Source organism: Apium graveolens, chromosome 10, assembly GCF_009905375.1.
Source record: "Apium graveolens cultivar Ventura chromosome 10, ASM990537v1, whole genome shotgun sequence".
NCBI classification, from domain to species: Eukaryota; Viridiplantae; Streptophyta; class Magnoliopsida; order Apiales; family Apiaceae; genus Apium; species Apium graveolens.
The window spans coordinates 98,422,780-98,548,557 of record NC_133656.1 but is presented as its reverse complement, the minus strand read 5'-3'; the positions used below and the strand labels follow the sequence as shown (position 1 = coordinate 98,548,557).

Here is a 125,778-nt window from a genome sequence, read left to right as displayed (position 1 = left end):
TTGCTGAACAGTTGGCATTCCTTGCATTTTTTCACGAATTTCATTGCATCCTGGTGAATAGTTGGCCAGTAGTAACCTTGCCTTATGATCTTATGAGCTAGGGCTTTTGCGGACATGTGATCTCCGCATATCACTTCATGTACTTCCATCAAACAGTACTTTGCTTCTTCTGGACCAACGCATTTGAGAATAGGAAATGAGAAAGTCCTGCGGTAGAGTAGTCCTTCTTCTAGGAAGAACTTGGATGCTTTGGCTTTCAGTCATTGGGCCTTTCCTTTGTCTTCTGGGAGCTCCCATTTCTCTAAGTAGTTGATGAAGGGAGTCATCCAGTTCTGTTTGCTTTCGATCTCTAAGAGTTCTCTGAAATCAATAGATGGTTTGCGGAGTTCTTCAAAGTAAACTGAGCAGTCTAAGTCTGATGAGTTTTGGACTAACTTGTATAGAATATCTGCTTCTTCATTTTCTTCTCTACATATCTGCAGGACTTGATGCTTTGGGATTGAAGCTAGGTAACTTTGAATCGGTGCTTGATACTTTGCCAGAATAGAGTCCTTTGCTATGTATTCTTCGTTTTTTTGCTTGACCATTATTTGGGAGTCGCTGTAGAATTTTAAGTCCTGGACCCTCAGAGTCCTGGAGAGCTTTAGTCCTGTAATCAATGCCTCATATTCCTCCTAGTTGTTCGTTGCCGGGAAACCGAAAGATATAGCTATTTGAATGGTGAATCCCTCAGGACTTTTCAGTATAAGTTCGGTTCCTGACCTCTCGCTTGTTGAAGAACCATCTACTTTCAAGGTCCAGGCTCCCGGATTTGCATCTTGGCTTGTCTCCGGATCTATGTTCATTGGTTCCGGTTCTTCTTCCTGGAAGTTACATTCGATTATGAAATCTGCAAGTGCTTTAGCTTTAATGGTAGTCCTAGGAATGAAGCTTAAATTGAACTGGCTCAACTCCACAACCCAATTGACTAGTCTTCCCGAGACATCTGGCTTGTGAATTATCTTCCTAAGAGGTTGATTTGTTACCACTCCGATTTCTCTTCCTTGGAAGTAGTGCCTGAGTTTTCTTGAAGTTGTGACTAAGGCGAAGGCAAACTTCTCCAGTCTTGGGTATCTAGTTTCCACGTCTTTAAGTACTTGGCTTATATAGTAAAATGGTTGATGTCTTCCATTTTCTTCCCTGATTAGGGCATCTCCTACTACTTGTGCTCCCGCTGATAAGTATAAGTAGATAGGCTCTCCTAGTTGAGCTTTAGTTAGGACTGGTAGCTAAGAGAGGTAGGACTTGATTTACTCAAATTCCTTTTAGCACTCCGGATTCCAGTTTATCTCTTTCTTGTTGCTTGCACCCTTGAGTAAATCGAAGAATGGTAAGCACCTCTCTGCTAGATTTGAGACAAATCTCCTGAGTGCTGCTAGGGATCCTGCTAGCTTCCGCACATCTTTTTGGGTCTTGGGAGCTCTCATCTCCTGGATTGCTTTTATCTTCTCCAGATTAGCTTCTATTCCTCAGTTGCTGATCATGAATCCTAAGAACTTGCCTGCTCCTACTCCGAAGGTATATTTCTCTAGATTCAGTTTAAGTTGGTTCTTTCTCAGGTTGTCAAAACACTCCTTCAGATCTTCCACATGTCCTGATATAGTTGTTGATTTGAAATCATATCGTCAACATAGCACTCCAAGTTTCTTCCAATTTGGGACTTAAATATCTTGTTCATGGCTCTTTGGTAAGTGGATCATGTGCTTGTCAGTCCGAATAGCAACATCACATAAGCATAGACTGCTCTGTGAGTTATGAATGTTGTCATAGGTATGTCCTTCGAGTTCATCTTGATTTGGTTGTATCCGGAGAAGGCGTCCATGAAACTTAGCATAATGTGTCCGGAGGTGGCATCTATCAATTGGTCGATATTGGGAGAGGGTATGAGTCCTTCAGGCATGCATCATTCAAATTAGTGTAGTGCACACACATTCTCCATTTACCGTTGGACTTCTTCACCATGATAACGTTGGCTAGCCACTCCTGGTACTTGATTTCTTTGATGATTCCTTCTTTAAGTAGCTTCTCCACTTCTTCGTCTATGGCTTTTTGCCTCTCCGAGGCGAAATTCCTTCGCTTCTGCTTGACGGGTTTTCTATTGAGGTTGACATCTAAGGTGGGCATTGCTATAGACTCATATAATCCGGGAATGTCTCTTGGACTCCAGGCAAAAACATCTTTGTACTCTCGGAGCAAGGACACTAGTCTTTGTTTGAAGGACTCCTCGAGTCCTAACCCAACTTTCACCTTTTTGTTAGGACTGCTTTGATCAACCTGGACTTCTTCTATTTCAACTGTAGCTTCGATTTTTGCTTGTTCTGTGTTTGATACCATTTGATTAATTCTGGCTTCGGAGTTCTACTTCAGGTAGAAGTTTCCATGTTCTAGCCCTTTGGTTGCTTGCATGGTAGGACTAGCTTGGTCTAGGACATGATTTGCTTTGTCGACTACCATATCTTGGTTGCTTGTCGGTCCTTGTGGACTTGGCATGTTTGCTTCTTGATCTGGACTTGATTCAATGAGTTGTACTCCTTTTTTTATTTCCGCACTTGGTCGGGGCCGATGCTTCTTGACGCTTTGCTGTTTGTAAAGGACTGTGGCCTTCCTTTTGTTGTCCTGGTGTATTTCTACCATGACTAACCTCTGGCTATAGCATGTCTTAGCAACTCCATAATCTCCTTTTATCTCCCCGACTCATGTCGGGGTTAGGAACTTGATTTTGAGATGGGAGATTCAAGTTATTGCTTGCATCATGGTTCGAGCCGACCTGCCGACGATTCTATTGTATGATGAAGGAGTGTTGATGACATAAAACTTTATGACATGAGTTACTTGGTTAGGAGCAGTTCCAAAAATGACAGGTAGATACAAAGTCCCTTGGATCGGGACTAAGTTATGTCCGAACCCATAGAGTGGATCCTCCCATCAATCATTTGAGCGGATGCTTCCTAACTGCATTTGATCCACTGTGTGCTTGAAGAGAATATTTACTGAGGAACCATTATCTATGAGCATTCTTCTTACTTCATTATCAAATATGTCCAGGTTGACAACTAAAGTTGCATTGTGATGAGGGTTGAGTCCTTCATAGTCCTTACTGCTGAAGGATATCACCAGGTCTGGGAGTGATTAGATTGAGGGCACTTCTTTGCCGAAGTCTGGGCTCCGTGGTGGGGAGTGGGAGCCTCCTAGGACTACATTAACCATGTTCTTTCCTCTCTTCTGCGCCTCCCCTCTGTTGTTATTATTGTCCCGGACTAGGTATTTGTCCATATTTCCTTTCTTCACCTGGTCCTCAATGAAGTACTTGAGTGATAAGCAGTTCTCTGTCTTGTGGCCATGGGTTTCATGATAATCGCACTGCCTATTGTAAGGTCTTCTTTCCAAAGGAGTTTTCATTGGCTTCGGCGGATAATAGAAAGGTTTGTCTTTACTTCCTTCAAGATTTCCTCCCGAGTCATGTTGAGAAAAGTCCAGTCCGGTTCTTGCTTCGGCTCCCGGAGCTGTTTCGCGGGTCCTGGATCGCTTTTGGACTCCGTCTTAGGACCCAGTCTCTGAAAAACTGGAGTAGTTGGCCTTTCTTGGTTCTGCTGGTTTTATTTGAACTTCTTGTCCTGATGGTAAACCCCTTTCGGTCGATCATCAGTGTTTTTAATCCTGGATCCCCCACTCAGGGTCATCCTCATTGCCCGGAGTACATCAGTTTCCTTTATGAATCTGGCAGCCATGGAGTAAGCTGCTGCCAGACTTTACGGCTCCTTATTGACCAGTTCCACTATGTATCTCTCATTGTGCTCCGGATCCAAGTTTCTCCTGAAGATGCTTAAAGCTTCGCGTTCATCCAAGCTGGAGACCTTGTTGATTGCTTCCTGGAACCGGCATATATAAGCTGAGAGGGACTCATTGTCATGCTGCCGAATGGTTTCCAGGTGACACATATGCATTTCATGTGTCTTGTTTGCTCGATATCTTCATAGAAATGATGTGCGGAACTCCTTGCAGCTATAGATGCTGTGGGAGGGGATCCTTCTGAACCATCTTTGGGCCCCTCCCTTAAGAGTTGATGCAAAGAACCTTAATTTTGTCAAGTCATTGTAGTAATATATTTGCACGATCTGATCAAAGTAGTTCAAGTGTTCTTCTGGGTCTCCCAGACCGTCAAAAGAATCGAAATTGTAGTGCTTCAGGTCCCGCTGCCGGGGAATAGCCTCCAAGGAGTGGCTAAAAGGAGTTAGTGTTTCCCCAATTTCTACACCCAAGTCTCTGTCCATCTTCTTTGCAATTCATAGATCATATCTTTTAGGTCTTTCTACTTCTCCTCTTCTTCGTCATCAGAAATCAACTCCGGAGTGGGATCTCTCCGGGCTCTTTTGGTCCTGGACTTGGCTAGTAGCTTTTCTTCTTCTAACTGCATTCTTTTTTGGATCTTTAGCTCGAGCTTTGCTTCTTCCTCTTTTCTGATTTGCTCCTGCATCTCTTCCAACCTTTTCGGCTTAGCAGCATTTGCTTCTTTCTTATTACCCTGATCCTTTTTGCTTTTCTTCCCCTTAGCTCCAATACGGTAAAAGACATATCTCTTAGATTGTTGGGATTCCCCGGACTCCTCCAGTTCTTCCTCAAGTTAGGCTTCTTCCTAGAGCCGGGTTTGCTCCTGCCTGTAGAGCCGGATTGCTTCTGCTAGTTCATCACTTGTAAGGTTGGCCATGTGCTCTTCGGCCACCGGAACATTAGTGTATTTGTATTGGTTCTGCTCAATAAGTATTCTGGCATCCCAGGTGTTTATAATTCTCTTCACAACGGGTGTGTGTTGCAATAGTTGCTCCTGGAACGCTTCTCTGTCAACTCCGAGGTCAAGGGCCTGGGAGTTGTTCGGCTCCTGGGCCTGAGTACTAGCAAATGGTCTCCCAGAAGTGTACTTTCCTGGTCTTACCATTATCTCAAAAATACCAACAACAACTAACAAAAATTTCCGACTAACAATTTGAATCTAAGGTTGCTTTTCGAAAATCGCAAAAACTATCTAGAACAATAACAAGCAGTAATAAACAGCCTTTTGGGATTAGTTTAAACAATCTTTTGGGACTACTCAGCAATGTGGTAACAAAACTGTAGCGTTTTATAACACAAAGGCAATATGCAAACTAAAGCAACTTCGGGGTTTCTAAAACAATGAAAACTAACAATAGCACACACAAACGTGGCTTAAATCAACGAAATAGGGCTCACACAAACGTGGCCTAAAACAATGAGCACACAAAAATGTGGCTTAAATAAACAACATTCATGTTTATAGAAGAGTTTGGTTGCTTGGATTCTTACAAGTTAAAATAATGGACTCTTTCAAGAGCTTGCTGATGAAGACGAATCCAGGGGCACCGAGACCTAAGGATGGAGAGCCCCTACTTCTAGCGCCAAACGATAACTCCTGGTGGCGGGGCTGCTCCTTCGACGCCGTGCCTGGATTCTTCGCCGTCATGGGGGTGTAGTTGTGGTGGGGCTCCTACAAAACAACACCAGAAGTGGGGTTTGGGTCCCGCGACGCCTCCGGTGTGAGAGTAAGAACTCGCTTTTGGGGAAGATGAAGATATATATGAATGCAAGGTGGCTGTGTGTGTACATGAGTGTGAGAGAGTGATTAACCCTAAAATCTTACCTTCTTGGACTATTTATAGCCCAAGGATAGGGTTTTGGGGTTGGTACCTTCGAATCATAGCCATTGGTTCTTGGAGCGGAGGACACCTGGCTGGGTGTATGCTTTACACGTGTCAGTACGGACTGGCTGAGGAATGTTCTGAGGAACCTCTGACACGCGCCCTGATTATTCCCATGATTGATGGGTGACAGCTGTCTCTATCATGTGCTTAGGCAAGTGCCTCACGTGTTGGGATTCCCCAAGATTGGGGTTGCGGGACTGGGCCAGTTAGGACTGGTGGTATGCGGGACTGGATTGGGTTAGGAGTCCGGGCCTGGTCCTTGCAGGAGCTGCATGTACTATCACACGTCAAGTCAAGTAGATATTCCTTCAAAACAGGCATACAATTCCTTGGCATGCCAGTTTTACGATATAGACCTAATAATCCTATTTTCGGACGATTCAAAGATAGAAGGAAAAGAACAAACATTCATAAGAATGAAAAAGATAACAAGTACCAACGCCTTATATATTACATAATTCTTTTGTCAAGTCATATATATATGTAAGATCCATAGATCCGATGAAACTGAGAACTTTTGAAAACAACCAATACGACCTAAAAGAGTAAAAGAAACTTTCAAAGTAGGATGGCTTAGATAGTTCACTTTAATAAGACACTGTTGGAGTATCATGTTGTGTCAAATTCCTTATATTTGAACTTAAGAGTTTGTTTAAGGAAACCGTTGGACTTGCTCTAATCTCACGGAATGGAGTCTGTTGCCATTTGATTGGTCATGATGGGGGCTTGATGGTCACACGGGATATGAGAGTTTGAGTCATAATGCAAGTTTGCAGCTGGTTGGGGTGGAGGAGATGGTGGCGGAGGAGGTGGTGTGACATAACATATTTTTGTTTTAGTGCCACCAGGAATATAGGTACATCCACTTGGTCTAGTATGACGAACAAGACCTTTAGGTTTAGATTGTTCTACAAGTTCATAGTCTGGGTGGATTATATTGCTCAGAGAAAATATTGAAAGTGCTATTGTAAGTGCTACTACAATGGTCAGAAGTCTCATTTTTTTCAATGTAAAATATTAACTAGATCATGATACAGAACTTGGCAGTCATATTTATAGGTATAAGAGTTGTGTCCTAAAATTGTATCTGGGGCGGTCTTAGTATTTGTGTGACAGTTGTACTCTGAGTAATTCTTACTGTCTTTCTTAGTATTTAATGTATAAAATATTGTGTACTCGTTATAAAAATAATTCCTCCAATTTAGTGGTCAATATCAAGACTGTCGGAGATTCATGAACGAGAAGCAGCTTACAAGCAAACATGAGAATGTGTAGTGCAGGTTGATTGATAACAAGGGATGTAGGTGCCTGATAACAGTGTACATAAATATTACCCCAGTTGCTTTAAGTTCTGGGAGAAAGGGAATCTAACTCCAGATATTTCATTCACATATACAATCTCAAACTCCTACACCATATTGTCACATGTGTTTGTTATCATACACATTATATGTAAGCGTATTAAATGAATATTTTATTTAACTTTAAAGATACTTACTTGAATTTCACAAAAAAAAGTTACTTGATTATTTGTACAATTAATTTTAAAAAATTAAATTTCAGATATAAAGTTAGGCATAGTACATAAATGGATTATATCTTATTTATTAATCATTTCTTAGTTTAAAAATATATCTCATATATTTTTAACATATTTTAGATTATAAAAAATAATTAAAATGTACATATATAATTTTTTTAAAAATATTGAAACTATAATCGCTTATATATAAATCATCTATAATAGTATTACATATTTAGATAAGTTCGAATTATAATTAGTCAATGCATTTTAGTTTATTTCAAATTTGAAATCAGATTTTGGCCAATTGTTCAAAAAATACTCAAAATTTAACTTCATGACCCGACCGAAAAACATCGTCACATTCTACGTTTAGTAAATTTAAATTACAAGTTCGGCGAGATTATCTTACCAATAATGTGAATTTTTTTAATATCTTATGTTAATATAAATTAATGTGTTTGAGGTCTTTATAGGATCAAGTCAATTGATTATTTGTATTAAAATTACGAACTTCACCAGTAGCGCATTATTGTTTTTGGGATTTGTCCTGATTTTAAGAATATTCGAAATTTGATATGAGATCACACGAGTTTTGTTAAAACTATGATGATATATTAAATCGATTTTTTTTTTCATTTTCCAATTAAAAAAATTAGCTTTTTAAAAAAAATTCTTTTAGATAAGTAATATTCATTGATCAAGATAATATTTGTACAAGTATTTTGAATTATTTAAATATTTTGAATTATTCAAATAAAAGTTATATATATACTATATTGTAGCATCTGATTCAATGCATGTTATAGTATTTAATGAAAAAAAATATAATGTTCAATAATTTGAAATAATTAACTAGTTCAACTGATATTTATAAAACTTTATCGAATTGAAAACATTTAATTTTAGGAGAATAATATAGAATATTATGAAATTATTATATGAAGAAATATTAGATTCATAATGAAAGAAACTTAAAAACGGTTTAAATAACGATATAATTACAACTTTTCTTTCGAATTCTTAAAAAAAATCATGAATATCAATAATCAGTGTTTACAATATATAATTTATTTTTATGTTACAACCATGATTGATACTCGGTTGCGTAAAAAATATATATGGATTGTTTTTCAGTGATAATGTGAATAGCATATATAAATTATAGCTACCTACGATAAAAAAAATTATAGCAATTTATTTATTACATTAATTTTTGAATAATTATAAATGCATATTATTTAAGTAAACAATTATCTCACTAGATGTTAATAATGATTATACATATACATAAATAAGATAGTTAGCATATAAATAATTGAAACCATCATAATTTATTAAGAAATGTAACATATGATAATTTACATGCTAACACGCACATATATAACTTAATCTTACTTTATTAAAAGTAGTGTAAATAAAAAAAACTAACATTTTCCCATACATGCATACGTTGAATTTCAAAAACTAACATTTTTCATTAAAATCAACTTTTATATTAAAAGTAATGTAAATTTTACATTATTGGATATTATGATTACAAGTCATTCTGACTTCAGTTATGCATTTTTTTATCTTTTTAAATTGAGTAAGTTAATTGTAAGTTAGTAGTGAATTCAGTAATAATATAGATCAGTACATATAGTTTAATTAAATAATATTCAAAATTTTTGGTCACCTCTGTATTCAACATATATGTTAATTTTTAGCTTTTTCTTTGTAAACATACTAGCGACATTCTAAAGATTAAGTTTAATCATTTCATTTTAAATTTACACTGACTACCATGTTTATATTCAATCATTAAATACAAATTATACAACACAAATAATAATACATATATTTTGCTTAATAAGTTATATTAAAAATGTTATTTAATTTGATAATGCCTTGTATGAAAATAATACACATTGATAAACAATCAATTTGTATTTAATATACGTTAGACATTGTATAACATTTAAAAATAAGAAAACAATTAAGAGCAACACCAACAACTTCCTTGCACTTTCACTATAAATAATATAAATAAACGAGCTCCTAATTATTTAGAAGCCAAAAACAAACAATTTCTTCAACAATTCTCCTGAAACTCACTCTTTATCTATCTTTTTACTCAATAAAGTCATAATGTTAAATAGACGAGTACGGAAAATATAATATAATATTAATAATTGAGGAGGGGGTATTCACTCCTAAAAGTGAGAAAGCATTCGAAACTCCTAATGTTAAGGGACAACGAGTTTGTTGGAGAAAATTTTTATCTCCATTTCTTCAAAATTTGAATTAAGAACCTATATAAGGATAGTGTTCGAGTTGCTCTAAGAAAATTATAATTGCATTATGCATAAAAAAATTAGAAAATAATTCATGCCTCGCACGGGTTATTATGCTAGTATATATGATAATACACCGGATTGTTTTATATAAAAAATTGAACATGATTCTTAAAATAAATAAAAAAATATTCACAATATTCTATTTTTCGACTTCAAATGTCCAAAATATCCATTAGAGGTATGATCCACTCAAAATACCCATTTATTATGCACATTTACTATGCATGTGAAGCATGTATATTCTAATTTTAAAATTTTGATAAAAAAAATATATTTTTAACATACGTATATGCATGTTGAAGATGCATATTCGGTCATCATATAAAGTAAATATGCATCTCGTATTCTTTATAGAATTTTAGAAAAATGAATACATGTGTCATACATGCATATTTGGTGGGTGTTGACGGAGAAATTTGGCGACAACAAAATTTGAGGTTCGTAGCCGGAATCAAGATGTACGATGGTGGTTCTTCGCCTGAAAAGTGAGCGGAATGTGGTGGTTGTGATGAATTGGGGATGAGATTGCTAGGGTTGGTGGTGGCTCCTTAAGGCTCTCGCTTCCGACCCCTTACAATTTGCCTATGTATCCCTATTTATAGGGAACCAAGCCAACGTAGTTCTTAGGGAACAAGAAATCTAATGGGTTTAGATCTCTTGTCCCGAGGCCCAGTAGGAAACCTACTGGAAACCGTCTTCTACTAGCTTTAGGAATGTCCGCCGATGAGGCCCAACCACAAAGGCCCAAGGCTCGTCCACGGCTTTGAGACTTCACGGATAAGGCATCTCCCTGGCCAAGGATAACCCTCCTCTACCAGCTGTTTCTCTAATCCGTGGACGCAGGTATAGTCGTGGTTCACCCCAGATGTTGGACGCATCCTTGTCCCTCGGATATGAAGCCCTTACCAGATTGCAGGACAAGTGATCCCAAGCTTCTGGGTGCAAAGTGCAGGATACTTCGAAGTCTCCCAACGAGGACACCCGTTGACTACAGAGACAGAGCTCCCAAAGCACACACCAGATTTTACCTCACATCCCCAATGAGGACACTCATTGACTACAAGAGGAGGCCTTTCGTCTAAGCATATCCCTGGAGGTCTCTGACCACGGACACCGCCTTCCTGTGGTTGCATTACAGGAAGAAGTTTTTCAATAGAGTACCTACAGCAAATATGTTAGTAATAATAATCTTCTTCCCTCATTGATGCATGCAAAGAACTCGTCCAAATAACATGTTGAAATTCACTTCCTTTAGTGAGGGCGCGCCCTAACACATATATAGGTTAGGGGCCAGCTTAAGAAATCATTCAAAATTCCTTCTTCATACATCTATAGGGCGCGCCTTCTTCACCAAAGAGGGTGCGCCTTGATTATGCAAGGCGTCAGCATTACTCTTCTTATATGCATAAGGACGCGCCTCCCCATATCTGCAGGGCGCGCCTTCTTCCTTCGTGATAAAATAGATGCCTTATCTTTTCCTTAATTTTTGACACCAATATCGCAATTCAAACCAATTGACCCGATTTTGACCCGAACAAGGTTTGTACCAAATTTTGGGCATAACCCCCCAAATTCTATATGCTATTGAAAATGGGATTGGAATTTTCAACCCCCCTGGCAAAGTTGAAAATTTTTTATGAGTGTCTACCAATTTGAGGGTATGCCCTTACAAACTTATTCATTCCTCTTTCTTCATCCTGCTCTATTATTTCTTTGAACATGATAGGGCGTGCCCTAGATGAATGTGCGTGTCATGAATCTATACAACAACTTCACAGTCCATAACGTAACATCTGTCACTCTCTACCATTTCTCTTATTTATGGCTTTAACATAGGTTTGTCTAGAGAGGTTTACCACTTATGCACAACTTCTCTAAGCTTACATGAGCTAACTCGGCGTAAGAAACAAGAGAAATCATTTAAAAGTGTGCACCTCACATACCTTGAAAAGCATAATCAATTAACAAAGATTTGAGAGTTTTCTCCAATTTTTTCATCTTAATATTGGTTTCTCATGGGCGCGCCTTAAACTGAAAAAGTCATCATATGAAGGTGCGCTCTAAAAAAAACGCAACCAGAATAAAAGACTAGCTCTCTGATCTTCAAATAATATATAATCTTTGATGCAATGAGGACGTGCCTTGTTGGTAAAAGTGATCCTTCCACCGATGACACAATACCACTCCATATTTGATTTCTTGCTTTTTGCCAAATCATAACTCCAAACCACCGCTCACGTCTTTTCCATCAATAGTCATTTATTAAAACCAAAGTCAAAACCTTTATGATCTTCTACAATCATCTATTTTCAAAAAGCATGCCCTTTATAGTGCCAGCGTCTTCCTCAAATAATTAACATCATTAAGGGGCGCGTCCTCTTTATGAGGGGTGTTTTACTCAAAAAAGGTGTTCATCCTTGGAGGGCGAGTCCTTTATATAAGGCGCATCTACCTTGATAAGGAAAATCTTTTGGAGGGCGCGTCCTCTATAAGTGGAGCGTCTACCTCGACAAAGGTAATCATCCTTGGAGGGAGCTTCCTCTGTAAGAGGCACGTCCACCTCGACAAGGGTAACTCATGAGATTTTTTCCAGATAAGATATCCTGCCTGCAAGAAAAACAATTAATATGGAACTTTAAATGTTACCTGGAGGACGCGTCCTAGAGGGACGGATGTGTCCAAACAGCGAATTCTCCTAAAATTTTTTGGAAGTCTTCTGGGCCTCGGATGTCTTAATCAAGGCGCATCCTAAGTGTTTGTGGGGATCTCCTCTGTGCCAAATCTCTTTCACAATATTCTTCCTGCACAAGTTCCAGAAACAATTAACGGAAAACATAACAAAACTAGTTGAGTGTTATCTCGAGGAATCATCTTAAAGGTGATGACTAGCTCATGGTAGTAATGCTTTTTTCTTGGACTGTTCTCCTCCCGATCGTCCTCATATTTGCCTTCGGTGAAGTCTTCTAAATTGAATATTATTCTCAAATCTTTTAAATCAAATAAGATTCTTCAGTGTTCTTATTGGAATAGGATTCTCCAATCTTCTAAGTCGAATAGGATTTTCTCAATCTTCTAAACCAAATAGGTTTCTTGCAATATTCTAAACCAAATAGGTTTTTCCAATCTTCTAAACCAAATAGGTTTCTTGCAATCTTATAAACCAAATAGGTATTTCCCAATCTTCTAAACCAAATAGGTTTCTTACAATCTTCTAAACCAAATAGGATATTTTTGGTAAAAATAACTACTGTTTTCCTCTGTTTCCGGGCTGTTCAACTTGAATTCTCATAACCATATCATCTCTGAATTAAATAGAATTCAATAAGCTTCGCGTAGGCTGTAAGATCACCAAAATCTGACTTACGGAACTCGAGATAGGGCCCAAATAGTGTAGGCAAATCCCTTAACACACCAAATCCGAATTTTGTATCCAACCTTGCTTCTTCATGGCCATGGCTGTAAACTTCAACCCCCATGTATGGAAATCATCATCCATGGATCTCCCTCATGGCCGCGGATACTACATTCAAATCTCCTTCAATCCCCCTGGCCGAAATAGTTATTCACGGACTTCTTACGTGGTCGTTGTTTGCAACCTCCTCCGTGTCTCTCCTTCAATTCTTGCGTTAAAGAACCTTCATCGTGATGAGACATCTCTTCCTCCTGAGATTATGATCTTGATCAGCCCCTCCTTCTAGCGCCAATTTTTTGACGGAGGAATTTGGTAATAACAAAATTTGAGGTTCGTAGCCGGAATCAAGATCTACGATGGTGGTTCTTCGCCCGAAAAGTAAGCGGAGTGTGGTGGTTGTGATGAATTGGGGCTGAGATTGCTTAGGGTTGGTGGTGGCTCCTTAAGGCTCTCACTTCCGACCCCTTGCAATTTTCCTACGTACCCCTTTATAGGGAATCAAGCCAACATAGTTCTTGAGGAACAAGAAACCTAATGGGCTTAGATCTCTTGTCCCGAGGCCCAGTAGGAAACCTACTGGAAACTGTCTTCTACTAGATTTAGGAATGTTCGCCGATGAGGCCCAACCATAAAGGCCCAAGGCTCGTCCACGGCTTCGATACTTCACGGATAAGGCATCTCCCTCGCCAAGGCTAACCCTCCGCTACCAACTGTTTCTCTAATCTGTGGATGAAGGTATAGCCGTGATTCACCCCAAATGTTGGACGCATCCTTGTCCACGGATAAGGAGCCCCTACCAGATTGCAGGACAAGTGATCCAAAGCGTATTGGTGCAAAGTGCAAGATACTCCGAAGTCTCCCAACGAGGACACCCGTTGACTACAGAGGCAGAGCTCCCAAAGCACACACTAGATTTTACCCCACATCCCCAATGAGGACACTTATTGACTACAGGAGGAGGCCTTCCGTCCAGGCATACCCCTGGAGGTCTCTGACCACGGACACCGCCTTCCTGTGGTTGCATTACAGGAAGGAGTTCTTCAATAGAGTACCTGCATCAAATATGTTAGTAATAATAACCTTCTTCCCTCGTTGATGCATCCAAAGAACTCGTCCAAATAACATGTTGAAATTCACTTCCTTTAGTGAGGGGGCGCCCTAACACATATATAAGTTAGAGGCCAGCTCAAGAAATCATTCAAAATTCCTTCTTCATACATCTATAGGGCACACCTCCTTCACCAAAGAGGGCGCGCCTTGATTATGCAAGGCGTCAGCATTACTCTTCTTGTATGCATAAGGACGTGCCTCCCCATATCTGTAGGGCGCGCCTTCTTCCTTCGTGATAAAATAGATGTGTAAGTCATATGTCATAGCCTATTTGTATATTCGAGGATTCAACTCAACTCAAATAAGAATGTAATAAGTAAATAGTGGATCGACCGTCAGAGAGATCTCGCAAAGTAATATCTGTCAAAGGATTCAGAAACAAGGTTCATCTATAGACTTGAGGAGGTAATTCACTGGAAGAAGTTCAAGAAGTTGATCATGCCTCAGTGATATAAATCAAGATCGTGGATTTAATCAAGTGACAGAGATCTCGTCAGAGTATCATTAATTACAAGGATTTAATCTGAAGAAAATCAGAGTATCAAAGTCAACACATGAAGAAACGTCACGGAAGTTAGTCACTCATGAACCAGACAGTACATCGAGTGTCAACATTGAAGTGGTGGAATTGATTCATAATTCTCAGTGATTTTCAGAAGATATTCAGAAGAATGGATGCTGCTCAGGGTTAGTATTAATTCTCTATTAATTAATTAAGTCATATAATTTAATTAAGAAAATAAATTATATCTGCAAAGATTAATTTGTTGATTAATTAAATTAATTGATTAATTAATTCAGAATTAATTTTAGGAATTTTCAGAATTTAAATTGGATTAAAATCTGCATTAAATCAGCAAGACAATTGAAAATGAACTAGCATGACAATCAGGATTGTCATACCGATTGTCATGCTAGGCCATTTTCAATAGTCTCACCGAAAGTTACACTAGGAGAAGGATTGTCTTGCTAGTTCATTCTGATTGTCATGCTAGTTCATTCAGATTGTCTTGCTAGTTCAATCAATTGTCCTACCGAAAGTCTTGCCAGCTATAGGATTGTCATGCCAATTCAATTCTATTCGGTTGTTGATTAAAAAGAAGCAGAGAAGCAGCAACTCAATAATAAAGAACACATTCAAGAACAAAGAAAAGAAAGCAGCCGCCTTGAAACATTTTATTTTCTTCTCTGCTTACATCAAGATCAAAATTCTAGTTTGTTAATGTTAAATCCAAACCACTAGAATTATTTATCTTGTTCTTGTGTAACAATCCAGCGGATCAAAATCCCTAGAACTTAATCTCAAATCGCGTTTAGCATTTGATTCTAATTATTGCAAAAATAGAAAAAGTTCATGTCGAGTTTATTCTAAATTTGTGATAATTAATTTGAGATTAATTCCTTGTAATCGATACAGTTGTTGTAACACCTTTCAAGTTTAATAATATTTTTATTTAACTTGAATTTTGTTTCACATTTTTTATTCCGCATTTAATTCGATTATTTGGTACTGTTTGTATTCAACCCCCCTTCTACAAACACATTGGGACCTAACAATTGGTATCAGAGCCTTCTGATTAACGAACAAATCAAGATCCTAGACTTTTGTGATTTTTCAACTCCTTGAATTTTTATTTATTCAAAAATTCATAATGACTTCACATAAAGTTGGAACCGTTAAAATTCCACAATTTGATAAAGAGAATTATATCATGTGGAAGAAGAAGATGCTATTATTTTTACAAGTTGCAAATCCCAAATATTCAAACTTGTTAAAGAAGGGTATAAAAACTCCGATGGTTATTGAACCGGAGGTAATAATAGATGGTGTGATGACTACTAAAGCTAGAACCTATCCAAAAGAGCCCGAAGATTTTACTCCTGCTGAGAAGGAAGAAGCCTCCTTGGATGCCAGCCTTCAATTAATATTAATTGATTCCCTTGATCCCTTGATGAACAGACATGTGATGAACTGTAAAAATTCTAAACACATGTGGGAAATTATTGAGGTAATTAATGAAGGCATAGAGGAAGTTAGGGAGAACAAGTTGGAGATCCTAACCTCTGAGTATGAATATTTTAAATCAAATCCAGGAGAAGGAATTACTGAAGTGTTTGAGAGGTACAATGCGTTGATCAACAACTTGAACATCAATGGAAAGTATTATTCAATCAGGGAGGTCAACAAAAAGTTCCTTTTAACACTGCCAGCTCATCTTGAACATAGAATCACTGCCATTAGAGAAGCTAGAGATCTGAGTGAGATTTCTTTGGACAGGCTCTATGGAGTGTTAAAAACTTATGAGTTGGAGCAGATTCAACAGAAGGAAGTCTACGGGAAGGATAGAATGGTCAGCACATCTAATGCACTTGTAGCTGAAGGTCAACAACAACAGCAATCTCAACAATTGGAAAGAATGGTACAGTGTTCCAAGGCTGAGGAAAATATGTTAGTAGCAGAATATGATCCTCCTACTACAAATCAATCAAGTGATGATTTTTATTCCTTGGAAGAGCTGGAGCAATTGGAAGACGAGTCAATGGCCCAAATTGTCAAGAGATTCTCCCATGTCAGATTCAAGAGGAATCCCAAGCTTAAGTACAAGTCCAACTACAACAAATTCCAGAAAGGTGGATCTTCATCCTCTAACACTAGCAGTGGTGGATATAAAACAGGGATGGTTGATCGGAGCACCATCAGATGCTATAACTGCAATGAGTTGGGACACTTTGCCACAGAATGTAGAAAGCCAAAGCAAGTAAGAAAGAACTCTGAAAGGGCTTATCTGGCAAAGGGAAGAAGCTGGGATGATACTGACAATGAAGATGAAGATGAAGGAAATCTTGCTCTTATGGCTATTGATGGAAAAGCTTCATCGTCAAGAAAAGAGGTAAAACTTTCTGATGCTGAAATGGTTTATCATATAAGAGGTAACTTAGATTGTGCACGTCGTGATAATGAACTGTTAAGTTTACAGATCACAGACCTTGAGAAAGAGGTCAATGAATTAAGACTTGTGCACATTAATCAAGACAAATTAAAAGAACAGGTATTTTTTCTAGAGAATAGAGTTGACTGTTATAGAAAACTCGAAACTATTCTCAAAGACAAGATCACCGGTCTTGAGACTAAGGTTAGAGCCTACTTCAATTCTTGTTCGAAGGCTAAAGAGTTCTACAGTAAGCAAGCTGTTAATCAAACATCTGGAATAGGTTATGATTACAATGCTGCTATTGGAGAATTAGGCATAAACTCCCCTCCTCATGTATGTGCTAAAGGGAGGGAAGTACCACATGTGCTTAAGGGTGTTGATGAACCCCTCTATAAAGCATCAATTGCTGAACCATTTGATGCGATCTCTTCTGTTATTCAAGAAGAAATACGTGCTGAGGATCATGCTAATGAGAAGATTGTTTCCAAGTCAAGTGAGTCGAAAGTTCCGGTCAAAGTTGTGAAAGCAACTGAGACTAACTCAGACATACATGAGTTGGGTAACAATAATGCCATGTCTACCATGCATAAATTGCCTGCTGTTAATCACTCTCATAAAGCATGTGGTGTTGCTAATTGTATGTCTTGTGCTTTTAATATGATGTATGCTTATTTTAATGGTAAGCATGTGTCTAATGATAAGACTACTCCTCGTCAGTATGTGAATAACAAGAAGCATGATAGGTCTAAGACTGCTAGTCCTTCTAAGGCTAGAAAGGAGACATTTGTGCCTAAGCTTAAACAAAAATTTGTTAACGCTGATTACAAGGTCAAATGTTCAGTCATTGAGAAAGTTGAGGCAATTAAAATTAAAAATGTTGTTTTGCCTGACAAAGGACAGTTCTACAAGTATGCCGGGCCCAACCAAGTTTGGGTTCCGAAGAAGGTCTAATCCATTTGTGTTGCAGGGCATTAAAACAGGTGAAACCGGAAGTGTGGATTCTTGACAATGGATGATCAAGACATATGACCGGAGATAGAGCCCTGCTATCAAATGTGGATTAAGAAAGCTGGCCCCCTGATTACCTTTGGAGATAACAGCAAAGGTTTATCTGAGGGATATGGCTGTTTGCAAGCTGGGAATGTTATCATTGTAATTTTGTATATTGTGCTAGGTTATTATCAGGAAGCAGTATCTAATATATAGCACCAGTGACGAGACTTGAGAATATTACGACATATCAGACACCTGCTGCACATTACACTTGGAATTGTACTCTAGTAAGATGTGTACAAGTGTACTCCTGTTTGGTGAGTCAAAAGAGGAAGTCAGTGCACCACAGTTCATGGACTTTGCAGCTGCAGATCTATTGGACTATGCAATCTCTTCTTCACAATCTCACTTTAGGTTGGTATGAACTAGTATACTGCTCAAGCAATCGTCAAGGACATGGTATGGCACTCTAACAGAAGTTGTAATTTTATATGAACTAGTAGAGTCGTCATATTTATAACTATTTTATCACTAGGCATAATCATATTGTTTTATATGTGCAGTGGTATATTGTTTATGCAACATAACAATTAGTATCTAAAGTACTTGACAAGTATCGGTCAATGATATGTTGTTAACATTATGTTGCAGATATTTGTAAGCTTTTGACATGAATGAGAATTACTTAGACTTTACCCTAAGTGATCAATGTTTTATCAAAAACTCATTCATTTTGAAAAACAAAAATTAAACTTCTTTCTACATTAGTGATTTCTTATTTTATGGATTTTAAAATTATTCCCCGTAATTATTATTTTTGGGCTTAATTATTTTAATTATGGGATAAAAACACCCTTAATTGAATTTGGGGTATTGATTTTTCTAAAAATATAAATAGCTGAAAAATTCATTTTTATTCATTTTTTTTATCAAAAATTCAGTAAATAAGAAAATTAGAAATCTTGTTCTTGGGGGTAAAATCTGTTCTTCAACACAAATCGAATGATTGTAGGAGTTCCAGGAATCCGTTCTTGATGTTCTATATACCAAATTAATCCTCTCGATGAGCCCGTTCTTTTGGTACCACTTTCATCAATCGAGGTGATTTATTTTAGAAATTCGATTTTGATGTTCTTGAGTCGAATTTAGCTTTTTGATTTCTGTTGATTGTTGATTGATATTGATGCTATAGATAGCTTTAAAATGATCTGGAGAGTCGATTTGAGTACTTGGTTGAGTTGTTTTAGTTCGAAATCAACTAGTCCGAGTTTTGAGTTTTTAGATTTTTTTCAAATCGATTTTATTATTAATATGATGTTCTTGATGATTTTTAAGGATTGGGATAGTTTCTAAATGATCTAAGCTTTATTTTGATAACCGTTTCGTTGATTTTGGTTAAGTATATGGTGGAATCGAATTTCCGATGTGTTCATCGGAAAATTCGTTGTTTTAATCGGAAAATTGGATTGCTGGATCGATTGAACTTTATGTTGTTGTATTCGTTTTTCTGGAGATGCAATGGATGATTTTGAGGTAAAACCCGTATCGAACGGTTAGATTTTGGCCGGGAAGCCCCTGCCGAACCTGGGACGTCGCCGGCCGGTTTCTGGGTTTCTCCAGATTTCGGCGGCTGTTCATCAGGTCGCCGGTGAGGTTCTTCCTCCGGCCGCCAGTTCCTTCCACCATTCGATTCAAGGTTAATGACAACCTTTATTCTCCCAACTGTTTTTGCTTTTTATTTTTTTAAATAATTCAAAATTCATTCTATTTTCTAAAAATCTTTTCTTTTAATTTTAAAAATCAATTAGTTAATATTTTGGATTCTAAAAATTATTTACCAAAATATTTTAAATTCCAAAAAAATTATTTTCTTTTATTATTTTCAAAAATCCAAAATTTTTATTCATTAAAATTGATTAATTATTTTGATAATTAATCAGTGTATTTAGATAATTTGTATTAATTGTATTTTAATTCCAAAAATTATGGAAAAATTATTTTTAATTCTGATTTTTCCTAATTAATGATTTAAAAATTATTTTGAGCTTTTAAAACTATATTTGAGTATTTAAAAATCAATTAAATTATTATTAATTGATTTAATTCTTATTTTATTCGTAGAAAATAAACCGTTCGTCCGTTTAATACGAAACGAACGCATCCGGACTCAGAAAAATATTCCGCTTTCAATAAAAATACTTTCGAAACCCAAATTCTTTTGTTTCGAAAGGTCACTTGTTTTGTAAATCGAATCTGAGTCGCGTAGTGACCGAAAAATCATATTTTGACCCGATTTTAGTTTTAAACATATTGAGTCGACCCATTTTGATGAACCGAGTCTTGTTTTATATGAATTATGTGATACGTGAGTTATGTGATTACGTGTTATATGAATTATGTGTGTATGTGGCTCAAGGGTCCTGTGTTTGTCTGTTATATTTATGTGTGGGCTATCGTATGGGTAGACGATAGGCTTTTGATGCGCAGTTCGTCGAGTGATTATCGTTTAGACGATTAAAGTTCTATATTTTAATTATAGATGCAGATCTCTCGAGTTGATCGGGACAACACGTTGGATAAAGAATGAGATGGAATGGTATTGGGTATCTGGCTTCTAGCAATCGCAGGGGCAGCATATCAGTCAAGTGTTGGAAAGAAGGACGGTGATGTCTTGAGACAAAATGTCAGAATAGATGTGTCGTTGCGAGTGTGACTAACTGCTAAAACCCAAAGGCAAGTATCCCTATCATCACTTATTTTTCAAGTGATATTTATTTTAAATCTTATCATGCAAGTATTGCTTTTCCTATTCTCAGTTCAGAATAGATAAATGTTTTATATATCGCTGAATTAAATAATTCTGTTTATGCAAGTACCCTCTGCTATTCTATGTTCAGAATAGTTAAATGTTTTACTTATCAAATTACTGGATTTGTAAATATTTTGGATTTTGAGAAAGATGATTTGGTTGCGAGTATTCCTACCCAATAATTGGGGGAATAAAATTATTTTGGGTGTCGAATATTATGACCCCTTTTTCAATAAAATGTTTTAAGATTGGATGGTTACTGGTTGCGTAAGAGGCCGAGGCACCGGTCCAGCGTGAGCTATTATATGGAAGTGTAATATCTTACAAGGCTTGTTATGCCTTTTTTGGCGCCCTATAGGTACCGTATGTCTTCGGGATACGGGTAGTACCTATATATACGGTATGACTACGGGATACCAGTGTTGTTTCGTGACTGATCATCAGGAACAGCATAGTGCATAATTGGTTCCAATCTAAATAGATATCTAAATTTCTTTATTGTTTTGATAATCATAGCATAAATGATTTATCAACTGTTTCTGTTTTGGAATAATGGTAAAATGCAGTTTTGATTCCGATTCTGATTTATGTTTATACTTACATTGTTGTTAAATATCAAAGGTGGTATTAGTATAGATGATTGATGTTGACTTTAGTATGGGTGTTGTGAGCATCAAAGTTCGTATTGATATCTAATTTGATATAACAGCAAAGTAAGTATTAATTTTAAGAGTTCGGTTTTGAATGAGTTTATGATCCACTCTATAATCATTGTTTCATGTTATCGTGGTTTACGATATTTCCGTAAATACTGTTTTACGAGTTTGATTCTCGTCAAGATTCAAAGTATAGCTGAAGCATTTCGCTCAAAAATATCAAAATTGTTTTTAATACAATTAAGGAATCAATTATGGGGTTCCTCAACTAAAATTTTATGATTCAGCAATTATGATTTTAAATGTTCTGCTATAATGCAGATGTCGGTTTTATATCAAAACGACCCTATATATATATTATAATGAACTTGATGAGCATTTCTTTCGCTCATACTTGCCTGTTGTTAAATTTAACCTCCAGTGAGGATTAGCGTGCACTGTTTAGCTGTATAATTTGAGGAAGCAAAGAAGAAGCTCTTGGAAGGTGGTTGGTCTAGGGTTTGCGGACTAGTGTAAGTTTTATTATGTAAAGTTGTTTATATTATATTATATTATAATTGTGTATTGTATTTGGGCCTAGTATACTTCTTTTCGAAGTTATACTAGCGGGTTAAGTTTTAAAGTTGAGAATTATTAAAAGAGTTTTAAAAGAAAGTGAAAATTTTATTTGTGGAATTTGGAATCCTTGTTTCTAGAACTATAACCTTAAAAGATCTTGGAGTAGTTTGGGGTCATTTAAGCTAAATATCTTCCGTTGGCATTTGTTTATTGATTAAACAAGTTAATTTGGATTGAGGTTTCAGAGTGACGACCAAATCCTCTGACCCCGGATTTGGGGGCATTTCAGGTTGGTATCAGAGCTGAGGTTATAGTAAACTGGAAACGAGAGTGTGTAGGAATGTGTATAGCTGTGTGAGGACGTTTGAGCTCATATCGAGTTCCTGTTGGACTATTGGATATAGTACCAACGAGTAAGATAAGATAGGCGCATTCGTTTGAGATCATTGTGCTGAGCTGGATGGAACTCCGGAAAGCTGCAAACTTCTATTGTGGAATCTTCCGAGACTACGATTTGACGACGATGAAGATTATCGATATCCCTGAAATATGAAGAAGTGTCGAGAATCGGATGACGAGTCAACAGAAGAATTCAAACAGAAGATAAGCATTAAGACTTTGGCAATACCTTTTCTTTCTATAATTTCTTTTGACCTCTCTCAAAAGAGGCACCTGTTAGAGGATATATTCCCTAACACTCGTTTAATCATTTTGTGCCAGAATCTTTTTTTATGGATTTCATTTCCTTCAGAAATATCATCTTTGAAATCTTTTCAATTTTATTCATTTGATTTTGGATTCCTTTGATATTATTTATTCTGACTGAGATGAACAACCCTAACTATAGGGGATACAAGGTAAACCTGTCTGTGTGATAGGAGTTGGATGGGACGCCATCACTTGTGTGTGTTGTGAATACATGAAGGTTAACAACCTTTAGTAGTGTCCTAGTTGGGCACGCAATACCAAGTTAATTTGATCATATTGATCTCTCAGTTATTCTTTTATTTCAACAATATTTTTCTCAAATTCAGATTTTGGTTCCGTTATGATATCAAATTCTCTTCTTTTTGAAATTCCATGATTTTATCATTCCAAATATTCGAAGGTATGTCAATCAAGTTAAGCTGAGTTATCTTGGTCAAGTCAAAGTAAGGCGGTGTGATGAAATTACCAAGGACGACAGTGGATTGCAATGCGATTAGAATATCAGTGGCATATAGCAAAGTCAATCTGTTCTTTTATTTTTCTCTCTATCTTTCTTTCTTTTCTTCTCTCTATCTTCTCTATTCTTCTTTCTCGCGATCAGTAAAAGTGATTCTATTGAAGAATTGGTCAAAGGATGTAGACGGAATAGTGGTACACAGTGAAGCTCCTGTAAAAGTTTTATTATACAAGAAATACAAGATTTGTTTGAGGTTATGGAAAATTGAGGTTATTTGGAAACGGAAAGTTGGTTAGAAAACCCTTAGTGCTTTCTTCTGCTGATTCCGAGGACGGAATCCTTGTAAGATGGGTAGATTGTAATATCCCATATTTTCAAATATTATTATTATTATTTGGAATTATTTATGTGATTTTATGTGAATTTTTGGTGAATTATCTGATAATTGGAATTGATGTTTGGATGTTTATATGTGGCATTATTTGAATATTTGAATTTTTATATGTTCAGAATAAAATATAGAGAATTATGGTATTTTTCTGGTAATTTTTGGAATGTTATATGATTTTATAATGATTTATGTATTATTAATTATTTTCTGAATAATTATAAAATTATTTTATAAAGCCGGGAATCGTCCAACCTCAACCGTTTTTGCGTTTTTACAACCCGAAACTCTTTCGAAAACTCCTTCCTAACCTAATCTGGTAATTCCGGACATCTTCCGTGTTTTGACTTTTTCGATCCGGATTACGGTTTGACCCGTACGCGTCCCGGCGTACAATTTTCGATACGCTAATAATTTTATAGATCGATAAAAAATCCTTATTCTCAAAAGGCGAGATATTATAACCTTATTTTCGTATAAAGTGTTTTATAGGAAGTTCGGTTTTGATAATTATCCAAATATGATATTAAATGGTATCGTTTTATAGTTACTTAGCGGCTAAGTAACCTATATTCGGATCCAATATGATCCAATAGGATACTTGTTACGTGTTTAAGATGCATTTATATGAATCGATCCGCAATTTGGACGCGTGTTTATTTGCGTCTTTATCGAGGTACTCGTTTTAACTCGTTTTATGGGTGTTTGAATGTATTTTATGTTTTTTTGGGTTTTCTATTAATTTAAGAATCGTTTTTATTTTTCAAAAATCAATGGACCGGGACCCCACCAGGACGTCAAAGCCCACAAGATTCATCTTTTTATTTTTATAAAATTATTCGAATTTCAAATACTCAGTATTTTTGTATTTTTGAGTTATTCGCAATTTTTGAGGAATTTTGATATAAATGTTATATTTTATGGCTTTTAAAATTATTCCCCGTAATTATTATTTTTGGGCTTAATTATTTTAATTAAGGGATAAAAACACCCTTAATTGAATATAGGGTATTGATTTTTCTAAAAATATAAATAGCTGAAAAAGTCATTTTTATTCATTTTTTTTATCAAAAATTCAGTAAATAAGAAAATTAGAAATCTTGTTCTTGGGGGTAAAATCCGTTCTTCAACACAAATCGAATGATTGTAGGAGTTCCAGGAATCCGTTCTTGATGTTCTATATACCAAATTAATCCTCTCGATGAGCCCGTTCTTTTGGTACCACTTTCATCAATCGAGGTGATTTATTTTAGAAATTCGATTTTGATGTTCTTGAGTCGAATTTAGCTTTTTGATTTCTGTTGATTGTTGATTGATATTGATGCTATAGATAGCTTTAAAATGATCTGGAGAGTCGATTTGAGTACTTGGTTGAGTTGTTTTAGTTTGAAATCAACTAGTCCGAGTTTTGAGTTTTTAGATTTTTTTCAAATCGATTTTATTATTAATATGATGTTCTTGATGATTTTTAAGGATTGGGATAGTTTCTAAATGATCTAAGCTTTATTTTGATAACCGTTTCGTTGATTTTGGTTAAGTATATGGTGGAATCGAATTTCCGATGTGTTCATCGGAAAATTCGTTGTTTTAATCGGAAAATTGGATTGCTGGATCGATTGAACTTTATGTTGTTGTATTCATTTTTCTGGGGATGCAATGGATGATTTTGAGGTAAAAACCGTATCGAACGGTTAGATTTTGGCCGGGAAGCCCCTGCCGGACCTGGGACGTCGTCGGCCGGTTTCTGGGTTTCTCCAGATTCCGGCGGCTGTTCATCAGGTCGCCGGTGAGGTTCTTCCTCCGGCCGCCAGTTCCTGCCACCATTCGATTTAAGGTTAATGACAACCTTTATTCTCCCAACTGTTTTTGCTTTTTATTTTTTTAAATAATTCAAAATTCATTCTATTTTCTAAAAATCTTTTCTTTTAATTTTAAAAATCAATTAGTTAATATTTTGGATTCTAAAAATTATTTACCAAAATATTTTAAATTCCAAAAAAATTATTTTCTTTTATTATTTTCAAAAATCCAAAATTTTTATTCATTTAAATTGATTAATTATTTTGATAATTAATCAGTGTATTTAGATAATTTGTATTAATTGTATTTTAATTCCAAAAATTATGGAAAATTTATTTTTAATTCTGGTTTTTCCTAATTAGTGATTTAAAAATTATTTTGAGCTTTTAAAACTATATTTCAGTATTTAAAAATCAATTAAATTATTATTAATTGATTTAATTCTTATTTTAATCGTAGAAAATAAACCGTTCGTCCGTTTAATACGAAACGAACGCATCCGGACTCAGAAAAATATTCCGCTTTCAATAAAAATACTTTCGAGACCCAAATTCTTTTGTTTCGAAAGGTCGCTTATTTTGTAAATCGAATCTGAGTCGCGTAGTGACCGAAAAATCATATTTTGACCCGATTTTAGTTTTAAACGTATTGAGTCGACCCCTTTTGATGAACCGAGTCTTGTGTTATATGAATTATGTGATACATGAGTTATGTGATTACGTGTTATATGAATTATGTATGTATGTGGCTAAAGGGTCCTGTGTTTGTCTGTTATATTTATGTGTGGGCTATCGTATGGGTAGACGATAGGCTTTTGATGCGCAGTTCGTCGAGTGATTATCGTTTAGATGATTAAAGTTCTATATTTTAATTATAGATATGGATCTCTCGAGTTGATCGGGATAAGACGTTGGATAAAGAATGAGATGGAATGGTATTGGGTATCTGGCTTCTAGCAATCGCAGGAGCAGCATATCAGTCAAGTGTTGGAAAGAAGGATGGTGATGTCTTGAGACAAAATGTCAGAATAGATGTGTCGTTGCGAGTGTGACTAACTGCTAAAACCCAAAGGCAAGTATCCCTATCATCACTTATTGTTCAAGTGATATTTATTTTAAATCTTATCATGCAAGTATTGCTTTTCCTATTCTCAGTTCAGAATAGATAAATGTTTTATATATCGCTGAATTAAATAATTCTGTTTATGCAAGTACCCTCTGCTATTCTATGTTCAGAATAGTTAAATGTTTTACTTATCAAATTACTGGATTTGTAAATATTTTGGATTTTGAGAAAGATGATTTGGTTGCGAGTATTCCTACCCAAGAATTGGGGGAATAAAATTATTTCGGGTGTCGAATATTATGACCCCTTTTTCAATAAAATGTTTTAAGATTGGATGGTTACTGGTTGCGTAAGAGGCCGAGGCACCGGTCCAGCGTGAGCTATTATACCGAAGTGTAATATCTTACAAGGCTTGTTATGCCTTTTCTGGCGCCCTATAGGTACCGTATGTCTTCGGGATACGGGTAGTACCTATATTTACGGTATGGTTGCGGGATATCGGTGTTGTTTCGTGACTGATCATCAGGAACAACATAGTGCATAATTGGTTCCAATCTAAATAGATATCTAAATTTCTTTATTATTTTGATAATCATAGCATAAATGATTTATCAACTGTTTCTGTTTTGGAATAATGGTAAAATGCAGTTTTGATTCCGATTCTGATTTATGTTTATAGTTACGTTGTTGTTAAATATCAAAGGTGGTATTAGTATAGATGATTGATGTTGACTTTAGTATGGGTGTTGTGAGCATCAAAGTTCGTATTGATATCTAATTTGATATAACAGCAAAGTAAGTATTAATTTGAAGAGTTCGGTTTTGAATGAGTTTATGATCCACTCTATAATCATTGTTTTACGATATTTCCGTAAACACTGTTTTACGAGTTTGATTCTCGTCAAAATTCAAAGTATGGCTGAAGCATTTCGCTCAAAAATATCAAAATTGTTTTTAATACAATTAAGGAATCAATTATGGGGTTCCTCAACTAAAATTTTATGATTCAGCAATTATGATTTTAAATGTTCTGCTCTAATGCAGATGTCGGTTTTATATCAAAACAACCCTATATATATATTATAATGAACTTGCTGAGCATTTCTTTCGCTCATACTTGCCTGTTTTTAAATTTAACCTCCGGTGAGGATTGGCATGCACTGTTTAGCTGCGTAATTTGAGGAAGCAAAGAAGAAGCTCTTGGAAGGTGGTTGGTCCAGGGTTTGTGGACTACTGTAAGTTTTATTATGTAAAGTTGTTTATATTATATTATATTATAATTGTGTATTGTATTTGGGCCTAGTATACTTCTTTTCAAAATTATACTAGCGGGTTAAGTTTTAAGGTTGAGAATTATTAAAAGAGTTTTAAAAGAAAGTGAAAAATTTATTTGTGGAATTTGGAATCCTTGTTTCTAGAACTGTAACCTTAAAAGATCTTGGAGTAGTTTGGGGTCATTTATGCTAAATATCTTCCGCTGGCATTTGTTTATTGATTAAACAGGTTAATTTGGATTGAGGTTTCATAGTGACGACCAAATCCTCTGACCCCGGATTTGGGGGCGTTTCAATAGCAGTGGGCATTTTGGGTGTACAGTCCCGTCAATTGATATTTTGAACAAGTGACCCATATATTTTTATTTTTTTATCCGAATAAAGAATAATCAACAAATAAAAAATAACAATAAAAGTGATAAGGAACATCAGCCGATCCTTTTTTGTTTCTCCATTTCTACAAGGCTTTTCTTTTTGCATTTAATTTTTTCATAATGATTTTTGGGATGTAATAACTAAATTAAGTAATTCAATGACATTTTGATTGATATTTTTTTGGAATTCCTTTATTGCACAAAGATAAAGAGTTAAATTTTCATTAAAAACGAAAATATACATTTGAGTTGTATGTTTTGGATCGACCGCTCGAACCCAAATTACAGCTCCCACTAATGCACCTTTAACTTGTATTCATGTCTCCTTGTTTGTAGAGGTGAAACACCAAATATACTGGGTGATGTTTAAAAATACTTATTTTTGGATTAAAATTGCTTAAAATACCCATTTTTAAAATATATGCTGAAAATACCATTTTGGTTACGCATTTCTTAATTGGGTAAGTGTAATACGCATTTGAGAATTGGGTATGTAAGAAAATTACTAAAGATAAGCATTTTGGGTATTATCATTGAGATACACATTCAAAAAAAAAATTGAATACCCATTTGACAAATGGGTGTCTAGTACAAAATAGGATACCCAAATGGCAAATGGTTATTCAAACAGGTATTTTTACCAATACACTACCAAAATGGGTTTTTTAGCATTTTGTACCAAAAAAATGTTATTTTTAAAATTCTTTCAAATATACTCTAAAACTGTGGAAACAAGGGTTTGAACCGATAGAATCTATTAATTTTATAAGTATATAATTTTCTAAAATATAAACTGTAATTATTATATCTAATTATTGAGATTAAACTGAAGGAGAAAGTGTACCTGAATCCATAGGCGATAATTTTGACGGTATCTGAATATGTATAATATTCTTGATTACTGTTTTCTCAACCAAGTACTCCTTAGGATTTCTCGTTACTTCTTAGATTTCTCAATAGTTCTCTCTGATGGATAAAAGATAAGTCATGTAACGTACTTGATATACCAGGATTATAACTTTTATATATATGGCCCAATTAAATCTCTCATTGTAATTTAATTGGGCTTGGTATGAGTATCCACTTATTAGGTCCATACAGTAAATTAAAAATCTAATTGGGTTTCTTATTTGATCACTTAATTAAATCTAAAATAAATAGCTAATATAATTGATATATTTATATATAACCCATAAAATAATTATTCTTATTAAAGTAATAATAACAATCTTCTACTTGGGCTTCATGTGAATTCATAATCAATTATACAAATCTTTAATGGGCAACTGTATGTTATTTATCGTCCTTAGATTTTATCAAAATAATTCGGTCCATCTACTATATATGCATGAGATTCTTGAGGCATTCGTCCAAACTTTACGTGACCAAATTGTTAGGAATATGTTGTGTACTTGATGATAACTTGAACAAAATACTTAGTAGATATTATTTAGTGTATTTTGTAGCTTTCAACGGATGATCACTTCAACATCCGTTGAAAGAGTAGCTTATGTAACAATAAGATTAGTAGCACATTTCTGCATATTATAATGCCTTAGTGAATTAGATGTTGTAGAATGTTTAAGTCATCTTGACTACTAGATTGATATGCAAGATAGGTTGGTTAATTATAAATATCAGATGCCTTGTAATCTTGTATAAATGAAATAGAGTTAACTGTCAAGAAGATAGTCTCAACGGATGTTTCACTAAGCCTCAACGGATGATTAACCAAAGTTTCAACGGATGATCAACCAAAGTTTGAACGGATGATCAACCATAAGTTCAACGGATGATCCAATGAAGTTTCAACGGATGTTCAAAATCAAAAGAGCAGTTGATAGTGACTTGACAGTCACATGCGTTGAGTGTATGCAAATGGAATGTGGCAGCCTATTTGCAGGGTTTAGAGAACAAAGAAGCATTTCCATTTCCATGCGAAACTGAAGATATTCAAAGATGCTGGATAGAAAAATGAAGCAGCATGAAATTAGACCAGAAATATTTTATCTTATTTGTTTGTCTTTTTATCATGTAACTTGGTAATATATAAACTAAGTGTAGCAAGTAGAAAAATATTTAAGAAAGAAAACAATTACCAGAGAAATAGATAAAGCTACATCTGTAAAGAATTTCTCTATTCTTGTAAGTTCTACTTGTAAGCAACTGTGTACAATATTGTAACACAGAGTTCTCTCATTAATATATATCTCTTATGGAAAAGTTCAATCCACCAAAAATTTTTTAAGTACTTGTATTTAATTAATTTATGTTTTGGTTCCTATACTGCTTCCATTCCGCACAATTGCTAAATCAAACACAGTTATATATATTTTATAGTAGAACTAATCTTAAAATACAAAAAGAGCTAGAATTACACTCAACCCCCCCCCCTCTGTAATTCTTGTTTAGATTGTTTGGGAATAACAATTGGTATCAGAGCAAGCTCTTGAAGAACTAAGAGTTTAAAGATCACAACAACTAACAAGATGAGCAGAAAAGATGTTGGAGTAAACATTCCATTTATGGACAAAGACAACTATCACTATTGGAAGGTGAAAATGCACCTGCATCCCCTCTCTCAAGATGAAGAATATGTGGATTGCATTGAAAAAGATCCACATGTCCCTATGAGAGCTGCTACTGGAAATGAGCCATCCATCCCAAAGCCTAGAGCAGAATGGTCTGATCCAAACATTGAGCAAGTTCACAAGGATAAGAAGGCCATAATATTTTGTTTAATGGTGTTGACGGTGACATGTTTGACAACATCATAAACTGTAAAACTTCAAAAAAGGTATGGGATACAATTCAAGTTATATGTGATGGAACTGAGCAGGTAAGGGAAAACAAAATGCAACTCTTGATTCATCAATATGAGCATTTTCATAGTGAAGAAAGTGAGTCACTCACTGACATTTTCAGTAGATTTCAAAAACTGCTAAATGCTTCAAAGTTGCATGGAAGAGTCTACCAAACAAAGGACTCGACCCTCAAATTCCTTAGATCTCTGCCAAAGGAATGGAAGCCTATGACAGTCTCATTAAGAAACTCTTAAGACTACAAGGAAGTCACCTTGGACAGACTGTATGGGATTATGAAGACCTATGAGCTTGAAATAGAGCAAGATGAGAAGCTGGAGAAAGGAAGAAAGAAGGGAGGATCCATTGCATTGGTTGCTGAGCAAGGAAAGGAGAAGGAGATAAAAGTTGAAGTTATTGAATCTGCACCAAACCCTAGAGTTTGTGAAGGCAAGGGAAAAGGGCTAGTAGCTGAAAATGAAGACCATCTTAGTCAAGATGACATGGAAAACATAGATGAGCATCTGGATTTTCTATCCAGGAGGTTTTCCAAGCTCAAATTCAAGAAAAACTTTAGAGCAGCCAAGTCAAACAGAAACATGGTTGCTAAGTCTAAATTCAAATATTTTTTAAGTGTGGCTTGGCATGTCATTTTGCTAGTAAATGCAGAAAGTCTGATTCTGGTAAAAAGAAGTTTGAGCCTGTTGGTTACAAACAAAAATATTTTGAGTTGCTCAAACAAAAGGAAAGGGATTTTATCACACAGAAAAATGACTGGGCTGCAGATGGACTAGAAGAGGATGAAGATACAAGCTATGTCAACCTAGCACTCATGGCTAAATCAGATGAAACAGAGGTCAGTTCATCCAGTAATCAGGTAATCACCACTAATATAGCACATTTATCAAAAGCAGAGTGTAATGATGCTATAAAAGACATGTTTACTGAATTATATCATCTGCGTGTTACACTTAAGTCTCTCACTAAAGAAAACACCAAACTTAAAGAGAATAATTTGTCTTTAATTGAAAGAAACAATGTGTTGGAAACTCAACTTGTTGAGTTTAAAAAACTGAAAATAGAGTGCAAGATTGCCAAAGATGAACTTACTGAATTCTTAAATAAAGAGGATATTTTAAGAAAATAGCTTGAACGAGAACAAGAAGTTATTAAGGCATAAAAGTCATCTAGAGATGTCCATGCTCAAATTATTAAAGTTCAAGGTATTGAATCCTTCTGTGATGAAGCCTGGAAAAAGAGCAAGGAGAAACTAGATTCTAATTTGGTAGAAGGACTTTTAACGGATGTGGATTCGACAGATGATGAATGTTATCCGTCGAATGATCAAAATAATCATTCGTCGAAAGTCAAGGAACCACATATGTTGAGTGAAAGAAAGCCAGTTAGCAAAGTCAAGCTAGCTAAGTTGAATGAGAAATATGGATCAGTTTCTAAGAACTTTGTTCCAGGAGAAACAAGTCAAGTGAAACAAAATAAGAGAGTCAATGTAGGATATCTGTCTATTAAACAATTAAATGACGGATTGGAGAAAATTGAAGTGAAAGCAGAGTCTAAAAGGAAAACCAATAGGAATGGGAAAGTAGGAATTAACAAATATAACAACTACACACCTGATAAATATGCACCAAGAAAAATCTGTGTTAAGTGTGGTAGTGTTAATCATTTGTCTGTTAATTGCAAACTTGTTATGCCTACTTCCATGTCTGCACCTCCTTTATTTCCCAGTATGCCTACAATGCCTGTGAATGTTATGCCTGCACATAATTTGAATGCACAGTTTTCTAATATGCCATTTGCACAGAATCCTTACTATGCTGCATTAAGGATGCCACAAATGCCATTTAGCATGCCAAACTGGAATAACATGTTTGCACAGAATATGCCTTTCCATGTTAACCAGCCTGTGCATGATAATTCTGCAATGATGAATGGTTTTAAGGGTTCTACTCAATTGACTAAGGATGAACTTCAATTACCTAAGTCATATAAAGACAAACCCAAGAAACCTAAGAAAAAGGCTAACAAAACAGGACCCAAGGAAACTTGGGTACCAAAATCAACTTGATTTGATTTTGTTGTGAGCAGGAAAACTGAAAGAATCTTTGGTATTTGGATAGTGGGTGCTCAAGGCACATGACTGAAGATTCTACCCTACTCACTGAGTTCAAGGAAAGAGCTGGCCCAAGTATCACTTTTGGAGATGACGGCAAGGATTATACTATGGGATATGGCTTGAATTCAAAGGATAATGTCATTTTTGAGGAAGTTTCCCTAGTAGATGGACTCAAGCACAATTTGTTGAGTATAAGCCAGCTTTGTGATAAGGGCAACTCAGTAACATTTAATACTGAAGCACGTGTTGTGACTAACAAGAAAAGCAACAAAGTGGTTCTCACTGGAGTGAGAAAAGGGAATGTGTATCTAGCTGACTTTAACTCATCAAATGCAGAATCTGTCACTTGAATATTTAGCAAGGCAAGTCAAGATGAAAGTTGGCTATGGCACAAGAAGCTATCCCACCTTAACTTCAAGACTATGAATGAGTTGGTCAGAAAAAATTTGGTAAGAGTTATTCCTCAATTGGAATTCTCAAAGGATGGACTGTGTGATGCATGTCAGAAAGGAAAGCAAATAAAGGCATCATTCAGAATGAAGCTTGATTCAATAATAGAGGAACCTTTGTAATTACTACACATGAATTTATTTGGACCAGTCAATGTGTTGTCCATCTCAAGTAAAAGATACTGCCTAGTAATTGTGGATGATTTCTCAAAGTTCTCTTGGACATACTTTCTCAAATCCAAAGATGAAGCTAGTGAAATCATCATCAATCACATAAGGCAAGTCAACAATCATCCTGATTTCAAAGTAAGAAGAATCAGGAGTGATAATGGAACTGAGTTCAAGAATTATGTGATGAGATTATTTTGTGAAGAGAATGGGATCATGCATGAGTTTTTAGCAGCAAGAACCCCACATCAAAATGGAGTGGTGGAAAGGAAGAACAGATCTTTTATTGAAGCTGCAAGAACAATGCTGGAAGAATCAAAGTTACCAACATATTTTTGGGCAGAAGCTGTAAATACTGCATGCTACACTCGGAATATTTCTTTGGTTAATCAAGCAAAATGCATGATACCCTACCAATTGTTCAAGAATAGGAATCCAACAATAAACTTTCTTCATGTATTTGGTTGTAAATGTTATATCTTAAGGAATCAAACTGATCAAAATGGAAAATTTGATGCCAGAGCAGATGAAGGCATCTTTGTTGGATATGCAGTTGGAAAAGCATATAGAGTCTACAATCTCAGAACCAACATAGTTATGAATCCGTACATGTTGTGTTTGATGATAAAAAGATTAAAGGACGGCAAGATGGAGATTTCCATGAAAGCCTCAAATTTGACAATGTTGAGATGATTTGTGAAGATAGTGATGATGAAAGTGATCAAGAACCAATATCTAAGGATATTACAGAAAAGTCTACAGTTAATGAAACACATAATTCAACATCCGTCGAAAGACCAAGTGCATCATCCGTTGAATGACAATCTGCATCATCCGTCGAAAGGCAAAGAACAACATCCGTTGATTCATCAATAGAAGGTGAAAGCCAAGTTAGATCACAATCAGAAAGAACCCCAACTTCAAGTCAAAGATCCACAAACTCAAGGGAAGTTTCTACTAATGAAAACTCTTTCACACATCAAGACAACAATGAGGCCTCTTCATCTAGAGCTAATCTACCTCAACAGAGAAAATGGACTAGAGATCACCCATTTGAGCTAATTTTGGTGATGCATCTTCAAGAGTGCAAACAAGGAAAGCTACTCAACAAAAATGTCTATATAGCAGCTTTCTATCTCAGGAAGAACCTAAAAAGGTGGAGGAAACTCTGTCGGATCCTGATTGGGTTTTAGCTATGCAGGAGGAGCTAAACCAATTTGAAAGGAATAAAGTTTAGAAGCCGGTACAAAAGCCTAAAGGAAAGAATCCTATTGACACCAAGTGGATATTCAGAAACAAGATGGATAAAAATGGCGCAGTAGTCAGGAACAAAGATAGACTGGTTGCTAAGGGCTATTGTTAACAAGAAGGAATAGATTTTGATGAGACATTTGCTCCTGTTGCAAGACTTGAAGCCATCAGAATTTTTCTAGCCTATGCAGCCCATGCCAATTTCAAGATCTATCAAATGGATGTCAAAAGTGCCTTTCTGAATGAAGTTTTGGAGGAGGAAGTCTATGTTAGTCAACCTCCTGGTTTTGAAGATCCAAATTTTCCATAATATGTCTACTATCTTTTGAAAGCACTTTATGGACTGAAGCAAACACCTAGAGCCTGGTATGACACTTTGTCAAAATTCCTCTTAGAAAATCATTTCACAAGAGGTATTGTTGACAAAACTTTATTCTTTATAAATGTTAATGGCTTTAGTATACTTGTTCAAATTTATGTAGATGATATTTGTTAGGGCGAAAACACGCGCTAATAATACACGCAAGTATACGCGTTCGCAAGTAATATAGAATACTTTCTAGTTCGTTCCCACAGAGACTCAGACTAATTATGTTCAATTAAACTCACTCACCAATGTATGATTACTTCTCAATGTTAAGATACTAACACTTAGAATTGTTGACTAAATATTAACTACAATTAACGACTTAATTAATCACTTAATTAACTCTTCGAATTAACAATATTAAAACACTCATGAGATCACAACTTCATTACTACTTCCTTCAATAGTTATTGTTATTACCCTTAGCATGCAACAGTGATGATATTAATCGAATAACACGAAACTGATAAAAGCCAACTTTCATTGTACTAATACCATTCTACCAAACATCCACAATTAAGATAGAAGTTGAATAGGCATCAATTATGTTGAGTTCCTATATGTCTACAGAAATTGACAACATAATGATTTAAGCACAAGTTATTCCTTTTGATTACACAGGACGAATAAAACGGTTAGAGTTACCCACTAATCATGTACATCATACATGAACCTATGCTAGCATGGCAAGTTCTAAATCTCGAGATCCACCATCGCTTCACAAGAGATTAACACCCTATCTTATATGTTCGTGACGCACATAAGACGAATACGCACAACCAATACTAGATATCATACAATTATCACACTCGAAGGTATTAAACACTTAACTAAAGAATTCCATAGTAAATCCGTTACGACCCCATGATCACGTTTAGCCCATAATAGCACTTATCGTCATCATGGGTTCATATGAAAACATGATAAACAAACACAAGAGAATAATAACTAAACTAATTATATTAAACCAGAGTACGTCACAAGAGTAATTAGGTTCAAAAGCAAGAAAACTAGCATCCAACGTTACAACAAAATACAGAATCACAAGAAAATATGCTTCCTCTTCGTTGCGGTGTGCTAAAACGGTCTTCTTCCTTGTCTCCATCTCTCCTTGCTTAATACCACGATCCAACCTCGTGAAAACGTCTCTAAATCTACTTATATAATAGTCCCATAAAACTCAGATTACGTAGAAGTTGGAAGCCAAACAGAAGTAGAAGTCTAAAAACAATTTATCTTTTTTCCCGACCCTGCGCGGCCGCTCAGCATAGCTGAGCGGGCGCTCAGGACCCTACTGGAAAATTCCTGAGTTTGCTGCGGTTCTTCGCTGTAATATGCCCCTTTCTTTCCTCTCGCAATGCTGAACACATGCCAAGGCTTATTCTTGATGATTACTCCCCCGAAATGCATCTAATGCCCTAAAATGCATAAACACTAGAAAAACGCATCAAATACACAAAATACTTGATTTCAAGACACCAATTTAAGCTATTTTAAGACGTTCTAAGTGGTATAAAATGCCACTTATCACACCCCCAAACTTAAATCGATGCTTGTCCTCAAGCGTCACAGACTCAAAAACAAATAAAAACATGCATGAATGCAATCTATATGAAATGCAGCGATCCCCCTTACTACGACCAATCCAACCAACTTACAACATCTCAACGAATGCAATTAGGCAACTAAAGATCAATAAAATCATGCAAACGAACATACAGCCAGAAACTTGGTGTGTGCAGATGCTTAACAGATATGCTTCGGAACTAGACCAATTATTATGACTAAACCATCATCAAAACAATCACAAGATTATACAAAGAATAAAAATTCTAGGCACAAAGTGACTTATAACACTATGAGAATAATGGAGCTTATTACGGAATCATGCTTTTTATTCACAACAATAATGCTTATTTGACCGTGCAATGAGTGAGGTCCACAAAAGACTTATACAATGGTATCCGTGTAGCGAGCGTTAGGTTACCGGATCCCAGACTCTAAAAGCCTTAGGTCACTAGGCACAAAGTCCCCTAAGAACTTAATAACTTGAATACCAAATAGCCCACTCGTGATCAATTATGCATTAACTTCTTTATTTTTTTCTTCTTTTTTTTCTATGTTTTTCTCTTTTTCTATTTTTTTTCTTTTTTTTTCTAAATTTCTGAGCAAGTGCGTTTCGCTCCATCTTGCTCAACCCTAGAATACTCGTAGAACCCTACGAGCCGGCTACTAGCCATTTGACGCCTAGCCACAATTAGCAACAAATTCCATTTTTTTTACTCCATTTTTTTCTTTTTCATGCCTTTATCACTAAGAACCTATTATCAAATTCTAAGCATAATAAATAGATTAACCTCGAAAACAATCAGATCATAACAACAATCTAGTCCTTACGCATTCTCTAAAACTTAGTGAAAATATAAATGCTTCTAGCATGCATATCAACCTACATGACTCAACATCACTATAATGCCATCACTACACTCGCATCAACATCACAAATCAGTCGGCAAATCATTGCAAAAGGGATCATGATATATGCATGAGCTACATGACATGATAAACAAATAAAGCTATAAATAAAAAAAAACTATATGGCAAAAATTATGCAACTATATGAACTAACTATCATGAATATACAGCTATATGACACACACAAAATATTCCTTAACTACCACCCCCAAACTTAAAATCTTAACTGTCCCCAATGAAAGTAGTAGAAAGGAACACAGGGTATACCTACTCGGAGTCATCCTCATCATCACCCTCAGTGGGTGGAGTATCAGGCGGCGGGTATGCAGAGTCCTCACCAAAAACTGGCCACTGGATGTCAGCTCCAAGGCCCCGAAAAGCAGTCACTAACGCAAGGGTAAGCTCCTGAGCAAACCTGCTCTGTGTCTCGTACATGGCATCCATCCGCCGTGACAGCCTCCTATACTGAGCATCAGCCATCCCAGCACCCTCCTGAGCTCTCGAAGAACCAGCCTCATCACGCCTAGGCCTAGCCATAGTAGCACCTCGTGCTGGACGCCCTCCTGGAAGACGATAACCCAGCCCATGCTCCTCGGGCTCACCGCCGGTCCACTCCTGCATCCCATTCAGAGTCCCAGAATCAATCGGAGCGGCAGGCAACTATAACTGCTCATGAGACAGCCAGTTCACTTCCACTGCTCGGCAAAGCTTCGTGACCGTGGATGCATAAGGGATGTTCATGTGCTTAGCTCCCCTCAAAAACTTCAGAATTCCTTGGTAGATAAACTCACCAAGGTCTACATAGTACTCCCCATTCAAAATTCCCCACAACAACTGTGCTCTCTCAACTGTGATCTCATGTACATGCGAAGAAGGTAGAATATTAGCATAAATAAATGCATTCCATGCACGGGCATACCTGTTCATAGGATCGCCGGAAAGTGACGATACTCATTAGTTCCTGTCTTGAAGGTCCAAACTGTGCCCGGCCTACAGAGAGTAGCACAAACCAAATCCAAGTCAAAATCCTCAGCAGTCTTCTCATTCCAGTTCTCCTCCTCGGGTTTCCTCTCTCGCTGCCCAATCACACGGCGAATCGCCGCTGGGTGATAATCAACCGTCAGCCCTCGGACCACAGAAAACCCATTCTTCTCGGCCTTCGTGTTCGCATAGAACTCGCGAACCACGCTCATCGGCACTGCTTCAGGTGACTCACAGAAAGCTATCCACCCCTTCTCTGCAATCATAGGTAGCAACTCACCATCCCTCCCTGATGGTAAAAACCCCCTCTCCTTCAGAATCGGCTTCCCCAAAAGCCTAGTGTACTCCTCCTCCACAGCTCTGTCATTCAACCGAGGCCTCGCAGCAATACCCCTCGATGAATCAGCAGTAGGGACTGTGCTGCTGCTATCAATAGTCCTTGCTCTCTTGGGTGCCATTGAATCTGAATAAAAGTGCTTGAGAATAGTGTTTTTATGTTTGGGAGAGAGTTTGAGTGTAGAAAGTATGTGGGAGATGTATGGGATAAGTGTATGTATATATAGGGTAGGGATTAGGTTAAAATTAGATTAGAAGTGGGTTTGAGGGATAAAATCATGGGGTAATGGGAAAAGAAATCGTGGGTAATGGGGTTGTAATTAATTTTTTTGATTTTCTGATTTTTTTTGATTTTTTATGAACTTAAAAAAAATTCTCACAGTCGACCCCTGAGCGGTCGCTCAGCAGAGCTGAGCGGGCGCTTAGGGGGTCTCTGGAAAAAAAAATTTCGAGCCCGGTTTTTCTGATTTTTTTGTGGTTTTGGATAGGTTATTAACTTCTAAGGGTTCCTGTAACAACAAATCATGGGTTGCCTCCCACGCAGCGCTTCTTTATCGTCATTAGCTTGACTTTACGTACCTTCCTCAAGTTGACAATAAAACGGCACTAACCACTTCTCGGTTTGCCGTGTCCCCATAGTAGTGCTTCAAACGCTGACCGTTAACCTTGAATGCTTGGTCCAGATCATTCTCAAAAATCTCCACCGCTCCATGTGAAAACACAGTTTTGACAATAAAAGGTCCAGACCACCTTGATTTCAACTTCCCAGGAAAAAGTCGGAGACGAGAGTTGAATAAGAGAACTTGTTGCCCCGGCACGAATAACTTAGGATGTAGCTTCCTATCGTGCCACCTCCTCACCTTTTCCTTGTACATTTTGTTATTCTCGTATGCTTGAAGTCGAAATTCATCAAGTTCATTAAGCTGAAGCATTCTCTTCTTACCAGCTGCATCTAAATCCAGGTTCAACTTTTTCAACGCCCAATAGGCCTTTTGCTCAAGCTCCGCAGGTAAATGACATCCCTTACCATACACCAGTTGAAACGGGGACATACCAAGTGGAGTTTTGTATGCTGTTCTGTAAGCCCAAACAGCTTCATCGAGCTTTAAAGACCAATCCTTCCTTGACGGACAAACAACCTTCTCTAGAATGCGCTTGATCTCTCTGTTAGACACTTCCGCTTGACCATTTGTTTGCGGATGGTAGGCAGTAGCAACTCAGTGATTCACATTATAACGCTGCATCATAGAAGTGAACTTACGGTTGCAGAAATGCGACCCTTCATCACTTATGATTACCCGAGGTGTTCCAAATGTTGTGAAAATCTGCTTATGAAGAAAATTCAACACTGCCTTTGCATCATTTGTCGGTAGAGCTTTGACTTCTACCCATTTCGAGACATAATCGACTGCCAGCAAGATGTACTGATTATTGCAGGATGAGACAAAAGGCCCCATGAAATCGATTCCCCAAACATCAAAGACCTCGACTTCAAGTATCACATTTAACGGCATCTCATCATTTCTCGTCAAATTTCCCACTCTTTGGCAACGATCACACCTTAAAACAAACTGATGAGCATCCTTAAACAAAGTAGGCCAGAAAAAACCTGCTTGCAGAATACGAGCTGTCATCTTCTCACCGCCATAGTGTCCACCATAAACTGTGGAGTGGCAGTCTCATAATATCCCCTCCGTCTCACAGAACGGGATACATCTCCTGATGATCTGGTCAGCTCCCTATCTAAACAAATATGGTTCATCCCACATATACCACTTCACCTCATGCAGAAACTTCTTTTTTTGAGCTGAGGTCAAATTAGGAGGCATTATATTGCTGACAAGATAGTTTACAATATCGGAAAACCATGGCTCTTCCTCCTGAACTGCGAACAACTGCCCATCCGGAAAAGATTCGTTGATCAATGTCCTATCCTGTGAAGTAGAATCGGGATTCTCCAATCTAGAGAGATGGTCAGCTACTTGATTCTCAGTACCCTTTCGATCCTTGATCTCTAACTCAAATTCCTGAAGTAAGAGCACCCAACGAATAAGTCTCAGCTTCGAATCCTTCTTGGAGACCAAATAGCGAATGGCCGCATGATCAGTGAATACTGTCACTTTTGTTCCAAGCAGATAAGATCGAAATTTCTTGAACCCAAAGACTATAGCCAAGAGCTCCTTCTCAGTAGTTGTGTAGTTCATTTGGGCCCCATTTAAGGTCTTACTAGCATAGTAGACCACATGAAAGAGATTATTCTTGCGCTGCCCAAGAACTGCACCTACCGTATAATCACTCGCATCACACATCATCTCAAATGGCTCTGTCCAATCCGGTGCTGTAATAACTGGTGCAGTGATTAAACTCTTCTTGAGAGTCTCGAATGCCGTCAAACATTCATCATCAAATTTGAAAGGCACATCTTTCTCAAGCAAGTTGCACAACGGCTTAGATATCTTTGAAAAGTCCTTGATGAACCTCCGATAAAAACCCGCATGACCAAGAAAACTACGGATTCCTTTCATAGAAATAGGTGGTGGAAGATTTTAAATGACTCCCACCTTGGCTTTATCCACCTCAAGACCCTTCCTAGAGACCTTATGCCCAAGAATAATATCTTCACGTACCATAAAATGACATTTCTCCCAATTGAGCACCAAATTAGTTTCCACACACCTTTTGAGCACGACACGAAGATTATTCAAACATTCATCATATGAATGTCCAAAGACGGAGAAGTCGTCCATGAACACCTCAACATTATTACCAATCATGTCAGAGAATATAGCCATCATACATCTCTGAAAAGTGGCCGGTGCGTCACATAACCCAAATGAAACTCTGAGAAAAGCAAACGTGCCAAATGGACAAGTGAAGGTAGTCTTTTCCTGATCCTCTCGTGCAATACAAATCTGATAATACCCTGAGTAGCCATCCAGAAGAAAATAATACTCATGACCAGCCAACCTGTCAAGCATCTGATCAATAAATGGAAGAGGGAAGTGATCCTTCCTCGTGGCTTTGTTCAACTTTCGGTAATCCATGCATACTCTCCATCCTGTAACTGTTCGAGTGGGGATGAGCTCATTCTTCTCATTTGCTACCACAGTGATACCTCCTTTCTTAGGCACAAATTGCACGGGGCTCACCCAAGAACTGTCAGAAATAGGATAAATGATGCTTGCATCTAGCCATTTCAGAATTTCTTTCTTCACCACCTCCTTCATGATAGGATTCAGTCTGCGCTGTTGCTCAATAGTTGGCTTACTACCCTCCTCCAGCAGAAACTTATGCATGCAGTATGAAGGGCTGATCCCTTTGATGTCTGCTATGGTCCATCCAATAGCTAATTTGAATTCTCTCAAAATCCTTAAGAGCTTGTCTTCCTCACTACCTGAAAGGTCAGATGCAATAATAACAGGTAAAGTAGATGCATCACCTAAAAAAGCATACCTCAAGTGTTCAGGTAATGGCTTGAGCTCCAAGGTAGGTGCTTCCTCGATTGATGGTTTGAGCTTTCCTTCAGCATTCTTGAGGTCAGAAGTACCAAGAGATTCAAACGGCATATCCAGCTTTCGCCTCCAGGGAGTAGCATTAAGATATTATAACTGCTCGTTGCCATCTTCATCATCACTGTCGAAATCCCCCACTAAGGCCTTTTCTAATGCATCAGTCATTAACATATGATCGAGTTCTGAAGTAACCGCAGAATCAATCACATCCACTTTTAAGCACTCCTCATCTTCTGTAGGGAATTTCATTGCTTTGAATACATTGAAGGTCACATGCTGATCCTGCACTCGCATAGTAAGTTCACCTTTCTGCACATCTATCAAGGTACGGCCAGTAGCCAAGAACGGTCTTCCCAAGATTATGGGAATCTTCTTATCTTCCTCGAAATCCAGAATAACAAAGTCTGCAGGAAAGAAGAGCTTATCCACCTTGACTAGCACATCCTCCAATATGCCCCTTGGGTAAGTAATAGAACGATCAGCCAATTGTAGAGACATGTAGGTGGATTTTGGATCAGGCAAATCCAACTTTTTAAAGATCGACAACGGCACCAGATTGATGCTTGCTCCCAAATCACAAAGGCACTTGTCAAACGATAACTTGCCAATGGTGCAAGGAATGGTGAAGCTACCTGGATCTTTAAGCTTTGGAGGTAACTTTTGCTGCAGAACAGCGCTGCATTCTTCCGTTAGAGCAACGGTCTCAAGGTCATCCAGTTTCACCTTCCTTGAAAGAATACTCTTCATAAACTTCGCATAACTAGGTATTTGCTCCAGAGCCTCAGCGAAAGGTATATTGATGTGAAGTTTCTTGAACACCTCCAGAAACTTACCAAACTGTTTATCCAGCTTTTGTTGCTGCAATCTCTTAGGGAAAGGTGGTGGATGATAGAGTTGTTTCTCCCCTGTATTACCCTCAGGCAGAGTGTGTTCAACAGTAGTCTTCCTTGGTTCCGCCGCTTTCTCCTTTTGCTTAGCTTTTTCATCTCTAACTTCAGCTTCTCCTTCTTTTGCCTTTTCAGCATCAACAACTTTCCCAGACCTTAAGGTAATAGCCTTGACTTGCTCTTTAGCTTCCTTCCTGCCTGGTACTTCCGTGTCACTGGGAAGTGTTCCAGGTTGACGATTGGGCACTGCATTGGCTATTTGACCGATTTGATTTTCCAAGGTCTTGATAGATACCGCCTGACTCTTGCATAACAGCTTAAGTTCCTCAAAATCAGCACTAGTAGGTGGAGCTGCACTTCCCTGTTGAGGATATGATTGCCTTTAAGCTTATTGTTGCGGTTGCTGGAATCCAGGTGGATTAAACTGTTTACTCACACCTTGCTGATATGGTGGCTGAATAGCATTCTGATTATTACCCCAGCTGAAATTTGGATGATTTCTGTTGTTAGGATGATAAGTAGCTGGCACAGGCTGCTATTGTCGCTGATAATTATTCACATACTGAACAGATTCGTTGATGAGAGAACACTGATCCGTAGCATGAGAACCTGCACAAAGCTCACAGATCATAGCTATTTGATTAACTCCATATGTAGCTAGAGAATCAACCTTCATAGACAGCGCTTGGAGCTGCGCTGCAATAGCAGTGGCTGCATCAACTTCCAGAATACCTGCTACCTTCCCAGGAATCATCCTCTGGGTTGGGTTTTGATGCTCATTTGCAGCCATAGTCTCGATAAGATTGTAAGCCTCAGTATAGCTTTTGGCCCACAAGGCGCGTCCAGCTGCTGCATCGAGCATGGGTCGAGATTGGGCCCCCAAACCATTATAGAAACCAGTGATCACCATCCAATCGGGCATTCCATGATGTGGACACTTTCTCAACATTTCCTTGTAGCGTTCCCAAGCTTCGCACATAGATTCTGTAGGTTGCTGCGCAAACTGAGTAAGAGCACTTCGCATAGCAGCAGTCTTTGCCATCGGATAAAACTTTACCAGAAACTTTTGCGCAAGATCTTTCCAAGTAGTGATGGACCCAGCTGGTTCAGAATATAACCAGTCCTTAGCTTTGTCCCTCAGTGAGAATGGGAAAAGCCTCAGCTTGATAGCCTCATCAGTCACGCCATTATATTTGAAAGTACTGCAGATCTCAACAAAATTCCTTATGTGCGTGTTGGGGTCTTCAGTAGCAGCTCCTCCAAAAGAAACAGAATTCTGCACCATCTGAATAGTGCCCGGCTTGATTTCAATGGTGTTAGCTTGAATAGCCGGATGAAGAATGCTTGACTGAATGTCATCAATTTTAGGCCGAGAAAAGTCCATAAGAGCTGGGTCTGCCGGAACAATACGATCACCCATGATTACTGGTTCTTTCTGCTCACTTCCTGAATCCGAATCTTCAAATTCTATCTTCTTCGGAATATCAAGAACTTCGTCTGTCTCCTCAGCTGTGTCTAAAGTCCTCTTGCGAGTAGAAGAACGAGTTTGCATAAACGCTCGCTAAAGTACCTGAAACACAACCAGAAACAATAAGTAACAAATACGTCTTAATCACTGAGTCCTAACGACCAATGATGGTATGTACATAAACTAAACAAATACGCCGAGTCCCCGGCAGCGGCGCCAAAAACTTGTTAGGGCGAAAACACGCGCTAATGATACACGCAAGTATACGCGTTCGCAAGTAATATAGAATACTTTCTAGTTCGTTCCCACAGAGACTCAGACTAATTATGTTCAATTAAACTCACTCACCAATGTATGATTACTTCTCAATGTTAAGACACCAACACTTAGAATTGTTGACTAAATATTAACTACAATTAACTACTTAATTAATCACTTAATTAACACTTCGAATTAACAATATTAAAACACTCATGAGATCACAACTTCATTACTACTTCCTTCAATAGTTATTGTTATTACCCTTAGCATGCAACAGTGATGATATTAATCGAATAACACGAAACTGATAAAAGCCAACTTTCATTGTACTAATACCATTCTACCAAACATCCACAAGTAAGATAGAAGTTGAATAGGCATCAATTATGTTGAGTTCCTATATGCTACAGAAATTGACAACATAATTATTTAAGCACAAGTTATTCCTTTTGATTACACAGGGCGAATAAAACGGTTAGAGTTACCCACTAATCATGCACATCATACATGAACCTATGCTAACATGGCAAGTTCTAAATCTCGAGATCCACCGTCGCTTCACAAGAGATTAACACCCTATCTTATATGTTCGCGACGAACAATGTTCGCGACGCACATAAGACGAATACGCACAACCAATACTAGATATCATACAATCATCACACACGAAGGTATTAAACACTTTACTAAAGAATTCCATAGTAAATCTGTTACGACCCCATGATCACGATTAGCGCATAATAGCACTTATCGTCATCATGGGTTCATATGAAAACATGATAAACAAACACAAGAGAATAATAACTAAACTAATTATATTAAACCAGAGTACGTCACAAGAGTAATTAGGTTCAAAAGCAAGAAAACTAGCATCCAACGTTACAACGAAATACAGAATCACAAGAAAATATGCTTCCTCTTCGTTGCGGTGTGCTAAAACGGTCTTCTTCCTTGTCTCCTTCTCTCCTTGCTTAATACCATGATCCAGCCTCATGAAAACGTCTCTAAATCTATTTATATAATAGTCCCATAAAACTCAGATTACATAGAAGTTGGAAGCCAAACAAAAGTAGAAGTCTAAAAACAATTTATCTTTTTTCCCGACCCTACGCGGCCGCTCAGCATAGCAGTGGTCCAAAGGACCAGGGATCTAATAGATCTAATCGGGGGATGGCTGGTAGTAGCCCAAGATGGGCATAAGAAGTATGTTGATTTGACACGAATAAACAAAGTGTAGGAAGTAGGGGACCTAGTGTTGTTATAAGTATTCCCTTCGAAAGGATGGATGAGGTTCGGAAAGAAAGGAAAGCTAAGCCCACGAATTGTTGGACCCTTTGAGGTATTAAGACGTACTGGGAAGTTAGCATATGAGCTAGCCCTACCCCCGAACCTGTAGCAATTTCATAACGTGTTCCATATATCAATGTGAAGGAAGTATAATCCGGATGCCAGACAAATAGGGGCATATGAGCGCATAGACATGTAACATGACGTAACTTATATGGAGCAACCATGAAGGGTTATAGATCAAAAAGGAGCAAGTGCTTAGGAGAAGGGTCATCAAAATAGTCAGAGTTTGATGGTAGAACCACAATGTGGGAAAATTGACTTAAGAGTTAGAAAGTGCAATGCTAGAAAAGTATCCCAACCATTTTCTATCTGATTCCAGGACGAAATCCTTTTAAGGAGGGGAGACTGTAAAAACCCCAATTTTTGGAAATTTTTGAAACCCGGATGAATAGTAACTTTTGCTGACTATGCTGATTAAGGAAAATTATTAGACCACGTTATATAGGAGTACTGTTATGGAAATTCTATGATCATATTTTTATTCCATAAAGTAAATGAGTGTATGTAAAGGTCGTCAGAATTCAAATTCGAACACTTTGATTTTTCCCGGAAATCCACCAGATACCGAAGGAATTGAGTATAAGGTAACGTGATTAAAAGGATTTAAATTCAAGGATTATAAGAGAGGATCATAAAAGGAATATAAAATATTGAGAAAGGTTCAGGGAAGCCCAAGTAATAAAATCCTGGATATGATCCCTCAAACTATTAACGAGAACGAGAGTTAAGCGAACCGTAAAACAAATAAGCGACCAAGAGACAAGATTGTACAAGAAGCCAAGGAATATGACATCATCAAACCACAAGGCAAAGATATGTGGCAAATGGATGACATGAGAAAGGTCACATAAGCATGATAAGTGAGATTGTTTTGTTGGTTGATTTATAGTCAATCATTATTTACCATGGTAAATTCTAAATTAACCAAGCTAACAAAACACCACACAAACACACCAAGCAAGCAAACAAATCATTTTCATCCCCATTTCTTGAAGAAAACCTCTCGGCTTCTTTCTTAATAAATAAGAAGTCCAAGCTCCTCCACTTGCTAATTTACAAGGTAATTATCCTAGTTTCTCCCAGTTAAGTTACATACTTCCTAGGAATCTTAGCTTCAAAATCCTTCCCTAGCATTTTATATAAATCATTCAAGAAGATGGTGAATAGTACTTTCTTGAAATTAATTTTGTGTTCTTGATTTCTTTGGAAAGATCAAGCTAGTAGGAGGATAGATCAAGGCTCCCTAAGGCTTCCTAGCAACTTATCACTCACCAAGGAAGGTAAACCTCATACCCTAAGCTTTACTTTGAATGTTTAGGAGTGGTTTTGATTGTTATAGTATATGAGAAGCATGGTGCTTCTGTGTTTCAAGTTTGGTTGGGTTTGTAGTGATTTGGATGATATTGAATCTTGTTTATAGTTAATGAACCTTAGTATGGTTAGTAGCTTTTGTTTGTGATTGAATGAGTTGGATAAAACATGAAGTAATGGACTGATGTAGTGAGGTTTGTATGGATTTTGGTTGTAATGTTGGTTGTAAGTTGTTTTGTGATTGATTTGGAGTAGTATAAACTTTGGTAATCGCGTAAACATAGCCGTCATAATGCCCGATTTACCTTAGACTGTTTTTGTTCTTAACTTCAGGACCCGTGAACTCACTGTAAGATTCAGACCATTGCCATGTTTAGATATTTCATGTTACGAGCTTTGTTTTGATATATGGTTCGCTTGAATCCGATGTACGGTTTAGGAGAAACAACCGTTTTAAGTCACGGCATTTCGCGAACGAACCATTACCCCTCGCCATAATTTGAAACCTTGGTTAAGGCCCTTAAATGACTAATTGGAGTATGAAACAATTATGTAAAGTGTATTAGACAGTTGGTAGAGTGCTCGCGAAAGAATCGCCTTAAAATTCTTAATGGTTAATTTATTAAATATGGTGGAGCCGAGGGTACTCGAACGACTTATGTGATTCGTTAAGCGTAGGAGTGACCATAAGCGAACGTTAGGGTTCAATTGGTTAAAGTCTAGTATCTTAAGCGACCGGGGTTTAATTCCGACTTATGTTGTTGTTCATAGGTTATCGGACCCACTCTAAGCTTAAGTCTATCCAGGAACACTCAGGCAAGTTTTCTACCCGTTATACTGTTGTTGTGATGTATTTATGTATATGCATTATCTTGTGATAAGTGCATGCTTGTTATTAGCAAATCTTGCGATATATTGGAGCATGCTGATATGGTATATATGCATGCCTGTTTTATAATCTTGATATCTAATTGTTGATTGAAATGCTTATAAGTTGCATAATACCTATGCTAGAGATAAGCAGTAGTTGCGTATACCCTTAGTATAGGGGACCCAAAGGTGAACATTTTTCTAAACTGGGAGTCGATGTTCCCGAGTATAGTGTATATATATATATATATTTATTTATATATATATATTTATATATATATATAGTTTTCTATAACTACTAATCGGATAAGGTATATTCGATAATTTTGAATAATAATCAAACTTATTTTCGATTATTCAAATAAAGATCGTACTTTCGTATAAATATATCTTTAGTTATTTACTATTCATTTCAAGTATGAGTTTTAAAACTTCTACTTCAAATATTTTTATAAAGATTATCCTTATGGGAATATTATTTAAATAATATTCAGATATTTCCTAATATATCGAGATTGATTTATTTTATAAAATCATCATTACTCTAAACATTCTTTAAAATGTTTTTGAGTCTTCAAAATGATATTAAAAGTTAGAGCGGATCCCAAAACTCGTTTTCAAATTTAAGATCTTCCTTTCGAAGGGGATTTAAATACTCGCTTAAAAATCTGAGGGATCCGGCTCTGTGGTGTATTTTATGTTCGCAACGAGGTTGCTGTTTTGATAAAAGAATTTGATTACTTTCCCAACGTTCGGGAAGTAAGTCCATCTAATTGAGTCGGCATAAGCGACAGGCCGGGGTACGGTCTATCAAAGTGTAAGTGGCTGGGTGGCAGTCCATCAACGCGTAAGAGGCCGGGTGGCGGTCCAGCACAAGGTCCTAATGCGGCCAGGGTGATGACCGGTGGGGGATTCATCCATCTACTACTAGAAAATGTTACATATTGGTATCTTTGCCTGATCAACAAGATATCAGGTTTATGCCAAAATTCTCTTCTTTCCAAATTCATTGGATATGATAACTCTGTTTATACTTGTCATGACAGAGGTTTTCAGGGAATGTATGAGATATATATATATAGAGGTGTATATATATATATCGGGACTTAATGAAGTATCTCGTAACTTCATCTCTTTTAAATGATATTTCAAATATTGAATTTTTCAAGTCTTATCTCGTAGTCTCATCTATGTGATGAACTTTTGAAACTGATTATACCTTGAACGGTGGTAGTTCAAGTGGTATTCGGAAAAGATATAAGTATATTGGAGTATCTTGTAACTTCATCTTTTCAACTTATATCTAGTAAATGATTATCTTATGCATGACAAAGATTTTCAGAAAAACGTTTAGACAAGGTTAGATATATGAGATCACCTTACAACGTTATCTTTATACAGTTATAGACTGGAACTCTGGGTATATTATGCATGGAAGAGGATTTCCAAAATTTTGAAAAGTATATATACATATATACTGAATATTTTTGCGACTTGGTCGCGTTAAGATATCAAACTTGGTTCATATCTGCTTGACCAAGACTTTCATGAGTACTATGAGAATGCTCATATATTGTAAATCATTATACATAGTATTTTGGTGGGCTTGTTGCTCACCATTGCTTTCTTCTTTCATCACACAACAACAGATAGACAAGATGAACAGGAGCAAGCTCCCAATTCATGAGCGGTTAGGAAACGTTCCGCAGTTTCCGACAGACGTTGATGCCGTTGTAGCTGAGGTAGGAACTACCAATAGGCTAGGATTTCAAATTTTGATGTACCAGACTTATGTATACTTATGAACTGTAATAATGGCAAAGAATACGTAAATTTATTCAGAAATCCTTTTGAGGTGTAATGGCTTATAATTGTGGAATAAAATGACTTGTGTTATTTTTGGATATTCATCTCTAAGACTATAACTTGTGGTGTGCGTATATTGTGGGGTCACAGTACGCAGTAGTTGGTTGATTATTAAGATTATGTATTATTAAGGGAAATGGAACTCGTGACAACCCGGATCCCCGACCCCGGATTTTGGGGTATTACAAGTTCTTTTCTTCAGATAAGTGAGGCTTATCAGCATTTAGGTTCATCCTTAAGATTTACTGACATCAGAATCTGACAGATAGGAAACAGAAATCTAGTTTGTGACTTAGTAATAAGATACACAAAGTAAACTTGACTAAGCTCAAAATAAGAATTTGCTTGTGTTAATGGGTTTCCACATAAACAACTCATTCAAACATGGGATTTCTAGTGTGTTAAAGACTACTATGTCAACATCTAGCACATATATCCTCATTGGATTGAATAGTCACAAAACATTCAAATCACTATCAAAGTATAAAGATCCACATCAGATAACAATCAGCATTTAATGTATTTCAATTAAAGCACAGCTTATATGAGAATAAAATAATCTGTAAACACTGATCATAAAATCTGATGCATGAGAACAAAAACTAAGCAAATTTAGAGAAAGAACCTGAAACCATTCCAAGTTCAGTTACCAGTCTTGTAAAGGTAGCTTCCCATAGTGGTTTTGTAAAGATATCTGCTAGTTGTTGATCTGTTGGAACAAAATGCAATTCCACTGTACCTTCCATCACATGTTCCCTTATGAAATGGTACCTAATGCTGATGTGCTTTGTCATTGAGTGTTGAACTGGATTACCTGTCATAGCAATTGCACTTTGTTTATCACATTAAATAGGTATTTTAGAAAATTCTAACCCATAATCCAGTAACTGATTCTTCATCCAAAGAATGTGTGCACAACAACTTCCTGCAGCAATATATTCTGCTTCTGCAGTTGATGTGGAAATTGATTTCTGTTTCATGCTAAACCAAGAAACTAATCTACCTCCAAGAAATTGGCAGCTTCCACTAGTGCTTTTCCTGTCTATTTTGCATCCTGCAAAATCTGCATCTGAGTAACCTATTAACTTAAAATATGATTCTCTAGGATACCACATTCCTAGTTCAGTTGTACCCTTAAGGTACTTGAAAATTCTTTTCACAGCTATTAAGTGAGGTTCTCTTGGATTATCCTGAAATCTTGCACAAAGACAGGTAGCATACATGATATCAGGTCTACTTGTAGTTAAATAGAGTAAAGAACCAATCATACCTCTGTAGTTAGTAATATCTACTGATGAGCCAGTATCTTTATCTAACTTGGTTGTAGTGGCCATGGGAGTGGATGTTGTTGAACTGTCTTGCATTCCAAACTTCTTGAGTAAATTTCTGATGTACTTGGATTGACAGATAAAAGTAACTTCTTCATTTTGCTTGACTTGAAGGCCTAGAAAATAACTAAGTTCTCCCATCATACTCATTTGATATCTTGACTGCATTAGCTTTGCAACCTCTCACAGAGTTTGGCATTTGTAGAACCAAATATGATATCATCAACATATATTTGTACCAAAAGTAAGTCCTTTCCATGGTTGAGGTAGAACAGTGTTTTATCAATTGTACCTCTGTGAAATCCACTTTCCAGAAGGAATTAAGCTAAAGTCTCATACCATGCTCTTGGAGCTTGCTTAAGGCCATAAAGTGCTTTGCCAAGCCTGTAGACATGATTTGGAAATTTTGAATCTACAAAGCCTGGAGGTTGTTCAACATACACCTCTTCTCCCAATTCTCCATTGAGAAAAGCACTTTTTACATCCATTTGAAAGACTTTAAACTTTTTGTGAGCAGCATAAGCCAAAAAGATTCTTATGGCTTCTAATCTAGCAACTGGTGCAAATGTTTCATCATAATCAATACCCTCCTGTTGAGAGTAACCCTTAGCAACCAGCCTTGCTTTGTTTCTTATAATTATGCCATCACTGTCAGTTTTATTTCTGAACACCCACTTTGTGCCAACAACTGATCTGTTCTTTGGTCTTGGCACTAGGGTCCAGACTTTGTTTCTTTCAAATTCATTTAACTCTTCCTGCATTGCTTGTACCCAATCAGCATCTTGAAGAGCTTCTTCCACTTTCTTTGGTTCAGTCTGAGATAGAAAAGAATGATAGAGACATTCATTTGATATTGTAGTTCTAGTTCTGACATCTGCTTCAGGATCTCCAATAATTAAGTCAGGTTTATGTGATTTGGTCCACTTCCTTGCAGATGAAAGTTGATTTCTAGAACTGGATCCTCCCCCATGATCCATGCTATCTTCATCAGCATTTTCTGATGCTCCCCCTGTAGTTATGCTCTCTAAGACTTCAGAATTTGAGTAAGATCCTTTAGTATTTGAAGAATCGGAGTTTCCAGAATTATCAGAATTTGGCTCATCAGAATTTGAAGAGCCAGTTTTAGGTTCTGATGCTTCTTGAGAATCTTGAGTTGTGGTAGGATCGACAACTTGCTCCCTCTGGACAGGTGCATTTTCCTTTGGAGTTGTTACCACAGTTTCAATGACATCAGAACTAACAGGATCAGAGTATAAGTCATCAGAATTTACAGAATCAGAATTTAAGTCTTTATTTTCAAATCTCAGCTTATCGTGATCATTGAAATCTTCAAGTCCGGTAATTTTCTTATCATCAAAAGATACATTGATAGATTCCATGACAACCCTTGTTCTTAAATTGTAGACTCTGAAGGCTTTTGTGGAAAGTGGATATCCAACAAAAATTCCTTCATCAGCTTTTAGATCAAATTTTGCCAGCTGTTCAGGATGAGTCTTAAGAACAAAACACTTACATCCAAATACATGAAAGTATTTCAGATTTGGCTTCTTTTTCTTCACCATCTCATATGGTGTTTTTCCATGCTTGTTTATGAGTGTAGCATTCTGTGTAAAACAAGCAGTCTGCACAACTTCAGCCTAAAAGTAGGTTGGTAGCATTGCTTCATAAAGCATAGTTCGTGCAACTTCAATGAGAGTCCAGTTCTTTCTTTCTACAACTCCATTTTGCTGTGGAATTCCAAATGCAGAAAATTCCTTTTTGATTCCATGCTCTTTGCAGAACTCTTCCATAATTGAATTCTTGAACTCAGTGCCATTATCACTTTTTATAATTTTAACAGAATATTTGACCAACTTATCCAGCTGTCTGACACGATCAGTTAGAGTAGATGCAGTTTCATTCTTCTTGTGCAAGAAATACACCCAAGTGTATCTTGTGAACTCATTCAATATAATTATAGCATATTTCTTCTTTGCAATAGACATGACATTGGCTGGACCAAATAGATCAACATGCAGTAGGTGATAAGGCTCAAGAATTTATGTTTCAGTTTTGCTCTTGAATGAAGATTTTCTTTGTTTTGCCTTTTGACATGAATCACAAAGGCCATCAGGAGCAAATACTGATTTTGGCAATCCTCTCACAAGATCTTTCTTTACAAGCTCATCTATGTTGTTGAAATTTAAATGAAAGAGTCTTTTATGCCAATTCCAGCTTTCTTCAATTGATGCTCTACTCAACAGACAGATTGCAGAACCATCAGTACTTGTTGAAGCCTTGGCTTCATAAATGTTACCATGCCTATAACCTTTTAGAACCATTTTGCCTGTAGAATTGCTTACAACTTCACAGTGTTCTTCAAAGAAATCCACATGATAACCTATGTCATAGATTTGACTCACACTCAGCAGATTGTGTTTAAGTCCTGAGACAAGAGCTACTGTTTCAATGATGACATTCTCAAGATTGATATTGCCATATCCTAGAGTTTTTCCCATGTTTCCATCTCCATAAGAAACTCCTGGGCCAGCTTTCTCTACAAAGTCTGATAGCAGGGCTTTATTTCCAGTCATATGTCCTGAACATGCACTGTCCAGCACTAGGATATCTTTCTTGTTGCCCTGCAATCACAAAGACCACTAATGATTAGTTTTAAGGATCCAGACTTTCTTGGATCCTTTGGCCTTTTTAAGTTTGTTAACATTTGCAGCGGATTTAATAACAGAGTTTATGCTAACATCCTGTTTATCAGAAGTTATATCAGACTTTGCATCAGACTTTACACTAGAAGGAATTAAAGTAACTTTCTTCAATGAAGGTTTTATTTGATAATAATCATAGTACAAACTATGATATTCCTTACAAGTATAAATGGAATGCCATAAACTACCACAATGAAAACAAGGATTTGGTGGCTTAAACCTAACAGACTGACTCTTAATTCCTAACTTAGGAGGTAAAGAGCTTATATTCTTATTCTTCCTGTAAAAAGAAGAAAGATGGTTAGAGTTTCCACAGTTATAACATTTCTTTCTAGGAGCATTAGGAACAGGCATATATTTATTGCTTTTATTCACACCTTCCTTACCATTCCTATTTTTCCTAGCTGCCTTTACCTTGTTGACATTACTGATTTCTTTCAGCTTATGCTTAAGCTGCTTCTTTGTCATTAAGCCTATGTTAACTTCAGCTGGTTTATCTTATTCTATTTTGTCAGAAGTTGACTTTTCCTTAATTTCTGCTACAGACTCTTTCATCTTTTCAGAATCAGACTTTACAGTTTTAGCCATAAACTTAACAGGATTCACCTTTGGCTTAGTAGTCTGTTTAACAATACTTGGCTCAATTTGTTCAGTTCCTTTTTCACTTTTATCATCTCCATAACCTAAGCCCTCTTTCCAGTTTCCACTACTTAACAAATTCTGAGTTGTTCTGCCAGAGTTAGTCCAAGTCCTGATAATCTCTCTTTCCTTTTCTAACTCAGTTTTTAGAGATTCATTCAATTTTAGCACTTTATCTCTAACATAAAAAGCATCATCTCTTTCTTTCTGAGTTTGGTGGAACATAACTAACTCTTTTTCTAAATAGTCATTCCTTTTCTTATAAGCAAGATTTTCAGAAGTTAATCTTTCACATGTTAAAGTTTGATCTCTGTAACTAATAAACATGGTTTTAAGATATAATCTCAACTCAGTAATATCATCAGTATGAAAAGCATAAGTTGTTTGAGGTACGTTCAATTCCACAGTTTCAGGGCTGCCATCAGCATTTGCCATCAAGGCATAATTCACCTCATCTTTAGAATATGAAGAATCTGTCCAGCTTTTCTTCTTTGTGACAAGTTCCTTGCCTTTTTCACTCTTTCCTTTCTTGCAGTCAGGAGATATGTGGCCTCTTTCACCATAATTATAGCATTTGACATTTGAGTTGTCTCCTCTGTCAGACTTTGCACTTTTGCCTTTAACTTTCTGAACCCTTTCTTATCAGCACTTACACCTTTCCTGGAAAACTTCTTTCCCTTTTGGATTTCTTGTAGGCTATCTTTGTGATACCCTTCACCATAAGAGCACACAATTTCATCATCTCTGCATCAGCATCCATTTCTGGTAAGCTTTCAGTTTCTGAATCATCATCATCAGAATGTGATGACTCTGAATCAGACTTTATGATGAGAGCCTTTTCTTTGCCCTTCTTTGAGACGGAAACTTTAGGAGATTCCTCCTCAGCCTTAAGAGCAACTATCCTTGACTTTCTCCCATGTCTCTTGCTCCTTTGATCTATCTCAAGTTCATAAATCTTGAGCATACCATAAATTTCATCAAGAGTAGTTTCGTCAAGAGCATAGTTGTCTCTTATGGTAGTAGACTTCAAATCCCAATTTTCAGGAAGAGCTAAAAGGAATTTCAGATTTGAATCTTCAAGATCATATTCCTTGTCCACCAGTGACAGATCATTCAAGAGTTTGACAAACCTGTTATATAATTCAGTTAATGACTCACCATCTTTTGAGTCAAAGTGCTCATACTCTTGAGTGAGTATAGTCCTCCTATTTTTTTTATTGCATCAGTTCCCTGGCATCTTGTCTCCAAGGCATCCCATGTCTCCTTTGTAGTTTTGCAATTAATTACCCTGTTTGACATAACATTATCAATGGCACTATGCAGCAAATGCCTTACCCTTGCATCTTTGGCAATAGATGAGATGTCTTCAGCTGTGTAATCACCTTTCTCCTTTGCTATGGACTTTTCTAGTTGATCTGCAACTGCAACAGAGAGCTTGGTTGGCTTATATGGTCCTTCATTTGTCCTATCAAGGTATTCTGGATCTGTAGCTTCCAGAAACATAGCCATCTTAACTTTCCATATGGGATACTCAGATTGTCTTAGTATGGGAACCCTAATAGTCTCATATCGACTGTGGATTTGAGTGTTTTTAGTTTCTTCAGTTTTGGTTGGCTTGGTTGGAGTTTCTGCTTCTTCAGACATGATTGTTTGGATCTTTACTGTATGTGTGTTAACATATTTGCTCTGATACCAATTGTTAGGTCACACAACACTGTAGAAGGGGGTTGAATATAGTGTTATTACAATCAAATCGATCTTGAACACAAGTAACAGTAAACAGATATATTCAATATAATAAATTATGTTACAATGGAACTGTTCTCTCTAAGTGATGAACAAATATCACTAAGAGCTGCTAGATTACAATGAATAATGTATCTCGATAATGATAAACCTATGTATGTGTTTATATACTACACAGTTACAAGATAACTTCTAATTGATATGAAATATAATTATGTCTCCTAAAATATATCAATCAGATATCTTATACAAGTCTTCTAGTCTTCTAATTCTTTCCATGCATATCTTCTTTTATTTTAGTCACGATCTTCTACTATTAATCAGCTTCCTTCCTTAACTGTAAGTCCTCCCGTACTTAAGTTCTGATATGACCTTAAGTCCTGATATGAAGTTCTGACTTCCAGTAAGTATTGATTCCAGTAAGTCCTGATATTTCCTATTTATTAAGATCTGAAAACTAAACATGAAACATATTAGACATGACATCTCAAATATATATAACATTATAATAATTTCTATATATGCTAAGAAATTGGATTTTCAATAATTAATATAAAATTTTAAATATAATCAATAACAATATATTGAATATCAACAAAAACTTCCTTTAAAAACTTAACAGGCTATATTTCTTAAAATTTGTAAAGGCTTTACATTAATTTTATATAACAGTTACTATAGTAAAAAAAATGCAAGCACGATCAACAAAGGAGCTAGAGGCTTGGCGTTCCCTTCTGAATGGTTGAGTTACAATTTTCTTTCTTACCGATTAAGAAATTTAATGAACATTAAGATATAAAGAAAAAGGGTCCAAACAATCTTAAAGGTTAAGAAAGGTCTATTAAACAGGATTAAGAGAGATTAAGAAGAAAATAAATGACCTTTTATAATTTTTTTATTTTACTCACTAATATTAGGTTCAGATTTCTTTTAGTCACTAAAATTAGGTTTGGATTTGATTATTAGCATTATGTTAATTCTTTGTAACATTATTAAAATATAATGGTAGTCTCTGATATTTTGATGATTTGATATATGTATATATCTTTATATATAATACTTCTTGTGTCCCCAAGTTCCTTTATCTTGGATGATGAGAGTTTGACACGTATTTTACGGCTCGTAAAAAATGTAGTTTCATTACTAAAAAATTTTTAAATAAAATTTAGTGTTGGGATTTTTATACACAAAAAATAAACTATGAAAATACGTGTTTTATAAGAGTATTAAAGTACGTGCCAAGTAGTAGTAAAAACTGTAGATAAATGAGACGAATGAAGTAATAATAATATAAAATGATGCATTATAGAGGACAATCATCGAAGAGTAAGTTTTCCTTATTAAATATATGATCCTATTGAGACCTTCCCTCTAACATCTTAAGATTTTAGATGAGCGGGTTCCTCAACATGATATTAGAGCTTAGTCTGGCGGGAGAACTAAAGTTCGATTCCCAGCCACCCCAACATTCTCACAATTTATTGTGGACATTAAAAGCAAATAATGCCCCAAAGATGGGTGCCGGTGTTCCACTCTTCGACCCATCAATGGGCTTTCGAGTGGGAAGGGGTGTCTTTCGAGTGAGGGGAAATGTTAAATATATAATTCTATTGGGGCCTTCCTCTAAATGGGTTTTTGAGTGAGGAGGAGTGTCTTTCGAGTGAGGAAAAATGTTAAATATATGATTCTATTGGGGTCTTTGTCTAACACCTCAACTAATCGATTAAAACTTTAATAGTGAAAGATGATGTATTGCATCACTCAATCAGACTGTGCACCTGTTTGGCGTTTCTGGTAAGCCCACTTAATTGGGCTTAAGCCCATATCACTTACTGGTGGACTGTTTGGGGTCTCACTTATCAACATCTTCTTCAAATGGGATAAGCCCATAAGTAAAATGTACCTGACCTGGTACTTTTCTTATTCACTTATTCATCTCTAACCTAGGCGCCTCTTTTTTCTCACATCTCGCACATATCTCCCATCTCTCCTTTCTGTCAGTTTGGCGCTCAAATCCCGTTCGATCTCGCAGCTGCTTCGATTCTCGTCAGGTATGTCCCCTCTCTCCCATATGTATATGTGTGTGTATAGTTTCGTTAAAATAGCAAATCTTCTTGGTTTCGTGTATTATGATCGATGTATTTGTATATCTATATGTATTTTTAAATTCTACCATCTTCAAGATCTTCTCACACTTCTGGGTGAATTATTTTTGTAATAATTTGATGTTCTTCTATGATAATTGTTGTAGATGCAGTTTTTTTCAGAAGGATTTATGTTAAAATTAGTTTAAATTTGAATTCTTCATTTACTTTGTGTAATTAGTTTGTGTTTAGTGATGAATTGAGCTGTTAAGTTCTTGGTATGTTCTGTTCAGTCATAGGAGGTTTATTTTAGTTTTCTTTGAGGTTGAAGGTGGAGTGTTAATTAATATCATTTATTATTTTTCAACGATTTGTTCAGATGTCAAGGGTACAGTCGAATATACGGCGACGGGATCAACCATCAGGTGCGACTCCTATATGTGCGACTCCTTCTGTATCATTTGCTGCCAAGTGGGGAGATGAAGAACACGATTTATTTGTGAGGCTATGTTATGGTCAGTTTGTTAAAGGCAACAGGCCTAACACCACTTTGAACAAAGAAGGTTGGAATGCTGTGTATCAGCAATTTGCTTCTCGTTCAGGAAAGGATCCTGTTTGGGATTTAAGAAAACTAAAGAATCATTGGGATCCTGATTAACCCCTTCTTAACTCTACAATTTAACTTATAAGTTATTTTACCAAACACCCCACTTTACTTATAAATGAAACAGCCAAACACCAAAATTAACTTATTTGTTAAAAACCACTTATTACATATAAGTCACTTATCACACTTAAGTCATAAATTACTTATTTTAATATTTCTCAAACGGGCCCTTTATCTTATCATGGATAATGAATTATTTGAAGTCATTGATTTCATATTGATGATTTAATGAATTTCTGTAATTTTAATTACGATTTTTTCCAATTTTAATTTTTTATCGGCTCATTTTATGTTATTATTGCTATACTATATATATATATAAATATAAACATACGTCACATCATCAAAACATTACATACTATCATTATGTAATAATGATGCTACAAAAAATTTTCATAACGTTAATAATGAAATTTGGACCTAAATTAGTGGCTAAAAAAAATTCAAACCTAGCATTAGTGAATAAGATAAAAATTTCGTTGAATGATAAGTTTCTAAAGACATAATAAATTAAGTGGTAAATTTAAAAGAAAAAGTTGGATGACAAAAAATACTATTTTTTTTCTAAAAGTAAGATAATCAAGACCGAGATTAAACAAGTCAGAATTATTAGTGGGCCCAAGCCCCCACCCATCTTTTTCAACTTGGGCGTCTGTTTCCCAAGTTGAGAGTATATGCCTACCATCTCATGTAATCTTTTCTAGTTTATCATATAAGTTACGTTAATTTATAAGTCATAAACTCAGTCAAACGGGGTCCTAGACTCCAAGTTGTAGAATGCTAATGTTTTTTTATATTAATATTATTATTTTGATTCTAAAAAAACTAATGTTTATATATTAATGTTATAATTTTGATTTTTAGATAATATATGTTTCAAAGTTACATAAACATCACAATTTATGTTATAAAGTTTTATGAAAATTTGTCAAAAGAAAAATTATGGTTTTGAGAGTCGACTCCCGTATCCAGGTTTTTAGCCGTGCCACCTTCACTTTCCGATCCTTCCCCCCTCCTCCTCCATTCTCTTTTATATATCAGGTTTTTCAATAAAACCGAGATATGATATTTCTTAGATGAAATCTTGTTAAGTAACTTGTTATCAAGGTTGTTATTCGTTTCCATCTTTTGGAATGTTAGTGTGTTATGTTTTGCTATTTTTATGTGTTCTGTAATGGATTTCGATAACATTTATGAAATGGAATTATATAGTATTTCGGGAAATCTGTAAGACTCGCATCGGATCTGAGACGGTAGTGGATATCATAAAAAATCGCCTTTCATAACAAAAAATTGTTCATATGTTGGGGTTACTTATTACTCCAATATCAGTTGATGGAACTGATAGTTTTGAATATTGGCGACAGATGATACTTACATGAAGGTCAATTATGATTTCAAATTTACTTGCATGAAGGTCATTTATGATTTTATACCTGGTTTCATAACCAGTATAGATTGGGTTGATGAAGATGTCCTTGTAATACCTTTTAATTAAAATTTTGATATATCTATCCGGAAAATAAAAACGGCTATATTTGTTTAGTTTATTTTTGTTACAATCGGATCTGTAATGACAGTTCAGAATTTATTCGGGTTTGTATTCATATTTGTTTTAATATATCTTTCGCCTATGTCAAAAAAAATATTCAAAAATTTGACCTGCTGAAGTGTACAATTAAATTTATAATCAAACTCCTTCTATCTAATCTATTTTATATTCTAGTTAATTTAATTTTTTTGATATTTTTATCGGATTTTAAAATTTGAAATCGAATTGATGATAGCTAAACCAAAATTTTAAAACCATAATTTTTAATGTCTAAAATAAAAAATATACCCTAAAAATCGAAAACCGAACCTAATACTAAACTGCACCACGCTCCACAGTCGTACCCAACGCTTATTTTGTATCTATACATTTTATTACCGTCACAATATGGAAACATTGGAATGTTGTCTGAGATCTTAACTGGGTCATGAAAGTGAAAGAATCAGAATAAGAAAAAAAATCCCCTCCCTAACCAAACGTGGCTTTCATCTCATTTCTTCTTATCACCACTCCCATTTTGTCCTTCTCTTTGTATATTTACATATTGTTTGAGTCTGTATTACATCCGTCATCCTCAATTCTTTATATTAAGGATAGGTACTCGGTAGTGATAACTCCTGGTGGCGGGGCTGCTCCTTCGACGTTGTGCCTGGATCCTTCGCCGTTGTGGGGGTGTAGCTGTGGTGGGGTTCCTACAAAATAACACCGGAAGGGGGGTTTGAGTCCCGCGGCACCTCCGGCGTGAGAGTAAGAACTCGCTTTTGGGGAAGATGAAGATAGATATGAATGCAAGGTGGGTTGTGTGTGTATATGAGTGTGAGAGAGTGATTAACCCCAAAACCTTACCTTCTTGGGCTATTTATAGACCAAGGGTAGTGTTTTGGGGTTGGTACCTTAGATCATAGCCATTGGTCCAGGGAGCGGAGGACACCTGGTTGGAGTGGATGCTTTACACGTGTCAGTGCGGGACTGGCTGAGGAATATTCTGAGGATCCTCTGACACGTGCCCTGATTATTCCCATGATTGATGTGTGACAGTTGTCCCCATTATGTTCTCGGGACAGTGTCTCACGTGCTGGGATTTATCAAGGTTGGGCTTGCGGGACTGGGTTAATCAGGACTCGTGGTCCATTGGGGTCCATTGTCTAATACTAGGACTCGTGGTATCCCGAACCTCATCAAAATATTGTCCATAAACTTTATGCAGTCTTGTTGATTGATTGTTCTCATTGCTTTCACTTCAACCCATTTGGTCATGTAGTCAATTGAAACTAACAAGTACTTGAGATCTCCTTTAGCCCAGGGGAGGGGTCCCATGATGTCAATACCCCAGACAGCGAAGGGGATAGGTGACAAGACTGAGGATGGTAGGACTGGGCTGATCCGGGATACATTGCTGAAAAGCTGGCATTCCTTGCACTTCTTGATGAACTCTATTGCATCCTGATGAATAGTTGTTCAGTATTAGCCTTGTCTTATAATCTTATGAGCTAGGGCCTTTGCAGATATGTGGTCTCCGCATATCCCTTCATGCACTTCTGTCAAACAGTACTTTGCTTCTTCTGGGCCAATACATTTCAGGATAGGAGATGAGAAGGTCCTGCGGTAGAGTACTCCTTCTTCGAGGAAGAACTTGGCTGCTTTGCTTTCAGTCTTTGAGCTTTTCCTTTATCTTCTGGGAGCTCTCCTTTCTCCAAGTAGTTGATGAAGGGAGTCATCCAGTTGTGGTTGCTTTCGATCTCCAAGACCTCTTCGGATTCGATAGATGGTTTGTGGAGTTCTTCGAAGTAAACTGAGCAGTCCAGATCTGATGAGTTCCGGACTAATTTGGATAGAATATCCGTTTCTTCATTTTCTTCTCTACATATCTGAAGGACTTGATGTTTTGGTATTGAGGCTAGGTAGCTTTGAACCAGTGCTTGGTACTTAGCCAAGATAGGGTCTTTTGTTATATATTCTCCATTTGTTTGCTTGACCACTATCTGGGAGTCGCTGTAGATTTTTAAATCCTGGACCCTTAGAGTCCTGGAGAGCTTTAGTCCTGTGATCAACGCCTCATATTTTGCTTGGTTATTTGTTGCGGGGAAGCCGAAACATATAGCTGTTTGAATTGTGAATCCTTCAGGACTTTTGAGTATGAGCCCGGCTCCCGACCTCTCGGTTGTTGAAGAACCATCTACTTTCAAGGTCCAGGCCCCCGAAATTGTTTCCTTTTCTGGCTCCTGAGCCATTTCCGTTGGTTCTGGCTCTTCTTCTGGAAAGTTGCATTCGATTATGAAATCTGCAAGTTCTTGAGCTTTGATGGCAGTCCTGTGAATGAAGCTCAAGTTGAACTGGCTTAACTCTACTGCCCAATTGACAAGTCTTCCCGAGACATCCGGCTTGTGAATTATTTTTCTTAAGGGCTGATTTCTCACCACTTTGATCTCTCTTCCTTGGAAGTAGTTCCTGAGTTTTCTTGAAGTTGTGACTAAGGCAAAGGCAAACTTCTCCAATCTTGGGTATCTTTTTTCTGCATCTTTGAGTACTTGACTTACATAGTAAACTGGTTGTTGTTTTCCGTTTTCTTCCCTGATTAGGGAAGCTCCTACGGCTTGTGCTCCTGCTGATAAGTACAAGTAGAGAGGCTCTCCTGGTTGAGCTTTAGTTAGGACTGGTGGCTGAGAGAGGTAGGACTTGATTTCCTCGAATGCCTTTTGGCACTCCGGACTCCAGTTCACCGCTTTCTTGTTGGTTGCTCCCTTGAGTAAATCAAAGAATGCTAGGCACCTCTCTGCTAATTTTGAGACAAATCTCCTGAGTGCTGCTAGGGATCCTACTAGCTTCTGCATGTCTTTTTGGGTCTTGGGAGCTTTCATCTCCTGGATTGCTTTTATTTTCTCCGGATTGGCTTCTATGCCTCTATTGCTAATCATAAATCCTAGGAACTTTCCTGCTCCAACTCCGAAGGTGTATTTCTCCGGATTTAACTTAAGTTGGTTCTTCCTTAGGTTGTCAAAGCATTCCGTCAGATCTTCCACATGTCCTGGTATAGTTGTTGATTTGGAAATCATGTCATCGACATAGCACTCCAATTTCCTCCCAATCTGGGACTTGAATATCTTGTTCATAGCTCTTTGGTAAGTGGATCCTGCGCTTGTTAGTCCGAAGGGTAGCATCACATAAGCATAGACTGCTCTGTGAGTTATGAATGCTGTCTTAGGAATGTCCTTCGGGTTCATCTTTATCTGGTTGTATCCAGAGAAGGCGTCCATGAAACTTAGCATGATGTGTCCGGAGGTGGCATCTATCAGTTGATCAATATTTGGGAGAGGATACGGGTCCTTCGGGCATGCGTCATTTAGATCAGTGTAGTCCACGCACATTCTCCATTTACCGTTAGACTTCTTTACCATAACAACATTAGCTAGCCACTCTGGATATTTGATTTCTTTGATGATTCCTGCTTTGAGTAGCTTTTCCACTTCTTCATCATTGGCTTTTTACCTCTCCGGGGCAAAAATTTCTTCTCTTCTATTTGACTGGTTTTCTGTTGGGGTTGACATCCAAGCTGTGCATTTCTATGGATTCCTGTAGTCCTGGCATATCTCTTGGACTCCAGGAAAAAACATCTTTGTACTCCCGGAGCAGGGACGCTAATCTTTCCTTGAAGGACTCCTCGAGTCCTAACCCAACTTTCACTTTTTTATTAGGATTGCTCTCATCAATCTGGACTTCTTCTGTTTCTACTGCAGCTTCAATTTTTGCTTGCTCTTTGTTTGAAACCATTTGATGAATTTGGGCTTCACAGTTCTTCTTCAGATAGAAGTTTGCTTGTTCAGATTCTTTGGTTGCTTACATGTTAGGACTAGCTTGGTCTGGGACCTGATTTGTTTTTTCGACTACCATGACTTGGTTGCTTGTCGGTCCTTCCGGACTTGTTACATTTCCTTCTTGCTCCGGACCTGATTCAATGAGTTGTACTTCCTTTGTTGCTTCTTCCCTTGTTTGGGGTCGGTGCTTCTTCATGCTTTGTTGCTTGCGAAGAACTATTGCCTTCCTTTTGTTATCTTGATGGGTTTCTGCCATGACTAACCCCTGGGTGTAGCATGTTTCAGTAACTCCATAATATCATTTTATCTCACCGACTCCTATCAGGGTTGGGAACTTGATTTTGAGATGGGAGATTGAAGTTATTGCTTGCATCATTGTTAGAGCTGATCTACCAATGATCCCGTTGTATGACGAAGGAGCGTTGATCACATAAAACTTGATTACATGAGTTACCTGGTTAGGAGCATTTACAAAAATGATTGACAGATATAAAGTTCCTTGGATTGGGACTAAGTTGTGTCTGAACCCATAGAGTGGGTCCTCCCAGCACTCATTTGAGGGGACGCTTCCTAACTGTATTCGATCCACTGTGTGTTTGAAGAGAATATTTACTGAGGAACCATTGTCTATGAGCATTATCCTTACTTCATTATCAAAGATGTCCAGAGTGACAACCAAAGCTGCATTATGATTCGGGTTGACTCCTTCGTAGTCCTTACTGCTGAAGGATATCACTAGGTCTGGGAGTGACTAGATTGAGAGCACTTCTTCGCCGATGTCCGGGCTCCGAGGTGGGGAGTGGGAACCTCCTAGGACTACAATAACTACATTATTTCCTCTCTTCTCCGCTTTCCCCCTGTTGTTGCTGTCCCGGACTAAGTACTTATTCATATTCCCCTTCTTCACTTGGTCATCAATGAAGTACTTGAGTGATAAGCAGTTCTCAGTCTTGTGGCCATGGGTCTTGTGATAATCACACTGCCTATTGTAAGGCCTGCTCTCCGGAGGAGTTTGCATTGGTTTCGGAGGATAATAGAAAGGCTTGTCTTTTACCTCTTTCAAGAATTCATCCCGGGTCATGTTGAGAGGAGTCCAGTCTGGCTCCTGCTTCGGCTCCCGGGGTTGCTTCGCGTTATTTGACTCCTTCTTAGGACCAAGTCTCTGGAAAACCGGAGTAGTTTGTTTTTCTTGGCTTTGGTTGCATTGCTTGAATTTCTTATCCTGATGGTAACCCCCTTTCGGTCGGTCATCAGTGTTTTTACTCCTGGACCCCCCATTCCGGGTCATCCTCATTGCCTGGAGCACATCTGTTTCCTTAATGAATCTGGCAGCCATGGAATAAGCCGCTACCAGACTTTGTGGCTCCTTATTTATTAGCTCCACTATATATCTTTCATTGTGTTCTGGGTCTAGATTTCTCCTGAAAATTCTCAAAGATTCCCTCTCATCCAAGCTTGAAACTTTGTTGATTGCTTCCTGGAACCAGTGCATGTATACAGAGAGGGATTCATTGCATTGCTGCCGGATTGTCTGCAGGTGACACATGTACATTTTGTGTGTTTTATTTGCCCGAAATCTTCTAAGGAAGGATGCTCGGAATTCCATCCAAGTATGGATGCTGCGGGAGGGAATCCTGTTGAACCATCTCTGGACCCCTCCCTTAAGAGTTGAAGCGAAGAACCTTGATTTCGTCAAGTCATTGTAGTAATATATCTGCGCTATCTACTCAAAGTAGTTGAGGTGCTCCTCCGGGTCTCCTAGACCATCAAAGGAGTCAAAGTTATAATGCTTCAAGTTCCGCTGTCGGGGAATGGCTTCAAGGAGTAACTGAAAGGATTTAACATTTCCCCAATTTCTACTCCTTAATCTCTGTCCATCTTTCTCTGCAATTCATAGATCATATCTTTCAGGTCCTTCTTCTTTTCTTCTTCTTCTTCATCAGAAATCAGCTCCGGAGTAGGGTCTCTCCGGGTTCTCTTGCTCCTGGACTTAGCCAGTAGCTTTTCTTCTTCTAGCTGCATTCTCTTTTGGATCTTCAGCTCGAGCTTTGCTTCTTCTTCTTTCTTAATTTGCTCCCGGATTTTTTCCAACTTTCTCTGCTTAGTAGCTTCTGCTTCTTTCTTGCTTTGATCCTTTTTGCTTTTCTTCCCCTTGGCTCCAATTCGGTCGAACACAGATCTCTTCGATTGCTGGGAGTCTCTGGACTCCTCCGGTTCCTCCTCGAGTTCGGCTTCTTCTTGGAGTCGGGTCTGCTCCTGCCTGTATAGTCTGATTGCTTCTGCTAGTTCATCACTTGTAAGGTTGACCATGTGCTCTTCGGCTATTGGAACATTGGTGTATTTGTACTGATTGAGCTCTATGAGGGTCCTGGCATCCCTGGTGTTTACAATTCTCTCCACTACGGGAGTGTGTAGTGGTTTCTCCTGGAATGTTTCTCTCTCGGCTCTTGGATCAAGGGCCTGGGAGTGGTCCGGCTCCTGGACCTGAGCACTAGTAGATGGTCTTCTAGAAGTATGTTTTCCTGGTCTTGCCATTTCTCAACAATACCAACAACAACTAACAACAATATGTACAGAAACTATCGATCTAAGGTTCCTTTATGAAACTTGCAAAAACTACCCAGAATAACAACAAATACCAACAAATAGCTTCCTGGGAGCAGTTTAAACAGTTTCCTGGGACTACTCAACAATATAGTAGAACGTAAATGCCATATTCAAGCTAGAGCAAAAATGATTAAAACTAACGATAGCTCACACAAACGTGGCTTAAATCAACAAAACGAGCTCACACAAACGTGGCTTAAATAAACAACATTCATGCTTATGGAAGTGGTTGGTTGCTTGGGTTCTTACAAGTTTGAATAAATGGACTCTTTGAAGAGCTTGTTGATGAAGGTGAATCCAGGGGCACCGAGACCCAAGGATGGAGAGCCCCTCCTTCTAGCGCCAAATGATAACTCCTGATGGCGGGGCCGCTCCTTCGACTCCGTGCCTGGATCCTTTGCCGCTGTGGGGGTGTAGCTATGGTGGGGTTCCTACAAAATAACACCGGAAGGGGGGTTTGAGTCCCGTGGCGCCTCCGGCATGAGAGTAAGAACTCGCTTTTGGGGAAGATGAAGATAGATATGAATGCAAGGTGGTTGTGTGTGTATATAAGTGTGAGAGAGTGATTAACCCCAAAACTTTACATTCTTGGGCTATTTATAGCCCAAGGGTAGGGTTTTGGGGTTGGTACCTTTAGATCATAGCCATTGGTTCTGGGAGCGGAGGACACCTGACTGGAGTGGATTCTTTACACGTGTCAGTGCGGGACTAGCTGAGGAATGTTCTGAGGATCCTCTGACACGTGCCCTAATTTTTCCCATGATTGATGTGTGACAGTTGTCCCCATCATGTGCTCGGGTCAGTGTCTCACGTGCTGGGATTTATCAAGGTTGGGCTTGCGGGACTGAGTTAATCAGGACTACCGCGTGGAATTAGGAGTCTAGGAGTAGTTCTTTCAGGAGCTACATAATATAGGTGCATAATTTTTTTAAAATTTTTCTTCTTCTAAACAATAATATAATGTTCAAATTTTTATATAAAAAAAAGAAAATTTCAAATAATAAATTACGAAAATATATTTTATTGTTACCTTAAAATATGTGTGTGAAAAAAACTGTAAAGAATTGAGAGGGATAGAGGTAGTAGTAGCTAGCTAAATACTCTTTTTTTCTCTTCATAACTCATAATAAACTATTTTTTAAGTTGAGGGCTGCTCTCAAAACTTGAAATATGAGTAGTTTCTTTTGGATTTTCAGAGATTGCTTTGGTTTGCTTGCTCTGTGAATTCGGTTGATCTGTTTTGTTTCTTCTGTTGCTGAGATCTTGTTTGTTAAGGTGAGTTGTAGACTTATAGATTATGCACTTCCTCCTTTACTTACAAGTTTGCAAATTGTAATTATTAAAGTTATTAGTTGCATGGAAGTGTGATTTGCTTTTAGGATTTGGTTAATCTTTTCTTAAAGATGGTGGAGAAAGCAAAAAAGGATTAACTTGCATCTTGTTTATTTATTTTCTTTTAGGGCAGTTTAGTAAAAATAAGTGTAGCTATCTCTATAATTTATAACAAAAAAGTGGTTTTTGTTCTAAAATAGTACACCCCCTCCAATGGTTTGCTCTATAATTACCTAACAGTGCTATTTTGTAGTTGATAGGGCATAAGAGACCCGGGCAGGAGTCAACCGGGACTAAAGGGGTCAGGCTCAACCGACCTGCTAAGACCCCCCTCTCCCAGGCCAGTCAAGCATAGGAGCCCAGGCCCGGGTCTATCCTACTTCCCGGATCCGGATCCGCCTGCATACCTGGATCCGGATCGGGGCCAAAACCACAGTGAGAGAGGTCTCAGCAGACGCATCACATCCCACAACCCGCCACGGAGGGGCACGTGGGCACGTGACTATGACAGCTATCAACAACCAACACACCAGACAAGCACGGCGCGTGTCAGAGGCCGTTAGGACACTCTGGAGGTGGTCCTCCCCTGGACACGTGTAAGCAATCTGCCCAAGCCAGGCGTCCTCCGCTCCCAAGATCCAACGGCCCAGATTTAGAGGTAACTACCCCTAAACCCTACCTTGGGGCTATATATACCCCCAAGACTGAAGGGTTTAGGGGTTGGAAAATAATTTCTCTTGCACTCACACACTCACATACACTCAAAAACATACAGCAGCCATCACATATAAACACACATACACAGCAGCCTCTAAATTACATAAACATATATCCCTTCATCTTCTCCAAAGCCTGTTCTCATTCTCACACCGGAGGCGCCGTGGGAGCCAAAACCCCTTCCGGTGTTGTTTTGCAGGCGTCCAACCAGCAGCTACACCCCATCCACGCATAGAAGGTCCAGGAATGCCGTCGGACGGAGCCGCCCGCTCACCGGAGTTATCATTTCGCGCTAGAAGGAGGGGGCGACATCCTTGGGTCTCGGTGCCCCTGGATTCATCTTCATCAGCAAACTCTTGAGAGAGTTCACTTTCTAACCTGTAAGAACATAAACAACCAAACCTTTTCTTGAATATGAGTTTTCATTTTAACCACGTTTGTATGAGCTTCTTGCTTTAGGTCGTGTTTGTGTGAGTCCGCTCTTGTTTGTTAAGTTTTAGTTGTTTAGGGTTTGATAATCTTGGTAATCTCGAAGCCTGGGGTTTAATAGTCTTGGTGGTTTAAAACCCAGAACTGTTTTAGCTTGCGTATTTTCTTTTGTGTTGAAGAGCCTGCTGTTCTTGTTTGGTATTATTTTTAGCAAAACCCAGAAAGTTTGCTTGCTGTTATTCTGGAAAATTTTTATAATATTCAAAAAAGCAACCTCAGATCCACATTTGTAGCCTCAAATCTTGGTCAGTTGTTTGTACAATTGTGGTAATGGCAAGAGCAGGAAAAAGTACAGCTGGTAGGCCCTCCGCTAGTACCCACATTCAGGATCAAGACCCCTGTCAAGTTCAAGAACCTGGGGGAGACAGGGAAACCTTCCAGGAGCAACCACTGACACAACATACTCCAATCAGGGATGCTAGAAATGTCATAGAGCTAAATCAGTACAAGTAAACCAATGTTCCAGTTGCAGAGGAGCATATGGCTAACTTAACAAGCCATGAACTTGCTGAAGCAATCAGGCTCTACAGAGATGAACAAGCCCGGGCTCAGATGGAATTTGAGCAAGATGATGAGCAAGAAGAGTCCGGGGACTCTCAGCAATCCAGGAGATCTGTCTTCGACCGGATTGGGGCTAAGGCAAACAAGAATCAAAAGGAGCCTAGCAAGAAGAAGACAGAAGCAACCAGAAAGAAAAAGCTAGAAGAAATCAGAGAAAAGATAAGAAAAGAGGAGGAGGAAAAGCTGGAGCAAAAAATTCAGAAAAGAATGCAGATGGAGGAGGAGAGACTCCTAGCTAAAACAAAAGGAAAAAGAACACGGAGGGACCCTACCCCGAACTCATTTCCGATGATGAAGAGAAGGGTCAGAAAGACCTCAAGGAAATGATCTACGAGCTCCAGAGAAAAATGGAGAGAGAATCCGGGGTGGAAGTTGGGGAAACCCTCACGCCCTTCAGCCACTCCCTAGAAGTCATCCCCCGACAGAAAAATCTCAAACACTACAACTTCGATTCTTTCGATGGGCTGGGGGATCCGGAAGAGCACCTCAACTATTTCGAACAGATAGCTCAGATATACTATTACAATGACTTGACGAAATCCAGATTCTTCGCCTCGACCCTCAAAGGGGGGCTCAAAGATGGTTCAGCAGAATCCCAACAAGAAGCATCCACTCCTGGAAAGAATTCAGAGAAGCCTTTCTTAGAAGATTCAGAGCTAATAAAACACATGAAATGCACATATGCCACCTGGAGACAATCCGCCAGTATGATAACGAAGCACTCTCAGCCTACATGCGGAGGTTCCAGGAAGCCATCAACAAAGTTTCGAATCTCGATGAAAGGGAGGGCTCTAAGCATATTTCGAAGAAACCTGGATCCAGAACACAACAAGAGATATATTGTGGAATTGATAAACAAGGAACCCCAAAGCCTGACCGCTGCTTATTCTATGGCAGCCCGGTTCATAAAAGAAACGGATGTTCTCCAGGCAATGAGAATGACTCGGAATGGAGGGAACAGGAACAAATCTTCTGATGACCGACCGAAAGGGGGTTACCATCAGGAGAAAAAGTTCAAACAAAGCAACCAAACCCAGCAAACAAATGTTGTACAAAACACCCCAATATTCCAAAGATTGGGTCCTAAAACAGAATCTAAAAGTGATCCCGGTCCCCCTAGGCAACAAAGGGAGCCTAGGCAAGAGCCAGAGTGGATACAACTAAACAGGACCCGGGAAGAGATACTGAAGGAGATCAAGGGAAAGCCATTATACTATCCTCCAAAGCCAATGCTGACTCCCCCAGAGAGCAGGCCTTACAACAGGCAGTGCGACTATCATGAAACCCATGGACACAAGACTAAGAATTGTCTCTCTCTAAAATACTTCATTGAAGATCAAGTCAAGAAAGGCAACCTGAATCAATACATCTCAAGGGAGAAAAATCAGAGAGAGGAGAGGCCAAGAAAAGGTAAGAATGTGGTAAATGTGGTCCTAGGAGGCTCAAACTCTCCCCCTAGGAGCTCGGGCTCAGGGGATGAGGTATTCTCAATCCAATCCTACCCGGAGATGATGATCTCATTCAGCAGCAAGGATTATGAAGGAGTCAACCCGAATCACAATGAAGCCTTGATTGTAACACTTGATATCTTTGACAACGAAGTAAGAAGGATGTTGATCGATAATGGATCCTCAGTAAACATACTCTTCAAGCATACTTTGGACAGGATGAAGCTTGGGAGCGTACGCTCCAATGAATGCCAAGAGGACCCTCTGTATGGGTTCGGGAACAACTTGGTCCCGATCCAAGGAACTTTGTACTTGCTAGTGATATTTGGATCGGTCCCAAACTAAGTTACCCATGTGATTAAGTTCTACGTGATCAATACTCCCTCATCTTACAACGGAATAATCGGGCGCTCAGCTTTGACCAGGATCCAAGCAATCACCTCCATATCACATTTGAAAATCAAGTTCCCAACCCCAACCGGGATAGGAGAAATCAAGGGAGACTATGAGGTAGCTGAAAGATGTTATAGCCAGGCTCTGGTAATGGCTGAGACCCATCAAGATAACAAGAGAAAGGCTGTCGTGCTCCGGAAACAGCAAAGTATTAAGAAACATCGCCAACAATCAAGGGATGATGGAAGAAAAGAAGTTCAGGTCATAGAGAACCTCTCAGATCCAAAAGCAACAAAACAAGGCTCAGAAGAGCAAAAAAGCAACCAAGTCACGGGAGGGATTGAATTGGGCCTAGGCATTGACCAAACCAACCCTACTGTGCAAGCAACCAACCCAGAAATGACTGAAGAAAGGAACAATAAAGAGATGACAGCCCAGGCTCAGATTTATATGAAAAAGAACATAGAGGCTCGGATCCAAAAGATGGTATCAGATACGGATCAATCCAAGATAGAGGCCGCTGTTGAAACAGAAACAATTCTGATCAGCACAAGCGATCCTTCAAAAAAGATAAAGATAGGGTCCGGGCTCGAGGCTAATTTCAAAAAAGACCTGGTGTCACTACTCCAAGGGTACTCTGATATATTCGCTTGGACCCCAAAAGAAATGCCCGGGTTGGATGAATCCATAGCAATGCATAGCTTGGACGTCAACCCAGAGAGGAAGCTAGTCAAGCAAAAGAGAAGAAATTTCGCCCCGGAGAGGCAGAAAGCAATCGATGAAGAAATTGAGAAACTACTGAAAGCTGGAATAATATGCGAAGTCAAGTACCCAGAATGGCTGGAAAATGTAGTGATGGTTAAAAAACCAAACGGAAAGTGGAGAATGTGTATCGATTACACAGACTTAAACAGTGCATGCCCCAAAGACCCCTACCCCTTGCCAAATATTGATCAATTGATCGATGCAACCTCTGGGCATGTGATTCTAAGTTTCATGGACGCCTATTCGGGTTACAACCAGATCAAGATGAATCCCAGAGACATTCTAAAGACAGCCTTCATCACCCACAGGGCGGTCTATGCCTATGTAATGCTGTCGTTCAGATTGACTAATGCGGGAATAACATATCAAAGGGCAATGAACAAAATCTTCAAGGACCAGATTGGAAGGAACCTGGAATCATATGTCGATGACATGATTGCAAAGTCCACAAGCATCCCCGAGCACATAGGAGACCTGAGAGAATGCTTCGACAACTTGAGAAAATACTCACTCAGGCTCAATCCAGAAAAATGCACATTTGGAGTAGGGGCAGGAAAATTCCTTGGATTCATGATAAGCAACCGAGGAATTGAAGCCAACCCAGAGAAGATAAAGGTAATTCAAGAGATGAAGGCTCCCAGAACACAAAAAGATGTGCAGAAGCTAGCAGGATCACTAGCAGCACTCAGAAGATTCATCTCCAAGCTAGCTGAGAGATGCCTACCCTTCTTTGACCTGTTAAAAGGAGCAACCAATAAGAGAGAAGTTAATTGGAGCCCGGAATGCCAAAGCGCATTTGAAGAAATCAAAAGGTACCTTTCTCAACCCCCTGTGTTAACAAAAGCTCAACCCGGGGAACCCCTATCCCTTTACCTATCAGCAGGGGCCCTGGCAGTGGGAGCAGCCTTGATCAGGGAAGAGAATGGCAAACAGCAACCAGTTTATTATATGAGCCAAGTGCTGAAAGATGCAGAGACCCGATACCCGAGCCTAGAAAAGTTTGCTTATGCCTTAGTCACAGCATCCAGGAAACTCAGACACTACTTCCAGGGAAGGGAGATACGAGTTGTAACAAATCAACCATTAAGGAAGATAATACACAAGCCAGATGTCTCAGGGAGGTTGGTAAATTGGGCAGTTGAGCTAAGCCAGTTCAACCTAAGCTTCATTCCTAGAACAGCAATCAAAGCCCAGGCTCTAGCTGATTTCATCATAGAATGCAATTTCCCAGAAGAAGAGCTCGTGCCCATGTGCATTAACCCTGAGAGAAACACAGATCAAGAAACAGAAGTCTGGACTCTCAAAGTTGATGGTTCTTCAACCAATGAAAGATCGGGAGCCGGGCTCATCCTAAAGAGCCCAGAAGGGTTCACAATCCAAACAGCAATCTCCTTTGCATTCTCAGTAACAAACAACCAAGCAGAGTACGAGGCCTTGATCGCAGGACTGAAGCTAGCAAGAACACTCAGGATCCAGAATCTCAAAATCTACAGCGACTCCCAGATCGTCGTAAAGCAAACAAATGGCGAGTACATAGCAAAGGATCCAGTTCTAGCCAAGTACCAGGCTCTGGTCTAAAGCTACCTCGCCTTGATACCAAAAATACAAGTCATCCAAATCTGCAGAGAGGAAAATTCAGAAGCTGTACACTATCTAAGCTTGTTCAAAATTCATCAGACCTGGATTGTTCCGTCTACTTCGAAGAATTGCAGAAACCAAGCACAGATTCTGAGGAAGTCATGGAAATAGACAACAGTCCAAATTGGATGACCCCATTCATTAACTACTTAGAGAAGGGAGAGCTCCCGGAGGATAAAGGGAAGGCGCAAAGGTTAAAGGCAAAAGCTTCAAAATTCTTCATGGAAGAGGGAATACTCTATCGCCGGACCTTCTCCTCCCCCATCCTCAAGTGCATAGGCCCAGGAGAGGCACAGTACTGCCTCATGGAAGTTCACGAAGGAATCTGCGGGGACCACATGTCCGCAAAAGCACTAGCTCATAAAATCATAAGGCAGGGGTACTACTGGCCTACTATCCATCAGGATTCAATAGACTTTGTGAAAAAATGCAAGGAATGCCAACTCTTCAGCAATGTGACACGGATAAGCCCAGTCCTACCTTCTTCAGTCTTGTCACCAATCCCATTTTCCGTATGGGGCATTGATATCATGGGACCCTTTCCCAGGGCCAGATGAGACCTCGGGTACTTACTAGTCTCAATCGATTATATGACAAAATGGGTAGAGGCAAAGGCAATGAGAACAATAAACCAACAAGACTGCATCAAGTTCATGGACAACATATTGATGAGGTTTGGGATCCCGAGGGTACTGGTCTCAGATAATGGTCCACAGTTCGTTGGTTCAGAATTCGAATCCTACCTTCAAGAAAGGGGCATCCGGCACAAGAAGTCATCAGTAGCCTACCCTCAAGGAAACGGCCAAGTTGAAGTAACAAACCGAATACTTCTCAGGGGATAGAGAAGAGACTCAGGGAAAGCAAAACCAAATGGCCAGAAGAATTGCCTAATGTACTTTGGGCATATAGAACAAGCCCCAGAACAAGCACAGGAGAAACCCCCTTCAAGCTGGCTTATGAAACTGAAGCCATGCTACCAATTGAAGTAGGATCCCCCTCCCATCGAGCAATCAACTTTGATGAGATAGCAAATGAGGAGGGGCTCAGAACGAATATTGAGCTAATTGATGAAGTCCGAGACCAGGCAGTGGCAAGAATGCAAAAATATAAGCAGAAAACAAGAGAGCACTTCAGCAAGAAGTCCCGGGTCAAAAACTTTCAAGTTGGAGACCTGGTACTTCGAGACACAGAAGCTTTAGACCCCACCAACACTAAAAAGCTAATGCCGAAGTGGGAAGGCCCATACAAAGTCAAGGAAGTTCTAAGGCCAGGGACATACAAGCTCATGAACATGGATGAGTCTGAAGTACCAAATACATGGCATGGACTCAGGCTCAGAAAGTTTTACCAGTAGAAAAAGCAACCAAAAGCAACCAGAACTTATAGCCTATGGCAAGCAACCAATCTATGATCCTATATTTTGTATGAAAAAATTTGCAAATCAATGAAAAGAAATTTCCTTTCTCAGAAAGTTATTACTTTTAAATTACCAGTTATGGAAAAAAAAACAACCCGGGTACCTTCTCATACTCGGGTTAGAAGAAGAAAAAAAAACGAAAGCAACCACTATTCGCTTAGAAAAATTCTAAGTAAATGGAGCAATCACCAATCCGGGTTAGACATACCCGTATTGAAAGCAAATTTCAAAGCAAAAAACAACCCGGATTAACATTCAAATCCGGGTTGCAAACAACCAATATGTACTTAAATTTTCCAAGTACATAAAGCAGAAAAGCAAAAAACAACCCGGATTAGCATTCAAATCCGGGATGCAAACAAACATTATGTACTTAAATTCTCCAAGTACATAAAGCAAAAAAGCAAACATCAATCCGGGTTCAACATACCCGGATTGAAAGCAAAATTAAAAGCAAGTACATAAAGTAAAAAAGTAAGCATCAACCCGGACACTGTCCCATACCCGGACCAAACCCGATATGAACCCAGTCCGGATTAGGGGCAATAACAAGGATTCGGATTGCTCAAAAAGGAAAAACAACAGATAAGAAAAGCAAACATTTTCTACGATGAAAGAAAATTTCAAAGAAGGATCCGGATTGACATCAATCCGGAACAAATCCAAATATTACATATAGTTCAAATCCAAGTACGAAATCAAGAAATCCTAGAAATGAAATTACATAGGCTGGGCCCGAAAAGCTTTGCAAAGCCGGTCCGGATCTAGAGGAAGCTGGGGCTCGGACCATCGTAGGGTTCCGGTTCACCTTGACCCTGTTCAACCGCAGCCTTTACAGCAAGGAACTCCTGAATAAAGCTCTCCCAGGAAGCAAAGGGGTCAGTTTTGATATGGCGCTCGGCAACTACCCAGGACCTGCGCACCTCGGGAACCCCGGCCTGAGCAACCTCGAAGTCATAAACATCGCTGGCCTTGAACTCAGCAATGATGGCCTCCTTGTTCAGATTCTCTTTAGCAGCAAGCTCGGCCTTGAGCCTCTCAACTTCCTGGGCCAGCCCCTCGGCCCGGGTCTCCGAATTCTTCAGTTTCTCGTTCAACCCGGCCTCCACAACCCGGAACCCCTCCCGGGCCTCCTCCAGCTCACCCCTTAGGGAATCAGAAAGCATCTTCTCAGCTTTAGTCCGGTTGTTAGCCTCCTTGAGCTCAGTGAAGGCAACATCGGAGCAGATAGATATCGCACTCCCGAGCTGAGAAATAAAAAAAAGGAGATTATAAGCAAAAAGTGGATTGGGGGGCATAATCCAGAACTACGGGATTAAAAATTCAGAAGTTACCTGTCCCCATTGACCTGTGACCCTTTTCAGGGCAGCAGTCATATTATAACCCTCAACCTCCTCCCAATATTCCTTGGAGGGAATACTGGACATGAACCCGGCTAGGTCGATTAGAGTTTTGGTTCCTATCTTCACGGCCTCCCCATCCAGTCCCTTCCCCTCCGAGTCGCATATGACCCGGTCAGCAACAACAGTTTTTCCGCGAGGAGGCTTTCCCGGGGCGGATTTCCTCTTCTTCGAAGGAGGTTCCTCATCAGAGATTTCCTGGATGTCTGGGTCCTTAGCCAGGGGAGCATTACCCGGATCAGCCACATTCCGGGGGGCAGAAGATTCGGCACCACCCTTTGCATCCGCAGATCCGGATCCGGTACCAGGGGCCCCCTTTGTTGTCTTGTATGCCAATCCCAATGAGTTAAAAGCTGCTGCATAAGCTGAAGAAGACATTATGGACCGGGATGCGGGGTTGTAATGCGGCAAACCTGAAAAATGGAAAAGGAAAACTATCACCATAAGATTGATAAAAATGCAAAGACTACCAAATCCGGAAATAGAATACTGCAGTAAGCCCGGACCATGTCAAGACGTTTTATGCAAATTAGCTACAAATAAAAAACCAAAAGATACGGAAAAGCAGAGGGACCCGGATCAAAGACCAAAATAGACTTTGATCCGGACCAAAAATTACAAGATGCAAGCAAAAGGAAGGTAATCCGGTTCTCCAAGCTGGGATGGGGACCCGGATCAAAAAAAACAACAACATTAAACAAGAACTTACAGCCAAGTTGGAACAGGAGTTTATGGTTCATGAACGTATCCCGGGTTGGCTGGAACCCGAGACTACCACATAATTTTCTAATTTGATCTACAGCCTCCCCCTCTAAGATCACTGGGTTGAACTTCGTCTTAACCTCCCCAGCTGTGAAATAAGGAAGATACTCCAAATCATACCCCTTCAACATCAATATCTCCCCATTCCAATATTTCAAAGAAGTCTGGTGCATAACCGGTTTGGACCTACCCGGACCAAATCCACACTCTGCTGCCCGGAATCTCAGCTCGTAAAAAGGTTTCTGGCTTGACCTAGAAAGATAAAATATCTGGTGGAACAATTTGAAGGTAGGCATGAGCCCGGCCTTGTTGCAGCAAGCTATGAACCAAGTCATAGACTTTATTCCATTTGGAGTTATCTGCATGGGGGATATCCTATAGACATACTTACACAAGTGCTTGAGAAAAATATGGCAGCGTGGGCTCCACCCGGACCTTAAATGCTCCAGCCAGACCGGGACAAAACCATCCGCAGGACGATGAAAGATCCTCTCATACGGCTCGGGCCACCTCCAAGCGATATCAGGAGTCAACTGAAAAGCAGCCCGAATTGCCTTGTCCATATCACCCGGTTCAGCTTCAACATAAAAATCCTTCAGCTGGTAATGATCCCGGCTGATCCCAAATGAAGCAAAAGCTGCCTCCAGGGCGCCCTGATCATAAACGCCCGGTTGGCCATCCTCGTGCCTCTCATATCTGACTCGGGTATAGTATATGCTATCTTCAAACCCGGGTGGCTTTCTAACAAAGTGATATTTAATATCGGACCAGCGGCCATCCGGGGTGAAAATAACAGAGTTTTCTGGAAGCCTCTTGAACCGAAAGCTCGTAATTGTTCCCACGGACCCGGATCCCTTTCTAACCATCTCGCCCCGGATCTGTTCTCTACCAGAAGAATCCGGATCACTCTCCTCGTCAGAAAAGTTGGGATAGCAGTTGTATACTTTCCTAGCTCGCTCTTTGATCCGGACCATATACCTATTAAAATGAAGGTCAGTTAGTCTGGGCCCTACAGATTTTATTTGTCTTCCTAAGTGGTCCGGATCAGGTACGTTATTTTATCGCAACCTAATGATCCGGACCACCAATGCAAGTCCAACCCGGAAAAACATCAACGATCCGGATCATGTTAACTACAATCCACAAAAGCAAACCACCATGGACCCGGATCTTGATGGCAAATACCCAGATCCGGATCCATAACAACAAAAAACTTAAAGCAAAGCCCGTATACCCGGATCCCAACGACAAACAACCACGCCCGGATCAAAAACAACCAAGAACAGATCAAAAAACCTAAGTTATACAATCCTACCATAAACCTCCCCCAAATCCGGACCCTACACCCCAACCCGGATCAAAATCAAAACCCTAACCCATAAACAGTCAACCCAAGAATCAAACAGCAAAATCTACCCTTTTTACCTATACACACATATATTTTAGCCAAGAACACGAAGAACAAACATAGAAAACCCAGAAAAATCGAGCCCAAAAACTAAAAATCAAACCAAAACACAAGGAAAACCTACAGATCTAAGCATAAACACACGAAACGAGCACCAATGAGCAACAAAAACTAAGCCAAAAATCATGATTCCTACTATTTATGTGCGGATGAAAAAGCAAAATCAAGGCATACAAAAACTCGGAGGAAATGAAAACAAAATCGAAAAGAAAAACAGAGGAATAAAGCAAAAAAAAAACAAGTGAAGATCTTACAAGTTAATGGAGGATTAATGGCAAGACCGGCGAGACACGGCGGAAGAATCAACCACAAACACGGTGATTTGCAGAAAAGCGAGAGAGAGAAGAGAAAAACAAAGGACTGTTGAGCTTCTTTTGTGAAAATAAAAAATGAAATGGAAGAGGGGAGGCAGCCTTTTATAGGCCCAGGAAAGAGTAACTCCCCTGCCACGTGGCAGGATCCTACTGGTTACAGAAGCAGTTACAAAAAAAATTTATACATATATATGTGTAATTACACACATATAAATGCAAATTAAACCCATAATGATTATGGGCCGAGTTTTTAGGAAATAACTGCCCAAAAATTCAAATTCGTGGGAGGGAATAAACTGAAAGACGTTACAAATCCCAAACTTTTCAAATTCCATAGCCCAATACCCGGATCAATAATATAAATCCGGATCATTGTCAACCAGGATTATTCTACTATTCTACCTTAATCCGGATTGGCATCTACCATACCAGATCCGGATTGGGGGGCAATAGGAGCGGGAACTTTTCTAAGGCACCAACCATTCTACCTTAATCCGGATTGGCATCCATTACACAAGATCCGGATTGGGGGGCAACCAGGAGCAGGAATTTTTCTGAAGAAACTATTCTACCTTAATCCGGATAGGCATCCATTACAGAAGATCCGGATTGGGGGCAACCAGGAGCGGGAACTTTTCTGAACTATTCTACCTTAATCCGGATTGGTATTCATTACACTAGATCCGGATTGGGGGCAACAGGAGCAGGAATTTTTCTTTACTAAGCCAAATATGCAACCCTACTCTACTCCCTCATCCAGAAAATCTGCATAAGGGAGTGGGGGGCAAATGATAGGGCATAAGAGACCCGGGCAGGAGTCAACCTGGACTAAAGGGGTCAGGCTCAACCGACCTGCTAAGACCCCCTCTCCCAGGCCAGTCAAGCATAGGAGCTCAGGCCCGGGTCTATCCTACTTCCCGGATCCGGATCCGCCTGCATACCTGGATCCGGATCGGGGCCAAAACCACAGTGAGAGAGGTCTCAGCAGACGCATCACATCCCACAACCCGCCAAGGAGGGGCACGTGGGCACGTGACTATGACAGCTATCAACAACCAACACACCAGACAAGCACGGCGCGTGTCAGAGGCCGTTAGGACACTCTGGAGGTGGTCCTCCCCTGGACACGTGTAAGCAATCTGCCCAAACCAGGCGTCCTCCGCTCCCAAGATCCAACGGCCCAGATTTAGAGGTAACTACCCCTAAACCCTACCTTGGGGCTATATATACCCCCAAGACTGAAGGGTTTAGGGGTTGGAAAATAATTTCTCTTGCACTCACACACTCACATACACTCAAAAACATACAGCAGCCATCACATATAAACACATATACACAGCAGCCTCTAAATTACATAAACATATATCCCTTCATCTTCTCTAAAGCCTGTTCTCATTCTCACACCGGAGGCGTCGTGGGAGCCAAAACCCCTTCCGGTGTTGTTTTGCAGGCGCCCAACCAGCAGCTACACCCCATCCACGCATAGAAGGTCCAGGAACGCCGTCGGACGGAGCCGCCCGCTCACCGGAGTTATCAGTAGTTATATGGAAATACAATAGTTCCCTCCTTAATTTATCTCACTCTCTTTTTACCCATTTCCCTCTCTTTTTCACCTTTTCATGATGTGGCAATTATAAAGTATTCTATATCTTGTTTATATAAAACAAAGTATAGCATTTCTCTATTTTTTAGCAAGATATACATCACAATTGGAGTTGGGCATTTTGATTTTTGTTCTATAATACAGCTATTGAACAAGATTTACATCGCAATTGGCCTTGCTCTAACTACCAAACACTAATATTAGAAACTAATATTAGAAGATTCATTTGGTAGAGCCTCTAATTTGGTTCAATCCTCTAATTTTTTTTCCAAAGCTCTAGCTCCTAAACAGCGCCTATATATAAGAAGCTCATCTAAGAACTGAAATCAAAACAGATTGAGGTAATCCAATGAAGTTTAGTAGATAATCCTCAAATTGATAATAGTTTCACTAGAATTTGAGGCATGCAACAGATATATGTTTGATCATTTTAAGTAGCCAAGTCAAAATAAAATTACAGATTGACCTTATTCCTCTAAATTAATTGATTTAATTTATTAGAAGGTCTTAAGAAGCTAAAGTATCTCTTATATCTGTTGGAACGTAGGGTCTGGTCCGTTTAAGTTCCTTGGTTATCTGTGGCTGCGTACTGAAGTTTTTACATCATTTTATGTACAAGAATGTGATCTATCAATTCCCTAAAGGTATATGATTAGATTTCGTATCCACTTGTTATAGTGTAGGGTGTAAACACTGAAAAAGTTTGCCCAAAAGATTAAAGAGCCAAAAGAAGCATCAGTTCCCGCTTCAAATTGCTTTTCCAATGTACAACAGTTTAGACCGTCCTTATGTTACAGAGCACACACATCATATTAAATCTAGTGAACAATGTTTTATAAGAAAGCGTAAATATTCTTATTATACAAAACTTGCTCTCTAATATAAATTTCCAGGCACACAAGAAGAGGCTGCAGAAGTTGCTGCAATTAAGCTCAGGGGAACATGCACTGTGACTAATTTTGATATCGGTAGATATGATGTGAAGAGGCTGCTCAAGTTCAATTCTAATCGCAGGTGATCTTGCCAAGCGTTCCTCAAAAGAGTCACCTAATCGCCTTGGGGATTACAACTCTCATGCATCTTCTTCTACACCTAGACCTCTACTTGCCATAACAAACGGTAAACAATCCGGAGAACCGAACATGGTTAGGAGACTAATTTTTAAATTGGGCTTTATATACATAAAAATACTAATTTTTTTTTAAAATTCCTCCTGGGCTTAAGCCAAGGTAAGCCCGGTAACACTTCCGTCCCTTTTACGATTTGAAGTGCCCATTCGACATAACAAAGGGCTTTTTAAAATATTTATCATACTTTTGCTCTTAGTAATTGCACTAAGAACTGAGTCCCCAGCAGAGCTTACAACAAAGCTAGTAGCCCTAGCTACACCAGGGCATTCATAAACATTACTATTCCAATTGCATGCATTTCCACTGCTAATTTTTCTTGAACTTAATTGACCAAAAACAGTACTGATATCTAAAGGAACATTGCATGGAGTTGTTCTCAGGGTAGTTACTTTTATCAATTCCCGACAACGTCGAAGATATTGTTCATCAAAACTAATTATTTGTTGTGGAATTTTACTATTTAATAGAATCAGATGCTCTGAATTTACTTTACTTATCATTCCCGATAAAACTATTGTGTCTTCTATTAAATCCGTACTCTTGTCTGAGAAAGGCAATGAATCATCATTATCTTCACCATCCTTCCTAGTATTCATAATCATTTTTTTCCATCTCCTCCTGAAAAAGAAGTGGCTAGAGGAGGACCCAATTCAATTATCCTACCAAATTTTAGCAAAAGTCTAGTGTGATACTAGAAAAAAATGATTATGAATGCTAGGAAGGATGGTGAAGATAATGATGATTCATTGCCTTTCTCAGACAAGAGTACGGATTTAATAGAAGACACAATAGTTTTACCGGGAATGATAAGCAAAGTAAATTCAGAGCATCTGATTCTATTAAATAGTAAAATTCCACAACAAATAATTAGTTTTGATGAACAATATCTTCGACGTTTTCGGGAATTGATAAAAGTAACTACCCTGAGAACAACTCCATGCAATGTTCCTTTAGATATCAGTACTGTTTTTGGTCAATTAAGTTCAAGAAAAATTAGCAGTGGAAATGCATGCAATTGGAATAGTAATGTTTATGAATGCCCTGGTGTAGCTAGGGATACTAGCTTTGTTGTAAGCTCTGCTGGGGACTCAGTTCTTAGTGCAATTACTAAGAGCAAAAGTATGATAAATATTCTAAAAAGCCCTTTGTTATGTCAAATGGGCACTTCAAATCGTAGCAGGGACGGAAGTGTTACCGGGCTTATCTGGGCTTAAGCCCAGGAGGAATTTTAAAAAAAATAGTACTTTTATGTATATAAAGCCCAATTCAAAATATTTATGTTTAGCCTATTCAATTTTACACTCAAAAGTTAATAAAACTAGGAGTAGTTTACATCGGAAGTCAAAACTAAAAAACAACGTAACAATTAACGAAGACTTGTGTGTATGTCTAAGTCCCAGTAATTCTCTAAGCTAAATAAGAAGGACCCTCTGCTGGCTGCTGCAACTATTCTGCAATTATGAGTATTTTCACTCATTCATGCTCTTTCTCATGTACAAATTTTCTTTCTTTTATTCATTGTATTTATGAATTGTTTACTAATTTTAGGGTAAAGTAGAGCTCTTATTTGTGTATTAAATTTGGGGGGGGGGGTTTATTAGTAATTGAGTAATTCAAAATTTATAGTTGTTGTGTCTTATTTGGGGATTAGGTTTCAATTTCTAAACGTAATGCGTCATCTTCGCAAAAGATTTTCATGTTTTTTATCCGAAAAAAGTTCAGAAAGTAAATAATGATGAACATGTTATGCTTCAAGACGTGCAAGTGCAGCAAATGGAACCTGTAACACCCCCAAATCCGGGGTCGGGGATCCGGGTTATCACGAGTTCTATTTCCCTTAATAATACTCAATCTTAATAAATAACCAACTACTGCGTACGGTGACCCCACAATATACACACACACCACAAATTATAGACTCAGAGATGAATACCAAAAATAACACAAGTCATTTTATTCCACAATTATAAGTCATAACACCTTAAAAAGGGTTTCTGAATAAATTTACATTTCTTTTCCATTATTACAATTTATAAATATACATAAGTCTGGTACATCAAAAGTTGAAAGCCTAGCCTATTGGTAGTTCCTACCTCAGCTACAACTACATCAACGCCTACAGGAAACTGCGGGACATCTCCTATCCGCTCGCGAATTAGGAGCTTAGTCATGTTCATCTTTCCTAGCTGTTGTTGTGTGATGAAAGAATAAAACAAGGGTGAGCAACAAGACCACCAAAATAACATGTATACTAATCAACAATATATGAGCATTCTTATAGTACTCATGAAAGTCTTGGTCAAGCAAAAATGAACCAAGTTTGATATCTTAACGCGACCAAGTCGCAAAATAATCAGTATATATGTATATATACTTTTCAAAATTTTTAAAATCCTCTTTCATGCATAATATACACAAAGTTCCAGTTTATAACTGTATAAAAATATTGTTGCAAGGCGATATCATATATCTAACCTTGCCTCAACATTTTTCTAAAAATCTTTGTCATGCATAAGATAATCCTTTACTAGAGATAAGTTGAAAAGATGAAGTCACAAGATACTCCCATATAACTATATCTTTTACGAATACTACTTGAACTACCACCGTTCAAGGTATAATCAGTTTCAAAAGTTCATCACATATATGAGACTACAAGATAAGATTTGAATAGATTCAATTTTTGAAATATCATTTGAAAGAAATGAAGTTACGAGATACTTCATTAAGTCCCGATATATATATATACCTATATATATATCTCATACTTTCCTTGAAAACCTCTGTTATGAACAGTATAAACAGAGTTGTAATACCCAATGAATTTGGAAAGAAGAAAAACTTTGGCGTCAACCCGATATCTTGTTGATCAGGCAAAGATACCCATTAAGTAACCTTTTCTACTAGTAGATGGATGAATTCCTCGCCGGTCATCACCTTGGCCGCAATAGGACCTTGCGCTAGACCGTTACCCGGCCACTCACGCATTGATGGACTGTCACCCAGCTTCTTACACCTTGATAGACCGTACCCCGGCATGTCGCTTATGCCGACTCAATTAGATGGACTTACTTCCCAAAAGTTGGGCAAGTAATCAAATTCTTTTATCAAAAAAGCAACCTCGTTGTGAATATTAAATACACCACCGAGTCGGATCCCTCAGATTTTTAAGCGAGTATTTAAATCCCCTTCAAAAGCAAGATCTTAAATTTGAAAACAAGTTTTGGGATCTGCTCTAGCCTTTAAAATTATTTTGAAGACTCGAAAGTATTTTTGAAAGTGTTTGGAATAAGGATGATTTGATAAAATAAATCAATTCCAAGATAATCAAACAATATCTGAATATTATGTTATAATTAATATTCCAATAACGAATAGCTTTTGTCAAAGCAAATGAAGTAAAAGTTTTGAAAATAACTTTCTGAAAATATTTAAAGTAAGAATGATTGACGATATCAATCATTTCTAGAATACTTGGTGAATAACAAAACATTATTCTTTAAGAAAATAATAAATATTATTTAATAAAATAAATAGAGTCACAAGTCCTCGAATGAATATTTAAACTAATATTCACTTATAATTTAAAACTATCGAATAAATATTATTCGATTAATCGTTTTGAAAACTATATATATATATAATATACTCGGGAACCTCACCTCCCGGTTTAGAAAAGTGTTAAACTTTAGATCCCCTATACTAAGGGTATACGCAAATAATGCCTATCTCTAGCATAAGTATTATGCAGTTTATAACAATTAAATCAACAATGAGATATCAAGATTATGAAACAGGCATGCATATATATCATATCAACATGCTCTAATATATCGCAAGATTTGCTAATAACAATCATGCACTTATCACAAGATGATGCATATACATATATACATCAAAACAACAGTTATACGGGTAGAAAACTTGCCTGAGTGTTCCGGGGGTAGACTTAAGCTTAGAATGGGTCCGGTAACCTATGAACAATAACATAAACCGGAATTAGACCACGATCGCTTAAGAAACTAGTCAAAACTCATTCATACCCTAACGGTCGCTTACGGTCGCTTATACGATTAATGATTTGCGTTAATCGCTCGCGTACCCTCGGATCCACCAATTTTAATAAATTAACCGTTACGAATTTTAAGGCGACTCTTTCGCGAGAACTTTACTAACTGCCTTATTCACTTGAAATAATTCTCTCGTGTTTCAATTAATCATTTAAGAGTCTTAATTATGGTCTCAAAGTTACTCGAGGTTTCGGGGTTCGCTCGCGAAATGCCGTTATTTAAAACGGTTATTTCTCATAGCTCGTAACTCGGATTTAGGCGAACGACACATCAAAACGAAGATCGTAACATAAACTATATAAATATGGAAAAGGTCAGAATCTTACAGTGAGTTCACGGATCCTAAAGTTAAGCACAGAAACAGTTAAGGAAAATTGGGCATTATAACGGCTTGAACTTAGTGATTTCCAATATTTTTACCACTCCAAATCAATTCATTTCAACTACAATCCATTCACAACTTCAAGAAACAACCCTAGGCTACTGATCTTAGCAAAAATGAGCTCAAGATCCTCAATCCAATTCAATATTATACCATCTCCATAATCAACTAATCTACTTAACAATCAAAGTTCAATTCACGCTTAATCATTCAAACAACTACTCATCCATCCAAACCATCCCAAAATTCAAGCAAACAAACTTAGTACTTAAAGTTTCAGAAGTTTTATACCTTTATTTGTGAGGGGAAAGATTCTATGAATCCTTAAACCTTGATCAATACTTATACAAGCTTGGATCTCACAACCAGTCAAGAAAACACAAAATTAGATTTTGAAGTTTCTAAAAGTCCGATTAAAACAACTGTACAAATGAGGGTCTTACCAAGCTCATTTGGACGAGACTTGTGAACAAGAGTTGTAGGACATCTCAATACTTTTCCAAAGAGCTATAAAACATAATATTTGAGTGAGAATTGAAGGAGATATGGCAGTTTGAAGTTGCTAGTATTGTTTTGGCGGGGAGCAAGCTTTAAGGGGGAGAAAGAGTGAAATGCTTCTTGTTTTGCCCATTAATTAATTATGTGGTGATTTTAGGCTTTGGTTAAGTTAACCTTTTCTTAATCAAGGTTAGTTTGTATGGCCACAAATGATCCTTACAAAATCTCTCTTTAACCTTGCTTATGCAATGCTTATGCCATCTTGCTTGCATCATCCTTATGCCACATGTCCACTCCTTTTGGTGTGATGATGTCACTTGTTCTTATCCACTTTTCTAACCCCCTTGCTTCTTGTACAATCTTGATTCTTGTTCACTTATTTGATTTACGGTTTGCTTGACTCTCGTCCTCGTTGTTCGTTTAAGGGATCGAATCCGGGATCTAATTACTTGGGCTTCCCTAAACCTTTCTTAATATTTTATATTCCTTTAATGATCCTCTCTTATAATCCTTGAATTTAAATCTTTTTAATTATGTTATCTTATACTCAATTCTTTCGGTATCTGGTGGATATTCAGGAAAAATCAAATTGTCCAGAATCGTATTCTGACGACCTTTACATACACTCATTTACTTTATGAAATACTAATACGATCTCAGAATTTCCATAACAGTACTCCTATATAGTGTGGTCTGATAATTTTCATCAATCAGCAAAAGTTACTATTTATCAGGGTTTCAAAAATTCCAAAAATTGGGTTTATTACAGAACCTCAATTAGTACATAATGTAGTAGTGGAGAAACCTGAAATTGTTGTTAATTTTGAGCGTGATCCGGGTTTGCGTCGTCAAATACATGAATATCCAAAAGAACAATGTAATGAAATTCGTCGAGAGTATCTCAAGATGGGGCCATATCGATAGACTCTTAAACGCGATGACTATCCATTCACAAGAGCCGAAGGAGATAAACAAAATCGAAGATTTAATCCTTCGTGGTATGAAAGATTCAAGTGGCTTGAATATTCTCCTGCAAAAGACCAGGCTTATTGTTTACCATATTTTTTATTTGAAAAACATCCGCCAAAAAGTGAGACATATAGGTGAAAGGGTTTAAAAATTGGAAGAGAATTTCAAATACAATAGAATGTTCTTTTTCGCAACATAAAGGAGTCCTTGCTCACAACATAAAGGAGTTCCTTCCTCACAACATAATATTTCAGTAGCTCCTGTGAAAATTTGATGAAGCCTTCTCAACGAATTGATAATGTACTTCGAGTATGATCTCAAGAAGTAATTTAAAAAAATCGTTTAAGCATTGAGGCAACAATGAGATGTGTCTGATGGCTAGCATTACAAGGATGTGCCTTATAACGACTCTTATATTTTTGTATTATTTAAAAGTGTAATTGTTCAGTAATTAAATAAATAAGATATGTGTATTGGTTATGTCAGCTGTGCGTTGTCTTATTATTATTTTATGTGGGATTATTGGTGTACAAGGATTATTTGTATAATTAATTATTTAGCCGTATTGTTTTGTTTTACTTTCAAAAGTGCTTTTATTAAAAATTTATTTTCATAAATATTGGGATTATTTCTAAAATTATTTTTATGATTTTATAATTTCAATAAATATTTTTGGGATTTTATAAAATCTAGAAATCAATATTTTATTAATTATTTATCTTTAAATGATTTTCTGATTATATTTATTTGTAAATTCAGTATTTCATTCCAGGATGATTCAAAAATTACGAAACTCATATTTTATTAAGTTTGTAATATTTCGAGAATTTTAAAATTATTTCGAAAATTTTTCTGAGTAAATTCACCCGCGCATTTATTCGTTAATTTGTTAAATCCGGATATAGTGTGCGTTTGAATAATTTGTATTTAATTATAAAACTTTTATTTTAATAACTTTTGAATATTCTGATAATTTTGGTATTATATTTGTAATTTTGACGCGCACCTCGGTGCGTTTAATTGAGAAAGCGAGTCAGAAATTCAGTCTATTAGAGTATCAGGGACACGTGTCAAAATCCTATACAAGAATTTTGACACGTATCCATTCTAATTGATGCATGTCTGCAGGAGATTAAAAGAAAAAAATAATAATAAAATAACCCAAACCCCCCACCCCACGCTTCACTCTCAACTCTCGATCTCCCCCCCTCTCTATCGCATATCTCTCTCTAATCTCTCCCTTATCCCTCCCTGTTTCTTCTCCGCCTTCTTTTCTCCCGTTTTCCCCTCTGTTTCTCTCCCCTTCCCCCGTTTCTTTCCCTGTCATCGCCGCTCTGTTCCGCCGCTGCTTGGTTTTTCCGGTGATTATCCGGCCTGGCCTCATGTTGTTTTTGTGTGTATATGTATATTCGTGTGTGTGTGTGTTTAAGTGTGTGTGTTGTGTGGTGGTGTTGTATGTGTGTGGCAGCGATGTCGCCTGTGTTCGTGGTTGTGCTCTGTTAGTTCTCTTGTGGCGCGTGTTGCGCGTGTGGCTCGAATTTTTTAATTATATTTTATTATTTTATTTTTCTGCAGGAATTTTACTGAGTTATTTTGTGAAATCAAATTATAACTTCGTGCAGGAAATGACTTTAACTAATCGGTGGAATTTATTCGGAAACCCGTATTACATCGGGCACCAATAAATTTTGCCGCCGTCGACGATGAGCCTCGGTGAGTCGACGGTGGATGATGATGATTAATTCTGAGTCCTAAATTTATGAAACAAATAAAATGATTCATAAAATTATTTTTCAGAATGAAAATGATTTGTTATTTTGAAAGTCGTACTGAGATTTGAATTGTGATTGTTGTGTTGTGGATGTCGATTATGTTTCGACGGATAGTCCAATAAATAAAGGAGTCGTCGTCCAAATTTTGTGGAAATTATCTTAATTTTGGGAAACGTACAATGTTATATTAAATGTTTTGTTACCGTAAATACTGTTACGTGAATTTATGTATATTATACGAGTCGGGTTATCGGATTGGGTTAATTAGGTTCGGGGATATCAAGCATATCGGTATAACTAATTAGGGTATTCTGTTGTTGTAGATCCCAGACAAAGTTCGCGAGGATTAAAGTCAGTCGACCGCAACTACCCTAGGAATCCCGAGAAATCGTTGCAAGCCAAGTACCCCTGACCATACTTTCATGGTTCAGTACATATGAATAAACTGTTCTTTTATTTTCGAACAGGAACATAAACGTTTTAAGTTACGTATCCCCTGTAGTTATAATTTTTTTTTTAAACCTGTTTTGGGGAAAAGTAACTTCGAAAAGGTACTTATCTTGAATGAAAATGATTTGTGAACCAATTTTACGCGTGTTGTTAAATGAACGGTTTTAAACTGAGATAGGTACAAGTGATTTGAAAACTGGATAAAAGCGATCAGATATTGGATACATAGGGGCCATAGTGGCTTATTGAGGTTTGTTAGTCCTTAACAATGCAACAAAAATTACAGAAAGGGGGTTGAATGAAATTCTTGAAACTTTTTCTCAAGTATAAAGTGTTCTAACTTAAAATATATATATGTCAGTGTTTTGATTTGCAAAGTGGGGAATGACAAGTTAAATATGAATCAAAACACAAAGTAATAAAAACACAAGTCTTTAAAACTTTCTGGTGGATTTGAATGTATCCACCAGATATATATATATATATATATATCAAGAGAACCCTGTGAAGCTTGAATAGCTCACAGCTGCTTACAAAATAAGAACAACTAAACTTATAGACAAATGCTTGTTAGGAGTTATCCCACATCATTTGTGGGAGGGGCAGTTTGCTAAAATATTAGCAGCCAGACAACTCCAAGTAGTATGAGGCTTTTGGGGAGTTACCCAAAAACAAACCCGTGAGGGCTCGGCTCATAGCGGACAATATCATACTTACGTGGAGTTAGGTCTGCTCAGCAAGCCCAACAAGTGGTATCAGAGCTTCAGGTTATAAACGGTCCATAACAATCTGAGATGGGCTCCAGAAGTGACCTAGGAAGAGGCAGACGGATCTTCCAGTATGGGCTTAGGAGGAACAGATAGCTAGATGGACTTTCAGTATGGGTCGAGGGGGAGCCTGGTCACACTGAAGGAGGCGAAATCGACAGGTGTCGGGTCCGATGTGTGAAGGGGGAGATTGTTAGGAGTTGTCCCACATTGTTTGTGGGAGGGGTAGTTTGCTAGAATATTAGCAGCCAGATAACTCTAATTAGTATGAGGCCTTTTGGGAGTTACCCAAAAACAAACCCGTGAGGGCTCGGCCCAAAGCGGACAATATCATACTAATATGGAGTTAGGTCTGCTCAGCAAGCCCAACAATGCTAAGGATACAGCTTATAATTGTTTCTCTGAGAAAATGTATTACTTAGTCTTATTGTTGTTCCATTTTCTACTCTTGGTTTATATATCACCGAGATTACACAGTTATAAGACAAGATAATAAAACAAAACCTATCAAGTCTAATACTATGCTGCTTCATTACTTTATTCCAGCATCTTTGAATATCTTCATAATAGCATGGAAATGGCAATGCTTCTTTGTTCTCAAAAACCCAGTTGAATAGGCTTCCTCATTCCTTTTGCATACACTTGATGCATGTGACTGTGTTGTCACTGTCAACAAATGTTTGAATTGATCATCCGTCGGGTACATGATCATCCGTCGGGTTGCCTTGTAGATCATCTATCGAGTAGCTATTTGGCACTTGACTTCATTTCATTTATGCAGAATTACAAGACATCATCTATGTACAATTAATCAACCTATTCTGCATATCTAATTAAAGTCAACATGACTTATATGCTACTACAGAATGTATACAAAGGTGTTTGCAGAAATGTGCTACATGACTTATTATTACACAAGCTACTCACTCGATGGATATCAAATCATCATCCATCGGGACTATATTGAGTCATCCGTTGGGACTATATTCCTTATCCGTCGAGTGCTACATAATTCACTAAGTTGAATCTACTAAGGTATTTTGTTAATGAAATCATCAAGTTCACAACATATACCAACAATCTCCCCCAATTTATGTCTAATAGAATTGTAGCTATAAATTAAGAGAAACTTGATGATAATAAAACACCCTAAAAATACAAATTTAAATGGAAGTAGATAAAACTGTAAAGTGCTTCAATTAACAAAATGTACAAAGATTTGCTCACAGTCATTTTCAAGGTGCTCCTCTAGCCTGAGCAGATTGATCTATTTCCTTGATGATCTGGATCTCTTTCCAAGCTTTCTGTTATTTTCTTCTATCTGATTTTGGAGTTGTCTGTGGTATTCCAATTCATCAGATTCTGAGAGATTTAGCATTCCTTGCATTTCCAGAAGCGTCTCATTGCTAGAGATGCTCAACTGGTCTTCTAATCTGAAGAATCTTTTAACTCCCTTATCATCCATGAATTCCATCAGCCAGTAGGGCCTTAGATGCACTCTACTTTCAGTGTAATGAATAGTTAGAGTTTTTGGGAGTGCATCTTTGGCTCTAATACTCCTCAGTTCTTCAATCTTCTTTAGAACCAGTCTTCTAGCTGTCACATTGAATCCAAAGTCCTTCTTGAATGATGAATAAACCTTTATCAGCACAGATTGGCTTTCTTGAAGGATCCTGTGAAGTGGCCATTGTATCTCTTTTCCTCCCTTGTACTTGAATACCAACCTTTCAGGTAGATTCCTGTAAGCATCAATCCCTCTAACTTCTTCCAGTTCATCTAGATAGAGGTTCAGATCTGAGAATTCCTTGATGTCACAGATGTACATAATATCTCCCTTGTTGACTTTGGTTTGAGCTATGGTTAGAGACTTGGAGCTGAGAGTTGAAGGCTTCACTTTCTTGACTGCTTTGGTCTTTGTCTTCTTTGGCTTCATGACATGAGGTAGATTGAGTTTAGGAACTGGTAGACTATCCCAGTCTATTGGCTCATCCTTTGGAATGATATTCACCATAAAAATTCTTGGATGGATCTATCTTGAATTCTTCATGTGCCACAGAGGGCATAGATGTTTGAGTTGTTGCAGATGTAGACTTTTTGGGAAACTGATCTTCCAAATCCTTTTCATCAAAGCTCACATTCCTCTTTGCATGAAGTTTGTATCTAAACCTTTTTCTCTGCTGTGATTCTTCTTAAATTTTCAGCTTATTAGATTCAGTGGTTTCAGATAATTGTTCAGGAATTTGTTGTGTAGGTTTTATAGCTTGCAGCTTGGCCAAGATAGCAGCTTGCTCCTTCTTTTATTTGACCTTTTTAGCATCTAGAGCAGCTTGCTTCTTTTCTTGCTTCAATCTTGCATTTTCTTCTCTCTTTGCTTCAGCAAATTGAGGGTGTCCAGCCATCACACAAATTTTCTTACCATTCCTGAAAACCTTAGCAATTCTTTTTTTCAATGCTTAATCAACTGGATCCTTATAGAATGCAATGGATCTTGACATCAGTTTCTTCTCATCAGGCTTTGGTGTCTCATACACTGTGTCCAAAGGATTCTTTAGAGAAGATTTAGGATAGTTCACCTTTGGCTTCAAAATTAGCTCAACCTTTGGAGATTTGATGCAGGACGGCTATCCTCTTTCCAGATTATTCATGCTCATATCATTCACAGATATTTTCCTGACTTGAGAGTGATGAATGGCTGATTTTTCTGGCTTCTTTGCTAGACCAAACTTCTTTCGAATGTCCTCATCAATTTTCTCCCAGTTGATTGGGCTCAACTGCTTCTTTTTAGCTGCTCTCAATGTGGCTGCTGCTTCATTAATCAGATCAATGTTGTCTTTAGTTGGTGGCTTGGTGAAAGCAATTGTAGGCACAATTACTTTGCTAACTTGAATATGAAGATGTTTCTCCCCTTCACTTGAACCTTTCTCCCCCTTTTTGTTATCATCAAGTTGTGCGGGAGGGAGTTGAGCAGCCACCAACTGTTGGAGTAGTAAAGTCTGAGCTTCTTGATTGTTAAGGTTCTTGGCCATTGACTTCTCTACAGCAGATAGTCTTGAGTCCATGGCCTCAACCTTCCTATTTAGATCAGCCTCCTTCCTTAGCTTTTGAGCAATTTCACTCATGGTGGTTGCAGGGAGTCTAACATCCATCATTTCTATAACATCTTGCTTGACTTCAGAAATTTCTTGCTTGATTGCATCCACACTCTGACTGTGTTGGAGGGTTTGAATTTTATACAGCTGGAGTGCTTCAAGATGTATTGTGAGTAGCTTTTTTGTGCTAGCATTGGAAGATGCCTGAATGGCTGCTTGGGTGTCATGAATTAGCTTGAATAGTGTTGATTGGAGATGTGAGTATGAGCATTATTTTGTTAGCATCCAGGTAGGAACATCTGCATCTCCCCCTATGTCCATGCTATCTTCCTCATCATCCCCATTAGCATCCCCAAAAGAAGTTTAATCCAGTTCAAAATCACTGCCAATGGTGGAAGGCATAGCAGTGATTGCATCTTTTGCTCTATGTAAAGATTGTGTAGTATGCACCAAGTTCAGCAATCTTTCAGCCTCCTCATTGCCCTGTACAGCTAGAGTTTGGTAAGCTGTCACAGGGTGAGTAAATGTCTCACCATCCAGGGAAATAGAATTAATAACATCTTGATATTCTTGCTGAAATAGCCTTTCCCTTTCTGCATCATTGACATTTATTGACTCACTTGCAATGGTTGCCATCCTTATCACTCCTGTACCTGCATTTCTCTCATGATCTCTCTTTTGTTTCATCAAGGTCTCACCTTGGCTCTCCACCCTCACACCATCACCTTCACCATCTAAGGTGGGACTCCTCACACTCACTTTCTCCAGTCCTGAAGAAAAGGACTGCATTGGTTCACTCTTTTCCTCTCCTTTTTCCTGAAAGCAACCCAGACTCTCACTCATTTCACTCCCTTCCCTCAATCCTAGGAGTGATTGCACTACTACTAAGTCTTCTGCACTTGTAATAATTGATGAAATTTGAAGCTGTGCAGAGACACTCGACAGATAAGGAATATCCGTCGGGTTAGCAGTTTGACTATCCGACGGATAACTGCTGTTAAGCTTATCCATCAGGATACAATCACTACTCGACGGATGAACAATATCCATCGAGTGAGTAGAAGTGAATGAGTTTGGAGTGGAAATTATTGTGGACTCTGTGCAGATTGATAAAAATTTTGGCACAGATGTCTCAACAGTTTCAGAACGAAATGGCAAGTGAGCCAATAAATCATCTAGAAGATGATGCTCACTTTCTTGGATTTTTGGCTTCTCCAAGAGAGTTAAAGATGGAAAATTTGGAAGTGATGTGTTTATCATGTCAACATCCAAAAAGTGTGTGGGAGAATTTGGTGTTTTAGGTGCTTCTATTATTAAAGATTTTGGCTGTGACTCCACATTTATTGGAGCCACATCAACCTGACTTTGAGAAGGTGCAGTGACTGTGTCTTTAGCACCAGTTTGCACAGTGTGTGAATCCTGTGCATCCCCAAGGGTCTTTGATTTCTTCTTTCTAGTGTAGGTTTGGGGTGAGCTTGTGTCCCTTACCCTTTTGGTCTGTGCTCTTGGCTGAGAGTTATGTTCAATAGTCACATCCTTTTGGGAGGATGCAAACAGTAATGAGCTTATATCCTTATTAAGCACTACAGTTTGTTGGGAAACTGCAGTGTGGCTAGGCTGGGAAACACTCACCTCTCCAACCTTATCCTTAGGGTTTCTTTGATGTTCACCCTGTCCTTCACATTTCTTACCCACCTTCACACTCCCCTCTTTTGGTTTGGTGGATTTTACAACTGGCATCTTTTGAGAGACACCAGAGGGGGCTTTCTTTGTCTTTGTTTTTGAAATTTTGGATTTGGTAGCTTGGGTAAGCAACTATTGGGTCAATGTCACAGTTGCCATAGCTACACTAGAATGCAAAGAAGTTTATGAGGTTGGAGGAGTAGAGACAGTTGAAATTACCTCACTTACCTGACGTGCCTCCATAACCAGAAAATAGAAGAGTGGCACCTCTTTGTGATAGTTTGCCCTGTTCATATCTGCAATGATTCTCCTTTTTTGAACCCAATAATCTAATTTATTGGTTGGGTTCTCAAGCACAATATCCTCAGAGAGGTGGTTAGCAATCATCATTAAAAATCTAACATGGTAAATATTTTTACCCCTCTTATTTAGCTATCCTAACTTAAATCCCAACTCAAATATGACAAGATCACTGAAGCTGAAAAATTTATCAATTACTAGCATGTAAAGCATGTTGAGCATAGAGATATTAACTGAATCAAAATTGCTAATTTTACCAGAAAATACCTTAGTAACTACATCACACAAATAACTTCATTCCTTCCTAAGACCCAATCTCCTAATTTAACTTAATTTAGAAGTAGAGAGTGCATAGCCCATAGAGTTAAGCATATTAACAATGTCAGTGTCTGTGTGTGGAGAAGTTACAGTATTATCAGGAATTTTAAAACATGCTTTAACAATATCACTATTAACACATAATTCCTTACCTTTAATAGTGAAAGTGATAGTCTTATCAGTTGAGTTGTATGTTGCAGTCGTCCATATTTCTTCAACAACCTCACAGTAAATGGTGGGTGATTCCAGCATGGCATAGTTGAGTTTGCAGTTCTTCACAAAATCCATCATTTTGTGGTAGTCGCCAGATTGCTGAATCCCCTTATTCACTAAAGTCGTGAAGTTGTTCTTCTCATAGATAAATCCAGTTTGAGACATGATCTTGACGACTGGTGCCATTGTTAGAGAGTAAAAATTGCAGAGAGAGAGATGATAATTGCTTTTGAGAAAGATAGAAGTTAGAGCAGATGATTTGAGAATGATAAAAGAAAAACAATGAAAATAAATTATGCTTTTATACTATCTCAAAAAATAACTGTCAAAAATAATAAAGTAAAATAAAGTAACTAATAAGAATTGCCCAAAATAGCCGTTTAAAAAATAAACCGTAAAAATTCCATCAATTATCCGTTGTGTTATGCTTACAAACTGTAAGTATACTCGATGGATAATGTTCAGAGAATCAACGGCTAAGAATAAGACAATTCGACGGATGAGGATAAATCAGTTATCCATCGAGACATAAAATATTCCAGAAAAATAATTGCTTTTATTTACAAATAGTATACCGACGAATGATCAAACTCGATGGATAATGATCATCCGTCGAGATGTAAATTTTGACTTAGCCAAAATTTCATCCATGACTGAAAAATCAATTAAATTTCTGGCTGCATAACAGCTTGCAAATTATCTGTAAAGATTCAAGAGTAATTAAGCATACCTTACTCACTTACCAACCTTGAAAAGGTTGATTCATCCAGTGGCTTGGTAAATATATCTGCAAGCTGTTTTTCACTTGGAACAAAATGTAGTTCCACAATACCATTCATTACATGTTCCCTTATGAAGTGGTACTTTATGTCTATGTGCTTTGTTCTTGAATGTTGTACAGGATTTTCAGTGATGGCAATTGCACTTGTGTTATCACTGAAAATTGGAATCCTTTCCACTTGCATACCATAGTCTAGCAATTGGTTTCTCATCCACAAAATATGTGCACAGCAACTGCCAGCAGCAATATATTCAGCTTCAGCTGTAGAAGTAGAAACTGAATTTTGCTTTTTACTAAACCAGGACACAAGCATGTTTCCTAGAAATTGACAGATTACTGTTGTACTTTTTCTATCAATTTTACAACCTGCATAATCTGCATCTGAATAACCAGTTAGATCAAAACCAGAATCTCTAGGGTACCAAATGCCAAGTTTTGGTGTTCCCTTGAGATATCTGAAAATTCTCTTAATAGCTACTAAGTGAGATTCTCTAAGATCAGCCTGAAATCTAGCACAAGTACATGTAGCAAACATTATATCTGGCCTACTAGCTGTTAAGTACAGAAGTGAGCCAACCATACCCCAATAACTTGAAATATCCACAGACTTTTCAGTAGTGTTTAATTCAAGCTTAGTTGCAGTGGACATGGGAGTTTTTGCAGATGTGCAATCCATTAGATCAAATTTCCTTAAAAGATCATAAATGTATTTAGTTTGACTAATGAATATTCCATCACTGACTTGCTTAACTTGCAAACCAAGAAAGTAAGTTAGTTCTCCCATCATACTCATTTCATACTTACTTTGCATCAATTTGGCAAACTTTTTGCAAAGTTTTTCATCTGTAGAGCCAAAAATAATGTCATCTACATATATTTGAACAAGTATGCTAGAGCCATTAACATTTCTAAAGAATAAAGTTTTGTCTACAGTACCTCTAGTGAATTGATTCTCTAAAAGAAACTTTGACAAAGTGTCATACCAGGCTCTAGGTGCTTGCTTCAGTCCATAAAGTGCTTTCAAAAGATAGTAGACATATTCTGGAAAATATGGATCTTCAAAACCAGGAGGCTGACTGACATAGACTTCCTCCTCCAAATCTCCATTCAGAAAGGCACTTTTTGTTGGATTTTAATCGCAGCGGAGGCATGGTAAAACACTTTTACACATATAAAATCCAAATAAAAGCATATAAATCGTGATTAAAACATATGGATCGATTACTAACCTTTAATAGCGATCCAAAAGCAACGATCGGAGATCTTTTAGCAGCTGCTCCTCAAACGTGAAGCACTCCACCAGTATCCACCAAGAAAACGATGCTCAGGAGGAGGAGGAGGTGGAGAGAATTAGGTTTTCTAAAAATTTTGGGTTCGAATAAAAATAGGGTTTATAATAGTATATTTATAGGCAAAATTTTCAGCTGAAATTTTCCCATAAAATATTATTATTATTAACCCTTTATTATTCACATTAATAATTAAAAAATCTTTAAATTATTAATCCTTTTTCTAAACACTTTAGAAATAATTCTCTCTCTTGATTTAATTTCTAAAAATTAAATTCTTAATTAATAATATTAAGAACTTTTCTTAATTAATTTATAATCAATTAAATCTCATTTAATCAATTATTAAATTTGCCAATTAATTATTTATTTCATAAATAAATAATTATTAGCCATTATTAATTAATTCCTCCACCGTTAAATCATTCTCTTTTATGGTGTGACCCTGTAGGTTCAATATTAAGCCGGTAGTAGAAATAAATAATAATAAAACTATTTTATCAATATTTATATAAATTCTCTAATTTATTAAATATGATTAATTAATTAATCATATTTATTCTACATCGTGAGGGATACTTCTCAGCATATCACGATTATCCGGATAATACGAATTCACTGTTAGAATACCAAGAACCTATTCAGTGAATAGTTACCGTACAATTAACTCCTTCTACCCTCCAATGTCATGATTAAATACAAGGCATGGAACTTGTGTCAAGCCTATCTTATTTAATCATTTGCTTTCCCATTTACTATGCTTAGTTCTATGTAAATTAGAAACTCCTTTCTAATTTCATTCACTCTGGCCAGAGATTCCTGAACTAGCATAAGTGGATCAGCCTTGAACATTCTCTTCCTTCACTGGAAGGGGTAGATCCTTTATTGATCATACACTATCTTCGTGTACAAATTCCTATACCCAGTAGAGCCCTAATAATTGTCCCTGGAGACTAAGAACTAAACCAAAGCATAGTTCAGTGTACACAAGATGACTATGATGACCTCAAGTCTAAGGATACTTGTACAACTATCACTATGTGAACAAATGCTGATACGTGAGTGAACTCCATCAGTTGTTCAGCTGTACGAGTCATGTTCAGTGAACTTATTCTATAATAAGCACCTACATACTAGCTATAGTGTCACCAAACAAATATCTATGAGAACAGACATCCTTCATAATGAAGCAAGCATAGTATGTACCGATCTTTGCGGATTATTAATTACCAGTTAGTAATCCTATGACCAGGAACTATTTAAGTTTAGAGTTATCATCTTTTAGGTCTCACTATTATGATCTCATCATAATCCATAAAAAGCTTTACTCTAAACTATGGTATATCTTATTTAAACACTTAAATAGATAGAGCCCGTAATAAAAACAAAACAAGTCTTTTATTAATATCAATGAAATCAAAACAGATTACATAAAAGTTATTCCTAAATCCTCATACATGATTGGACTTAGGACATATTCCTTTCAATCTCCCACTTGTACTAAAGCCAATCACTATCTAATACCCATCTTGTCTTTATGATGATCAAAGTGACTTTCAGAAAGTAGCTTTGTGAGTGGGTCTGCTATATTGTTATGTGTGTCAACTCTCTTTCAATACAATACAAGAAATGTTACCGCGCTCCCACTAACCCTTTTGTAGACACATGGTTCATCTACGTTTTTGATAAAACCAAACTCTTTGATTGTCTCATCAAAACGGATGTTCCATCTACGAGAAGCTTGCTTTAAACCACATATGGTTCGCAGCAGCTTACACACTAGGTTTTCATTTCCCTTGGAAAGAAAACCATCTGGCCATTTGCCAGATCTCATAGTCGTAGTAAGCAGCAATCGCAAGCAAAATTCGAACTGATTTTAAAAGGGCTACAAGTAAAAGTTTCATCAAAGTCAATCCATTGCCTTTGTTTGAATCTTTTTGCCACAAGCCTGGCCTTATAGGTCTCCACCTGGCCATCTGCTATAATCTATCTTTTGTATACCGTATACATAGATTCCATTCCGGATTTCATGGCACTATGCCATTTCTCTGAGTCAACACTACTCATAGCCTCATTATAGGTCACAGGGTCGTCTTCATCGATGATTGACAACTAATTGTCATTCTCAATGACAAGACCATAATACCTCTCAGGTTGGCGAGACACTCTCTTTGACCTACGAATGGGCTATTCCACAGAAGGTTGTTCAATCAGAACAGGTGTTTCCACTTGATCCGTAGTAGTTTGTTCTTCTTGAACTTCATCAAGTTCAATTTTTCTCCCACTGTTTCCTTCAAGGATAAACTCCTTTTCCAAGAAGGTAGCATGTCTGGAGACAAACACCCGATGATCGGTGTAAAAGTAACACCCTAAAGTCTCTTTAGGATATCCTACAAAACTATATTTTACGGATCGAGATTCCAGCTTATCAGGGTCAACTCCCTTGACATAAGCTGGACATCCCCAAATCTTAATATGTTTAAGACTCAGTTTCCTTTCTTTTCATATCTCATATAGAGTTTGAGGGATAGATTTGGAAAGCACTTTATTCAGTAAATATGCTGAGGTTTCCAATGCGTAACCCCATAGGAATACTGGAAGTTTCGCATAGCTCATCATGGACCGAACCATGTCTAACAAAGTTCGATTTCTCCTTTCAGATACCAATCTGGAGGAGTCCACTGGGAGACTATACACATTTCTTTGAGAAAATCGAGAAACTCTCCATTCAAGTATTCACCACCTCGATCTAATCGAAGAGTTATAATACCATTTTTGGTTTGTTTCTTCACTTCATACTTATACTCTTTGAACTTTTCAAAGGCTTCAGACTTGTGTTTCATCAAACACATATCCGAATCTAGATCTATAATCTATGAAAGTAATGAAGTATGAAAATCCACCCATGGCTTGCCTAGACATTTGTCCACATACATCTGTGTGTACCAATCCTAGCAAATATGCAGCCCTCTCTCCATGTCCACTAAATGGAGATTTGGTCATTTTACCCAATAGACAAGACTCGCATGTAGGATATGATTCAAAATCAAAAGGGGTCAAGTAACCCTTCCTTATGCAATGTCCGCAGTCTATTTTCACTAATATGACCAAGTCTGCATTGCCAAAAGAAAGTGAGATTTTCATCATCCCTTTTCTTTTATTAGTTTGTTCAATCATGAACATACCTGAATCAGAAGCGGTAGTCTCACTCCCCTTCTTCTTCTTCAACTCTGCAAGGTAAACCTTGTAGTTCCTCTTCCAGTGCCCCACCTTGTTACAGTGAAAGCAAACATCTTTGCTCTTGGGGTCTTCAGCTTTTGGTGGAACCGGCTTTTCTTCACCTACTTTCTTCTTCTTGGAAGGGTTCCTATTCCTTTTCTTAGGATTGGAACCTTCACCAATTATAAGAACAGAACTCTTCTTAGGGGAAAAATTCGATTCCGCAGTCTTCAACATGTTGTGGAGTTCAGGCAGGCTGACATCCAACTTATTCATGTGAAAGTTCACAACAAACTGCGAGAACGAACTCGGAAGCGATTGCAAGACGAAGTCTTGGCTCAGCTCCCCATCCATGGCAAAACCAAGTTGTCCAAGATGTTCAATCAAATTGATCATCTTAAGTACATGGTCATTCACAGATGATCCCTCAGTCATCCTACAACTGAACAGCTCCTTCGATATCTCATATCGAGCTGTCCTCCCCGCCACATCATACAACTCTTGTAGATGCATAAGGATAGTGTAAGCATCCATATGCTCATGTTGCTTCTGTAGCTCAATGTTCATGGAAGCTAGCATGATGCATTGAGCAACATTTGCATCATCTATCCACTTACGATACACAACATGTTCATCATTATGCGCATCGCTAGCAGGTTCAGTAGGCTTAGGTGAGTCAAGCACGTATTCCAGCTTCTCAACCCTGAGAACAATTCTCAAGTTTCGAAGCCAGTCAGCATAATTAGGACCAGTCAACTTGTGAGCATCTAGTATGCTCCTGAGTGATAGTGCAGAAGACATAATATAGTAAATCTGTAAATGATAAACACATAACAACACTTAGCAAATATTCAATTTCATTTCAAAACACTATATGAATCGGGTCTTTATTCATAAGTGGTTCCCACTAGTTTATCTAATTTATTCAACCCCCTACGTGAAAAATTAAGCATTCATAATGCTAGTGGGAATAGGGATCCTACATTCCATTACACAACCCCGACTGTAGCACGAACCGCCATGTAATGTTCAATAGGCAGACAACTCTTGTCAATTACATCTTATGTTATTCCCTAATCAAACTTTAGCCTCTTGAATAATTGAGTCACGGCTGTGGCACGACAAACTCAATATTCTAAGTCAAGTCTAACCCAACATTCCGTACAATTGAATCAGTCTCCAACGGCCCACGGCTGTGGCACGTACCGACCTTTAGATTCTAATTCAATGTACACATCTCTATGTAATAGACAAGTATTTCTTATTTCGAAATCAAAGACCTCGGCTGTAGCACGAACCGACAATGATTTAAAAATAAGAACTACTTTCTATCATGTTGGAAGGCTATAACCGACACAAGCCCGTTGTATCATTGGCCAATTACTACTTGATATTATTTAATTTTAGAGGGATTATATTACGTTACAATCATAATCATATTATAAAGAGATTCTTCCTTTTAAATTAAATATTTCAAATCAATAATCAATAATCAGATGATTCTCAGATCGGGTGGAGCATTGTCAAGAGGCGTCACTTAATAACCCTTTCTTACAGATAGAAATCTGTTGTTGACAGAATCATCCTTTCTCTCATATTGAAAATTCATATTCAATTACGTGTTTCATAAACACAAGAATCTCATGATCGTATTCATAATATTTATATTAAGGTCATGAAATAATTTCACTATACTAGGTTGTCTAACAAACGCCTTATGTTCATTTAAGTTCACCTAAATCTATCATCGCATGATAAACTAAGCATATATCACATATATAAACATGAATAAACGTCAAGGTAGGCATGTTACATCATCTAGCATATTGGTCTAAGCATTATACATCTCTATGTATCACATGAAGCATTTAAAAGCTATTAAAACAGTTAATAACAGCTTTAAAACACTTTCGGAAATATAAACAGTTCAAAACTTTTATATAAACTAAAATTTGATCACTCCATTAGATCCGTCTCGGAAAAACGAATCCAACAATATATTGCACGCCCAAAACGGAGTTACGAAACTCCCAAAAAATCAAATTTAATGTGGACAGACGGGTTGTAACGCATTACAGGAACGCGTTACAAGCGTTGTAACGCATTCCGGTAATGCGTTACAATCCTTTTAAGCCATTAAAAGGTGTAACGCATTCCGTGAATGCGCCACAGGGTGTAACGCATTCCCGGAATGCGCGACACCCCCTTCCCCGCGTGCGCTGCACGCGCCTGCAGCTGTCGCCGCCTACTTCTGCCGTATCTGACATTCTCTGTACCTTTGCTTTGACAGTCGTCCTTGTCTCCGTCATACAGCATTCAACACAGCAGCAACACACATATATACATATATATGTATACTTTAATTTATATATATATATGATTATTTAATTACAAATTTAATTGCAACAACTTCAAAAATTCATAATAAATAATCTATACATCATAAAAATATAAGAAAAATACCCAGACGATCTACATCACTTGTAGAACCTAGATCAACATTCAAAATTATTCTGAGAAGTGATTTCTCATCAGTAAAAATTAATCCATAATATAACTTGTAAAAATCATAATTAATTCATACCAGCACATAAAATTCTGAAATTTTTACCACAGATCTATATGCATACAACCTATGCTCTGATACCATTGTTGGATTTTAATCGCAGCGAAGGCATGGTAAAACACTTTTACACATATAAAATCCAAATAAAAGTATATAAATCATGATTAAAACATATGGATCGATTACTAACCTTTAATAGCGATCCAAAAGCAACGATCGGAGATCTTTTAGCAGCTGCTCCTCAAATGTGAAGCACTCCACCAGTATCCACCAAGAAAACGATGCTCAGGAGGAGGAGGAGGTGGAGAGAATTAGGTTTTCTAAAAATTTTGGGTTCGAATAAAAATAGGGTTTATAATAGTATATTTATAGGCAAAATTTTCAGCTGAAATTTTCCCATAAAATATTTGTTATGGATAAAAAACTAAGGTTATTACTTGCTGTATTTAATACTAAGATTCGGGAGCTCAAGGCCTTTAATGGCTGCTCTCGTGTTTCGTGACTCAATCTGCCTTTACGAGATGCCTACGTATCTCTGTGAATTAGAGAATCAAGCCAAAAAATGTAGTTCTGATTGGTGGGGGTGAGACCCCTTATATAGATGTTGGGAGTCCTTGAATTGGACTTGGTATAGGAGACTTGGTGGGCAAGTCTCATAATTAGAATGGACTTTGGAGTCCTAGATAGTAGAAAACTGATTCCTTATCCTTTTAGGTCCCCTTGAGGCTAATCTCCAAGGATTTATATCCTTATCGGGACTCTTTTCAACATCTGATTTGTCCCTTATTAATTAATTACGAAATTAATTAATAATCAGGGCTTTTGGGCCTTTTTTATTCCATCAGGCCTGATCTGGTCCATCAGGCTTAACCTTTCTGGTCTGAGTATCATATATCTTTTTATTGGGCCAAATAGCCCACAGCTTGTACAATTAATGCAGTAATAAATTATACAAGCATAATTTATTTATCTCTATCATTTGCCCCCCAACTTTTGGGAAACATTGATTAGGTTTCGCAGAAGTTAAGTCTATTCGTTCCCTTACAGGATTTCATTTTTCCGTAAAGTGTGGAGCGACCTACACATTTACAATGAATTTTTTCTTTTATTCAAGAATTATCTTAATTTCCAGGAATTTTTCCCTTATTTCCGGGATTTTTTCCTTATTTTCTGGATTTTTCCCTAATTTTCTGGGATTTTCCCTAATTTTCTGGAATTTTTTCCTAATTTTCTGGGATTTTTCCCTAATTTTCAGGAATTTTCCCTAATTTTCTGGGATTTTCCCTAATTTTCTGGGATTTTTCCCTAATTTTCTGGGATTTTCCCTAATTTTTTGGGATTTTTCCCTAATTTTCTGGGATTTTCCCTATTTTTCAGATTTCCAGCCCTTTTTCGACCAGGATCCTAGTCGAAATTTCGACCTGGATCCTAGTCGAAAATAGGGGTCAGCCTTGCCATCCTGGTCGAAAGAATTCGACTAGGATCCACGACCTGGAATTCGACCAGGATCCTAGTCGAAATTTCGACCTGGATCTAGGACCTGGAATTCGACCAGGATCCTAGTCGAAAATTCGACCTGGATCTAGGTCAAAAATTCCACCTCTTGCCATGAGCCTATCGACTAGGATTTCGACTAGGATTCTAGTCGATATTTCGACCTGAATCCTGCTCGAAAATTCTTTGATTTTCTTGCTTCCTGGTCGAAGGATTTCGACTAGGATTCACGACCTGGAATTCGACCAGGATCCTAGTCGAACTTCGACCTGAGTTTTTAATCCCTTTTTTTTTTTTTGAAATATGCTTGGTTTATTCGACCTCATTCCTGGTCGAAGTTTCGACCTCAATTCAGTCCCGTTATTCCAGCTTCTTGCCATGAGCCTATCGACTAGGATTTCGACTAGGATTCTAGTCGATATTTCGACCTGAATCCTGTTCGAAAATTCTTTGATTTTCTTGCTTCCTGGTCGAAGGATTTCGACTAGGATTCACGACTTGGAATTCGACCTGGATTCTGGTCTTTTTTACCCGTTATTTTCGGGTGTCTGCTCGAAAGATTTCGGGCAGGATTCACGACCTGGAATTCGACCTGGATTCTGGTCTTTTTTACCCGTTATTTTCGGGTGTCTGCTCGAAAGATTTCGGGCAGGATTCACGACCTGGATTTCGACCTGGTTCCTGGTCTTCCACTAGCCTTCTTTATTTAGCTTTAATTTAGGGTATTGTATTTTCCAAATCCTAATTGGATTTGGGCCTGGCCTTTTTTGTTGGGCCTTATTAAATTTTACTGAGCCTCTATTATTGGGCTTTTCCAAATCTTATTGGGCCTCTTTTATTGGGCCTTTTCAAAATCTTATTGGGCCTCTTTTATTGATCTGGGCTTAATACACCCTGTTTAGAATGCTCTAGAATTCCTAGGAATATTCTGGAATATTCTTTTTTCTGGGCTTTTTCCTATGGGCTTTTGTCCTCAATGGGCTTTTTCGTCCCTTCAACTTCCTTTTCCTCTTATATAAAGGAATGAGGAAAGGCTATTACTCCTCACTTTCTCATTTCTTAGTTTTCTTCTTCATCTTCCTGCTAAGATTCTCAGAGGAATAACAGCAAGTCGGAGCTCAAAGCCTTTTTCAGGAGCGCTTCTTCAAGTAAGATTCCTCCCTTTGCTTTTCGTGTCTATTTTTCCATTGTGTGCCACTTTAAGATAGCCTATTTACGTGCCCCTTACTTTTTTTAGATGGCTGACAAAAGAATGACCCGTTTGGCCAAGATGAACGTGGCTAGAAAGTCCAACGATTTTCCTATTCGATCGAGGTATACTTCCTTAATCGACATGATCAACACTCGAGGGGACGAGTATCCGTCTGATGCGCATCTGGACGCGCATGATCATATCAGTGCTTTACGGGATCCCAAGGAGCTGGAAAAGTTGAGCAGCTGCTTCAAAATCAAGGAGCCTTTTAAGCTGGTTCTTGCGGGTCCGGCCGACAGGGCCTGTCAGTGGAAGAAGGACGCGCTATGCGTCTATAGGGATACTCTAAGGGCAGGTATTAGACTCCATTTTCATCCATTCATTCCTTTGCTACTGGCTGATGTGGGCATCAGCCCTTGCCAACTTCCCCCTAATTCCTGGAGGTTGATTCTGTGCTATCTGTCGTAATGCGCCAAGCACAACGTCCCCACATCTGTTGCTGTCTTCAGGAAGATTTTTCAGTTCAAAAACAGCCCTGATAAAAGTCCGGGTTGGGTTTCTATCAACCAGCGCCCCACTATCCCCCATATCGTGAATGGGAAGTCCATCCCTGACAACAACTTGGGGTGGAAGAAAGATTTTTTGTTTGTTATTTGGGAAGGTGGAGATTGGGGCTCCCTGTTTCGATCATCCTTTGGGCTGGCCGTGGACGGGAGCCCAAATGACATAACTTTGTCTGAGGAGGAGGCTAGAGGTTTCAACCTCCTTACGCAAGACAACGGCACTTCCCATTGTTGGGACCTTATCCGGGAGACCGTCCTGGTAGAACGCGGCCTTTCGCCCGTTAATAAGAAAAGTAAGTTCCCTTTCTTATCTCCTTTATTTCCTGCACTTTTATTTCATTGATTTTCAACTGACTTTGTTTGTTGCAGTGGCTGAGAAGATTGAGGAGGCTACCAAGCCGAAGGACCTGGAGACAACCAGGATGAAGAGGGCTGGGAAGGTCTTTAAAGACCCTCGACTTGGTGATCGCTTCCCTGAGTTCCTCCTTTAGGCAATGGAGCCAAGCGAGGAAGGCCCCAGCCAAGTTTTGCGCACCAAGCAGAGGCCAGGGGCCTATTTTCAACCTGCCTGGGGGATCCGGGGCAAGGACTCTATCGTGGGCAGCACGGCGCTGTCCAAGGAATGGTCTAAGCATTCCATCTCCCCGGTGGACTATCAAGATTTTGTCCTTCAACAGGACTTAGAGGGGAATGAGCTATTTGGAGCCCAGGCTCTGGCGACGGTACGTCCTTTACTTATGCTCTTCTTACTTATTTTTCCACGTTTCTTTTCTGAACTTTCGCTGTTTCTTTTGCAGGCTAACGCCCATTTCCAGGGGGCAATCCACCAAGCTAAAGCTTGGAAGGTTGGCCTGGAAGATGCCAACAAGAAGTTGGAAGAGGCCAACCAAAAAATAGAGGCCCTTGAAGCTCAACTGGCCTCTTCCACTTCTGACCTAGAGACGGCCCAGGCCGAAAATGTCATTCTGAAGGCGCAGAAGGACAAAGCCTTTGATGGCTGGATGGACACCCAAGAATTCAAGGACTTGATGGTGGAGCATGATGCCCTTCTTCACCCAGTTAGCTATAAAGAGGGCTGGGATGCTGCTGTGGAGGCCATCCAGGATGAGTTTCCTGAGGTCCTTGAGCAGTCTCCCTTTCCTTGCCCTGTGCGGGTTCCAGAGCTTGGAGGGGTTACTGAGAAGCTTGCTGTTATGATCAAGGATGGAGAGGAGGAAGATTCTTCCGAAGAGGAGTTTGAGCCTGTCGCTAAGAAGGCCAGGGTGGAAGAGCCTCCAAAAGCAACGCCTCAACAGCCAGCATCTCCTGCAGAGGGAACTTCTACAGGGACTTCGGAGGGGACAACCGAGACGTCCGAAGGAACGACCGAGACTTCCGAGGAGACTTCAGATAGTGGTTCTGAGGAATCTCAGCCTTCCAAGGCCTAACTTTTGTATATCTTCTATTTGAACTTCATTCATATCTAAACTTGTCACCCTTCGGGGTTATATTTCATATGTTGATTTTCTTCTTTCTGTTTTAACTTTACAATCTTAATACGCATTTGAACTTTAAACATCCTTAGATAGAAATAATTTCAAACTCTTTAATATGAAGTCTGGTTTTCCAAAACCTTACACAGCATGGGTTCGACCCTAATCAACAATAACTAGACAATGTAAATTCTACTGGAATATAAAATCCTATGCAAGCAAAGCTTCATGGTGCTTTTAAACCTACTTGTCAATGACAAGTGAGAATCGTACTTCACCTATCTTACACGTAGTAAACCTTCAGGTTTTGTGCGTGCCAGGTCCTCGGGACTTCAAAACCTTCCATAGTTTCCAGCTTGTAGGTTCCTCTACCCTGAACGCTCTTGACTCTGTACGGCCCTTCCCAATTCGGGGCAAGCTTTCCTTTCTGTCCAACACCAGAAGCCTCTATTTTTCTCAAGACTAGATCTCCTTGTTTAAAAAATCTCTCTTTAACCCTTAGGTTGTAATAGAATGAAGCCTTTTTCTGATATTCTACTATCTTTGCATGTGCCTCATCTCGCACTTCATCAATTAGATCCAGGGCTAACCTCTGCCCTTCCTCATTTTCTACAGCATTGAAAGTCTGAATCCTTGGAGAGGAATGTGATATCTCCACGGGAACTACTGCTTCTGCCTCATATGCCAACATGAAAGGAGTTGCTCCTGTCGTGACTCTACAGGTAGTCCTATAGGCCCATAATATTGGCAGTATCTCATCCACCCAATTATTTCTTGACTTCTCGATCCTCTTTATTAGTCCATCCAGGATTATCCGATTTGCTACCTCTGCTTGCCCATTGGCTTGCGGGTGAGCCACAGAGGTGAATCGTAACTCAATTTCATTTTCTTCACAATACTTCTTGAATTCCTCATTATTGAATTGTGTTCCATTGTCAGTGACGAGGATACGGGGAATTCCATATCGGCACATAATGTTTTCCCATAGGAATTGTGCAACCTGCTTAGTTGTGATTTTGGCCAAGGGTTTGGCTTCGATCCACTTGGTGAAATAATCAATGGCTACAATCAGAAATTTCCTTTGTGCCGTGGCTATAGGAAAAGGCCCTAGAATATCCATCCCCCACATGGCAAAGGGAATAGGCGAGTTGATAGAGGTCAGCATCTCGGGGGATTTTCTAACAACTGGTGCATGCTTCTGACAGCGATCACACTTCTTCACATATTCTTTAGCATCAGCCATCATTTCTGGCCAATAGAAGCCTAAACGAGTTATCTTATGAGCCAAGGCCCTGCCCCCCAAGTGTTGTCCACAAATACCTTCATGCACTTCTTCAAGAGCCAAGCGTGCCTCATCGGGCCTGAGACACCTCAAGTAGGGAACCACGAAAGATCTTTTGTAAAGAATCCCATCTATCAAAGAGTACCTTAGTGCCCGAACAGTTAACTTCCGTGCTTCAATTGCATCACTTGGCAACCAACCGGTCTGAATGTGAGCCTTGATGGGATCAATCCATGACGTCCCCAAGCCTATGGGAGCCAGCAGCTTAACATCTGTGCTTCGTGTCTTCAAAACACGGAAGTACACACTTCCTGAACTTTCTTCAATCTCAGACGAAGCGAACTTTGATAGCGCATCTGCCTTAACATTTTCTTCCCTTGGAATGTATTCAACATGGCACTCATTAAATTGGGTCATCACAGCCCTTACTAGGCGGACATACTTAGCCATCGTATCATCCCTTGCCTCAAATTCTCCCGTTACCTGGGATATGATCAGCTTCGAGTCTCCACGGACCTTTAAGTTTTTGACTCTAAGTGTCCCAGCTAGACCAAGGCCAGCTATCAGGGCTTCATACTCTGCCTAATTGTTTGTGGTTGGAAAATCTAGCTTCATAGCATACTCAATTAAGAACCCATCAGGGCTTTGCAAAACCAACCCTGCTCCACTGGAATTTGTTTTTGATGCTCCATCAAAATAGAGAACCCAATATTCTTTCTCCTTGTCATTCTTCTCCCTGTCCCCATTATCGACTCCCTTGTCTTGAGGTATGGTATCTTCCTGCCGCCCGACTTCTTGGTTGGGTATGGTACATTCCACCACGAAGTCAGCTAGTGCCTGGGCTTTTATAGCCGTACGTGGCTTATACTTGAGATCAAACTCTCCCAACTCTATTGCCCACTTAATCAGTCTCCCACTTGCCTTGGGACTGTGAATGATATTTCTCAGTGGCTGATTTATTAGCACTTCAATCTGGTGAGCTTGAAAATAAGGACGCAGCTTTCTTGAAGCCATTACCAAGGCTAAAGCGAATTTCTCTATAGTTGAATAATTCAACTCAGCACCATGCAAAATTTTGCTGACATAGTATACGGGTTTCTGGACTTTCAGTTCTTCCTTAACCAACACTGCGCTCAAGGCACTCTCTGAAACAGCCAAGTACAAGAATAAAATTTCACTCAGAACTGGCTTGGCCAACAACGGGGCCTGGGCCATATACTTCTTTAACTCTTCAAATGCCTTCTGGTTTTCCTCATTCCATACAAAGTCTTTGATGCTCTTTAGCGATTTGAAGAATGACAAACACTTTTCCCCCGACTTGGAGATGAATCGTCCTAGCACAGCAACCCTTCCTGTAAGCTTCTGAACATCCTTAACAGTTTTTGGTGGTTCCATGTCCAGGATCGCCTTTATCTTATCTGGGTTAGCCTCAATTCCCCTCTTTGAGACCATCAGTCCCAAGAATTTTCCAGATCCTACTCCGAAAGCACACTTCGTCGGATTCAACATCATCTTGTGGTACCTCAGGACCTCAAAACCTTCCCTTAAATGGGCTGTATGATCAGTCTTTACTAGACTCTTGACTAACATGTCATCAACATAAACTTCCATAGTCTTACCAATAAGATCCTTAAAAATTCTATTCACCAACCTTTGATAGGTGGCTCCTGCATTCTTGAGACCAAACGCCATAACAAGATAACAATAAACACCAAAGTCAGTGATAAATGATACCTTTGGAATGTCATCCTTATGCATTTTGATCTGGTTGTATCCGCTAAACCCATCCATGAAACTCAGCATCTCATGTCCAGCGGTGGCATCAATCAAAGTATCAATTCTAGGCAGCGGAAAACAGTCTTTGGGGCATGCATCATTCAGATCGGTGAAGTCTATACACATCCTCCACTTTCCATTGGCCTTCTTCACCATTACAGGGTTTGCTAACCACTCCGGAAATTGAATCTCCTCAATGAAAACAGCCTCTAAGAGCTTTTCCACTTCCTGCTTTATAGCCTCTTGTCTTTCCGGGGCAAAATTTCTTTTCTTTTGTTTCACTGTCTTCCGGCTTGGATCTATGTTTAGCTTGTGAGTAATTAACTCTGGGTCTATGCCTGGCATATCAGCTGCTGACCATGCAAACACATCACTATTTTCTTGCAAAAATTTCACTAACTTCCCTCTAAGGGGCTCTTCTAATGTGGCTCCAATGAAAGTCGTCCTCTCAGGATTCTCGGGGTCTAAAGGAACCGAAACCAATTCTTCTGCTGGCCTTCCTCTATTCTCATCATTTTCTCGAACATCCATATCTTCAATAGGAAGAACCTGCCCCCCGACTCCATCTGCCCTCAAAGAGGCCACATAACAGCTTCTAGCCATTTTTTGATCTCCTCTCTCTTCTCCAATCCCGTTTCGGGTGGGAAACTTCATGACTGAATGGTAGGAAGAGGGGACAGCCTTGAAGGCATGTATCCCTGTTCTCCCCATGATAGCATTATAAGTTGAACTAGCCTTTACCACCACGAAATCCAGCATCTACGTTGCTTGCCTTGGCTCCGTACCTATGGTGGTTGGCAATTTGATTATCCCTTCCACAGGACATTCTACTCAAGCAAATCCATATATCGGCATGTCGGTTGGTGTTAACTGGGAGTCGTTATACCCCATCCTTAGAAAGGTGTCGTGGAGCAAGATATCCACAGAAGCACCATTATCCACAAGGACCCTCTTAACCGGGCTATTTCCTATTATTGGTGTTATGACCGGCGGGTCGTCATGGGGAAACTTCACACCCTCTAGGTCAGAATCATCAAAAGCCAATGTTACTTCTGTCCTGGCCCTCTTCGGGGCTTCTCCAACAATATGCATAACCTCTCTAGTATATGCCTTTCTGGAATTTTTGGACAATCCAGCAGGAGTTGGACCTCCAAAGATCGTATTTATCACAGGCCCTCGAGGTCTCGGCCCTCCATAAATGGTGTTTATAACTGGTCCTCTAGGTTGGGGGTTTCGCCCCTAATCATCTTGGTCCCTCCTACGATCCTCAAAGTTCTTCCTTCCATTATTATTCCTATCCCCTCCTTCTCCAGTGTATTTGTTCAATCTTCCTTTTCGAATGAGGAACTCAATTTCATCTTTCAACTGCCTACACTCATCGGTGTCATGGCCAACATCTTTGTGAAACCTGCAATACTTGCTCTTATCTAGCTTGGCGGGATCAGCCTTCAAGGGCTTAGGCCAGTGAACATCTCTGTCTTTCTCAATCTCCATCAAAATCTGACTTCTAGGAGCATTAAGCTTAGCGTATTCAGTGAACTTTTGCCCAGGTCCTCCCTTCTTGGGGGTTGAATCAGGGTTTTGCTCGGTTCTAGGATATTTGTCCTTTGCAATATATTCCAAATCAGTTTTTCGCTTCTTGCCTCCAGTGGGCTCATTACTTATTATGGTCTTCCTCATACTTTCTTCAACCTTGATATACTTCCCTGCTCTCTCTTGGAGTTGCAACATGTTTTCAGGGGGACGTTTGGCCAAGGACATCTTGAAAAACTCATCCCTGGTTCCTTGTTGTAGTGCTATCATGGTTACCTTATCATCAAGGTCTGGGACTTTTAAAGCCTCCTTTGTAAAACGATTCAGGTAAGAGCAAGACTCATAAGGGATGCTGAACTTTTCTCATGGACTCTTCCACTGATGAATTGCTTAATAAAAGCCTGACTTAATTCTCTGAACGATCCAATAGAATTTGGGGGCAGACGACTGTACCATCTTTGAGCCATACCCGACAGGGTTTGAGGGAAGGCCCGACACTTTATAGCATCATTCACGGGTTGCAGCAGCAGTGCATTAGAGAACATCCTAACATGATTAGCGGGGTCTCCCGTGCCATCATAGGCTTTGATAGTGGGCATCTTGAATTTCCTTGAGATATGGGCATTCATTATCTCTTCTGTGAAGGGTGGAGTTGGATCATCAGGATCTCCAAGGGGAAGGAGATTGCTTGGATCAGTTCTTGGGACAACAGCCCTTCTTCTTACCGGACCATCCAGGTCTATGACAGGAGGAGGATTTCTCGCCCTAGGAGGTATCTGGGGTCTGGTGGCCTGGTGAGCCTCCAAATCACGCCTCAGCCTTTGGATTTCAGCCTCATGAGCCCTGATCCTTTCCTGCACTTCTTGGGGATTCGCCCCTGGGGTGCTTTGGGGGGCGTTGCCTTCCATCGGCCATTGGCTCTTTTCCAGGACGCCTCCTTCTCGGGGCCACTTCATCATCCGAAGATTCAGAGTCTCTCTCAGTATAAGGACCAGAAAATTCCCGATCCTCAGGAATAGGACCCAAACCTCGTATATAGGGGGGTGACTGCCCTCGTGCTTCGCCTCGCCCAGCATATCCGCTTCCTCCAACCTCAGGGCGAAGGGGCATCCCATAAGGGGGTTAGTAGTAACAACAGTTGAATATTCATACCCGACGGGTCGAGAATTCATAGGTATATGTACTTGTTGAACTTGAGGATTCGTACCTTGAATAGTCGGGGGAGTTGTCCCTTGTGGCTGAGGTTGAGTTGCCCCTGTCTGGGCTTCCCCCTGAGTAGATGCATAAGTTGAATGGGGAGGAACCTCCACGGTTGATGAAATCACCTGGGTTGTCTCTGATGGTGTTCCTTCCTCTAGAGCTCCAATTGTTCTCCGTGTTCTCGCCATGGTTGTTGTTGCATTTTTCCCACAGACGGCGCCAAATGTTATGGATAAAAAACTAAGGTTATTACTTGCTGTATTTAATACTAAGATTCGGGAGCTCAAGGCCTTTAATGACTGCTCTCGTGTTTCGTAACTCAATCTGCCTTTACGAGATGCCTACGTATCTCTGTGAATTAGAGAATCAAGCCAAAAAACGTAGTTCTGATTGGTGGGGGTGAGACCCCTTATATAGATGTTGGGACTCCTTGAATTGGACTTGGTATAGGAGACTTGGTGGGCAAGTCTCATAATTAGAATGGACTTTGGAGTCCTAGATAGTAGGAAACTGATTCCTTATCCTTTTAGGTCCCCTTGAGGCTAATCTCCAAGGATTTATATCCTTATCGGGACTCTTTTCAACATCTGATTTGTCCCTTATTAATTAATTATGAAATTAATTAATAATCAGGGCTTTTGGGCCTTTTTTATTCCATCAGGCCTGATCTGGTCCATCAGGCTTAACCTTTCTGGTCTGAGTATCATATATCTTTTTATTGGGCCAAGCAGCCCACAGCTTGTACAATTAATGCAGTAATAAATTATACAAGCATAATTTATTTATCCCTATCAATATTATTATTATTAACCCTTTATTATTCACATTAATAATTAAAACATCTTTTAATTATTAATCATTTTTCTAAACACTTTAGAAATAATTCTCTCTCTTGATTTAATTTCCAAAAATTAAATTCTTAATTAATAATATTAAGAACTTTTCTTAATTAATTTATAATCAATTAAATCTCATTTAATCAATTATTAAATTTGCCAATTAATTATTTATTTCATAAATAAATAATTATTAGCCATTATTAATTAATTCCTCCACCATTAAATCATTCTCTTTTATGGTGTGACCCTGTAGGTTCAATATTAAGCCGGTAGTAGAAATAAATAATAATAAAACTATCTTATCATTATTTATATAAATTCTCTAATTTATTAAATATGATTAATTAATTAATCATATTTATTCTACATCGTGAGGGATACTTATCAGCATATCGCGACTATCCGGATAATACGAATTCACTGCTTAGAATACCAAGAACCTATTCAGAATAGTTACCGTACAATTAACTCCTTCTACCCTCCAATGTCCTGATTAAAAACAAGGCATGGAACTTGTGTCAAGCCTATCTAATTTAATCATTTTCTTTCCTATTTACTATGCTTAGTTCTATGTAAATTAGAAACTCCTTTCTAATTTCATTCACTCTGGCCAGAGATTCCTGAACTAGCATAAGTGGATCAGCCTTGAACATTCTCTTCCTTCACTGGAAGGGGTAGATCCTTTATTGATCATACACTATCTTCGTGTACAAATTCCTATACCCAGTAGAGCCCTAATAATTGTCCCTGGAGACTAAGAACTAAACCAAAGCATAGTTCAGTGTACACAAGATGACTATGATGACCTCAAGTCTAAGGATACTTGTACAACTATCACTATGTGAACAACTGCTGACACGTGAGTGAACTCCATCAGTTGTTCAGCTGTGCAAGTCATGTTCAGTGAACTTATTCTATAATAAGCACCTACATACTAGCTATAGTGTCACCACACAAATATCTATGAGAATAGACATCCTTCATAATGAAGCAAGCATAGTATGTACCGATCTTTGCGGATTATTAATTACCAGTTAGTAATCCTATGACCAGGAACTATTTAAGTTTAGAGTTATCATCTTTTAGGTCTCACTATTATGATCTCATCATAATCCATAAAAAGCTTTACTCTAAACTATGGTATATCTTATTTAAATACTTAAATAGATAGAGCCCGTAATAAAAACAAAACAAGTCTTTTATTAATATCAATGAAATCAAAACAGATTACATAAAAGTTATTCCTAAATCCTAATACATGATTGGACTTAGGACATATTCCTTTCACTTTTTACATCCATTTGATAGACCTTAAAATTGGCATGGGCTGCATAGGCTAAGAAGATTCTGATGGCTTCAAGTCTTGCAACAGGAGCAAATGTTTTATCAAAATCTATTCCTTCTTGTTGACAATAGCCCTTGGCAGCCAATCCAGCTTTGTTCCTGACTAATATGCCATTTTCATCCATCTTGTTTCTGAATACCCATTTGGTGTCTATTGGATTCTTTCCTTTAGGCTTGGGTACCAGCTTCCATACCTTATTCCTTTTAAATTGGTTTAGCTCCTCCTGCATAGCTAAAATCCAATCAGGATCCAACAAAGCTTCTTCTACCCTCTTTGGTTCTTCCTTAGATAGGAAACTGCTATATATACATTCTTCCTGAGTTGCACTCCTTGTTTGAACTCTAGAAGATACATCACCAATGATGAGCTCAAAAGGGTGATCCTTTGTCCATTTCCTTTGTTGGGGTAGATTAGCTCTAGATGAAGAGGCCCCATTATTGTCTTGATGTGTGATTGAGTTTTGATTATTAGAAACTCCCCCTGAGTGTATGGATCTTTGATTTGAGAAAGGGGAACTTTCTGTAAGTGATCTATTCTGACTTTCAGCTTCTTTTGATGACCCGACGGATGGTGAATTTTGAGTACCAACGGATGAAGCTGGTTGTCTCCCGACAGATAAAGCAGATTGTCTCCCGACGGATGAAGCATTTTACAACTCGAAAGATGTTGAATTTTGTGCTTCATTGGTAGTAGATTTTTTTGCATTATCCTTTGACACTATTTCTTGATCACTTTCATCATCACTGTCATCACTAACCATCTCCACATTGTCAAATTTGAGGCTTTCATGGTTATCTCCATCTTGTAGTCCTTCAATTTTTTTATCATCAAACACAACATGTATTGATTCCACAACAATGTTGGTTCTCAGAATATAGACTCTGTATGCTTTACCAACAGCATATCCAACAAAAATTCCTTCATCTGCTTTAGCATCAAACTTCCCATTATGATCAGTTTGATTTCTCAAGATATAACATTTGTAGCCAAAGACATAAAGAAAATTTAGAGTTGGCTTCTTGTTCTTGAACAATTGATAGGGAGTCATGCATTTTACTTGATTAACCAGAGAAATATTCTGAGTGTAGCATGCAGTATTTACAGCTTCAGCCCAGAAATATGTTGGTAACTTAGATTCTTCAAGCATTATCCTTGCAGCTTCAATAAGTGATATGTTCTTCCTTTCTACTACTCCATTTTATTGTGGAGTTCTTGCTGCTGAAAACTCATGCAAAATCCCATTTTCTTCACAAAATGCTCTCATGACAGAATTCTTGAACTCAGTTCCATTGTCACTCCTGATTCTTCTAACTTTGAAATCAGGATGATTGTTGACTTGCCTTAAGTGATTGATGATGATTTCACTAGCCTTATCTTTGGACTTAAGGAAATATGTCCAAGAGAACTTTGAGAAATCATCTACAATTACTAGGCAAAATCTTTTCCTTGAGATAGACAACACATTGACAGGTCCAAACAAATCCATGTGTAGCAGTTGCAAAGGTTCTTCAATTGTTGAATCAAGCTTCTTTCTGAATGATGCTTTAATCTGCTTTCCCTTTTGGCAAGCATCACACAGTCCATCCTTAGAAAACTCCACTTGAGGAATGCCTCTTACCAGTTCTTTCTTTACAAGTTCATTCATGGTCTTGAAGTTTAGATGGGATAGCTTCTTGTGTCGTAGCCAACTTTCATCTTGACTTGCTTTACTGAGAAGACAAGTAACATATTCTACATTTAATGAGTTGAAGTCAGCTAGGTACTGAAAGGAATATGTCCTAAGTCCAATCATGAATTAGGATTTAGGAAAAACTTCCTGTGTAATCTGTTTTGATTTCATTGATATTAATAAAAGACTTGTTTTATTTTTATTACGGGCTCTATCTATTTAAGTGTTTAAATAAGATATACCATATCATGGATTAATTTTGTCTGATGAGAAATCGTTTCTCAGAATAATTTTGAATGTTGATCTGGGTTCTACAAGTGTTGTAGATCGTCTGGGTATTATTTTTTTCATAATTTTATGATGTGTAGATTTTTTATTATGAATTTTTGAAGTTCTTGTAATTAAATTCGTAATTAAATAAGTAAATATATGTATATATAGTATATATATATATATTTGTATATACATCTGTATCATCTGCTGTTGCTGTACTGCTGCTGCACGGAGAGACACGGCAGAGGTCTGACAAGGTACGGCGGCACGCTAATCGAAAAAAGGCGGCTGCTGCAGAAAAGAAAAAAAATATATATATATAAGGGTGTCACGCATTCCGGGAATGCGTTACACACCTGTGGCGCATTCACGGAATGTGTTACACCTTTTAATTGGTTAAAAGGGTTGTAACGCATCACCGGAATGCGTTACAGGGCTTGTAACGCGTTCCTGTAATGCGTTACAGCCCGACTGTTTATATTAAAATTGATTTTCTGGGAGTTTCATAACTCCGTTTTGGGCGTGCAACATACCGTTGGATTCGTTTCTAATGGAGTGATCAATTTTAGTTTATATAAAAGTTTTGAACTGTTTATATTTCCGAAAGTGTTTTAAAGCTGTTTTTAATTGCTTTTAAATGCTTCATGTGATACATAGAGATGTATAATGCTTAGACCAATATGCTAGATGATGTAATATGCCTACCTTGATGTTTATTCATGTTGATATATGTGATATATGCTTAGTTTATCATGCGATGATAGATTTAGGTGAACTTGAATGAACATAAGGTGTTTGTTAGACAACCTAGTATAGTGAAATTGTTTCATAACCTTAATAACAATATTATGAATACAATCATGAGATTCTTGTGTTTGTGAAGCACGTAATTGAATATGAATTTTCGATATGAGAGAAAGGATGATTCTGTCAACAACAGATTTCTATCTGTAAGAAAGCGTCTCTTGACAATGCTCCACCCGATCTGGGAATCATCTGATTATTGATTATTGATTTGAAATATTTAATTTAAAAGGAAGAATCTCTTTATAATATGATTATGATTGTAACGTAATATAATCCCTCTAAAATTAAATAATATTAAGTAGTAATTGGCCAATGACACAACGGGCTTGTGTCGGTCATAGCCTTCCAACATGATAGAAAAGTAGTTCTTATTTTTGAATCATTGTCGGTTCGTGCTACAGCCGAGGGCTTTGATTTCGAAATAAGAAATACTTGTTTATTACATAGAGATGTGTACATTGAATAAGAATCTAAAGGTCGGTACGTGCTACAGCCGTGGGCCTTTGGGGACTGATTCAATTGTACGGAATGTTGGGTTAGACTTGACTTAGAATATTGAGTTTGTCGTGCCACAGCCGAGACTCAATTATTCAAGAGGCTAAATTTTGATTAGGGAATAACATAAGATGTAATTGACAAGAGTTGTCTGCCTATTGAATATTACATGGCGGTTCGTGCTACAGCCGGGGTTGTGTAATGGAATGTAGGATCCCTATTCCCACTAGCATTATGAATGCTTAATTTTTCACGTAGGGGGTTGAATAAATTAGGTAAACTAGTGGGAGCCACTTATGAATAAAGACCCGATTCATATAGTGTTTTAAAATGAAATCGAATATTTGCTAAATGTTGTTATGTGGTTATCATTTACAGATTTACAATATACATTATGTCTTCTGCACTATCACTCAGGAGCATACTAGATACTCACAAATTGACTGGTCCTAATTATGCTGACTGGCTTCGAAACTTGAGAATTGTTCTCAGGATTGAGAAGCTGGAATACGTGATTGACTCACCTAAGCCTACTGAACCTGCTAGTGATGCACATAATGATGAACATGTTATGTATCGTAAGTAGATAGATGATGCAAATGTTGCACAATGCATCATGCTAGCTTCCATGAACATTGAGCTACAGAAGCAACATGAGCATATGGATGCTCACATTATCCTCATGCATCTACAAGAGTTGTATGATGTGGCGGGGAGGACAGCTCGATATGAGATATCGAAGGAGTTGTTCGGTTGTAGGATGTCTGAGGGATCATCTGTGAATGACCATGTACTTAAGATGATCAATTTGATTGAACGTCTTGGACAACTTGGTTTTGCCATGGATGGGGAGCTGAGCCAAGACTTGGTCTTGCAATCGCTTCCGAGTTCGTTCTCGCAGTTTGTTGTGAACTTTCACATGAATAAGTTGGATGTCAGCCTGCCTGAACTCCACAAATGTTGAAGACTGCGGAATTGAATTTTCCCCCTATGAAGAGTTCTGTTCTTTTAATTGGTGAAGGTTCCAATCCTAAAAAAAGGAAGAGGAACTCTTCCAAGAAGAAGAAAGTAGGTGAGAAAATGCCAGTTCCACCAAAAGCTGAAGACCCCGAAAGCAAAGTTGTTTGCTTTCACTGTAACAAGGTGGGGCACTGGAAGAGGAACTGCAAGGTTTACCTTGCAGAATTGAAGAAGAAGAAGGGTAGTGAGACTACCGCTTCTGATTCAGGTAAGTTCATGATAGAAGTGAATATGTCATTAAATCAAATTTCTACTTGGGTATTAGATACCTCTTGTGGTTCTCAAATCTGCAATTTGTTGCAGGGACCAAGGAGAAGTAGGACTCTTGAGGAAGAGGAGGTGATTCTACTGAAGGGAAATGGAGCAAGTGTTGCTGCTGAAGATGTAGAATCATTTCATTTATATATGCCTACGGGCAAGACTATTGTTTGAAATAATTGTTATTTTGTTCCCTCGATTGTGAGGAATATTATTCCCATGTTAGACTTGGCTGGATTTTCATTTATTATTGAGAATAATGAATGTTCTATTCTTAGAGATAATATTCTTTATGGACGTGGTGCTTTAAATAATGGTCTGTATAAATGTGACATGATTTACTTCAGATTGAACAAACTAATAAAAGAAAAGGGATGATGAAAATCTCACTTCATAGTGGCACTGCAGTCTCCATTTAGTAGACATGGAGAGAGGACTTCAAATTTGCTATGAATGGTACACACAGATGTATGTAGACCAATGTCTAAGCAAGCCATGGGTGGATTTTCATACTTCATTACTTTCATAGATGATAGATCTAGATTCGGATATGTGTTTGATGAAACACAAGTCTGAAGCCTTTGAAAAGTTCAAAGAATATAAGTATGAAGTGGAGAAACAACCAAACATAGTATTATAACTCTTCGATCAGATCGAGGTGGTGAATACTTTAATGGAGTGTTTCTAGATTATCTCAAAATAAATGGTATAGTCTCCCAGTGGACTCCTCCAGATTGGTATCTGAAAGGAGAAATCGAACTTTGTTAGACATAGTTCGGTCCATGATGAGCTATGCAAATCTTCTAGTATTCCTATGGGGTTATGCATTGGAAACCTCAACATATTTACTGAATATGGTGCCTTCCAAATCTGTTCCTCAAACTCCGTATGAGATATGGAAAGAAAGGAAACCGAGTCTTAAACACGTTAAGATTTGGGGATGTCCAGCTTATGTCAAGTAAGTTGACCCAGATAAGCTGGAATATCGACCCGTAAAATGTAGTTTTGTGGGATATCCTAAAGAGACTTTAGGGTATTACTTTTACACCGATCATCGGGTGTTTGTCTCCAGACATGCTACCTTCTTGGAAAAGGAGTTTATCCTTGAAGGAAACAGTGGGAGCAAAATTGAACTTGATGAAGTTCAAGAAGCACAAACTACTACGGATCAAGTGGAAACACCTGTTCTGACTGAACAACCTTTTGTGGAATAGCCCATTCATAGATCAGGGAGAGTGTCTCGCCAACCTGAGAGGTAATATGGCCTTGTCATTGAGAATGACAATGAGTTGTCGATCATTGATGATGACGACCCTATGACCTATAATGAGGCTATGAGTAGTGTTGACTCAGAGAAATGGCAAAGTGCCATGAAATCCGAAATGGAATCTATGTATACGGTATACAAAAGATAGATTATAGCAGATGGCCAGGTGGAGACCTTTAAGGCCAGGCTTTTGGGAAAAGGATTCAGACAAAGGCAATGGATTGACTTTGATGAAACCATTTACCTGTAGCCCTATTAAAATCAGTTCGGATTTTGCTTGCGATTGCTGCTTACTACTACTATGAGATCTAGAAAATGGCCAGATGGTTTTCTTTCCAAGAGAAATGAAAACCTAGTGTGTAAGCTACTGCGAACCATATGTGGTTTAAAGCAAGCTTCTCGAAAGATGGAACATTCGTTTTGATGAGACAATCAAAGAGTTTGATTTTATCAAAAACGTAGATGAACCATGCGTCTACAAAAGGGTTAGTGGGAGTGCGGTAACATTTCTTGTATTGTATTGAATTAGAGTTGACACACATAACAACATAGCATACCCACTCACAAAGCTACTTTATGAAAGTCACTTTGATCGTCATAAAGACAAGATGGGTATTAGATACCAGAGTGATTGGCTTTAGTAGAAGTGAGAGATTGAAAGGAATATGTCCTAAGTCCAATCATGAATTAGGATTTAGGAATAACTTCCTGTGTAATCTGTTTTGATTTCATTGATATTAATAAAAGACTTGTTTTGTTTTTATTACGGGCTCTATCTATTTAAGTGTTTAAATAAGATATACCATAGTTTAGAGTAAAGCTTTTTATGGATTATGATGAGATCATAATAGTGAGACCTAAAAGATGATAACTCTAAACTTAAATAGTTCCTGGTCGTAGGATTACTAACTGGTAATTAATAATCCGCAGAGATTGGTACATACTATGCTTGCTTCATTATGAAGGATGTCTGTTCTCATAGACATTTGTGTGGTGACACTATAGCTAGTATGTAGGTGCTTATTATAGAATAAGTTCACTGAACATGACTCGCCCAGCTGAACAACTGATGGAGTTCACTCACGTGTCAGCAGTTGTTCACATAGTGATAGTTGTACAAGTATTCTTAGACTTGAGGTCATCATAGTCATCTAGTGTACACTGAACTATGCTTTGGTTTAGTTCTTAGTCTCCAGGGACAATTATTAGGGCTCTACTAGGTATAGGAATTTGTACACGAAGATAGTGTATGATCAATATAGGATCTACCCCTTCCAGTGAAGGAAGTGAATGTTCAAGGCTGATCCACTTATGCTAGTTCAGGAATCTCTGGCCAGAGTGAATGAAATTAGAAAGGAGTTTCTAATTTGCATAGAACTACGCATAGTAAATGGTAAGCAAGTGATTAAATTAGATAGGCTTGACACGAGATCCATGCCTTGTATTTAATCGGGACATTGTAGGGTAGAAGGAGTTTATTGTACGGTAACTATTCACTGAATAGGTTCTTGGTATTCTAAGCAGTGAATTCATATTATCCGGATAGTCGCGATATGCTGAGAAGTATCCCTCACGATGTAGAATAAATGTGATTAATTAATTAATCATATTTAATAAATTAGAGAATTTATATAAATAATGATAAAATAGTTTTATTATTATTTATTTCTACTACCGGCTTAATATTGAACCTACAGGGTCACACCATAAAAAGA

The 125,778-nt window shown here is 38.3% G+C and overlaps 1 protein-coding gene and 1 non-coding gene across 2 annotated transcripts; one reads left to right on the top strand and one right to left on the bottom strand.

The window, feature by feature from the left end:
* Positions 1-4,348: 4,348 nt before the first annotated feature.
* LOC141690785 (uncharacterized) lies at positions 4,349-64,409 on the bottom strand. The gene is made up of 3 exons (XM_074495556.1): positions 62,971-64,409; positions 10,676-10,775; positions 4,349-4,585 (listed from the first exon to the last, which is right to left on the bottom strand). Exons 1-3 carry the CDS (start codon positions 64,407-64,409, stop codon positions 4,349-4,351), a joined length of 1,776 nt encoding a protein of 591 aa, XP_074351657.1.
* On the top strand, positions 44,433-44,539 carry LOC141694392 (small nucleolar RNA R71). Its single transcript, XR_012563704.1, has one exon. It is a non-coding gene; the product is annotated as a small nucleolar RNA R71 (small nucleolar RNA).
* Positions 64,410-125,778: the final 61,369 nt, after the last annotated feature.

Bases quoted from the DNA above. Each gene is read 5' to 3' on its own strand.
- LOC141690785 (XM_074495556.1), bottom strand. From the start codon at position 64,409: ATGATTTCCAAATCAACAACTATACCAGGACATGTGGAAGATCTGACG. The intron at 10,776-62,970 runs GTACTCTACCGC...TATTTGCTGTAG, and splicing joins AGTTCTTCCTCGAAGAAGGA to GTACTCTATTGAAAAACTTC. The intron at 4,586-10,675 runs GTAGTCAATGAG...ATTGGAGCTAAG, and splicing joins TAGACGAAAGGCCTCCTCTT to GGGAAGAAAAGCAAAAAGGA.